This window comes from Colletotrichum aenigma (assembly GCF_013390185.1).
Source record: "Colletotrichum aenigma strain Cg56 chromosome Unknown KSG_Cg56_contig10, whole genome shotgun sequence".
NCBI lineage: Eukaryota > Fungi > Ascomycota > Sordariomycetes > Glomerellales > Glomerellaceae > Colletotrichum > Colletotrichum aenigma.
This window is the reverse complement of record NW_023500916.1, coordinates 701,436-813,557: the sequence shown is the minus strand read 5'-3', so window position 1 is coordinate 813,557 and position 112,122 is coordinate 701,436. Positions and strand designations below refer to the sequence as shown.

The 112,122-nt window shown below is 51.0% G+C and overlaps 31 protein-coding genes across 31 annotated transcripts; 17 read left to right on the top strand and 14 right to left on the bottom strand.

The window, feature by feature from the left end:
• Positions 1–732: 732 nt before the first annotated feature.
• Positions 733–2,501, top strand: ZEB1-4 (FAD-linked oxidoreductase ZEB1; the record flags this gene model as incomplete). The annotated part of the gene is made up of 2 exons (XM_037329318.1): positions 733–1,013; positions 1,067–2,501. 2 exons carry the CDS (start codon positions 733–735, stop codon positions 2,499–2,501), a joined length of 1,716 nt encoding a protein of 571 aa, XP_037171523.1.
• A 2,467-nt stretch (positions 2,502–4,968) lies between these two features.
• Positions 4,969–8,914, top strand: CGCA056_v014075 (Uncharacterized protein; the record flags this gene model as incomplete). Its single annotated transcript, XM_037329317.1, has 5 exons — positions 4,969–6,016; positions 7,120–7,899; positions 7,987–8,203; positions 8,249–8,548; positions 8,602–8,914. The coding sequence occupies 5 exons, from the start codon at positions 4,969–4,971 to the stop codon at positions 8,912–8,914; spliced, it is 2,658 nt and encodes an 885-aa protein (XP_037171524.1).
• Positions 8,915–10,979: 2,065 nt separating this feature from the next.
• Positions 10,980–11,765, top strand: asqD-0 (O-methyltransferase asqD; the record flags this gene model as incomplete). The annotated part of the gene is made up of 1 exon (XM_037329316.1): positions 10,980–11,765. One exon carries the CDS (start codon positions 10,980–10,982, stop codon positions 11,763–11,765), a length of 786 nt encoding a protein of 261 aa, XP_037171525.1.
• Positions 11,766–12,105: 340 nt separating this feature from the next.
• CGCA056_v014073 (Flavin carrier protein 2) lies at positions 12,106–14,365 on the bottom strand (the record flags this gene model as incomplete). Its single annotated transcript, XM_037329315.1, has 2 exons — positions 12,106–12,139; positions 12,198–14,365. 2 exons carry the CDS (start codon positions 14,363–14,365, stop codon positions 12,106–12,108), a joined length of 2,202 nt encoding a protein of 733 aa, XP_037171519.1.
• A 5,811-nt stretch (positions 14,366–20,176) lies between these two features.
• Positions 20,177–20,689, bottom strand: CGCA056_v014072 (uncharacterized protein; the record flags this gene model as incomplete). The annotated part of the gene is made up of 1 exon (XM_037329314.1): positions 20,177–20,689. One exon carries the CDS (start codon positions 20,687–20,689, stop codon positions 20,177–20,179), a length of 513 nt encoding a protein of 170 aa, XP_037171520.1.
• A 588-nt stretch (positions 20,690–21,277) lies between these two features.
• CGCA056_v014071 (uncharacterized protein) lies at positions 21,278–21,759 on the top strand (the record flags this gene model as incomplete). Its single annotated transcript, XM_037329313.1, has 2 exons — positions 21,278–21,389; positions 21,458–21,759. 2 exons carry the CDS (start codon positions 21,278–21,280, stop codon positions 21,757–21,759), a joined length of 414 nt encoding a protein of 137 aa, XP_037171521.1.
• Positions 21,760–23,462: 1,703 nt separating this feature from the next.
• On the top strand, positions 23,463–24,290 carry XPT1 (Xanthine phosphoribosyltransferase 1; the record flags this gene model as incomplete). Its single annotated transcript, XM_037329312.1, has 3 exons — positions 23,463–23,495; positions 23,622–24,068; positions 24,132–24,290. 3 exons carry the CDS (start codon positions 23,463–23,465, stop codon positions 24,288–24,290), a joined length of 639 nt encoding a protein of 212 aa, XP_037171981.1.
• A 2,047-nt stretch (positions 24,291–26,337) lies between these two features.
• Positions 26,338–28,037, bottom strand: BEA4-0 (Beauvericin cluster-specific repressor BEA4; the record flags this gene model as incomplete). The annotated part of the gene is made up of 4 exons (XM_037329311.1): positions 26,338–27,093; positions 27,150–27,287; positions 27,340–27,927; positions 27,984–28,037. 4 exons carry the CDS (start codon positions 28,035–28,037, stop codon positions 26,338–26,340), a joined length of 1,536 nt encoding a protein of 511 aa, XP_037172075.1.
• A 1,357-nt stretch (positions 28,038–29,394) lies between these two features.
• Positions 29,395–30,517, bottom strand: pAbp (Polyadenylate-binding protein; the record flags this gene model as incomplete). Its single annotated transcript, XM_037329310.1, has 2 exons — positions 29,395–29,917; positions 29,988–30,517. 2 exons carry the CDS (start codon positions 30,515–30,517, stop codon positions 29,395–29,397), a joined length of 1,053 nt encoding a protein of 350 aa, XP_037172074.1.
• A 519-nt stretch (positions 30,518–31,036) lies between these two features.
• Positions 31,037–31,507, bottom strand: CGCA056_v014067 (uncharacterized protein; the record flags this gene model as incomplete). The annotated part of the gene is made up of 1 exon (XM_037329309.1): positions 31,037–31,507. One exon carries the CDS (start codon positions 31,505–31,507, stop codon positions 31,037–31,039), a length of 471 nt encoding a protein of 156 aa, XP_037172082.1.
• A 544-nt stretch (positions 31,508–32,051) lies between these two features.
• CGCA056_v014066 (uncharacterized protein) lies at positions 32,052–33,110 on the bottom strand (the record flags this gene model as incomplete). The annotated part of the gene is made up of 1 exon (XM_037329308.1): positions 32,052–33,110. One exon carries the CDS (start codon positions 33,108–33,110, stop codon positions 32,052–32,054), a length of 1,059 nt encoding a protein of 352 aa, XP_037172122.1.
• Positions 33,111–34,490: 1,380 nt separating this feature from the next.
• CGCA056_v014065 (uncharacterized protein) lies at positions 34,491–35,792 on the bottom strand (the record flags this gene model as incomplete). The annotated part of the gene is made up of 3 exons (XM_037329307.1): positions 34,491–35,104; positions 35,170–35,354; positions 35,491–35,792. 3 exons carry the CDS (start codon positions 35,790–35,792, stop codon positions 34,491–34,493), a joined length of 1,101 nt encoding a protein of 366 aa, XP_037172081.1.
• Positions 35,793–37,806: 2,014 nt separating this feature from the next.
• CGCA056_v014064 (putative secreted lipase) lies at positions 37,807–39,055 on the top strand (the record flags this gene model as incomplete). Its single annotated transcript, XM_037329306.1, has 2 exons — positions 37,807–38,088; positions 38,177–39,055. 2 exons carry the CDS (start codon positions 37,807–37,809, stop codon positions 39,053–39,055), a joined length of 1,161 nt encoding a protein of 386 aa, XP_037172080.1.
• Positions 39,056–40,660: 1,605 nt separating this feature from the next.
• CGCA056_v014063 (Heterokaryon incompatibility protein 6, OR allele) lies at positions 40,661–42,602 on the bottom strand (the record flags this gene model as incomplete). Its single annotated transcript, XM_037329305.1, has 3 exons — positions 40,661–40,783; positions 40,831–42,476; positions 42,557–42,602. 3 exons carry the CDS (start codon positions 42,600–42,602, stop codon positions 40,661–40,663), a joined length of 1,815 nt encoding a protein of 604 aa, XP_037172079.1.
• A 16,030-nt stretch (positions 42,603–58,632) lies between these two features.
• RAP1GDS1 (Rap1 GTPase-GDP dissociation stimulator 1) lies at positions 58,633–60,843 on the top strand (the record flags this gene model as incomplete). Its single annotated transcript, XM_037329304.1, has 3 exons — positions 58,633–58,846; positions 58,900–59,031; positions 59,087–60,843. The coding sequence occupies 3 exons, from the start codon at positions 58,633–58,635 to the stop codon at positions 60,841–60,843; spliced, it is 2,103 nt and encodes a 700-aa protein (XP_037172078.1).
• A 521-nt stretch (positions 60,844–61,364) lies between these two features.
• On the bottom strand, positions 61,365–63,220 carry RPL13 (60S ribosomal protein L13; the record flags this gene model as incomplete). The annotated part of the gene is made up of 6 exons (XM_037329303.1): positions 61,365–61,760; positions 61,820–61,978; positions 62,072–62,118; positions 62,198–62,231; positions 62,320–62,327; positions 63,148–63,220. The coding sequence occupies 6 exons, from the start codon at positions 63,218–63,220 to the stop codon at positions 61,365–61,367; spliced, it is 717 nt and encodes a 238-aa protein (XP_037172077.1).
• Positions 63,221–63,632: 412 nt separating this feature from the next.
• Positions 63,633–64,640, top strand: CGCA056_v014060 (uncharacterized protein; the record flags this gene model as incomplete). The annotated part of the gene is made up of 2 exons (XM_037329302.1): positions 63,633–63,987; positions 64,117–64,640. 2 exons carry the CDS (start codon positions 63,633–63,635, stop codon positions 64,638–64,640), a joined length of 879 nt encoding a protein of 292 aa, XP_037172076.1.
• A 1,075-nt stretch (positions 64,641–65,715) lies between these two features.
• Positions 65,716–66,781, bottom strand: CGCA056_v014059 (uncharacterized protein; the record flags this gene model as incomplete). Its single annotated transcript, XM_037329301.1, has 2 exons — positions 65,716–66,615; positions 66,677–66,781. The coding sequence occupies 2 exons, from the start codon at positions 66,779–66,781 to the stop codon at positions 65,716–65,718; spliced, it is 1,005 nt and encodes a 334-aa protein (XP_037171563.1).
• A 6,776-nt stretch (positions 66,782–73,557) lies between these two features.
• Positions 73,558–74,538, top strand: CGCA056_v014058 (uncharacterized protein; the record flags this gene model as incomplete). Its single annotated transcript, XM_037329300.1, has 1 exon — positions 73,558–74,538. One exon carries the CDS (start codon positions 73,558–73,560, stop codon positions 74,536–74,538), a length of 981 nt encoding a protein of 326 aa, XP_037171564.1.
• A 1,762-nt stretch (positions 74,539–76,300) lies between these two features.
• On the top strand, positions 76,301–77,732 carry ARO4 (Phospho-2-dehydro-3-deoxyheptonate aldolase, tyrosine-inhibited; the record flags this gene model as incomplete). Its single annotated transcript, XM_037329299.1, has 3 exons — positions 76,301–76,352; positions 76,581–77,360; positions 77,416–77,732. The coding sequence occupies 3 exons, from the start codon at positions 76,301–76,303 to the stop codon at positions 77,730–77,732; spliced, it is 1,149 nt and encodes a 382-aa protein (XP_037171558.1).
• Positions 77,733–78,099: 367 nt separating this feature from the next.
• On the bottom strand, positions 78,100–78,643 carry CGCA056_v014056 (uncharacterized protein; the record flags this gene model as incomplete). The annotated part of the gene is made up of 2 exons (XM_037329298.1): positions 78,100–78,524; positions 78,580–78,643. 2 exons carry the CDS (start codon positions 78,641–78,643, stop codon positions 78,100–78,102), a joined length of 489 nt encoding a protein of 162 aa, XP_037172234.1.
• A 293-nt stretch (positions 78,644–78,936) lies between these two features.
• On the top strand, positions 78,937–80,233 carry CGCA056_v014055 (uncharacterized protein; the record flags this gene model as incomplete). Its single annotated transcript, XM_037329297.1, has 2 exons — positions 78,937–79,845; positions 79,901–80,233. 2 exons carry the CDS (start codon positions 78,937–78,939, stop codon positions 80,231–80,233), a joined length of 1,242 nt encoding a protein of 413 aa, XP_037171556.1.
• A 588-nt stretch (positions 80,234–80,821) lies between these two features.
• On the top strand, positions 80,822–82,954 carry CGCA056_v014054 (uncharacterized protein; the record flags this gene model as incomplete). The annotated part of the gene is made up of 2 exons (XM_037329296.1): positions 80,822–81,277; positions 81,947–82,954. The coding sequence occupies 2 exons, from the start codon at positions 80,822–80,824 to the stop codon at positions 82,952–82,954; spliced, it is 1,464 nt and encodes a 487-aa protein (XP_037171557.1).
• A 922-nt stretch (positions 82,955–83,876) lies between these two features.
• CGCA056_v014053 (uncharacterized protein) lies at positions 83,877–84,159 on the top strand (the record flags this gene model as incomplete). The annotated part of the gene is made up of 2 exons (XM_037329295.1): positions 83,877–84,032; positions 84,094–84,159. The coding sequence occupies 2 exons, from the start codon at positions 83,877–83,879 to the stop codon at positions 84,157–84,159; spliced, it is 222 nt and encodes a 73-aa protein (XP_037171561.1).
• A 256-nt stretch (positions 84,160–84,415) lies between these two features.
• On the bottom strand, positions 84,416–84,859 carry CGCA056_v014052 (uncharacterized protein; the record flags this gene model as incomplete). The annotated part of the gene is made up of 1 exon (XM_037329294.1): positions 84,416–84,859. The coding sequence occupies one exon, from the start codon at positions 84,857–84,859 to the stop codon at positions 84,416–84,418; it is 444 nt and encodes a 147-aa protein (XP_037172236.1).
• Positions 84,860–86,632: 1,773 nt separating this feature from the next.
• CGCA056_v014051 (uncharacterized protein) lies at positions 86,633–87,803 on the top strand (the record flags this gene model as incomplete). The annotated part of the gene is made up of 2 exons (XM_037329293.1): positions 86,633–86,783; positions 86,926–87,803. 2 exons carry the CDS (start codon positions 86,633–86,635, stop codon positions 87,801–87,803), a joined length of 1,029 nt encoding a protein of 342 aa, XP_037171559.1.
• Positions 87,804–88,769: 966 nt separating this feature from the next.
• stcS-2 (putative sterigmatocystin biosynthesis P450 monooxygenase stcS) lies at positions 88,770–93,561 on the top strand (the record flags this gene model as incomplete). Its single annotated transcript, XM_037329292.1, has 3 exons — positions 88,770–90,188; positions 92,002–92,825; positions 92,880–93,561. The coding sequence occupies 3 exons, from the start codon at positions 88,770–88,772 to the stop codon at positions 93,559–93,561; spliced, it is 2,925 nt and encodes a 974-aa protein (XP_037171560.1).
• Positions 93,562–98,799: 5,238 nt separating this feature from the next.
• CGCA056_v014049 (Cyanovirin-N-like protein) lies at positions 98,800–99,318 on the top strand (the record flags this gene model as incomplete). The annotated part of the gene is made up of 3 exons (XM_037329291.1): positions 98,800–98,956; positions 99,081–99,239; positions 99,314–99,318. 3 exons carry the CDS (start codon positions 98,800–98,802, stop codon positions 99,316–99,318), a joined length of 321 nt encoding a protein of 106 aa, XP_037172351.1.
• A 637-nt stretch (positions 99,319–99,955) lies between these two features.
• CGCA056_v014048 (uncharacterized protein) lies at positions 99,956–100,570 on the bottom strand (the record flags this gene model as incomplete). The annotated part of the gene is made up of 1 exon (XM_037329290.1): positions 99,956–100,570. The coding sequence occupies one exon, from the start codon at positions 100,568–100,570 to the stop codon at positions 99,956–99,958; it is 615 nt and encodes a 204-aa protein (XP_037172133.1).
• Positions 100,571–101,655: 1,085 nt separating this feature from the next.
• On the top strand, positions 101,656–102,294 carry CGCA056_v014047 (uncharacterized protein; the record flags this gene model as incomplete). Its single annotated transcript, XM_037329289.1, has 1 exon — positions 101,656–102,294. One exon carries the CDS (start codon positions 101,656–101,658, stop codon positions 102,292–102,294), a length of 639 nt encoding a protein of 212 aa, XP_037172447.1.
• Positions 102,295–102,447: 153 nt separating this feature from the next.
• CGCA056_v014046 (uncharacterized protein) lies at positions 102,448–104,578 on the bottom strand (the record flags this gene model as incomplete). The annotated part of the gene is made up of 2 exons (XM_037329288.1): positions 102,448–102,581; positions 102,637–104,578. 2 exons carry the CDS (start codon positions 104,576–104,578, stop codon positions 102,448–102,450), a joined length of 2,076 nt encoding a protein of 691 aa, XP_037172446.1.
• Between the last annotated feature and the right edge of the window lie 7,544 nt (positions 104,579–112,122).

The window sequence follows — 112,122 nt, the reverse complement described above, 5'->3', positions numbered from 1 at the left end:
CATGAGGACGGGATTTTCATGGTCCGAGGCTCCAGTGCCTTGATATGGCGGAAGTCGGAGCTCAACAACGCCGCCCGACGCGACAAAGAACGAGCAGTGGGGACTGGACTTTACAGAAATGTCCACCGAGGCATCCAGCATTCACCGTCCCCCCTTGATTTCCGGTCGATATCTACATAGTAGGTCGGTATTGTCCTCGTTCGTGATCCACCGCCCCCAACGCTTAGCCTACCCAGGGACAAGTCCAGGCAAGGGGGCCAAGGAGACCAGCCTCAAACAGCACTGCATTAGCATCGATCCTGGGCCTTTGATCCCTCTCTATCATGGCGACCTTGCGAGCAGTATGGATTCATCAGCACCAAGTAAGGCCGTACGCGGCAAACTTCCACTAGTTCGAGGGGGCGAAGTCGTCTTATAGGTTCCCAATCTCGGGTCAGCCATCCCAGTCGGGAAACGACTTCACTAGGATATGAGCGATGGAACCTACATGCCGTAGTCCCGGAGGCCGGGTAAACGCAGTCTGCAGACTCGCATCGTACTAAAATGGCCGCCCTTGGCCGCGGGTGAGCAGAAAAAAAACTCTCTTTTGATGAAGGGATCCAGCGGCAATACACTCTCTTTTACTCTCCCTAGCCGTCGAACGTGCCGATCTTGTGCCTCTTTGTCACTCGTCGCGCGCTGTCCTCTCGTTTCCCTCCTCGCATCTTCACACCTCACGGCCGGAAAGTCAACATGAAGAGCTTTGTCCTCCAAGCGGCCCTCTTCGGCGCCGCTCTCGCGGCCCCCAACCGTCCCGGCTCCGGTTTTGCTCCCTTCGCCGAGCGTGCCACGGAGTGCAAGTGCTTCCCCGGTGACAGCTGCTGGCCGTCTACCGAGACTTGGAATGCCCTCAACACTACCGTTGGCGGCAGGCTGATCGCCACCGTCCCTCTGGGCTCGCCTTGCCATGACCCTACCTACGACGCTGCCACTTGCGCTACGCTGCAGAGCGAGTGGCAGGACTCTGAGATCCAGTATGTCACTATTCTTGACCGATGTGTGATGATAGCCACTAACAATCACGTAGTATGGAGTCCTCCTCTTCCATCATGGCTCCCTTCTTCGCCAACCAGAGCTGCGACCCCTTCCAGCCGGAGTCGCGTCCCTGCCTGCTTGGCAACTACGTCGTTTACGCCGTGAACGCCACCACCGCCGAGCACATCCAGGCCGCTATCTCCTTCTCTCAGGAGCACAACATCCGCTTCGTCGTCCGCAACACTGGCCATGACTACCTTGGTCGCTCCACCGGTGCCGGTGCCCTCTCCGTGTGGACTCACCACATGAACAGCGTCGACATCGTTGACTGGGCTACCGCTGCCTACAGCGGCAAGGCTGCCAAGATCGGCGCCGGCACCCAGGGCTTCGAGGTTATGGAGGTCGCTCACAACGCTGGTCTTGCCGTCGTCGGCGGCGAGTGCCCTACCGTCGGTATCGCCGGTGGCTACACCCAGGGCGGTGGTCACTCTGCCCTCTCGACCTCATTCGGTCTGAGCGCTGATAACGTCCTCGAGTGGGAGGTCGTCATCGCCAACGGCACCCTTCTGACTGCCTCCAAGACCGAGAACGCCGACCTCTTCTGGGCTCTGTCCGGCGGTGGTCCCGGTAATTGGGGTGTTGTCACCTCCATGACCGTCAAGGCTCACGCCGACGCCAAGGTCGGAGGTGCCACCCTCGTCATCATGGCCGCCGACAACGACAACGACGCCTTCTTCAACTCCATCGATGCCTTCCACGAGGAGCTCGCTGGCATGGTCGACAACGAGACCATGGTCGTCTACTACTTCGGCGCCACCTTCTTCCAGATCGCGCCCCTGAACGCCTTCAACAAGACCTCCGACGAGGTCAAGACCATCATGGCCCCCTTCGTCGCCCGCCTCGACGCCCTCGGCATCACCTACACGGTCAACTACTCCGAGTACGACAGCTACTACGGCCACTACGACAAGTACTTCGGCCCCCTGCCCATCGGCAACATCCAGGTCGGCATCGCCCAGTACGGCGGCCGCCTGATCCCCCGCGAAAACATCACCAACATCGGCTCCTTCTCCCGCAGCGTCGCCGCCAAGGGCGCCACCTTCATCGGCGTCGGCACCGACGTGAGCAAGTTCGGCAACAAGGACACCAACTCCGTCACCCCCGCCTGGCGCAACACCCTCGTCCACGCCACCCTGACCACCGTCTGGAACTTCACTGCCCCCTGGGACGAGATGCTCGCCAAGCAGACTCTGATGACCGACGTCATCATGCCTGAGATCGAGGCTCTCACCCCTGCTGGTGGCGCGTACATGAACGAGGCTGATTTCCAGCAGCCCAACTTCCAGAAGGAGTTCTTCGGCAGCAACTACAACTCCCTGGCGTGCCTGAAGAAGAAGTGGGATCCCGAAGGATTCTTCTATGCTCGCAACGCTGTTGGTAGCGAGTCGTGGAGCATTGCCAACGATGGCAGGATGTGCCGTGTTTAAGGTGTGAAGGAACAGAGATACTATGTAATGAACAAGAAATAAATTTGATCTGTCTGTAAGAACACCGCGCCCAACGTCTTCAATTGTGTCGGTTTGGTTTCTTGTAATCGCGAGTCTCTACCGTTAAGCATCCAGCGCTTCCGGTGGTAAGTACGATGACGCAAATGCAATGACCAATAGAACCAACAGAACGAAACGAGCAACAACAACCGCGTGTTGTGAACATCATACTTCACCTTCATACACTGAATTTATCACTCTCTTCTCTGTAAGAACGTCGGTATTGCCTATAGACCAGTCACTGATTACTCCGTGCTTCAAGGCCAAATCATGGACGCTTTGCTGCAGGACTGTTCACACTCCACGCAGACTGGACTCTGATCTCGCCGGTCTAAAGTGGCTTACGAACAAAGACATAATTTGAACCCAGAACAAGAACAACTTATCAACAGCCATGCTCAGCTTTACATGCTCAGTCTCTTTGAAACCCACCGTCAAGAGCTGGCATAGCTATCTGACCAATCTGAACCGATGTTAGGTTCACACAAAGAAAAGACGCTTGAAAGGTAGCTGCAGGATGCTTGCGAGTTGATCTGCTGTAGAGAAGGCATATGATGTATGCCTTGTACTTGATATCTATGGCAAATAGATGTTGTCCTTGATTCAGTTGGCTATGAACTCAAAGGGGCTGGCCCAGTTGATCTGCGGTTTTTTTTGTCTCCGGAAGAGTTGATAATCCAGTCAGGTATCTTCGGAACCATTCAGGCAAAAAGTAACAGCATGGATGACAGGGGTGAAAGATACCGCAGATGATATTTCAGGAGAATGAAACGCGATAAGGACGACGAGGGATGACGATGGAGGACGGCGATGGGGGACGGGGACGACAACGACAATGACGTCAACGACGACGACAGCTTCTGACACGGGAGGCACTGAGGGTCTGAAATTAACTGGCGTGAGATTGACGATTCAGATGAACAGCGTTTGCATATTCTTTTCAGCGATTGCTACAGCGCTGTCTTCAGTCACTCATTTCATTCAGTGTTGACTTTCTTCCGTTCAGTTCTAATTATTCCTTCAGCAATAATTGTTTTCCCACATCGTGGGCTTTTTTCCCTTAATACCTCACCGTCGCACATTGCAATACCCAACTCAGACTTTTGACTCCATCGTAACCGCGACATGTGTGACCCTATCATGACCATGACATGCCTAATCCTAGTGAGTTGTGTACATTCACATTCCGCCATAAAATGACTTACATGTAAATGTGATGATTAGCTGAAACTTTCAACCACACAGGCCTCGTACTAAGCCACTGGTAATCGTTGATGCTTTGATGAAATTCCCACACTCTGTCTATGTGGTCGGAAACATGCGAAGCCATCGCGTATAGTCCCCATGCACCAAAACTGTAGTTGGCGGTGGGCAGGAACGGAGACCTCTTGGTAAACCCGATGACGGCGGGATGTGTGGTTTCGGGTCCTTCACAGCTTGGCAAATAATCATATTCCCTGGCTCGGTCTTTGCGTATGTTGTTGCTCTCATCCTTCTGGACTTCGTCGATGATAAAGCGTGGTAAGGTGTTCCTGATTTCTCGAAGGCTGCTTGCATTCCTCCTTTCTCACAATCTCGACGTCACAGATCCATGAATGCAAGCTTAGCTGTCTGTAAGCCTCCCTGTCCAATGGCCATACTCACTCGTTTCCTTCATCATTATAATTGGAGACCCAAGAAGGCAGCTAATTCCAGCCAGAATGATGGTGGAAACAATGGACACCTGCTTCGACGTTTTCTCCCGCTTCAACTATCGAGACCATGTTGCTCAGGTTCGCTGAAGCTCATTCGGTCGAGGTCTTCTAATTCGGACACTGCTTCTCAAAGATTGCTGCTCGTCATCATAGGAGTTCGATACTTACCAACTTTTTGACGTCTCTCTCAGTTTTTGACTTTGTATTTCCATGGTTTGGCTACCTTAGTCAAAGTCGACAGCGGCTTCAACGGACGGAACCTCCGATACCCACAATGGAGTTGGATGTCCGTCGCCTCAATAGCAGCCGAAAATGGAAAGGGTGGATCTTAATTACGCATTCTGAGTGGACGGAATTGCAACTCCATCATGGGTCCCGCCCTGGTCCTCACCGGGCATCGCCAACAACTTGCTTCCCTCAATTTTGATCATATGCTTCATTTTCCGATGCGTCAGAGGACTCGCCTCTAGTTTGTCTCCGATATCGCTCCGTAGCATGGCTATGAACGCGTCCTAGCGATCGCTTTCAGACGACCGTCAACGGCCAATATGGGATGATGACGAGCAACGGAGATTGAACTCCACGGCTAGTCGCTCGACCATCTTCCACATACGAGCCAGCAAGATAATGCGATATAAATACTGCAGTTGTTATCTAGACCTAGGTTTCTCATCTTTCACCCCTTTTTGTGACTGCAGCCAAAATTTCAAACCATGGCTCCTTCTAGCGTTCAAGACCTGTTCGATGCCGAGCCAATGACTGCCACCAAGGTCAGGAATGGCTCAGTTGCCGCTGTCAGTTATCACAAGGGGGACTTCGAAATCTTCCGCCGACTGGTTCCTCTAGCATCCGATGGCAAGATAACACACCTTAACGCCGGCTTCATGCCCCCGTCAAACCTCATCGTGGACGAAGCCATCCGCCGCTTCTGCTCGGAATCTCTTCACCATCCATCGCCCAAAGCTTGCTGGCGTCAAGACGTCGAGGCCGTCCATCAGCTCTTGGCTCGGTACATCAACACAGATCCATCGTCAATAGCGTTTGTCCGCGACACGACAGAGGGCGTTGGAAGCTTCATCCACGGGTTGAAGTTCGAGCCTGGAGATAACGTAGTCATTCTAGACTGCGAGCACCCGAACCAGGCATTCGGCTGGATGGCACTTCGTCCACTCGGCTTGGAGGTCCGCCTTGTCCCGACGGACTCTGAGAGACCTGTCGCCGCCAACGCGAAGACCTTCGCCCCCTATGTCGACGACAGGACCAAAGCCATTGGCCTAAGCTCAATCATGTTCCATAGTGGACAATGGAACGATATCGCAGATGTTTGCTCTGTCTACAGACCAATGCGCATCCATGTCCTTGCAGATTTAACGCAGCAAGTCGGGTTCGCCGACGTTGATGTCCGGGCCCTAGGCGTCTCAGCAGCTGCTTTCAGCTTACACAAGGGGCTCAACACACCAACAGGCTTCGCAGCCCTCTATGTCGATTCTGCCGTCATCGAAGAACTTGACCCAACCCCGCCACTTGTCGGCTACGGAGGCGTGGCCAGCGTTAGCGACTCAGAAGACTTCATGATTCCGGAGGGACCGATCGTGTTCCATCAGACGGCTCGCCGATATGAGCACGCTAACATGAGCTTCATCTTGGCCGTTGCAGCTCGGGCATTTCTTGAGTTTTATCTCGAGGTTATGGGTCCCAAGAATGTTCAGAACCATCTTTACGGCCTTGGAGATGCTTTACGAGAGTCTTGCGCCGAGTTGGGTATCAGCGTCTTGGGGCCGAAGGAAAGGTGTCGACATGCGCCGCATCTTCATATTCTTCAGCTTCATGATCCTCGTTGGCTTGAACATTTGTCCGCTTCCGGGGTGGTTGTGACGAGGTTTAGGTCAGGAATCAGGGTGTCGTTTGGGTTCTATAATAACCTGAGTGACGTGGACAGACTGGTAGCGGTTCTCAAGTCGGGAATTGCATTGGGCATCTCTCCAAGTTCCGCCTTCACAGACGGTCTATCATGAGCTCATCCCGACAGAAGAGGGACAAAAGTCGAACCTTTGGGTTGGGTTTCGCAAGAAATCTGACACAGCATCATCGCCATCACCTTCCATTTTCCCGTTTTCCGTCGCAGTTCCCCGTCGTCGTCTCCCGCCATCTTCCCTATCACCGTTCTTGTTATCGTTCCCCATCATTGCCCGATGTCTCCCAGTTTCACATCACATACAACAATCAATGCAATTTGCACTCGAAGTAGAAGATTAATGAATAGTAAGACTATCAACAGCTCAATCTTTTCTCTCTCATAATCTAATCGCCTCTCTTTCTGGACAATGGCTCCAGAGTTGTATCTGAGTAGGCGCGGTATGTGGTTGCTCAATAGCTGCGTAGATGGCAGAAACTCTCAAGCTGCATACATATTTTGACGCTCAAAGGAAAGGGGAATCGTTTTGCTTCGGTCTAAATTGAAAAGCTTCTGCTCGACTATGACTTGTTGGTGCTAGATAGTGCCCATTCTTGAGACCGTGATCGGATGATGACCTGGGTGGCTCCCTGTTCAGGCATTAGCGCTGTTCACGCCCGCCCGTACTTCAGGCGGGACGCGACCGCTAACCCCGCGACTTGGCCTCTCCAACTCTCAACGACATCCGAACATGTCTGTCACTCATTTACGCCCTTCACATCATGCCCTCCCCGAGCAAGCCAGTAAAAAGGATCTCGTGAGCCAAGTGACTCTCCGAAGCTTTTGCCCGAACGCTTGCTGATATATCACAGGTGTAAGCGATGCCAATACCGAAAGGTAGTCTGCCTCCCCAGGACAGCCATGAATGGATCTGATGAGTCCTCGTCCTAGTTGAAATGCTCCCGCACAGAACCATGCCAGAACTGCGTCACGTCCAAGACCGCATGCGAGTACCGCGAGGTCGACCGCAAGAGAGTGCCAGTCTCGCACGAATACGTCGCTAGCCTAGAAAGCCGCCTATCCTGGTTCGAATCATTCGTCAAGAACCTGCGCGCTGCGTCTCCAAAACAGCGGGAGGAGATGCTCAAGTCAACCGCCTTGGACGACAAGTCGCCCAAAAGTGAGACGCAGGCCCCTGGAGAGTACATTACCCAGCTCGGAATCCACGCAGGTAACCAAGCCAATCTCGAACTCGGGCTAGAGGGATCGCTAGTCTATCACGGCGCTACAAGTATCTTCCGCGCCGAGGCAGAGCATGGGCAGAAGGACGTTACCGACCGCGTTGGTCAGGGTTATTACGACGGCGTCGAGTCCAACTTTGAGAGCGTCATGGAGCATTTCGGGATTGGCATGCATGATGAAGTCGTCATGAAGTCGCTGACGCAGTTTTTCCGGTGGCAGTACCCTCACTTCATGTTCATTTATCGTGAGGCCTTCCTAAGGGACCACTTTGGGGATAGGAAGAACGGAAAGTACTGGTCTTCGGCGCTGTTACTGTCCGTATGCGCGCTGGGAGCTCTTGTGTCGCTCGATACGAAGGATTCAAGCGATCAGTTCTTTCTGGCGGCGGAGAGCATTATCATGGTAACTGGTCTGACGAGGCCATCCATCGCGACCGTTCAGGCGTTTCTTTGTCTGGCCTTCTATGAGATTGGAAGGGGTAATCTGTCAAAAGGATGGGGTTACTCAGGTGAGATCGAACAGAAAGCACCCCATCGCCTGCTCTGGGCTTGCCCAAGCCGAAGATGAAAGATGTACCTAACACCAGACTCAACAGGCATTGCCTTTAGGATGGCTCAAGACTTGGGCTTCCAGAGAGACCCGAAGGATTGGGTCCAGCACGACTCTTCCCTAGCTACTCCCGAAGATGTCGAGATCCGGAGACGCATCTACTGGGGCTGCTACATCTCCGACAAGCTGATCAGTCTCATCCTCGGTCGGCCGGTGTACCTCGTCTACGACGAGGCGGAAGTGCAGCCCATGGAGACTCTGCCGTATGTCGCTTGATCCCCTGATCGTCTTCATGCTGACTTGACCAGTGAACCGCCTGAGATGGCATCGTGGCGACCAGTTGGTTTTGGCGATGAAGACACGCAGTCGACGAAAGCAACATCCATGATTCCATATCTCCATGAGCAGATCTGCCTGTCGCGAATTATCGAGCGCATGATGACGACCCTGTTTAGCCCTCGTTCGCATCTAGACGACATCAGCCGCCGGCTATGTTTCGACAACCTCAACCTCGAGCTGAACCGCTGGCGGGAATCTCTCCCCGACTTTGCGAAGTGGCTTAAATGGGGCCCTTCATCAAAGCCGATACCCGGAGTCTTTGCCCTGCAGTGAGTATCTCCATCCGCAATTGCATTCAAGATGGGCGACTGAAAGACCGCAGCCTCCTTTTCCACAGCGCTCGCATCGCTTTAAACTACGACCAGGCCATCGCGACACGCGGCAGCGAGTCGGAGGAGAGGTCGCGGGTGTACTGCAGCACTTCAGCAACCGACGTGACGTCCCTCCTGCGCACCTACCGGACCCAGTACGGCTTGCAACATGCGCCGCTTGTGTTCGTGTACGGCGCGGTGCAGGCGTGCCGCTCGGCAAAGGCTTTTGGGATCGCGGAGGAGTTGCAGTATCTGAATCAGACACTTGGAGAGTTGTCATCGATCTGGGGTCTTTCTCGAGAGGTTCTCCGGCGCTTGGGTTGATGGTTTCTTGTAGTCGGCGCAGGAGAAATACTTCAAATTTCATCGCAATCCAGGACTCTTGATCTACAATCTTATTTCCTCCCGTGATTCGGTTGGTCGCCAAACTGTCCTGCTTTTGGGGCCTTGACATTTTGCAGACCTTCCTGCCAGCACTACGAACCGAGGATGACTGGTTTCGACACGAGACGACATGAGTTGTATTTCGAATTATCACACTCACGATTGCCCCGGAGCACAAGACTGTTCTAGTCCTGATCTTGTTGTCTCGCAATGCTCTCTTTTAGTCGCGAACGGAATGTGACATGATTGAAGAAAGTGAGAACTCCCTCAGTCAGAATGGGAGGCCGGGCAGGGGTGTCGCATCCTGGTCTATGGGGACCAACTGCCTGGCTGTGTTACCTCGGCGCTTATCGTTGAGTTCTGACAGATGCGATGCGACCCGCGGGATTTGTACCCGTATCTCTCTCTCTCTCTCTCTCTCTCTCTCTCTCTCTCTCTCTCTTTCCGTTGTTCAGCATTCAATTATCACAGAAAATCAGATGATGGAGCAAGATAGGATTCAATATGGAAAACGCGAAGTATGGCCTTCCCGCGCTTAACTCGGTCTCGAGTACCCTAGTTCTCGCACCCTTGAGGTCCACAAACCCCGAGTTCCGGGTACAACATCTCCCCCGCCAACTGCGCATATGTATCAAACACAGTCAGTGTCTCTCATGTGAACCCCACGAATAGTGGGTTGTGAGTTTGTCCACCTGCACTTGGCCGTCGGCACGATCGCGCACGTAGGACCTGTGGACTTCTCCCCCAGAGGACCAAGCATCGCATTGCCGTCGGATGTGGACCGTTGGAGCACAACAGCTGCGAACGAGTCCTCCTCTGCACACGTGGCCGTATTTCGAACGACGAAAACAGGCTGGTAATCTATTAATCAGTCTTTCCAACGGGCTTGCTGTGTCCACGATCTGCTTGCCATGATGAGGAAGGCTGCCCAAAGTCCCAACAGCATCGTCCAGGTAGCAAACAGACGAAGGAAGCATCCACTTTGATGTGCTAATTGGTCGAAACCCCCCTGATATCACCGCTCTCCAGTCGACTCTGTTGGCGCTAAATCCGGGGAGGTTAGATACGACGAGGATCCCCAGCCGTTCAACAGAAGCAAACACATCGGAGCCTGCCTCCGCCTCCGAAATGTGCCTCCTTACACCAGGCCTAAAAAGCAAACATCGTTTGACAAGCGGGGTGGGAGGTCCACCACACACGAGAGCGGTCCTGTGGCAAGCAAGCAGCGTTCCCCGAAACGGCAGGACTCCAAGAGCCTCCAACGGCTTGCAAGCAGAGATGCAGGCAGATACCCAGGCGTGGGGACTCGGGCCAGGGGTTCATGCGGTTTGCTGTTCCCGCGGTGCGAATCGAGGCTCTTGCTCTCGACCCACGCGGCCCCCGATCGGGCATCTGAGTGCGCTTTCAATGGAGCAGGACGTGAACTTGCTACGCCGTCGAGACGCAGCCATTGTTGGTGCAAGGTTCAATCCATCATCTCGCAAGAGCTGGTGAACGACGAGCGCAAACCCGCCGGCCCCTTGCGCCCGTGTAGCTCGCACTTCGCGGGGCCCCCGACAAGAGGTCTTAAGCCTGGCCCCGTCCTCTTCATACCTATCCGGTGAAGTTACACGTCCCTCATTTCCCGGATCCCTCCATCTCTAGCAAGTAGCAACCATGGCCGAAGTAGACAACCTCATCGCCAGCCTCAACGACATCCACGTCCAGGACCTCCCGGACAACGCGGACCGCGTGCGCGTGCGGGATGCGCTCCCCCACGCCCTGAGACGGATGCAGACGCCGTGGGACATCGCCTGGGACCACGTCGTGACGCGCAGCGGAGTCAACGCCGCGATCAAGACGCTCATCGACGCCGGCGCATTCAAGAAATGGGATGAAGCCGGTGGCGGTCCGATTACCTGTGTCGAGCTCGCCAAACTCACAGGCGCCGACGAGACCCTCATCCGTACGTTTCCACCCCTGCCTCCTCCCCGCTCAAAGCTGACATCTCCCACCAGGACGCCTCATGCGCTGCGTCGCAGGCCAATACCACGGCCTCGTCGCGCCCATCCTCATCTCGCTGCCCTCCTTCCTCAAGGCGTCCAACTTCCGCAACTCGACGGACAACACACAGTCCAACCTGCAGCACTGGCAGGGCCGCCCGGACGCCATGTTCTTCGACTACATCGGCTCGCACCCGGACCTCGCGCAGGACTTCAACGATGCGATGGAGGGCAACTCGCGCGGCAACCTGACCAACTGGCCCGAGATGTTCCCCACGCAGACGCTGCTCGACGGCGCGCGGCCGGGGCGGGCAGTGGTTGTGGACGTCGGCGGCGGCAAGGGGCATGATTTGGTCAAGTTCCATGTGCGGCATCCGGAGATCAGCGCGGAGGCGCTGGTGCTGCAGGATCTGCCGAGCATGTTGAAGGATGTGAAGCCGGACCCGGCGTTTACGGTGCAGACGTATGACTTCTTTACGCCGCAGCCGGTGAAGGGGGCGAGGGCGTATACCATGCATGGTGTGCTGCATGATTGGCCTGTGGCGAAGGCGCAGGAGATTTTGGGGAATGTGGCGGCGGCGATGGAGAGAGGGTACTCCAAGTTGTTGATTCATGAGAACATGGTGAACGAGAGGAATCCGGTCGCGAGGGTGACGTCGTTGGATATGCTCATGATGGCGGGGATGGCGGCGGCAGAGAAGACGGAGGGGGAGTGGCGGGAGATTGTCGAGGGGGTTGGGTTGAAGGTGGTTAAGATCTGGACGGGGATGGATCGGGGCGAGGCCATCATCGAGGCGGAGTTGGCGTGAGGGAACATCGGCTTGCTTGATTGCTAGATTTTTGCGTATCGTAAGCGGTGTTTGAGTTTTGGTTTACGCATGTTTTTGGTCAATAAACACCATGATGAGATGCCAGCACACCCCCCGTACAAGAAAAGACATCGATCTAGATATTTGGTCAGTTGAGTGTATTCAGGGCCTCACGCTGGCGGTGAGTTGGTTCACCACCGGGCTGTGAAATCCTGTGACGGCCCGCATGGGCACGATTAAGAACTATGTGTAATGTGTAAGAGATATTACTCTTTATGTCTTATGGTATAAACTCTAGGAACCGCGTGATAAATAGTACAAATGATGGTGTTTATGGAATCTAGTGTTCGTATCCTGCGCCGCGCTGCCATGGACTGCATGATGTGTCAGCTAATCATCTTAAAATCAGTCCCAAGACGGAAGGAGGCTAACCTATTGTTATGTTTCTGCCTAAACTCGTCCATTGTCGCAAACGGACTTGCTGGGGGGTCTTGCGCGCCCGGTGTGCGGGGTGTTGTGGGCGTCCGTGGCCGCAGGGACGGGTCTGCCGGGAACAGCGGCATCGCCGGGCTGACGGCGGGCCGCGTCGTCGGCGACGGCAGGTACGACATCTCGTGGCTGTCGGCCGGGCCCCGCGTCCTGCCGTCCTCCATGGCCTTCTCGCCGCCGTATAATGACCGCACCGAGCGGACGGATTCGCGGCGGTACAGGCCCTGCTTGTCGTCCTCGTCGAGGTCGAGGAGCGACTTGTTCTCGGTGCCGTCGCGCTTCGCGAGCACGTTCGGGTCGTGCAGCTGGCTCGGCACGATCGGCTGGCCCTTGACACGCCAGAAGACGAGGATGCTCGAGATGAGGACCATGAGCAGCAGCACCAGCGAGAAGACGACGTTGACGACAAAAAGGATGACGCCGACGACGCCGATCACCAGGCCCGGGGTGCCGAACACGTTGGTGAAGATGAGCATGAAGATGGAGTTGACGAAGTTGATGGCGGCGATGGAGATGTTGAACGAGTTGGTGCTCTTGTCCATGAAGGGCTTCAACACGCTGACGGCGATGAGGGCGCCGGCCTCGATGATGATGAGCGCGACGGCCTGGGCGACGCCCGAGGCCTGGCCGAAGGCGATCACCGCGGCCTTGATGAAGATGTACGCAATAAACGGAATGATGAAGTAGTACGCCGACGCGCGGTACTGCACGTACAGGAACCCCCACTTGTTGATGATCTTTGGGTTCGAGAAGAGCACGTGCGCGGGGTTCTGGTGCGTGAGGATGGACTGGCGCGCGATGCGGATGACCTTGAAGGAGGCCCAGATGAGCGTGAAGAGGGTGCCGAAGAAGAAGAAGACGGCGAGCACGACGACGGCGGGCGAGTCGCGCTGGACGAACTCCCACAGGCACAGCACGGCGATCTGCGGGAAGCCGATGAGGTTGAGGCGGAACATGATGCCCTTGAGCGTGATGGACCAGTCGCGGCGGAACTCGAGGAAGCGGTCGGCGCGCATCCAGCCCCTCTTGGCGGCGAGCTCGGCGCCGCCCTTGAAGGCGGCGACGCAGGCGATGGTGAAGCCGACGAAGATCATGTAGATGATGAGGCCCGTGAGGAAGAGGTTCGTCGTCTCGATCTTGGCGCGGAAGGCCACGCGCTGGATGCCGTAGACGACGTAGGAGCCGTTGTCGAGCTTGATGTTGGCGCGCTTGGCGATGTTGGAGAGCCCGCGCTTGAGGAGGGGCCCCGGGCCGCCGTAGTTGTCGAGGGCGTCGAGGGAGCGCTTGGAGACCTGGACGGAGTAGGTCTTGAGGGAGCTGAGGAGGTCGGCGGCCTCGCCGCCGGTGGAGCGCTGGTACCACGTCGCGAGGGTCTGGATGAAGCCGATGCGGACGATGCCCATGGACCACTGGAAGTTCTGCGTCCAGCCCTGGACGATGGGGGGCATGTCGACACCCGTGAGGCCGAGGAAGGCCTGAGCCTGGAAGTAGCCGAACAATGACAGAGCGTTGGCGGCGAGGTGGGCGGCGGCGTCGGTGTGGCCCTTTGCGGAGATGAAGCCGGCGGAGATGAGGCCGATGCCGGCGATGATGGCGGTGGCCCACTTGACGCCGTTGAGGTTGACGGTCTTTCCGTTGGAGAAGTCGGCCTCGATGCAGGCGACGGTGGTGTCGGTCTCTGTGAGGTTGATGAGGGCGTGGACGGTGGCGTCGAGGTCGGGGATGGTGTAGGCGATGCTGGGGACCTGGTCGAGGGCGTCGCCGAGCTCGAAGGAGAACTCCATGTTGATCTTGCCGGGCTTCATGGGACACAGGCCCTGGAGGTCCATGCTGCACGGGTCGATGGTCTTGCGGATGTACTCGTAGCCGTAGACGCGCAGGGCGACGTCGAAGACGGCCTTGCCCTCGACGGAGACGACGGCGGCGACGTTGCAGGTGACGGAGCCATTGTTGGCGAAGACGATGATGTTGAAGAGCGAGGCGGAGAAGTCGGACTGCTTCTGGCAGCTGTTGAGCGACAGGGACTGGAGGATCTTGTCGGCGCAGACGGAGGGGAGGAGGGCGGCGAAGGAGAGGTAGGTGAGCAACGGGGCCAACCGTGAGAATCGCATGATGGGCGGCGGCTCGGGGGCGGGCGAGGGAGGGGGGGTTTTTCTGTCGTCGGTGTTGTCGTCGGTAGTAGTCGAGTATCTCGAGATTCAATCGGAGCAGCTCTTGGTGGGATGTTAGCTGAGGGACGTAGATGGCGCCAATGGATCTTTTGTTGTTCGATTCGCAACTCACGATATTAGGCCGTGACGCAGGATGGTCTTCTGCTGGCTGGGGGTTCAAAGGAGTGTGATGGCATAAAGACGCAGGCCGAAAACCGAAAAAAGAAACAGACAAACAGGCAGCTGGCATAAAGCAAAAGAGTGAAGAACAACGACAACGAGTACGCAGGGCTTTCTCAAAGAGTGGACGGATGTAGAAAATCCAAAGGATCAATAGCTTCCCAAAGGCGAGCGCGACGTCACGTCGCTAATTGGGATCGAAGTCGAATTCCAGGAAACATCAAGATTCAAGACGCAGAAAACGGAGAACGAACGGCAGCGGATGGAGAGAGGAGCGGAGCCGCGTTGCTCTCTGTCTCGCTGGGCTGGGCTGACTGGGTTGGGTCGGTTGGTTCGCTCACTCAACTCACAGACTCTCTCTCTCTCTCTCTCTCACTCATCCACTCACTATTCGTCAATGCTGGCTGGCCTGGGCATGCTGCTCGAGAAAGGGGGCTCGCCATGCTTCTATGGACCCTCATTGGGGACTGATGTGCAGGCGTACCTGCCAAGAGATCTGCCTCATGCCCCTTTTTTTACCGCTAAACGCGTACATGTTTTCCCAGTTCGTGATGATAAGATTAGTCGACGAGGCGAAGCAAGCTTGGGGTGGGGATCCGGCCAATTGGGCCAAGCGAACCAATGTTGCACAACTCGTGCACTCGGGCGCCTAACCCTCTGCACTGATTCAGCACCATTGGTTTTTGGATGTGCCAAATGTGCCAAATGTGCCAATCAGTTCACTAGCCAAAGAGTCAAACGTCGATCGCCAATCCTGCCAACGTCTCAGGTGTTGGAGCGAACGCTGCGCTAGTTGGCCAACGGCCCGTTCCAGGCGTTCCTGAGCTCTTGGGGGTTTCTTGGAGAAGAATGGAGAAGGGGGGGGGGGGGGGGGGGGGGGATAATAGGGGATAGAGGGGAAGGGGGGAGGGAGGAGACGGAAACATGCAGAGAGAGCCACTGCAGCAATCAAGCAAGCACTGCACTGCACCATGTCCAGCTGAAGAACCCCTTCGCTCTTGTCTTGTCGAGCCTTGCACTGCCTCCCGAACGACATTTGCTTTAATGGTTTTGCGGATGCCTAGGACGCCGCGCTGGGTAACGAATCCTCCTGCCATTCCGCTAAGACGGTCCCGAGTGTGCCGAGAGAGCGCCTTCATTCCCCCTTGGGGTGGGAAGAGGAAGGAGTCGAAGGATGGATGCAGTGCCGTTATGTTCTGTCAATGAATAAAAAAGATAGACCCGGCGGGGGCAGACTAAGGCAAAAAAACTCCACTGTATTTTCCCGAATCGTGCGGACGGGTCGCCGGAATACGAGTAATTCCTCTCCCACTTTAGCGAACCGGTGGTAATGTCGTCCAAATGCAGGGTTGCATTGCATTGGGGGTCCAACAGCATCTTGACTAGCGGGAAAGCGGCAAACGTCTCTGTTTCACTCTCTCATGATGAAGTCTCTGGCCAACGATCTCAATTGAAATCGAAACAGCGGGCACGATCTCGGGCCAAGACACAGCAATGCCTCAACGCCATGGCTGGTTTTGATTGATTGCCAGCAAAAGCGTCTGGCAGTTTCAGGTCGTCCGCCAATTTTTTTGTCTTCACAAAGGGATAGCACAGGGTGGAGTATGGAATGGGCGCAGCAGAGCGGTTTACGCGTAACGGACGCGCCGCCCTTTCTTGGCCCAGCGGTTGTGTTAGAAGGGAAGGTCGGCCGATGTTGAAGTCATGCCTTCCGGAACTCTGTCCCATCTCAACCTTTTCAGACGGAGCGGCGGCAGACGAGACGGGCCCCGGACGGCCAGTCCAGTCCGTCCTCTCGATACCTGCTTTCCCGAGGATCCACTTTTCGTCCCGGGATGCCGGTCGGTGCCGACTGGCCGCATTGCTCCGTCTGCTAAACAACAGTGAAGGGATGCGACTCTTAGGCATTTGATGAGGGTCATATTTGATAGAAGAGGCTGTGGTATTGAAGTCTTTCTTCGGCAGTTCTGAACGAAATCTGACTGCCAAGCCCCGAGGATGTGGCGCCAATTACATTGACAACGAGGCCGCACATCACGTTGCAGCAAGCCCGAGCACCGACTACCCCAGCAAGTGACATTGAAATCGAAGACCAACAGCATCTCATTTCACTTAGGCAATCCAATGCCTCCTTTCCCGTTGCTAATGGGGTAGGATATTCGGAACCCCCCTCGGGCTAATTGGGACCCCCCTCTAGCCACTGAATGTGGCGCGCGCGTACGTAGGCCTCTGAGAGTTGGCGCTAGAGGGTAAAATGTACTGCTCTGCTAAAATTTATAGCGATTAATATAATAACTATAGTTAAATCCCTAGCCTCTAATTAGCCTAGATTAGCTGGAGGATTAGCTAGAGTTTTAATAAGTTATTAAATAGTTTAAAAACTCCTTAGATTTAAACGATTTGAGGCTTAGTAGCTAGTTTTTTTTTAATTTTAATTAAAAAGCTATGATGTTATGTGATTTTTAGTAGCTATAAATAAGTGTAGTATTTAAATTAATAGCTTAGCTAGCTTTAGTATTTGATTTCTTATAGTTTAGCGTTTTCCTCAGCTTAGGTAGCCTATTTAGCCTCTGTAGTATTAAATAAGTAATCTATAGCCTCCTCTATTTTAGCGTTAATCTTTAAATTAATCTCTAATTTAATACTAAACGTTTTATTGTTTTATAGATTAAACAGCGTATTAGATTATATGAGTAGCTTTTTAACTTATGAGATTATTTTTATAAGTGTAGAACCTCTCCTTAGTGGTGCTATTAAAGTGGGAGGAGCTATAGCGTTAGATTTAGAGTTAGTGATAAGGTTAATAAGGTTTTTAGTAGATAGGGACTTTATAGTAAGGTTTTTAGTAGGCTAAATAAAGTTAATAACGTTAAATCCTTTAGCAGCAGTAGTATAAGCGTAGTAGTTGTAAGGGGCTGGCCCCTAGGCTTGTTCAACGTAGAGGTGCCGTTGATTGACTATTCTAAGCTGAAGAGGAGAAGGACTTTACAAGAGTGGGCGCCTAGCTACGGAGATACGTGGTCGGGCTAGGCGGTGTGCCACGGTAGAATAGTGGATCCGGCGGAGCCGGATCTCGGTAACTGCCCCGGCAAAGCCGGAGATCTCGGCCGGGCTCTAGCCCGTGACAGTAGTGTTAGTGTTTAGTGTTAAAGTTATATATATTAAGCTAACTAACTGCTTTAAAGCCTTTTTAAGTAGTTATAGCTTTGCTGAGGGCTAGTGGTGCTATTAATAGTACTAATAATATTTCTGAGGCTTTAGTAGCTAATTATGCTTAAAAAGAGAGAGCTTTTGATATATTAATAGATTTAATACCTTCTCTCTTTTTTTAGGTTTATTTTTACTATACATGATCTCTTTTAAGTTAAGTATAACTAGTAAGTTATTAAGTAGCATAATATATATTTGGAACTAGTAGCTATAGATTTTAGTAGGAGCTAGCGACTTACTAAAAGTTAGGTGGTCTTAGAATATATACTAGTAAGGTAATCTATAGGGTTTTTTTTTATAAAGTAGGGGCTATAAATATCTTTAAGCTTCTTAAATAAACTAGTTTTATTTTTGATTACTAGTTTATATAACTTATTAGAGAGAATAACTAATGATTTATAGTAAATATAGTAGTTAATCTTTTTAAAGAGGAAGTAATAAGAAGCTGTTAATATTTTAGCTTAATATTAGTATTATTTATTATTAATAGTATAGTACTAATTAGCTTAAAAAATCACTAGTTTTTTAAATATAGTTTTAAGGTTATTAATATCGTAATAAATATACATTTTGAGGCTAATATGAGATAACTTAACAAAAGAGGTAGTAATATATATAAAGTAGTAGTAATAATTAATATAGTAGTTAACTAACTTTTTATGCTATAAGTTAAATTATATGTTATAAGCGTAGTTAACTATAGTAGTAAGAAACCCTGATTTTTAAAGTTTATTAAGCTATGCTATATATATTTTAGCGGTTTAGCTATAGAGGATATTATTCTATATATTAAGAAATTCCTAGATTTTAGGTGTTTAGTAATGCTCCTATTTAGATTTTTAGTAGTTATAAGGAAGTGCTTATATATTTTAGTAAGTATATTAAGGTTAATATACTGGCAGTAGAAGAGATAAGGTATTAAGTAGAATTTTCTATTAATATTAAGGGCTTAAAGTAGGGTAAGTTTATAATTAGTATAAGTGATTTACAGAGGTAGTATTTTATGTTTTTTAAGTAATTTAGTGAGGTAGTTAATAGTTTATTTACAGTTAGCCTCTTTTTTATTAGATAAAAAATAAGAGGCTATTTAGAAAGTAAAGTAGTTATTTATAGCTATATATATATTAAAAAGCAGTATATTAAAGTAGTTAGTTTTATATATAGATGTCACGGGCTAGAGCCCGGATTGATATCTCCGGCTTCGCCGGAGCAGTTACCGAGATCCGGCTCCGTTGGACCCACTATTATGCCGCAGTACGCCGCCTTACCCGGCCTGCTTCACCGCTGTTAGGTGCCTACTCTTGTAAAGTCCTTTCTTCCTTCTTCAGCTTAGAATAGTCAATCGACGGCACCTCTACGTTGAACAAGCCTAGGGGCCAGCCCCTTACAATAGAGTTTATTAGTAGTATATTATAGTGTTATTTAAGAAGATTAATTTTACTATATAGAGCTAAAAAGAGAGTAATAACATAGCTTTTAGTGTTAGTTTAGTGCTAATATTAGTATTATAAGAGGTTTTATAGTTAATTAAAAAGCTATTTAATTAGTGTATACCTTCTAAGCTTTTTATAGTAGTAAGCAGTAAGTAGGTTAAATATATTTTATAATATGATTTTAGTATAGTTAGACCTTCTTATACAGAGGCTAGTTAGGATTTATGCTAACTATATACCTTTATTCAATATCTTAATAACTTTCTATTTAGTAATAAGACGAGTTTAGTAGTAGTTTTTAGTATAAGCAGCTTTATTATTAAACTTATAGTTATAGTAGTTATAATACTAGCTATTAATAGTGCGAAAAACCTAGCTAGTAGTTATTTTATTAAGGGTTACTTATCAGCAGTCGTTAGTTAATAATAAGGAGGACTTAACTTATGCTTTTTTAATATATATATTGAGGTGGTGAAGTGGTGCGCCTTTACTCTATCTTTTTGTAAGCTATAGATATAGTTATATATGATTTTAGTAGGTTTAATATATAGTTATTAAATAGTGAAGCTATTATAATATACTGCGTTATTAAGGGTAGTTTATATAGAGTTTCTAATACTAAAAATACAACCTAGAAGTAGGTAGGTGTAGCGTTAGTGTTTATAATTAGTATAGTTAATAGAGTGGTGAAAATTCAGCTTATTATTAGAGGCTTCTGCTTTAAATATAATCTTTTCTTACGACGCTATAGTATTATTAATAATAACCTTAAAAATCGGTTAGTAGTAGTAAGATTAATAGGTAATAGATAATAATACTGAAAAACTAGTGGTAGGTAGGGCAAAAGGCTAGTATTAGAGTCTGGGCGAAACTAGCCACAGAGGGGGGGTCCCGATTAGCCAGAGGGGGGTTCCAAATATCCTACCCCTTGCTAATCCACCCCAGGCTCTCAAGACTCCCACTCACTCCTAAGCCGCCTCCCCCCGACCTCGACAGCCTCAGCCGCCGCCTGCACAAACACAACCCACCGCGCCACCCCGCCGTCCGGCGTGACGTTCACCCACTTGTGCTTCGTCGCCCGCTGCACCACCGAGTCCCCGGCGCGGAGCACCCGCGTCTCCCCCGAGTCGAGGCGCAGCTCGACGGCGCCCTCCAGGATGACGACGACGTCCAGCGTCATGGTCCGGTGCATCGGGCTCTCGGCGCCGGGGTTCAGCGTGGTGATGAGGGTGGCCGTGCCGTTGTCGGGGCATATGATGCGCGTCCCGGGGAATGAGGGCTGGGCTTGGTCGGTTTGGTATTGCGTGATGTCTGATTCGGTGGAGAGGTCGACTGGGAAGGTGTGTGTTGACGAGAGGACTTGGATGGAGCCCAGTGGGAGGGTTGGGGAGGGGCGGGCTGGTGGGAGGGGTGAGAAGACGGCTTTGCTGGAGGCATCGTGGGTTGTGATGTAGTGAGACATCGTGATATGTGGTGGGCTTTAGTGAAGATGTGGCGATGAGTTGACTAAAGCTGTTGCTGGTTACTAAAATCGTTTCGTCCGCCTTTCCGGGACAAATGGGGAAATTTTTAGAGTTGTAAACCTTGCGAGATTTATGACGTCGATTGGAAGCGTTAGCGGAAAACATATTCCTGTCCGCATAGGTTTCTGGATTTCTAAGTGTCGTAATAATGCCACACTCACCGCCCAGCCTGGATGCGGCAGAATCCAGCCAATGAGAAGGCAGAGATCTCTCCGGCCCTCAACGCCATATCACTGCCCTCACTGCTGCATCTACAACTTCAATATACCATGCATTTTCACCCATACTTTATGACCCCTCATACTGACTAGTCAGAAGGCATCACCAGTATCTGTACCAACACTAAGCTTTGATGAAGTTCTGCGGAGTTGACTTGGTCCATCTCATGTGTAAAAGTCTGCTCTTACTAACGACAGAGCGGCTGGTACAGTCTTTAACCCTAATTCACACTTTCGGAAACTCTCAATCTCCCCAAGTCCTTGTGGTTCTATACATTTCGGTTTCCGCAAATATAATCCGCACGAACAATGTCGCATCTCACCTTCTTCACCTACGAGGGCTTCGGCTCCAAGGCCCTCGAGTCCCACGCTTATAATCAAACTGTGCGGGTGGACAACCAAAATTGGATATCAGGCCAAGGTCAGATATATCATATACCTTCCCAGCACACGAACATGCATGTAGCTACAGGCTCACTCTATTCTTAGGTGGCTGGGACAGACGGACAACAGAACTGAGCCCGGATATCACAACTCAGATAGACCAGGCCTTCGACAACGTCGATTTCGTGCTCAAAGACGCGGGCGGGAAGGGGTGGGAGCAGGTGGCCGTGGCTAGGTCTTATCATGTCGACCTTTCAGATAAGGCCCAGGAGGCCATGGTGAGGAACTTTCGCAGGTGGATGCCGGATCACAAGGCGCTGTGGACGGCTGTCGGGGTGAAGAAGCTGGGGGATGAGAGAATGCTGGTTGAGATTGAGGTTGTGGCGCATGATTCTGTTAAGGAGTAGCGTGGGTTTGAGATATGTTTACCAGCTTGGAACTGTGTTCTTTTCGTGTTCTGTTACCTGAGCCTACGACTACCGAGCCATTATATGCGTATCTTTGAGAATATATTCGGTTGCGAGCGCAATATGAAATTGTCATTTTTGACCTCTTGCTGACTTTATCTGTTATTCAATGTAGCCATCAGATGTGTAGTTAAATACAGAGAGAGACATCAGTAAAAGATTTCATACGAAAGCATTCATGTTGTCAGTTGTATGACATATATGATTAGTAAGAACGACACGAACAGTCTACAAAATCATGTTCTGGCTTTTGTTGAAATTTACTTCAGCATTATAACTGGATCCAACTTGGCGTAATATTGACAACCCCTTGTTAGACATGTCTATTTCCTCAGAATTTTCGACGTAAGAGATTCTCATATACAGCACTAGATCATATCAAGCTATCGGGGCTTTCCTCCTGAGAGATTCAAACCAGACACAATGATAAGCCTGACAGGCTCTTATTAATGTCAGTTGGAGCTTCTTCATGTTTTGGTGTTGACTGCTCCAAAGCTCTTTCGAGTGGAGAAAAGAATTCACGTCTTTTTTTGTCAGCTTAGGTTGAAATTACGGAGACGACGAGTCTAAAGTCATGTTCTGAACAGGGTCTTTCTCATCGCTGCCGTCAAACGCCAGGTTCGGGCAGCTGCATGACGGATGCTTGCATGCTCAGGTTATCATGCATGAACGGTTGCCCAGGAAATGCAGGTCAGTGAAGAAAACCACATAGTATTTTCCGAGACCAGAGACATGATTCAGAAACTCCCAGGAACAGCAATGACGAGCTCAGAAACCGCATGGCCTGAAAATTATCGTGAAATCCTCAGTGACAGGGAACATGGAAAATTCAGTGACGCACTAACGCCGCGGGCAGGGATGGGAAGGGGAAGGTGGGATTGGCCAGAGCACCGGGTTTGGGCACTTTTGAGCTCTCTCATTGGCCAAAATTGTTTTTGAGCAGTGTGATTGGCCTAAAATGGCCCGGGTAGGCGGCGAGCTCCGACAGCAGCAGCGGGTGGCAGCCACTGTGAGATGACGGGCATGCGGGGCGCAGCGCTGAGATCCATGCCCAAGTGGGGCCCGCCCAGCGCTTTCATCGCGGGGCTCGCCAGCAAAATTTCTCCCATCCGCTGGGCTGCTACAGGGCCACAGCGCATTTTTGAGGCGGTCATGCAGGCTGCTGCGGGTGCCTGAGCCAGTGATGGCAGCCGCCAATGATTTTGGCAGGAAGGGGGGAAAAAAAAAAAAAAAGAAAAAAAAAAAAAAAACTGGATGGCGGGGTCCGATGGAGGGGTCACGTCGGTCACTCGGCCAGTGACTCTCTCTGTCTTCGCCCGCCCCAGGCTGCTGGTCTTTTTTTTTTTTTTCTTACCCCTTCTCGATCGTGAATAGCGGCACCTTTGGGACCCCTCCCCCCCCTCCATCGAGTCTACTTAAGCTTCTCCTTTCTTTTGTTCTTTATTTTCCCCCGCGTCTTCCTTCCCTCGGTATATCCCACACCCGTCATCTCTCGCGTCTCGTCCTACCTTTCCCAATAGCGAACACGAAGAAGAAACGAAAGACAAGCCCGTCTCCAAATCTGCAGCATTCCAGCTCTACCCCGCAGCCACCCGGACAGACAAAAAAGCAAACCGAAGCCCCTCCAAACAAACACCGCCAACATGGTCGAGAAGCTCTACGTCACGTATAACGATGTACGTTCCACCCCTGCCTGTCTCTCTCCGTGTCTCTGTCCGCAAGAGAACATGCCGTGCCCCCCCTCCCCTCCCCATCCGACGACACCCTCAGTCACACACATCTCCTAACACCTCCCAAACCAGGTCCACAAGCTCTGCCAGGAGTCCGCGACCGAGATCCTCGAAAAGTTCCAGCCGCAGCTGATGATCGCCATTGGCGGCGGCGGCTTCATCCCCGCCCGCATCCTGCGCTCCTTCCTCAAACAGCCCGGCAGCCCCAACATCCCCATCCAGGCCATCGGCCTCTCCCTCTACGAGACCCTCCCCGAGACCCTCGGCGGCGTCGCCACCCCCGACGGCGCCCCCGAGGTCCCCGGCACAAAGGTCACCCGCACCCAGTGGCTCGACCTCAGCGCCCTCGGCGAGATGGAGAACCTCATCGGCAAGCGCATCCTCATCGTCGACGAGGTCGACGACACCCGCACCACCCTCGAGTACGCCGTCAAGGAGCTCGAGAAGGACGTCGAGGCCGCGAGGCAGCGCATGGGCGGCAAGGGCGAGAAGACCCAGTTTGGCATCTTTGTCCTGCACGTACGTTTTCCTTTTTGGTCTCTTTGTTTTCCCTGTCTTTGCCGTGATACTGACTTGCCGTAGAACAAGGACAAGAAGAAGAAGGGCGTCCTGCCCGAGGACATGATGGCCTCCGGCCAGTACTTCGTCGCCCGCACCGTCAAGGACATCTGGATCAACTACCCCTGGGAGGCCATCGACATTGACGAGCACGACCGCCTCGGCGCCGGCCAGGCTAAATAGACGAGAGCGCGACGAGGAGGTGCATATATAAACAAATAAACGAGCGACACGAGAACGTGATTACGAGAGCGGCGTTGGGAGGCGGGGGTGAAGCGGAAGACTAGACCGAGGGCGGGCGAGGGGCCACGGCCCGTTAAAAGGATACCATGGGGCATACCGTCGAGTTGCCTGAGCATACATACCAAATGACATTTCAAAGTTTTACATGCCTGATCATTTGTGAGTCTGGTCTAAGGCCTGTTGTCGGGCGGGTGTGTATCTTTGGCCGAGTCGAGTACGGGAGCCAGGATGAACATGGCGAAGGCGACAATGATGATTTCTCGACTTGGCGGCAGCCCATTCGGTTTCTTCCAGATCTCAACGACAGGACTGCATGGTAAGGCAGGAGACGACCGCCGGCCGACATGCCAGTCGAGATTCGGATATGGAAAGATCGGAGCTGGCGTTTGGTTCCTAGCACCTCGCATCCTGCATGCTCCACTGCTGCCGCCAGTTCTGTTAGCTCTGACAGACTGAAAGCTGTCTACTCATTTCTCACGCCCCAGGTACCCGACGCTGGCCGAGGCGTGGCGACAACACTCGTCGAATTTAGCCAGCTCTTCTTCAGCAGGACTGACTTCGTGGGGCGCCGTTCTTGTCTACGCGCTGCGTTCGTAGTATGAGAGGAGCTAGCCAACCATCACCCCGAGAGGGCATCCTTGAGATTGTCATTGATCGCTCATCGTGATGACCGGACTGAAGAGCTCAGCGGGCGGGTGTGCACCCAACGCCGTGGAGCCTGCCGTTATCCAACGACAGTCGCAGCAATGTATATAAGCGCCGACGACCATCTCCCTTGCAAGCACAACCTGTCTTCTGCTTCGACGCCCTCCAACCGCGTCAATGCGCGTCTGTCGAGGATCGCGCATGTCAGCCCATATCCAGGGGCTTGAAACAATCCGCGAAGCCAGCCTTGCTGTTTCAAAAGGAACCATCCATCCGACGACGACGTCCAAAACCAGGCTGCCAAAGTACGGGTATAAATCGCAGATAACGCAACCACTCAAACCCAAAGCCTTTTCGTTATGAAGAGAAATCCACCATAATTGCCCGTCTCCTCTCTGACATGCCCGACATGCCTCCCCCGCGCCGAAAGAATCCTCCCCGGGAAGGCCCCACTTCTTCCCGAACATCCCGGGCGACATCCGGCCAACACCCCCGGCCATCCCGCTCATTCCCAAAATCACGTCTACAACCGCTCCCACCGCCGCCAATACCACAAAAAGACGGCATCCACATATCAGACAGCGTCAATCTCAAGATAAACCAGACCCTGTCCATCGCCATGCTGACTACCCCGGTCATCCCGCTCCCGCTGTCCACACTGCTGGGCGTGACTCTGGCAGCGGCCACCGACGCTGTTCCCAAGGCAGATTCCAAGTCTGGAAAGTAAGCTGCCGAAGAAACTCCCGAACGATTGGTGGACCGCGTGGCGGCTCTTGTGGGATGGCACGAGATAGCTTGTGCTTGGTGCGTGCCGCGGCCCATGCCTGAACTCTCCGGAGTTCGGACCGAGCCGCGGGTGTTGGGTTGCGACGACGGCGGGTCGTGTGCCGAGGACGTGAGTCCCTTTGGTGAGAATGGTGTAAGAACGTAGTTTCTCAGGTTGCGTTGAGAGGGCGGGCTGGATCGAGATCTGATGTAGGAACGCAGAATCGTCCGGTGCAGAGTAGGTGGAGATATCATGCCTTCACATTATTTGGCAGTGTGGCTATCTGGGTAGATGCGAACCAGACGAGCAATCACGCCGTCGGCAATGTTTCTGTTCACCCGTCAATCGAACCGATCACCTTGAGGTCGCAAATGGCTTCAACATTTGACTGCCCAAACGAGACCAAGGATCTCAATATCATTATATCAACGTATCAAGCGCATAAAAGCGCCACAAGTCCTGTTTTCCCTCAAAATCTGAACGCCAAAGAGGCTGACACAGGGTATTGTCTATGCACCAGTCAACTCCCGAACCCAAACACAACCCCCCCCCCAATCCCCAACACAGAGAGGGCTCTTACTCAATAATGGCCATCTCCGACGGACCGCCCTGGAACCACCCCATCTGGTACATCGCCATCCCGAACCCGCTCGCCTGGCTCACCGTCAAACACTTGTCCAGCACCCACAACTTCGTGTCCTTATCCGCCAGCGCCGACTTCAGCACCGCAATCATCGGCCAGAACATGCACCACGCCTGGAACCCCATGCCCTGCTCCTTGCACACGCTCTCGCGCCCGTCGAACCCGAAAATCACGCGGATCTGCTCGCACACCTGCTCCATCGCCGTCAGCCCGTGCGGCAGGTCCACCAGCGCGCGCAGCTGCTCGCGCGTCGGCTCGCCGAGCGCGATCAGCAGCGAGAGGATCTGCTCGACCATGTGCAGGCGCACCGTGAGGTACAGCCCCTTGGCGATCGCGTTGCTGGCTGGCGAGTCGCGCCGCAGGAGCCCGTTGAAGGTGTTCACGCCGGGGTCGGGGAGGCCTGCCGCCGGGGGCGATTGGCGCGGGGACGGGGTGGCGACGCGGTAGTTTGCGGCGGCTTCGAGGTCGCGGACGATTTCGATGCCTTCTTTGAAGACGGCCGTGACGGTGTCGACGGAGGCGTCGTGGATGGAGGGGGAGGATGTGGTTTTTAGGACGGTGAACTTGTAGTCGATGGCGCGGGCGATGAGAGCCTCCACGACGCCGCCTTGTCCCTGCGCCCACGTAGCTTGCGTTAAGCCTGTCAGTATTGGCGACCGGCCATCTTGGCCGATGAATATTTCGAGAATCTAGTATGCACTTTCAGCGACAGCCAGAAATAAACCTGGTTTGCAAAAATGCTTACCCCCAACTGAGCGATGAACGCCAACGAGGCTTTGTCCAGCCATGTAGCAATCCCCTGCTCGGCTCTATACCTGAGCAGCGCCAACGACCCGCGGCAGTGTGAAGCTATCTTTGACGGAGTCTTATCCGGTATAATCGCCTGAATCTCATCAGCAACCTCTCTCACTCTCACTCTCACTCTCGCATCTCACCTCAAAAAGGCCTAAAGTGAGAAACGCAACCACGACGGAATCCTCCTTCGCCATCTCCGGGTCCCTCAACGCCGCACTAAGCTTCATCATCGCCCTCCCGTAATGCTGCTTCGCCTGCGCCATCATCCCCGCCTGGCACACCTGCAGCGACGAGCTCGCCAGCGCCGTCGCCTTCACCGCCTCCTCGAACACGCCCGGCGAGTTCACCGGCGGCTTCAGATCGAACAGCAAATCGAAGAACCCGACCTCGTTGCCGGACGTGTAGTTCGACCGGAAGTGCCGCATCGAGTAGATCTCCGAGTCGTACTGCACAGCGCGCGGCATCACCGTGATCCGGCGGATGAGCTCCTCCTCCTCAGACGAGTCGCTGCGCTGGCTCTCGGGCGAGCTGCCCTCCCCGGGGCCGCCGGGGCTGAGGAACGTCGGGACGTCGCCGCGCTCTTTGAGCCGTTTGGCGACGCGGACTTGGACCTGGTGCGCCGCGGAGGCATTCTGCTGGCGGTGGACGACCGTCCACGGGTCCGCGTAGCCTGGACACTGCCGGCCTAGGGATATGCAGCGGTTGCAGAAGGGCTTTTGCAGGTCGCACTGGGATCGAGTTAGTTCAATCCAAATTGGGACAGAAGGAGGATGATGCATCAAACCTTGACCTTCCTCGCCTTGCAGGCGAAGCAGCTCGCCGACGGCCGGCACCCCATGATGCGGCGCAACGCTCCGGAGGCACGCCCCGATACGTACGTCCAGTCCCTTCAGTGCCCTACCGCCAGCCCCACGTCAGCTAAGCTAGGTCGGCGCGCGATAGCTTCGGGGACCTGGAGTGAGCGCGGAGGACATAAGGAAACCAAGCGGGGTGAGGATCTTCGGGGTGATGCGGTCTCGATGAGGAAAGTAGTCGCCGTCCTGGAACGAGGTCGGGCTTCACTTTCTAAACTGTCGTCGGGCAAGACGGTTAATGAACGACGTTTTCGATTCGTAAGAAGGGAGCTTGTGCAGCCGGTGGGCTGGGCTCACTACGTCGTCCTAGGCGTAGCGCGGTGATTAAACCTTCCCGCTAGAGATGCTACTACGATGAGGTAATGGGCGCGTCGAAAACGGCGAATGGCCAGGGGAGCAGGGCGATGCTTAAGGTGCTTGTAGCGAGTCATGGTCGCATTCACAGGCCTTCCAGAGCTTCTCCTGCGACAACGACGAGTCGTGTCTCATCACCGCCATAGCGCCGAAACTCTAAACATAACGAAGCTACCCTGGTATGGGCAGTCTTGCTGCTCTAATGGTGGGACATGGGAAGCTCTTTACGTGTGCTTGTGAAGTCCAATTAAGCTTTTGCTGAGCATGTTCGCAGAGGAAAGCTCCTTTCTCTACATGCAAGGGTGAGCGTAGGAGTGCATCATGGGCATGGCCTGCCCCCCATCTGATGAGACGAGCGGTGAGACATTGGGAGAGAAGGCAACTCTAGCCTCTGCTTGCTCGAAGCTTATGTTCTAAGCTAGGTTTTACAGTACGGAAATCCCGAAATTATATGGTTAATTGGGCTGTAGTAGACTTTTACGGACCGAGAATCTGGAGAGCGGCTGAATTTGAAGTGTAGACATTGCATACCTAGGACGGAAACCTCTTGCTTGACAATCTGGAAGCGTCTGTGTAATAAGACAACGTCTATGGTCTTCCGAGGCAAGCGATGATGGGCGTCTTAAGCTTGATTAATGATACTCAGGATTTCTGGTCGCGGAAGTCTGGAGTTGGCCGAGAATATGGGATACCGGCCACGTACTTAGTTCCTACATTGACTCCATGTGAAGCCTTGGGTTTCGCTTCTTGGTACACTTCACCTGAACTTTGGCCAATGAGCAGCATTGCCTCACGGTTGCTTATAATATGTATGAAAAGGTTGGGCTGGATGATTGAGTTCTTTGTATTTCAAAAGTAGTCCCATCCCGTTGACCAACGGCTCGCTTCCCTGCCGGACCGCAAACAGCACGAATTACACTCCTATTTCAAAAAGCAACCGAAACTGAGATTATTACAACCTTCGTTGTAAGTATGTACTCAAATACATTACTGCCTAGGTCTTCTGGCGCCAGTTACTGGAAGCCAGAGACCTAAGTGGCTGGTCTGTTTTGCTACTCGATGAGTTCGGGTGCCGGAACCCATCTTCTTCCACGACGACCTGTCAGGTTCCGACCTCCTCTCACTCCTGAACACAGGCCACGAAGGCTGGCTGCTATTTGCCGAAGACTGTGAGCACATGGTAGGCCAGTCGTCCTTCGATTCTCTCGGGGCTGGGTTGCGGGTCCATCCCATGCTCGACTGCTCGTCTCTTGGCCTGTCACTCTGAGGAGGAGGTCTACCTCTCCAAGACGAGTCTTCTCTCTGCAGCCTCGACGGCTCCCGGATCCTCACCGGAATTCGTTGGGCGACGCTTACTAGCAAAGCCCCTCCTGCATACTCCTTGCCATTCAGCGCCTTAATTACCGCCGCTGCTTCCTCGACTGTTTCGAAATCAACAAAGCAATAGTGGTGGTTTCCGGGCTTGGATCGAGTTTCCATGTGGGGTGTGACTCGTTTCCCTATTTCTTTTCTGTCATAATTGATGCATTAGTACAAGGTCGTGGCATTCATGACCCCTCGGGCCTCGAGTTAGGACTTACGGATTGAATCCAGCTAGGATATGCCGCATCTCCTCCTGGGCCTGCTGCTGGTCAATCATCCTCGTCAAGCCACCGATGTACAGCCGCCTGCCATCGCCATCCGTGCCAACGACTTTATCAAAGTGGCCCATCGCCTCGTACGGGCTGTCCCCAGTCCCTTCAGCACCAGGTTCCTGCTGGCCTGTCCAACTACCCAATCGCTTATCATTCGGTTCCGCTTCCCTCCCCCAGACTCTCTGCCGCTGCTTCTTCGGCTCGCAGGGCCCGACCTTTACAGGACGACCGCGGATGTCGACACACAAGGAAGACAGTGCCCGTTCAGCATCGGCACGCTCGACAAAATCGACGAAGCAGTAGCCCGGGTTCCTCCCATTCACGGGATCAACCGAGATGACGATCTTCTCAAAGTTGCCAAAGTCGTTGCCCTTCAGCGTGTCCTCGATCTCGACCGGCCGGACGACGTAGAGCAGGTTACCTAGGTAGATGCGGCGGCCCTCTAGGAGCGCTGCGGGCTGCTCGCGGGATCCCATGATGGGGAGAGCGCGAGATCGCTGCGTCAAGTGGCGGCTTTCGCAGGCCTTGTTGTTGGAGGGGGTAGTAGATACTCCGACGAAGTTGGGCTGGACCTTGAAATTCAGATCAATGCGGGGGAGCTGCAACGATGCGGCAGTGGGGTAGATTGCCCTAACTAGCTCATCCCGGCAAAGTTGGGGCCGAGCAGCTTGCTTTTTCGAGATACTTAGAGCTTGTCTGCGTTCCAAGCTTGGGATGAATTGCGTGCCAACTGTGTATTTGAGTTGTTGTGATTGTAGCACTGGAATTTCACGACTGTGGGCAGCTTGTACGCATCAGAGAACTGCAACTTCTTTCGACATAACCCTAGATATCTATTCTTTCCAATAGTGAACACCGGCATTAGAGACTGGTCCTGACCTCCCCTAAACATGCTTCCAAGCGCCTGTACATGACCTGGTACGAACCGACCGAAACATTCTGCATAATCTGTCATGACCTCGTGGGCCAACCGCGGCTTTTAATCAACATCTTGTTCACATGATGAAGACAGGCTGCCGATTACCGATGAGCTCACTCTTGGGTACCTGGACATCCTTCTTGTCAAAGTCATGAAGCGTCAGCCAGCAGATCATTCTGAAAACCAACGTGTACCAGATCGTGAGCCTCTGCATCTCGATTTGCCTTGTTACCGTCTTTGTCCAATCTCTTGGTGGCAAACGAGATGACCACGTCTTTCTGTGCACCAGACCCGGAGACGGGAGCCCAGATGGAGGGTGAGCTGTGGGGAACGTGGGTTGGTGAACTTGAATGCGAGGCGATGGCATAGGCGAGACATCGGCGTCATGTGCCTCGTCGTTCTCTGCAAGAAACTGTGGTCTTTTGCGTGCTTTCGTATTCTCATGGATCTCCCTAGTGACTTCCTCCTGATCTCCGTCCGCGGTAAAGTCAATAACACGCCACAGGATTTGATCGAAGTAAGTCTCCATGAACCGCTGCTCTCTCATTTCGAGAGGTATGTTGAGCAGCCCACCGAAGGAGATATCCTCGGACGGTGAGCAGCATCTCCGTTGGTGTTGTTGCCATCTTTGCCGTTCTTGTCCTGACCGCGGCCGTTGATAGCCTTGAGAACAACTTGCAGGTGACGGCGGAGAACATCAAGAACAATGGTTTGATCTCTTTTCAGAATGAGGCCATCCAAGTACGTGATTGTGTCATGCAGCTTTGCCATTCGGGTGTGACTGAGTGTATCATCGGCGCCTGTCCTGAGTGACTCGGCCTTTTCTAGCATCGAGCGTATCTGGTTGACTTCCTCTGCAATTGGAGCATTCAAGGGCTCGTCATCTTCCGTCATCAGCGAGAGTATGTCTTGGATGCCCCCTAGGTCCCGCTCGACGAGCTCGGTAAATGCGCCCAGAAAACGAACTAGCGACACTGACTCCCTATCCCAAGGGAAAATCGTTGGGTTGGGCAAGAAACGAAAGCATCTCCCTTTGATGTGCATCGCTCGAGCGACCATTCCAACGAGCTCGAAAGTCACTGATCCTGCTGTTAGCTAAACATCTCCCATGACGAGAAGTGAACCTTGCCGGGAAAGATGTGCCTGTGCTTCTTCTTGTCTTTATAGTAGAGAATCGTTTCGACATTGCACCCAATCTGCGTGAGTGTTTCGGCGATTTCGCTCTCGCTACCCAGCTCTAGGATCTCGACTTTCCAATCCTTCTTCCCAGACGATGTCTTCAAGGGATCTTGCCACTCCACATCCTCTTCCTCATCCTTCTTTGCCCGGAATAGGGTGGGAACTCTGCCAAAGCACAGCTCCTTGACCTCTGATGTCGGTATCAACCGCCGTTCGCCGAAGGTAGTTCTGCCGGTCTTCTCAAAGACAAAGACGATTCCAAAGTCGGCAATGCGGGTACCGGTCAAGATGTATCCGTTTCCTTCGGCGCGGTACTTGTTGTCGTCACGGTCGAAAACCTTCCAGTAAATCCCGAGAACGGAGGCAAGCTCGACTAAATGAGAGATGGTCGTGATTGCATACGGCTTCTTGATTGCCGGGTTTGTGTCAAAGCTCCTCTCCTTCGCCATAATCTTGACTGTAAGAGTCGCGGGGGGCAGTGGCGTTTTCACCGGCATGAAGTTTTCGCCCGATTCCTTCTCCCTCTCATCGGTCTCCCACTCCCGTGAGTCCTTTTCCATTCGTTCAATTGCATTCAACAGGTAGACCCATGTCGCAAGCTCGTTGTCAACCGTATGAACGCTTTCGAGTTCGTTCTTGGGAGAAAGTGTGTCATAGTCGACACGAGTCTTCTTGCAACTCTCCGGTGTGCCCTCCGCATGCCACGCATCGCCTTTGCCTGGGTTCTTCTCATTTCTCGGAGGGGCCAGAAAGATGATGGGCGCTTCGAACTCGACCTCGAGCCTTAGTTGTCTCCACCTGATTCTGCTCTTGCTGTTCTTTGACCACCCGCCCATCACTCGTTCGTCGCAGTTGGGAAGACCTCGGGCCGTCGCGAAAACCGCCTGTGCGAATTGAAGAGTCGCCGCGAACAGGGCGACGATAGCAATTACCAGGGCCGCAATGGCCACCGAGACATCCTCTCCGGCCATTCTGATCCAACGGAAGCGGGAAAGAGCTGTTTCAGGGAAACGGGCCGGCGCGTGGGCTTGGGAACGTGTATCTCCGCTCGCTCCAGCGATCAGATCGGCGCGGTGAAGTGGAGCTCTCCCACCCTGTCGGTGATCCTATCGTCGGTCGGTATGCCGGTGGGAGACTATTGCTCTCACGGCCGTGGAAACCCCAATGCAGCGATAAAATGAGCGTTGCCTTTAAGAAACCGTGGCCGATTTGAGAAGAGAGGGGAGATCCGTCAGTCATAACGGCGAGGCTCTGGGAATTGCTGCCCTTATAGCAGTCCAACGGCCCGCGCCGCCTGAAAGAGAGTCGTGACTGCAGCTGAGCTTCGCTAATGCAGGACCCCTGGCGATGCGCCCCGGATGGCTTGCATCAGGCGCTTTTTTGCAGTTGCGAACCATTGCTGCGGCTCAAAGACGCCAGAGCCTGCTTCAGACGTCAAAAGAAAGGAGAGCCCAATTGGCTGCCTGCTTTCAAGGGTCGTCTTTGTGCAACCAATAAGTGCTGGATGGCTCCCCTTCCACGTCATGATGTCTTACTTGGTGGGAGACACAGAAGATATCTTGGGTGCCCAAAGAAGAGCTGCGCCGGCGCATGCAACTCCCCGCGTATTCCCCAAAACAGGCTGTGGCAGAGCCTCATGGAACGCTTTTCTCGGCCTCCGTCAGTTGGGCATGTCTGTGATCGTTGCAATGAGGCCGGCTAAATCGGCATCATATCAGCCAGTAGCGCGTTGAGCCGGGCCAACTTGGCAGTGTCTGTGCAGAAAATCTATCAGGAAAGCCTGATATAATCTTCACAGTGAAAGAAAGATTATCATCATCCGTTTGAGATCTGATCGTGATAACATAGCCACAGCTGGTAAAGCCGCATTACTTCAAGGGGCCACCCACCTGCAAGATTCTGGGATCAGAATTGCCGACTGCCATTGACCCCTATTCAATCTTTCAATATTGCGAATGTTTAGGAACCATCCTCTTTGCATTTCGAAGTAATAACAACTGCCATATTGCCAATGTCTAATGAGGATAAAGCCCCTGAATACCGGTGACTGAAGGTTGCATCTTGATTGCTCCCGTTTTAAGGCCAAGGGTTCACCTTGGAGTTGTGTTCGTCTGATGATGCCGATCCCGTGTCGTCTGTGCGCTGGATTGCGGGAGGATCGGGGCCTTAATATCGGGAGCTAACCAGCTACTCCATGGTAGGATTATGGACGTCTCCCGAGCCTAAAAATTTCAAGCGCGATTTTTTCTCTTTTTCTTCGCCAAATGTTAATCAATAATCAAGCACTGTAGAAGATGAAGAAAACTTGGGTCGTAATGCCGTTATATTATTCTACTCTCTGAAATTTCTCATTACTTCTTCAAAATGCCGTGTTGGCTCGAATGATTGGACGCATTCTCCACATCATCCGGGAGATTCTCATATCGTCCATTTATACGGTGGTCTCCATCTTGCCGAAATTCTGAAACGATGACCTCTTTCGTTTGCATGATACCCTCCATGGGTCCCATTTTGCGCCTTGTGGAGTTCATCGCGAACGACTCCTCCGGTCCCTGGGCTCGAACAGTCGATCGGTGAACCGTTGATGCGTGGGTGCCGCCGCCGTAGTAGTGAAGACCTGATGGGTTGGTCGATTTGCCTGATGACTTCTTTTGCCTCCTCTTGTTCCACATGCCGTAGATCGTCGGGGCGTTGACGACGATTGCCGCGGTGAGCAGCTCGGTGCTGGCCCATGTCGTGCGGTTGGTTTGCAGGTCCTTGTTGTTGATGTTGATCGGCAGGCGGATGACGGTGATGGCGATGATGAAAATTCCGAGGGTGAATAGGGCGTAGAGTTGGATTTTTCGCTGCCAAGGGGTCTTGAGGGAGACGACCAACGGGATTGGGAGGACGAGAAGCATGAAGTCGGTCACAATGTTAAGAACTCCAACGACAACAAGTTGAAGCTGGGCCTTGGAACATGATCCTGCAAGGGCGAGTGGTCAGTCATAATGTTCTCTTGACAATCCTCAAATATGACTAGTCACATACCAGGGTCAGGCAGAACCTGCCAGTAAAGGTGAAAGGGGTTGCATTCGCTGAAGGTCGTCACCTGGCAGGCGACGTAGGTGCCAAAGAAAACAAGGGAAAAGGACCAAATGGTAATCTTCTCATATCGCAAGTTGAGAATGAGACGACGGTAGACGTCCAACAAGACAAGCTTCTGCAACCAAAGACTTGAGTCGAGTTAGTATATCGATCGCAACTCTAAAAACCTTCCTGACTCGATTGCATGCAGAAGAGGGCATACAAGCGAGGACGCAACATGGGTTGTTGCAGTGCACCAGGGGGTTATCAAAGGGGAGAACTGACTAAGAGTTGTAAAAAACCCGGTTGACGAGAGACAGTTTGCTGCCGATCTCCCGTCTGTAGATCTCTTCGTCTGTAAAGTTGTGCGAGTCTCGAAATTTCGGCGTCACGTTGTTCGTCCCCCAGGTCAACACCACATGAATGAGGCCAAGTCGAGTCAGTGCGCAGATGCAGGCGGCGATAGTGAGATAATCGCCCAGGTTGTACTCCTGCCTGGCTATCTTCCTCCAGACTAGCCTGGCGAACATGACCGCCAAGGCCAGGCAGCTGAAGAGCCAATGGATGAGGAGCGTCGGGTCATCCATAGCCGGCGAAGTTCCGAAGCGGGCACTCGCACAGCGACGTGGGACGAAGGGAAGGTCAAGAAAGAGAAAGAGACGACGAAAAAAAGGGTCCTTCGAGAGTAGTGCAGACGGGGCAGTTCATGAACCATTATTATCCTCTTTGCCTCACCTACACTAAGAGATAGGGGCACTGCTTAGTCCCAACCGTACGTCTCCTCATCCCGGCGCCTTGCGAAAGGGCATCATACCATTCCGAGAAACTCTTGCGGCGTGACCAGTTTCCAGACCTTGCGAAGAGGCCGGCCCAGATGAAAGGATCAGGGCTTGAGACCTCCGTTCTTCAACCCCAACTTTCCCTGCGCCTTCGGATGCACGTCGGCTGCAGACTCCCCCATCCCAGGCCAGATGTGTGATTGCGATCCACCGTGGGGCTCTGTCCGAGGGGGAGGCCTTTAGACTTCTAGAAGCCGAGGTGACCGGACTGGTTGTTACGGACTTACAAGAAGTAACGTAAGATCCAGGGATCTTCTTTCTTTTTTTCTTGTGCCGCAGCACCGCATGCAACATCGCTTGCCGAGAGGATTTAAGCGTACCGAAGACGATTCGAGTGTGGAGCGGATTTCTTGATTCTTCAACAACAACAACCGGCATGAAGAGGCAGCCTTCGCTTAGATCTTGTTCTCCAGCGACCGGAACCAGGCAGACCCTTTTCATCTTTTTGCCGACGGAGTTGAAAGACACAAAATACGATATCAAAATCTGCTCCCCGTGGCTGGCGGGCGGGCGTGCGTGCGCGTACCTTGCAGGGATGCATCGGAGGAGCAAACGTCTACTAGGAAAAGACGGGGATGGCCTGACGGTTGATCTGGGCACTAGCAAAAGCTAGCGGTAGATACAGCCACAGCCGTCTTGCCGTTCTGAAAAGCCGGTAAGACAGTCGGTCTTGGCCACCACTTGGAGTCAAGCAGGTTGATTCCTTGATGCCCCAGTGAATTTTGGGTCCGATCAACAGATTGTCCACGACCGATGTGGGAAGATGTGGGAAATGGACCAAGATCATCATAATCACCACTCTTCGACCCGCCATAAGATCACCAAACTCCCCCACCAAAATTGCAAGTCATTGCTTTTCTCTCTTCAAGCACACAAGTTCCCTCTTCGGCAATTGTCCTTTTGACAGAACTTAGCCCCCAAACCCGAGCTTCCCATTGCGTTTGACAGCAACCCAAGAAAGCGATCACGAAGCAGTTTTTCTCTCCTCTTTCCTCTGCGCACGGAGATTAATGCTCGGACATGATCCGCATCCAGCCCTCTAGTGAAGGTTAATATCCATGGTTATTCGACGATGCTACCGCGGCCCCGTTCTATATGAGACCCTCGCGTGTGTTGAGGCCCTGGTCCCTGTCGGCGAACTGACTCGCGCCCGGACAACACCACTTTAATATGGGCAGGCCAACTTCTTCGATGGATGGAAATTAGGCAGTGCTGAATAACCCCCAACTATCCCCTATTGTCAATTGAACCCCCCCGAGTTCCGCCGCATATCGTACGCCGTGAAGTTGCCCACTCTCCATCCCACGATCGGGAAGTGGCCGCATGGCGTCTCGGTCCATCGGGCGAGTGCCGCTATCCAGACTTACAGACCGAATCGAAGCCTTGGAGGCGGTGGCGTCCCGCTAGGCTCACCGGCAAGCCATGTCTCGACGTCGTATTACCTCATTCCTTGGCCGCTCCATCAGCCCTATCATTGAAATCGCTCGAAGGATGGGACCCTTATGCTAGACTAGCGGAGCTCGCGGCAAGGTGATTTTCGTTCAATTAAAAAGAATGAGTTGCCACCCTTCCGTCGCGTGGACGGAAACTTTGTTGATCCCCTGCCCAACCACTGTCGCTCTTTTTCTCAGTCACTCTCCGTTGGTTCGGTTCCCCCTTCCCCCTTCCACTCCTTTTGTTCCAAAGGGTCTCCCATCTAGTCAATTGCTAGCCCCCCGTGTCTCATTTGGTATCAAGGTGACATACGCCGACGCAGCACAATATGCAGTTCCTCAAGCTAGCTTCTGTGGCCGCCGCTCTGCTGGGCCAGGCCTCCGCGTTCCCCCAACGTGGCGGACTGCCGCCTACGCCGGATGAGGGATGCGTTGATTCGGAGGTCCCCTACATTCGTTCTTACTTCTACGTCGGAGGCGGTTACGTCGACGATGGCTCCGGTGGTCACATCTTCCGTGACCAGATGTACGTTGAGAAGTTGCTCCCTACCTTTGGCGTCACCCAAGAGACGCCGATCGTCCTGATCCACGGACAGGCCCAAACGGGTACCGTAAGTGCATTGCAGATCCCAAAGGCCCTCTTCGGAAGGTCACAATCTTTCTCGGCCGAGCCTTGAACCTTACTGATATTGTCCCCAGAACTTCCTCAACAAGCCCGATGGCGGCCGTGGCTGGGCTTCTCACTTTGTGAGACAGGGCTTCGAGGTCTACATCGTCGACCAGACGTTCCGTGGCCGCTCCGCCTGGATGCCCGCCTACGGCGCAATCAAGCCCTCGACCTACTCCGCTGAGATCATCCAGCAGCGCTTCACCGCCGTCAAGGACTACATGCTCTGGGCCCAAGCTGCCAACCACACCCAGTGGCCCGGTACCGGCACCATGGGCGACCCGATCTTCGATGCCTTCTACAGCTCCAACGTCGAGTTTGTCAACAACGCCACGTACCAGCAGAAGACCGTCCAGGACGCGGGTGCCGCCCTGCTCGACAAGATCGGCCGCCCCGCCGTCGTTCTCGGTCACAGCCAGGGTGGTCTCATGCCCATCATCATCGCCGACGCCCGCCCCGAGCTCACCAAGGCTCTCATCCTCCTTGAGCCCACGGGCCCTCCCTTCCAGGAAGCCATCTTCAGCACCAAGGCCGGCCGTCCCTATGGCTTGACCGACATCCCCATCACCTACTCCCCCGAGGTCACCGACCCTACCACCGACCTCGTCCAGGCGACCTACGCCGCCAAGGGCGAGAACTACGTCCAGTGCGTCCTGCAAGCTGAGGAGCCCGCGCCCCGCCAGCTCGTCAACCTCGCCAGCAAGCCCATCCTCCTCGTCACCTCCGAGGCCTCCTACCACGCGCCCTACGATCACTGCACCGTGGAGTTCCTGCAGCAGGCCGGATGCAGCAAGGCCAAGCACCTCGAGCTTGGTGAGGCTGGCATCCATGGCAACGGACACATGTTCTTCATGGAGAAGAACAGCTACGAGATCCAAAAGGTCCTGCGGGACTGGATCCTGGCCTTGTAAGGGCGGTCATAGCGGTGTGTGGGGAAAGAAATGCGTGCCCACGTGTGCAAATATGTCAATGCTAGTCGAGCGGATACCCATAGATGATGACAATCGTAATCTGGTAATGATGTGCGCCTTCCCAATACCTGTCCTAACCTGAAGTGGTGATATTGGCCCATGCGTTTTGGGTTATTGGGGGCGATCAAAGTATGTGATACGATCTTCCAACAACTTCCCGAACTTGAAGAATGCTCGTGGCACTGATGATCGAATCGCAGACGGCGTTTAAGAGAAAACAGAACCCCGGCTACCGAGCACGACTCATTGAGGATCGGAGGATCGGCGCCTAATTCTACCATGGCTATATCACCACTGCAAGTCATTTATTGGCCGTGATATCGCCTTGCGTTGTATCTTTGACGTCTTTTATGGACCTTCACATGTGCCTCACTCATCGCCCTGGCCGGCAGAAGGTAAGGCGGACGGCTGGACGGCTCTCGTCTACTCATCACAACGTCCGTGTCCTGGTCCCGAGAACGAAAAGGTCCGCCTTGGATGGGGACTGAGAGAAGAGCCTCGGCTCATGCCCGCCCGTATCGTCATGACAGCGGAGAAACCAACGAAGGAAGAAAGCTTGTCCTTGCAAAGACCCAAAAGTCGCGATGAATTGAAGGCTAGTGTGGGCTTAGTCTTCCGGAAACCTGGCTGATGGCGCACTATATCAAATTGACCATCGTGATAAGATCTTCCGTTTCGCAAACGGTGAACTCGGACTTCCTTGATCAGTGAATCGAATTGCCTTTTCAATCTGTTCTTGTGCCGAACTCCCGGACCTCATCGGACACCGCCTAGTCAAATTGCCGTGGAGCGGCAACGGGGTAGTCCCGGAAAAGTGGGGGAGCACCCGGGTCACACGGGGTTCAGGCTCGGGGGTTCCGAATGTGAAGCGAAATTCACATTATATCCTCACCACTTCTCTGACAAAGTTCCACAGCAATTTGGACATGATACAAGTGAAGGTGCGGTAGGTTGTTCGAGGAAGCCGCCGCCATAATCCACTACCTCGAGCGAGACTTCATCCCGAGAGCCAAAAGTCTGGTTCTGTTCTATCTAAGAACACCACAATTGGTTGGTGAGTACATTGGTAGTTTTTCTACCCTTTACACCAGGGTAAAACTTTCTAACCCCGAGCTGCCTAAATCACTCACAAGACTCCTCCATACCTCCCCATTCATGTACCCATCCGCAAAGCACTCGCCAACAAATTGGTAATGCTCAGGGAATAAAGTATGCCCATCGGGCGATTCTTCCTGCTCCCCTTCGTCTCTTTTGTCTCCCTTGTCGTCGTCTTCTTTTCTCTTTCCATGAGATCCACAATCGGGTAATCTGCGTAACAAATACGGTACGTTACCTCCCTCAAGCAAAACCACAACATCGGAGACTCTGGCATTGTGTGGGCACAAGCCACATACTGAATCTTCTCCGTCTTCTTTCCTAACTCGTTCACATTTGATTCCACGAAAATTGCAGAGACTGCAACATGGAACGGCACCACCTGTTTGTCTCACAAACTGCCAGTGTGCTGAATAGTGCTCTCCCAATCTATTCAGAGAGTCTTGGTCTTCAAAGACATTGCTCGGTGGCGGAATGGTCTGCTCCTCCCTGTTCCAAATCCATGTCTTCTGCAGGCCTGTTGGGTCGAAGATCCGGAAGAAAGCCTTCTCCATCTCGTTTGTTGATGTTCTTCTGAACATTGGATATAATTGAATGCTTTCGACCGTGCATACGCGTACTCCTCGTAGGCGTAAATGCATCGGTTCATCAACATCTTCTGCCAACAGTGCCATATCTGGGACCGAATCGCCCGATGATCGGTACGGCGTTGTTTCTGAGAGCGCCAGAGTTGCCTTTGCCCAGCTAGAGGCGCCGCCATGCCAGAAGCACCACGTCGGCCGGTTTAAAGAATCAAGGTCTACTGGCAGGCCAGAGCTCATCTGTTGCCACGCTCGATCCTTATTCGTATGTACCGCAGATAGGACTCTCAAAGAATTATGCGACATGATCCACCATCTCGTGAAGTCGGCAAATACACGCGCTACGGACTTTGTGTAGTCTGGTCGGATGAGAGATGGCAATCGCTCTAGCTCAGAGGTTTCCCTGCCGAACTGTAACAGAGCAAAGATCTTGTCCTTCGGATCGCTGGCCTCAAGGTCATGGCCGGCAACAAGGATTTCGAGGATTCCGCGGTCAGATATCCGAGGTGCGTCTACTACAACGTTGTTTTCCAACCGAAAGAGCGATGTGAAGATAGGAGGCATAATGGAGTACCTGAAGAGGCTTGTGATCCGCTTGGCCTTGATGAAGCAATCTGCCAGTCTCAAGATGACGGACCAGGGCACCACATCGCGTCCGCAGTGAACCACTGCCGACTTCGAATTGGCAACTTCTTGAAGAACCCAGGTACGCCTGAACCAGGCAAAGTCACAGCTCCGCCAGTCGGACACAAAGGTCAGCATCCTATCTTCAAGATGTCCTGGGAATACCGGCCCATGTCTTTGCTTGATTTTCTCTGTTTGACCTTCGTCAGCTTCAATGCTACCGTCGTCGTATCGAGAGGCGACGTCCATGACGTCTTTCATGACTCGTTGAGTTACTACGTCGCTTGATCCGAGCCAGACATGGACCTTCTCCGCTCGGGAGTAGATCTTGGGCATGATGCCCACCTGAGCAGCTCTCTCTGCAAGGTCGCTTTGGTTTATACAGATAAAGTCGACCCATAGTAGCTTAGGGTACCCTGTATGGGGTCGAAGATGTCGCAATGCTTCGAACAAGGTTGTGGATAGAGCCAGTTGATGTGCTTCCCCGCCTTCCCCTGAGAGTGATTCGACATCAAGTTCGATAAAATTGTCTGCTGGCAAGTTGCCCCAACAATAAGAAAGCGCATCGTAGCTTTGGATTTTGTCATCGTCCAGTGACACTATCTTGAGAGAACAGTGTATAGGTTCGTTAAAGGAAGCGGGACTGATTGCGAGAACTCGGATGTCTCGGGAAGACTGATTCAACGCCGTATAAATGTTCGGCCTCTTGCTGGTAACCGAGGCCTCGAATGAAGGACGGATAGTATCGCTGTCAACGGCGGTACCGACTAATTTTATCTCTGCCTCGTAGCAGTAGTTGACCCAGGCCGGGAATTCCGCACGCATGACCAGCTGAATGGTGTCACCTCCATGGATAGTAGAGAGCCAGCGTCGGGTGTCGTCGTCGTCGCGGACGTCGTACACATTTTCATGGCGCTTCCTTTCTCGCGATGCGTGAACATTTCTTTGCACATCCTTGGCAGGCGATCGCTCGTGGTTAGATTCCGAGATCACTACCACTTCGAACCAGGTAAACGACGAATTATACGTTCCGCGGTCGGCTTCCTCTGTGTTGCTAAAGCCTGCGCACGTGATCAATGAATATCCGCGCCATCGCAGTGGCATAGTCTTGCGGCTGCAAGGATCAATCGTGACAACGCACCTTGGTCGTGTGAGATGGTGACGATGGTCAACTTCTCAACGGACATCATTTCATGGGGGATATCAATCTCGAGATACGGCCTAGCTGGACAACACTGACAAGACTCGACTAGTTCCGATCTGTTGACGATAGCTGTGACTGTACGTCCATCATCACTATTGACAACCGACTCCATCACTACGCTCACGATCAGGAAGAGTGGGTTTTGAGAAGGTTCTAATGTGAGGTCTGTGGATGGCGCTGGAGTCGCATGCTGGTTGCCAAGGGAGTATGTAGTCTACAACAACCTCATGCTGCATCGCAAAGGAAACGTCAGCAGCACCTCACGCGGAATGACAAGAAGCCGGCCGGCTGCAAGTGAGCAACCCCGCGCCAACCCCAGTCTATGTGTGCCATTTGATTGGTCCTTGTGGAGATCCCTGTTGCAATCCATGAATAAAAGTGCTGCCACTCATCTGGGAATCGGAAGCTCAATTACGGGAGAGAAGACATTGGCAAGAACCAACAATAGTTAGCTTGATCCCCTATATAGCAAGCTCAGCGTCGTTCGAGCCTAAGCCGGGAGCCAGCATCGTGAAGCGCAGGTAAGACGTATGCCCCTGATGCAAACGACCTGACGGCGAGGCAATACTTGATTCACTCCCTTGGCTTTGGCAACACAGACTTCCACAACTTGTTAAAACATTTAGTGCATTTCATAATTTGAAAGCTACAGTGATTCGTGACTCAAGCAAGCCTCTACTCAATTGCCCAGATAGCCAGGTATTTGAAAACAGCCTGTACCTACCAAACTCATCCTTCCATGGGGACTGCGTGTTCTTGTTGACCATCTATCGTTAGCGGATAGAAGAATAACGCAGTGTGCGCGGCAATAGGACCATCTTCAACAGCTCATTAAATCTCACTAACTTCCCGTGTTGTCAGGGGGACCTGATCAGATCCTTATGGCTGAAGCCCCGTGTTATGTTCCTCTTACTTCAATGTGCTGCACTCGGACGGGCTTGATCCTGTCGCAATTTGTTATCATCCTTGTCATTATATGACCTGCCATCGGGCCTCATCCCATTTAATGGCTTCCTGGAATGGTGGAGGTCTCAGTTTACGTTCTTGATCGATCGATATATCAACCGATAAACCGTGATTTTCATGCGAGATTTGCTATTCGGACGGATAATCATCTTATAACGATGGCGACAACAACAACAATAACAGCAGCAACAACAACAATAACGACGACGGCGGCGGGAGCACGGGTAGGGATATATCATGGATTTCGGTTTTGGGTCTCGCTTTTTAGAAAATGAATAATGGAAATGATATGCAGCTAGCACAAAAAGATTTGTACTCGGTCAGCTGGAAGTATCCGCTAGCAAGACTCCATGAAGAAAGATTCTGGATCTGTTTTTCCCCAGTGCAGCTTCGCAGTAAAAATGAACCATCTATTTTGTACGGCCCCAGACGCTAGAATAAGTCCACCTGCCGTATCTACCAAGACAACCAAGTTTTTCATTGGAATCCCTTTTGGTACATGCCAACTTTTGATACAAAGTTGGGGACAGATCGCATTCGTTGAATTGCAAATAACCACGTCCCTCTTCAGGATCACTCTTAGGTGACAGATACCGAGCAATGAAGCGTTTTAGGGGATGAAGGTACCAAGGTTTCCATAAGGCAGAGACCAGAGTAAAAGGTCGCATGCGCGATTCCCCACTCTTAATGTCCATGAGATATTCGTCGCTGATGTGCGTAAAAAAATCAAGTCCAGGGGCCCCGTATTCAGCTATTTCATTCGGACTCAATCCGGTAGACCTTGAGACTAGGTCGTTGTGGATGTTCCGTACTTGATGGAAGGAGAGACCATCGAGAACATCTTCGTCTTCAATGATGATCAACTTGAAGTTCCACCCCAGGCGTGCGTGGCGTGACAGCGATTCTTTGTATGATTCCCAGAGCTCATGATGTCCGTAGGTGGTGCGGTAACCGATTATAAAGGCTTTCCCGGTCTGAATCCACCTTTTCAAGTCTTCTCCATGCTTTCTGCAGAATTGGGATACAGTGCATGTCGTTACAGAAGTGTCTCGCGTCGCCTTTGATTCCCTCTTAGTTGGCCCGCTGGAGGCGAACCTCTTGATGGTTGAGGGGCCAAGAACTCGCTTGAGGGCAAAGACTGGGTAACTGTTGGCAGGCCTTGCAAGAAAGGATGGAATAAGTGGTTTCGATGCCAGCCATCCGCGTGGGAGCATGCTCCGCCCAATGGCCAGCTGGGAGGCGGGACGAAGCATGATGGTCTGGTGAATTGGGTCGCTGGTGTAAAGATGAAAAGTTTCAAAGGGGGTGTCATTGGGTCATGATGTGGTTTTATATGCGCTCTTGAAGCCAGGGGTTCTGTAGCTGTTTGTTGAGGCTTCACCGAAGCTGTTGGCGCAAGAACTGCAAAATTAGAGAGCTTCTGCAAACACATCCCCTGCGCCAACTTGAAAGCAGAGTGGCTGCCATGCTGCGGCATCCACTTCTTCCTCAACTTGCATTTCCCAAAAAGAGGAAATATTGCTACCTTCGTCTCACCGCACAAACCTTGGACGTGTCCATCAATTTGTACACTTTTTCTGGTCATTGACACGCAATCAAAAGCTTTTCTATTCGGCCGCATGCTCCGAGTATCCAAATATAGCGGAACTCAAGTCTTAGCCAATGGGTGCGACAACTAAAGGGAAGACACGAAAAGAAGACGGAAGGAAATGAAATGAGAGCTGTATAGAAATATGAGGGAAACATTTCTTCAATTCACGGATGATAAGTGTTTTTGGGTCCTTCCCGAGAAGGTCCTTGCTTATGTTGTCACACTGAACCTGGGTCTCTTGAAGTTCAAATAGCAAACACAAACATCCCAACTCGTATGATATTTTTGCTTTGGAAATAGTCACTTTACGGCGCAAAGCTCAAAAAAGACCAAAGTCGTGGATCAAAACAAGACCCCAAACGAATTCCAACACTCAAAACAAACCCAGGAGATGTGTCAATACGCAAACACCACGAGCATTGCCATCCTGTGCGAGGTTGGGTTGGAATCAAACGTTCAGCAGCATCTTCCGTTTCAGGATCGACGCCAAGTCAGTTGAGCCATCAGGGCTCAGGTTTTCGGGGTCGTAATAAGAAGCATTTATCTCCGCCTCAATCTTTACCCCAATCCCAGTTGTATCAAGAATTTTCGCGATCTCATAATGAGCCCTGAAAAACTCCGGCTCAGGGAGCGGGTATCTGTTGTCGAATGAGACCAGCGTCATGACTTCACGATGGCCTTGCGGGGGTTTGACAGCGAAAGGGGCCCCTTGAAGGTTCTTGATCTCGTATTTGTTGATCTATCCATCGGACGTTAGATAAAAATTGAAATATTTAGCGGACAAGAAACTGCAAAGATGACCTACCTTGCCTTCGATGGGATTGAAAGCCAACCTGTGGTCGTCGTAGTCTTCACGAACACCGGTGTGAAAGGTGATGAGATTCTGGTGTTGATTCAGGCTGTCCGGGCCGATTTACCCCTCCAATCCAGGGAAGTATCGGTACAAAGCATACCAAAAATTGGCCACCGTTTCTCTTTCGACTTGATTGGCGTTGTTAAACTTCCCAAGGCCTAACAGCAACACATGTGAGAGATGAGTGCCACCGGCGGGCATGCCTGCAGGCGGCACAAATAGCCCTTTCGTAATACTTTCATAATCGCTGTAATGACTGTATGCACAGCGGAATCCATTACGTAGGAGGCATTCATCCTTGAGGATTTCCCGTCGGCCTCTGGCTGCAGGCTGCGTATTGCCCGCGAGCTGGGTAATCCAGTTGGCAGCATTGGGGTTGGGCGACGCGGGTGTGGATGCCAGTGCGACAGAATTGACCATACTCGCAAGCTTCACTATTGAAATCAAACTTTGGTCAGTACAAGATTGACTTAGATAAGAGGTTCCTAGCCGGGCAGTGCCAGGTGGCTATCCGGGCAGTGTCCCCTGTGACTTCGATCGTAGCGTACCCAATACTTCGACAAGAACGACAGTAGTAGAGAAAACGATAGGGAGAGGGACGACAACGACGACGAGCGACGACAACGATAACGAGATGAGTATATGGGAAAAGTTGTCGCTAAAAAGTAGTGTAAGAAAAACAGTGTGACTTAGCCGGATTTACGGATGACACGCGTGTGTGGCGGACACTGCCCGGATAGCAAACCTCTCAAATAGAATCACGACTAACTTGGCTTGAGGATTGTGTCAATCAGGTAGCGTGAGAATGCCTTGAGCTTCACTTGATCTCTGCTGATCGTTTTGATGTCGGTCATTAGAGCGATCGCTCCCTGTTTCGAAAGAATTTGCCGAAAAGTCGAGATTATCATGTAGGTATTGTCTGATGATGGGGTATAAAACTTCATGACCTTGTCAGTGAGCTCCCAAAGGTCCGTCGGCGCTTCACTCTGGGGGGCATCCAGTTGCTGCCGACTGAGAGGATGAGCGACAACGCTGCTCAATACAGTGGAAAGTTTCGGGCCAGTCTCTGCCATTTTGAGGGCAGACTGGTTCCTGCCAGCTATTGAGCCAAATAATCAGGGTCAAGGCCTCTGGCCAGCTACTGTGATTTTTACCTGGAACCTGTACTGCAACGACCTCCGACTTCCCCCTTCAGCTAACGGCCTACTGGTCACGTGATCACGATCCTGCAGATCGCCATCTCTTCGGCCCCATTTCCCCCACGCGCGCTTAGGTGCGCTATCGTTAACAATCTCATCACTTTCAACATCACTTCAATAATAACTTCACAACTTTAACTAGGTTTAATATTACAGGCTACGCCCACTTATTACATCTAGGCGATACTACAGACTACTGAGAATTCTGCCCCTAGTAACTATGTTTACTTAATAGGTGCTTTATATTTATTTTTCTTCTATATAAAGAGTATTCTAGAAACTTCCTTTCTTTAACTTAAATTACTATAATTAAAATACCTCTAAATTAAATGAATTAAAAGCTAGCTTTTTATATATCCAAGCTATTTTAAATATTTATTCTATTAGTTATATAATATAATAGATAATAAATAGAAAATAAAGCTAAGTAAACTAAAAGTAGCTAGTTTAAGTTTAATATTGATAAATAAAAAGATATTTAAAATAATCTATAGCTCTTACTAAGTTTAATAACTAATTTAATAATTTAATAATTTTATAATAAATTAGTAATAAGTTAGTTATAGATTTAATATAAATAATAGTAGTTAATACTATTTTAGTATTAATAATATTAAACATTATAGTAATTTTACTAATATTATTATTAGTATTATGATTTTTTAACTAAATATTATTTGAGAAATAAATAATGTTTAATATTTAAAACCTCTCTCTAACTTTTTTAAGTTTAAAAAAAGCTATAATAAATATATTACATGAATATAATAGATACATAATAAAATTAAAATAAATTAAGCTTTCTATTTAAATAATTGGAAAGTATAATATCTAATTAACTTCTATTTAAAACCTAAAATACAAGTAGTAATTATAGCTTTTTATAGCTTAAAAAATAATAATAGCTTTATTAAATTAAATATTTTTTAACATATTTAAATCATATTTATAATAATCTAAAAAGAAAGAATAAGGCTTTTAAAAAGCTATTAGAATTTAAAATAAGATATAATAAAGCTTTATTGTATTTTTCTCTTATTTAAAATATATTATTATAAAAGTAAATAATATAATTTAACTAAATAATATTTAAATTAATTATTTATATAAGACATTATTATATAAGCTTTTTAATTATTTAGTTAATGATTAACGTTTTATAAATATATTAAATATTTAAGCTTTATATACAATATTATATAAAAACTAAAGATATTATATTATTTTTATAATAATTTATATTGATTTATAACTTTTAAAATAAAATTATTATTTCTGAAAATAAATATAAATAGAAATAATAAATAATAAAATTAATATATATTTTATATAAACAAATAAATAAAAGTTTTAATAAAAGAATATATTATTTTTTAAATATAATTCAATTAGTTATTTATAAAAAGCTTTTTAAAAAGCTAAAAAATTAAATAATAATTTTAAAATAATAAAAACTACTAAAGAAATAATATATTTAAACTTAAGAAAAACTAAAATATAAAACTATTTTTAATTTAAAAAATAAATAACTTTAATATAAGATTAAATGTTAAAGAAAATAAAAGAATAAACTAATTAGAAATAGTTTTAATTAAAACATAATATAAATAAACTTCTTATAATATTAGTAATTAGAATTAATAATAATATTTTTATTAATATTTTAATAAATTATAATTATAATATTTAAATAATAATAGATTATGAATATATTTATTATTTCTATTTATTATGTATTAATTACTAAATATAATAATTATAAAATTCTATTAATAATTGAATTTAAATTACTATAAAGAAAATAGCTATAGTATGTTTTAAAATTAAAAGCTATACATAATAATTTGTTATTTATATAATAGAAATTAAATATTAATTGTTTGAAAGAAAACTTTAAATAAAATAAAATAATATTACATATACTATAATAGAAAATTAAATGTTTTATTAGAAAATAAAAATCATTATTATTTTATAACAATAAACAAAGGTTTATAAAATGAAATAAATTTAAAAAACTTGTTAACTAAATATTGTTTTATTTATAACAATTTATTAAAAGGTTAATAAACATTAGCTATTTAAAATAGTCATAAAATATATAAATCATAAGCTTAAACAATATTAACAGTATATTTCAAATAAAATAACTAAAAACACATTTTAAAAAGCTGTTATAATTTGTTTATAATAAATTTATAAAGTTTTTTAAATGTATTAAATTATATTTTTTATGTTCAAGTTATTTTGATATAGATTATAAAATCTATTTTAAATGTAATATCTTTAATTAAAAAGCATTTTTATTCTAAAACCTCCTCTGTAATATATTAAAAGAAATTTATTAATATTTAAAAAGATATTCATTAATTTATTTAAGAAGAGGTTTATTTAAATTAAGAAACTATTTATTAATACATTAGTTATTTTAATTAAGAAACTAAGTAAAGACTATAGGTTTATTATAATTACTAAATATTAAATATAATTATAAAGTAAAACTATTATTTTTAATTTTTAATTTTAAAATATTTCTAGAAAGTTAATTGAATAAAATAATATATTAAACTAAATATTATAATAACTCTTTATAACATTTATTTGATAAAATAATATTAAGAAACCTATACTTTATATATAATATAAGTTTTTTAAATAATTAATTTATCTATGTAAACTAAATACAATTTTAATAATATTTTAATAATATATTAATATTGTATTTTAAAAGGATTTTGAAAATTTTATAATAATATATATTAATAATATATTAATGGAAAATAACAGCTTTTAAATAGATTCTTAATAAAACGTTTATAAAGGTTTCTAAAACTTAAAACAGCTAATCTTAATTTTAACTTAATAAAATATAGGTTTTTAATAAAAATAATAAAACAAATAAAATTTATTTTTAAAAACAATAAAAGTATTATTTATAATATAAAGAAAATATGAATAATTATCCAATACAAAGTATTTATTTTTATAAAAACGTTATAAAATATTTTGAAGTTTATTAATTATTATTAAATATTTGTATTAAAATATTTAGAAATTATAAAACTTTTTATTTTGTTTATAAAAACAAATCTATTTATTTAACATAAAAATAAAAGCTTTTTCTAAATATTTAAATATTATTTTTTAAATTATATTAATATTACATTATTTAAATTTATAAATTTTAATACTGATTAAAATAAAATATTTAAAATTTATAATAAGAGAAATATCAACTCAAAAAGATTTATCAAAATAATAATATTTTCTTATTTTCTATTTATAGAAACTAAGTTTAGTTTAACATAATTATTTAATTTATAATAAAAAGCTATTAATAATAATTATATATTTAAAACTATAAAATGTAAAATTAAAAAGTTATTTTAAATTTAAAATCTTAACTAATTATAAAAGCTTTAATACTTTAAATAAAGATAATACTTAATACAATCTTAAGATTATTAAATAAAATAGTTTTTAAAATATAACTTTTCTTTTAGAATGTTAATTAAGCTATTTTATAGTTATATTTAATATATCTGTATATTATAAATAAAACGTTTTAAAAGGTTAAAAAAATAAAAAATAAAATAGAAAAAGTATATAGATAATCCTTAACTCTATTTTAAAGAAAGTATGTAGATTAATATGTATAGAAATGTATATTATAATAGTATTTAAAACCTTAGCTTTTTAGAATATTTAATTAATATTAAAAAGTTTATATTATAATAAAAAAAGAAAATTAAAACTTCTCTTTTTAATTAAACTTAAAGTTATAAATTACTAAATATGATATTAATATCTTTAACTAATTAATATTTAAAAGCTAAATCTAAATATTAAGATTAATAAATCAAACCTATTTATAGAATATCTTCTAAATATAATTAATCTAAAGATATTATAACTTAATAATAACAAGCTATTTGAATTCAAATAATATACTAATTATTTTAGCTTAGTACTATTTCTAGCTAAAATAAATTTTAGCTATTTATTAATTTATAAAGAACTATAATAGCTATAATTATAGAAAAATATAATAATAAATAAAACATAAGCTTTTTTAGTTATTATGAATAATAAAATAGCTATATTGTAACTTTATTAAAAATCTTATAATAAATCTTCTATGTATAGTGAAAATACGATCTAAATACCTCTAAATAATAATTAATAAGCTTTTAAAAATAATAACTTTAAAAATAATAATATTAATAAATATAAAAGTATATATAAAATATTTCATAAATTATTATTATTAGTTTTATAATATACTAAAGTTAATTATTAATACTAAAAGTAATAGCTAAATAAGTTAGTTTTAGTAATAATTTTATATATTTATTCAGATTAAATAATATTTAAGGATTACTTTTTATTTATAAATAGATAAAATAACTCAACACTTTAATTAGAAAATCTAAATAGTTTTATAAATAATAATTATTTTTATTTAAAATAACTAAGAGGTTTATTTATTATTATTTAACTAGTAATTAATAGTCATAATATAGCTATAATAAAAATTAACCTATTCTTTTTAATTTATAAATATTATATTAATTTAATATTGATAATTTAGCTTATATTAAAGCCAATGAATTTATATAAATTACCTACCAATTAGTTGATTAATAAAGTGAAGTTAACTATAATGATAGCTCAAGCTACTATTATAATAGCTTAATAGATAGTAAAGCGATTAATAAATACTAAATAAATACTAGTAAAGCGCTATAAAATAAGTAATAGAATCTAGTCATTTTTAATAAACTTCTATATAAGATAACTTTATAATAACTTAAATTAATTATATTTAAAATATAAAATAATTAAAGTAATCTTATTAACTATAATTAAATTAAATATTTTAAGTAAAATCTATAACTATTTTTATATTAACCTTTTATACTATACTATAAATAATTTATTTTTAAGCTAAAAAGTTAATAACTTTTAACTACTATCTATTTTTAAAAATAGAGAGGATAAATAGGAAATTAAATCTATTTTAATAATATAATAAAATACATAGATATAAATAAGCGCTATAAATTACTAATTAAATAGATTAAATATAGCTAACCAACCTATTTAGAAACATTTATGATTTTTATAAAATAATTAAGCAGTTAATAAGTTTAAAAAGAATAGCTTTATAAATAAGAATAATAATAACCTTTAATATATAATATTATAAATAAATAATAATATATAAATAAAAGCAGAATAAAACAAATAATAATAAAATTGTTAACACAGGTATAAGCGTATTCAGGGGCGTGGTATATGCGCCTGTATAGTATAAGGTTATATATGTGGTAATGTTATGATAAAAGGTAATAATTCTGAGCATTTATGAGCATTTAATTGTATAGATAAGAATAAGGGAACAGATGTATTGTGATGAGTCTGGTTGTTGTTGTTCGCAGGTTGCATCCTCTAGTAGGGAAAAGTGAGGGGGAAGATAACCTGAAACGTAACCTGCTAAACTGCTAATTACATAAGGTGCTTACGTAGCTATACGTATTACATAATCAATATTAAGGTTATAGGCTATAAGAAATAGAGTATTTTTATATAAGGTTTTATACCTTAAACTTTATTAGTTTATTTTATATAGAATATTAAAGTAAGTTTAGCGTTATTATTATTATTATATTATTATTATTATTATAAAAGAATGTTATATGTTAACAAAAATAAATTACAATTAGAAAAGTAAAAAGAAATAAAAAGATTTTATTATAATATAAAGCCATAGAAAAGTATAATAAAGCTAAAATAAGCTTAAAATAAATAAATAATAATAATAATAAAAACTTTAAAACTTAAACTTTTATTCCTCTTATTTAATATAAATAATAATAATATTATTAATAAGCTAAATAATAGTTAGAATCTATAAATAAAAATAAAATAAAAGTATAATAAACTTTATAAAAGACTTTAGCTATATCTAAATAAACTTAAATAAAATAGTATAATTAAACTTTATTAAGCTTAAATAAAAGTAATATTAGAATAGAAGTAATAATAAAAGCATTATAAATAAAAATAGCTAGAGAACTAATAAAAAGTATAAAAAAAGAATTAATATTAATAATAGCTTTAATAGTGAATTTAGCCATATATTTCTTTTTAACATTAATATATATTTTATAGCTCTAAATAGAGGTAATATAAAGAAGCTTAATATAAGTTTCAAACTATATAGAGAACTACTAAAACATTAGTAATTATATTAAAGCAATAAAATAATAAAGATTTATTAAGACTTATTTATTAATATTATAACAAGTAAGATAGTTATAACTAAAAGAAATAAACTCTTTATAACAGTAAACTATATTTTTATTCTTTTAGTAGATTATTAGTTTTATAGAGATAAAATAATAGAAAAATAATAACATGGTTCATCAGTCAGCCGGCCGGACCAGTCAGCCGGACGTTTTTTTCTAAACACTCTTACGTCCAAATCACTTAAACCTTTGACGTATAAAATCTCAACAACCATAATGCCAATCTACACCCAAGAAGACAAAGTCATTCTCGCGATTGAAGCGATCCGATCGACATGCGCTGCAGGTAATAACTTAAGCATTTCGCGTGCTGCAAAGACCTACAGTATCCTAAAGAGCACCTTAGCCGATAGGAATAACAACCGACCGCGACGCGAACAAGCTCAACCCCAACGACATAAACTCAATCTGATCGAAGAGAAAACACTTCTCTAATACGTTATTAAATAGGATTCCAGAGGATTTCCTTTCCGCCTCAGTAGTGTAGAAGATATAGCTAATCTCCTGCTATAAGCCTGTAATAGCAAGCCTGTTAGCAAGCGATAGGCTAGGCGGTTTGTGGACTTACAGCCTGCTCTGAAAACTAAGTTTAATTATTTATATATTTATTAAAGGGCTCTTTAAGAAGATCCTGAGGTTATGTTAAAGTGGTTTACACTATTATGCAATACAATAGCCAAGTATAACATCTAAGAGGGGGACCTATATAATTTTAATAAAACTAGCTTTATAATAGGTATAATCACTATGTTAATAGTGGTCATATATGCTGATTAATATAGCAAAGCAAAGTCTGTCTAGCTTAGCAACTGTGAATAGGCTATAGTTATTAAATATATTAATTCAGGTAGGTGGTGCATCCCTCTGTTTATAATCGTTAAGGGTGTATATCACCTTGCTAGTTAGACTATGGAATTAGGTTTTCTGGGCAACTAGGTGATTAAACCTACTGCTAATAGATAGATAGATAATTAGATAGGTCTTAACTAAATTAAATATTTTAATAAACATATTAAGAACTAAATAAAGGGCGTCTATTAGATACTTATTATTAACAGTTATAAAAGCTATTTATCAGCTGAATTCAATAATTACTACAAGCAGAACAATATTATAACCATCAGTATGCCTACACATTCATTATATATACTACAGCTATTAGATATTACCCTTTATTTACCTTTAAAACGCGCATATAATAATAAAATCAACTAATTTATCAGAGCCTCTATAAATCATATCACTAAGTCTAAGTTCCTTATTACCTTCTATTAGGCCTATAATAAGGTTTATAATAAGGAAAATATCAGGTCTGATTTCTAAGGTGTTAAAATTTCACTATAAGACCCAGACTATATCATCAAAAAGCTTAATATATATTTACAGACGCCTACACCTCCTATAGCCAACCCTTCAACACCTCCACCTTAGTAGTCGCAAACGCCCTCTAACCTATAATAAACTGTTTTACAGTCTAACTTTATTAAAAGTTATATTTCTGCTTATCAAGGAAGCTTATTAACACTAATTATTACTGCAGTTAAGTAATTATTAAAAGGTGTATAAGTAATAGCATACTTAATCACTATTTTAACTGATCAGCTTTATACCCTTAAGGATATAAATATAGCACTTATTAAGCGCTAGAGGGCTAAAAGAACATAGGTCCAGCTTAGAGGGGCACTTAATATAGAGGAATCTTAGGTTTTGCTTAAAGGGAAATAAGAAGGGAAACATCTAGCACCTTAAGAGGACGATAAGGGGGGTCCATCAAAGAGAGCCTAGCTAGCTTAGAGATGCTGTGGTATGTGTGGTGAGACTGGGCATAACGCGCGAACCTATTCTAAAGATGTTGAACCCTCAGGAGATTCTGATAGCAACAACTAATAGTTGATTTAATGCGTTATAGTTGAGAAATACTAGATTTTGTTGTGTATGTGGGAAAAAAACGTCCGGCTGACTGGTCTGGCTGGCTGACTGATGAACCATGTTATTTATATTAATATAAATAGATTTAATAGATTTATTAAAGTAATAAATATATTAAGTAATATTACTTAAGAAAAGGTTAGTTTTATAATTATAGAAAAATAATATAATAATATATTTATTTAAAGATATTACTATAAGTTATAATATTAATAAAGCGGTTAGTTTTAACTATAGTAATTATATATTTTAAATAAAAAACTCTATAAAAAGGTTTTTAAGTTTTATTTAAGAGGATACTACTAAAAATAAACTAACGTTTATAAAAGCTTTAATATAATATTTAAAAAGTAATAAATAAATAATTTGGAAATATATTAAAATAAGCTTTTATATAGCAAAATAAATAGAAAGAGATTAGATAAAATTATAGAGAAAGTTATCCTTAAAGTTAAAATCTTTCAAAATAAGCTTCTTATTATTAGAGAAGCTAGTAAAATTAGAGTAATTAAAAAATAAGTTTTTAGTATTTATAAAAAAAAGAGAATCTATCTCTTTAATAGAGTTAGAAATAAGAGGTTATATAAAGTTAATTGTAGTGAAATAATAAAGAAACAATAAATAATAATATATAAGAGGTGTTATTTATAAAACCTTAGTAGGTAGTAGCTAAGTTTATGTAAATTAATAATTAATAAAGATTTAGCTCTAACTAATTTATAAAATGAAGAAACTAAAAGTATACTAAAAATATAGCTATAATAATAATAAGTTAGTTAAATAATGGTATAAAAAATTAAATAACTTATTATTATATAAATTAATAACAAAAAAAATCTAAAAGTAGACTAAATATAAAAAGTTATATTATTATATTATTTACTTATAAAGTATAGCGTAATTAGTAGTTTAGATTAATAAAGTTTTAAGCTTATTTTTAGTTTATATTAACTACTTTTAGTTTATACTAAATTTATATTTATATAAAAGCTAGAGAGAGAAGTATATATTATAAACTACACTTATTTATTATATTTAAATAATATTATAAACTACTAATAATTTTATTTCTAGTAATTATATTCACTTAATAGGCACTTTATACCTATTTTTCCTCTATATAAGAAATATCCTAAAAACCTCCCTTTTTTAGCTTAGATTACTATAACTAAGGTACCTCTAAGTTGAATAAACTAAAGGCTAGCCCCTCACATTTAATTACTACAGAAGCAGACCTTCTCTAACCTTCTAACCTTTCTATTAACTTTCACGCACACCCTCTATCTCTATATTTATTAATAACGCCTGTAATTAGTAGTTAGCTTAGTTAACTTATTAGCTATATTACTTTACTAAAGATATTATTAAAATAGGCGTAAATATTAGGATTAGTAGTAAATATATCTATATTATTAAGTAAGAGGCTTTATTAAAATAAATAGGTAGCCTCTATATTATTACTATTAAGGTTAGCTTCTAAGACCTTAAAATAAAACCTAGCTATAGCTATCTAATCCTTAAAGCTCTATATATTAAAAAACGTTATCTTACTAATTACTATAAACTTAGCTTTATAGTTAATATTAATTTTAGTGTTTTAAAGCGTATTTTAAATAAAACTTTATAATATAAAATCCTATAGATTAAGTAAAATAGAATATATTATAAAGGTACAAGAATCTAAGTAGTTTATTTAGCGAGGAATAAGCTTAAAGCTTAGCATAAATAGCGTCTAAAATATATAGCTAAAATAAGCTTTTTTATAGCTAAAGACTTCATAAAACTATTTCTATATAAGTTATATAAGTAAAGCTATTAACCTTATTAGTAATAAAGCTATTATTAATAAAGCTAATAGCTATAATAGTATATACGTCTAGCTTAGATGCTTTCGCTTAGCAAGTTAGGGTTAGCGTGGGCAGTTATTCTAGACCCTTAGGTATGTATATTGCGAAGCTACTGGACTGGGCACTGACTGAGGTGCTTTTACTGCTTTTTCCCCTACTGTGAAAACCCCTACTAGGTGGGCTCGAAACTTCCTCAACATAATCAGGGTCAAACACAAGTCGGCAAATCAATGTAGACAGAAAGACTTACCGCAAGTGAAATGAAAAACATTGAGAAGAGACCTCCTATGTTTCCTGTGCTAGAGTGACTCCTTTTCCTGCGCGACCACTATCGTCGCCGCCGTCGCTGTTGCCGTCGCCTCTAGTCGCCTATGTCTTTGTCGTCTATCGTTGTCGTCAATCGTCATCGTTGTCTTTCGTCGTTATTATGGTTGTCTTTATCGTCTGCTCTCCTGCCGTATTCGTGGCTACCCAAAAATAGGTGGCCTTGTTCAAAAAAAGGAGATGAACTGTTGGAAGAAGGTCGACAGATTTCTGCAGCTGGCGCAACCGGAAATTTCAAGATTTGAAGATAGAGGCAGTAAAAGTTGTCAAGGTGCATACTTGAGCAAACGGGTGGTCGAGGGCACCGAAAGACTTATCAAACCAAGAATCCACTATTTCTCAAACAGTAAGATCTAATTGGTATGATCATTGCTGACATAGCTAAGTCTCCATTTTCAACCCATCAAAATCTTGCTGGAAGTCTTGGGCGGATTCTTTTTCTCACGATTGAGTAGATACCTGCTGTACCTAGGAAGCAAGGTCTCTTGGGCCAGTGCAAATCAAGAGGCAAACAGCATACCCTTTTGTGCCAACCGACTTTTCAACAGACTAAATAACAGACAATGGCTGATCCATTGACTTCCTTTTGCTAAGGAATACCGACTTCCTCAATTTATTCAAGAATTGTTTGCGCAGGATGTCGAAGTTCGACCAGCTGCCAAACGCCCGCCCCATAACAGCTGCCACTCTCAGCCAATCATATTCCCCGCTGCCAACTCCACAGGCGTCACCCACCACACCAAAGCAGGAACTCGGGCAGGTCATCCCAAGTCCAGTCCGCAGCACCACCACGCAAGCCAGGAAGCAGGCAGTATCCAATCACGAACACGAACCGCTTCAAGTTTCCCGTGAGGGGTGCCTTTTCTTTTTATCTTCTAGATTGAAGAACCATACGTTGAATCCCAAGAACTCAACCGGAGAAAAAAGTCATTGGACTTGTTTGAAACAGTAGCACAAGACAGAGAGAGACACTGGTTCAACACGCCTCCGATGATGCAGTCCTCAGCCAGCGTCATTGGGGTCGACGCCATTGAACACATCCTGGCCGACGCCTCGTCATGGGCCAACCCCGGCGCCGAGGACCAGGGCCGCGCTCACAGGACCGCCTTGCTCGGCGATGTGTTCTCGACCGCGCAGCACATGTGGCATGCGGGCAGTCAAGAGATTGATGTGGTGGCAGAGAAGCTGGGGGACGGAAGCCGAGATGGTGAGTTGAGCCTTACAAACCCAAAGATGGATGAGAAGCTGACATGTCGACAGCCTCATGGAGACTACCATATGGTGACTCTGGTATCGTGGACTTGTTCCTCAAGATCATCACCACACCGAACCTCCGCCCGGTGTTGAAAAAGCACACTCTCCGCATCATCGGCAACTCATGCGCCGACACAGGTAGCTCACTCACCTCTATCTACTCTCGTCACGGCCACAAGCTAACACCACCCAGATGAGAACCGCGCCCGCGTCATCTCGTCAGGCGCGCTTCCAGCCATCATCGCCCTCCTCGACGATGACGACGTCCTCCCCTTCACCATCTCAGTCCTCTACAACATCCTCGTAGACTACGAGCCAGCCCAACAAGCAGCCTCAGCCGCCAACCTGACCCTCTCCATCGTCAACCTCCTCACATCGCCCCGCCTCTCCCAAGCGCAGAGCCTCCTCTCGCTCATCGCCAAACTCGTCGCTCTCCTCGCAACCCACGAGTCCGAAGCGAACCTCGCACCCCCTCAAACGCCCTCTCTCCTGCTCACCCTCGCCCTCACGCCGACAACAGAGCCAGAAGACTTCGTCACCCTCACGGCCGTAGCCCTCGCCTACCTTACCCACGCCCCCGTCCAAAAGGCCTTCATCGAAACCGGCTCCGTCCCCATCCTCCTCGCCACATTCTACCACCTCCAAACCCAGCTCGAAGCCATCCGCGTCGAAGACGAAGACGCCGCGATCCAGCTCAAAGCCCTCCCGCAATCCTTCGTCCAGCTCCTCTCCGACATCTCCTACGACGACGCCTTCACCGCCCACAACCCCATCGGCTCCCCCGTCATCCAGACTCTGCAATCCTGGCTCGCCCTCCCCAACGTCCACCTCCAGTCCGCCGCCTGCCTCTGCCTCGGCAACGTCACCAAGTCCGACGAGGCCTCCTACGCCCTCGTCAAATCCCACGCCGTCCACCTCCCCCTCGTGCCCCTCCTCCGCATCTCCACCGACTCAACCCTCCTCCACGCCGCCCTCTCCTTCCTCAAAAACCTCGCCATCCCGCCCCAAAACAAGCCCGCCCTCGGCGACGCCGGCCTCCTCGACGCCGACATCCTCCCCCGCATCTGGTCCCTCGACGTCAACCCGCAAGTCCAGTTCTCCGCCGTCTCCCTCACCCGCGTCCTCCTCGTCAACACGCCCCCCAACGTCCGCCGCCTCTGCGCCCCGCTCAACCCGGACCCCCTCTCTCCCTCCCACGACACCACCCATCTCCACCGCCTCCTCGACCTCTTCGCCCGCACCGACGCAGAGCACACAAAGACCGAGGCCGCCCGCGCCGCCGCCGCCGTCTGCCGCGTCCTGCACACCACCCCCATCCCGCCGCTCCTGCCCGACTGGGACCCGACGCAGGACGGCTACGTCTTCCGCCCGGAGAAGCCGCTCGCGCCCACCGCGGCCGCCGAGGCCGAGGCCGACGGCGGCGCCCGCAAGAGGGAGCGCTTCTACCGCCAGCACGCGCCGCTCAACAAGGTCCTCGCGTTCCTCGTCACGCAGGCCAAGTTCCCCGTGCTGCGCAGCGAGGCGTGGTTCGTGTTCGCGCTCATGTGTCGTGCGAAGGACGGCGCCGGCGTCGTCATTCGTGCGCTGCAGGTTCCTGGCGCTTTTGAGGCGCTGACGGAGGCGATTACGGGGCGGACGTTCTCCGGGGAGGATGTGGAGGGGAAGACGCCGGCGGCGGTGCAAGCAGGTTCGAGCTCAGAGGCTGCGGTTGTGGGAGGGGAGGGGAATAGTATGGCGTTGGTTGATGGGCTGGGGCTGGAGCCGCAGGCGGCGGACCCGAGCCAGGCGGCGGGGATGAAGAAGGTTGATCGGGAGAATGGGCTGGTTATGGTGAGTGAGCTTGTGAGGAGACATGCGGAGGAGCTGCCTGCGGTGAGGAGGGCTGCGTTTGAGGAGATGTTGAGGGAGGGCGGAGAGATGTTGGCTGGGGAGAAGGGAATGGAGACATGAGGTAGCATATAGCAAGTAAACGGAAACACAAGACAGATTTACATGACAATAGACGATATCGCAAGCACCAGGAATAAGTTACTACAGGGGACGAAGAGGCAGAAGAATGAATCCATAGTCTACTCCTGGAACACATAGACCCATGATACACGTCACACATTTCATCATATGCGCGTCCTGTCCCCTTCCATCGTCCAAAGACGACACGACAGCAACACACAAGTCTGGGCGTGATCAATGCAATAGTTTCTTTATGACCTTGTCCTGAGTTATCTCTCTTCTCTCATTTCCACCGAACCCGCCAGGCCCAGCGCTTCTAGACTTTTTTTAATTCCCTCAAGCCCAGAAAGTTGTGATTGTTTAACGTGTCGAAAGCAGCAGCCGAGTGAAAACCTGATTCCATTGTGCCGCAGCAGCAAACATAACCCCCCGACACCACAAGAGACGGACGACACCAAGAAAGCCAGAGGAACATGCATAAGAAAGTAAACAAATTTTTCCCGTTGACGGAATCAAGTTGCTTATTTCTTGGCAGCCTCGGCCTCGGCGGCGTCGCGGGCACGCTTCTCCTTCTTGCCCAGGTTGCGGGCCTCGGCTCTGGCGAGGCGGAGCTTGCGGTAGGCACCACCCTCGACGGCAGCGGGGACGTCGGACTTGGAGATCTCGGAGAAGCCGCTGACGGTGTTCTCGACGGGGAGGGCGGCGGAGAGGTTGCGGACGGTCTCGGTGCTGGCGAGGTCGACCTTGGAGTCGCCCTGCTTGGGCTTGTTGGAGCGGCGGGGGAAGACGACGAGGCGCTCCTTGTAGGCCTTGAGGCGGGCGACGTTGGCGGCGAGGGACTCCTCGCTCAGGTTCTGGCGGCGGCCGTCGACGGCGATACCGATGGTGGGAGCGTAGAGGCGGGGGATACCGGCGGCCTTGGTGGACAGTCAGTTTGCTTGCTCGTGCCTTCCAAATCTTCCCAGAACGAATTTACCTTGAGCTCAGCCAGGGAGAAACCGCGGCCCTCACGGACCTTGCGGTTGTACTTGACGGTAGGGCATCGGACAACCGGGCGGAGGAGGTCGACGGGGCGGGGAGCGACCTTGGCGGCCTTGGCCTGACGCGCGACACGGCGGCTGTGCTTCTTGCCGGCCTATTGTGGTGTTGTTAGAAAATTTCGGGTTCCCATCATGTGCCATTTCCCATCTCGAATTGTCGCCAGTTTTGCGACGGGACCAAATCATACCTGGTCGAAGTGCGTCCTAACCCGGCGCTGCCAATCCTTGCGGAAGTCTGTGGTGTCTCTGTCAGTTGTCGTGCTCTTCTCGATGTGCGTTCTTCTCGTCGTCGCTGGATCGTGGGGGAGTCTCACGGTTGTGGGGGATCTGCTGGTTGTGTGCGATCGCCTGGAGAGAGCCAAAGTCAGTAAATCGGCGGCGGCGACGGGGACGCGAATGCCTTCGATGGCGATTCCGTAGATGAGGGCAAACGTACCATTGTGCCTGTGTCGCGATCAAAGGGTTAGTAGTCCTAGGCCGGGTCGTCGAGATGCTGCTGCGAGGCGTGGACAAATTTCCTGGAGGTACGACGAGTCAAAATCTCTGGAGGGCATGAAAACCCTACGAAAAGCCCGGGCGTGCGGTACGTACTTGGGGGGGTTTGGCGGTGCGGGACGGCAGGCGCGAGGCGATTGGCTGGGGGCAGCTTGCTGTGGCAGGGCAGGCGGGACAGGCGACGGCGGAACCTTGATCCGTGCAAAAAGTGGCCGCGGTGAATTTTTGCGTCGCGGTACGTATCTTTACTGATTGTGGGCTCGGCTGCGGACGTCTATTTAATAGCGGCCACCTCGCACGTCTTCCTCCTCTTCCACCTTTGAAAGGCATACTTACCTTGTCTGGCCGTCGGGGGATCAAGAAATCCTGACGGCAGAGAGGGAGGCCTGCATTGCACATCGCGGCGTCGACCTCTCTCGATTGCCCTCCGGGGCCATCGTGGGCGCAATTTTTGATGTATGCCTTTTGTTTTCATTGTGTGCTCTGCCTTGCGCAGGGTCATGAAGAAGACTGCTGAGTGTTGTTGTGTGAGGTCGGACTTGGCGTCAACTTAGGTCCATGATTCATAGACTTGATTCCTGAACTTGATGCCGTTGTAGAAGAGGCCGCGTCGATGGATTTGTAGTAACGTCGCCCGTAGCTTAGCTAAATTGATACTGTAATTGCCTGTCAATGTTCGCGACAAACACCTACCTCATACTGCAGCCCCATTGACCATTGACGATAGCTTCACCCCAGTGACTGCCATGTTCGTCGATTGATGACTTACTGCCGTAAACGTCGAAATTCTGCATCGGCTCCGGATTGAGCTGAGCTTGAGTGCTCCCATCCATCGATTGCATCGTCCTATCCTCTGAAGGGATCCAAGCCTGCGTCCATTTCTCTCCCCATGCGTGTCCAGTATGCCGTGATAAACCACCAAAGATATCATCACCAATCCTCCCTCCAACAATCGTCCATCTCATCACCACGTTCCTCACACCCAGCAGCCAGCCGCACCAAAGCTCCCTCGTACGACACTGACCCCGGAACATCCCGCACCAATCACAACCCCGCAAAAAAAGCCCAACACCAAAAAGTGCCGCCCCATACCCAAAGCTCCAAAAAAATCTCATGACGCTCGCCGACCCGTTCTCCCGGCTCCGAGTCGCCTCTCAACCTCGACCATAGAGTGAAACCGCCAAAACCACTCACTCCCGTACCTCGCCCCCACGGTATCCCCCCGAGTCGTTCGAGTACAAACCATCAAACGCAATGGCTTCGAGAGTATCCCCCCGAAGCGCCTCCGACGCAACGCGCTTCACCTCAACCACCCCGCACGCCGCCTCCAAAGCCGCCGCTCCCTCCACGCCGAAACCCAAGCAGCAGCAGACCTCACCACAAGCAAAGACACCGGCAGCGACGAAGCTCTCCTCAACACCGAAAAATCCCTCCGGCGGCAACAGGCTACCCGGCGAGACCCCCGAAGAGCGCGTCCGCCGCCTCCGCGCGGCCCACGAGGCGGCGCGCAAGGCGCAGACCAGCAGCGTCGACCGCGTCCTCGGCGGGAGCAGACGGTTCTTCGATGTCGCGCACAAGGCGACCGTCATCGGGCTGGTCGGGTTCACAGGTACGTTTGGGGCAACATACACACATCTTCCGGGGGATCCTACAAGGCCAATTGAGCCCCAAGATCGCCACCCAATATCACGAGCACTCGAACAAGCAAGAACACAATGCTAACTCTACTCCCCCACAGCAATCGCCGGCCTCGTCTCAATCTACTCCGTCTACGACATGGTAACCTACAACAAACAGCGCCGCGCCGACTTCATCGAGGCCCAGCGCAAAATGGAAGAAGACTCCCTCGCCGCCGCCCGCCTCGCCTTCATCAACGGCACCGCCACCGACGCCCAGGTCTCCCTCGTCGAGGAGGCCAACGCCGCCGCCCGCGAGTCCGGCACCCGCCTGCCGCCCCTACTCTCCGCCCCCACCGTCACCACCCAGGCCGAGAAGATCTTCGGCACCGGGCAGCAGCGTGCCGAGACCGCATCACCAGAGGCCGCCGCCGCCGCCGCCGGCTCTTCAGCGCCCGCAGCGGAAACGCAAAACAAGAGCAGCGGCTGGTGGCCCTTTTCGTCGTCTGCCAAGCCCACCACAGAAGCGATCCAGGACAAGGCCAAGGCCGCCTTCGACCAAGAGAGGGAGAACCAGCGCCGCGGGGGCGCGTTGGACCAGATCGGGCTGCAGCCGGCGGAGGAGAAGAAGAAGGGGTGGTGGTAAGAGCAATGCAGAGAACGCATTCTCTACACACATCCTCTTCTCTCAACATATCTCGGCGCGCGGGGTGGCAACATTGTTATAATTTGATATACGCAACAACCCAAAAACGGAGCATGTGGTATTGTGACGATATGCATAGACGCTACAAACAGACACACGACACAAAAGCTGGAAAACAGGCGGAAGGAAGGAACGGAGAGAGAGAGAGGGTATGATAATGGTGGGACCAAGGACCGAGTGGATGAAGATCCGTGTGTGGAAGCTGGTGATGGTGTTCTCTCTGCCTCCCCTCACGCCGGGGGAGGCATTGAAAGAGGAGGACGAGGAGGAGGGGAAGAAGAGTGCCACTGTATCATAGTGTAGACTTGACTGGATGTGCATTAGACGGCGTCCGGTTGAACCTTTGCATGCGGGAAGGAAATATCACCCTCATCTTGGCATTGCTCAATTTCGTGCTACGCTACAGGAGGGGAGGAAGCCACGTGCAATGTCCGTGCCAAATATCGACCATCGTTGGCCAATCTCCTTCAAGCCAACAACCATGGAGATGCAATCACGCCAACATCACCACACAGACTCGCTCGGGAAGACAGTGCGTCATGAGCAATGCTCAGCTTTCGCTGTCAATTACGTCCGCTGGACTGGTATTATGTACACCACCTCAATCGCTCCGAATGCTTGACCATCCGAGTCCGCCACGCCGGGCAGTCGACTCTCCTCCCAGGATGCATGCCCAAAAACCTATAAACCGAAAAAGAAAAGAGTCCGCCTGTCCCCGGACCCGAGCGAGTGGATATGTATATGCGCTGAATGTGGTGGTATTACTCTCAAGACAGCCCTTGCCGTCGTCAAACCCGTGCACCCCGAAATCATAAACTCCGTGAAACCAGAAGCAGTTGTTGCACCGCAGTATGCTTTGCCGACCACGCTTTTACACCAGTAGATATCGCGGCAGAGGCGAGCATTGCTCGTCCACTTCCAAATAATTTTTCCGCTTCTGTAAGAGATGGCTCTCTGCGTTGGCAAATTTGTTCTTGCCCTTGGGCAGATTCTCGAGCAAGAACTCCTCCCCATTCTATGAGACGACAATGTGGTTGAAGTGGCCTGGTACTTTGAGGCGACACTTTTCGCAGTCGGCTCGATAGCCGATGCTAAAACTCTTCTTCATGCCAGGCTGCCAGGTCCAGTTGTTGACCGTGTGCCTGGATCGGATGTGGCCCTTGCGCCCGGGAGATGGCGTCGCAGGGGCCGAGGTCGTCTCTGTCGGCTGGCCATCGATGGTCGTGGTGATGGAGTCTTCACCCATGTGACCCGAGTGATCGTCCATCATGTCCATATCGTGACTTCCATCCAGCGACGACTGCTCCATGCGCATGGCGAGAGTGGATTGAAAGCCGTTGTCGAGAACCATTCCTGGGGGACTGAGGCTTCCGCTACCGGCAAGGCTGGTTGAGTCCTCGCCCTCACTTATGGGGGAAGGCAGGCGGCGGTTCTGCACGGCATGCCAGTCATCCCCGCCGTCCATAGAGCGGGGGATGCAGCGGGACTCGTCGCTGCTGAAGCCAGCATGCATGTGGCCCATGTTAACGACGCCGTTCAGGTGGCTCACTGCGGGTCCCGGTCCGCCCCAGCCGCCGCCGCGCACCTGGGCTCCGAAGCTGGGCTGGATGGGGGTCGGCATGCGGCCGTTGACGGAGGACGTCGGATCCGGGTGGATATGTTGCTGCGGAACCGGGGGTGGCGACATGGTGTCCATCATGTCCATATCACGGTCGGACTGCTGTGCGAAAGGCGACGGCTGGCAGGACATGGTTGCGGGTGATGAGGACCAGGGCGAAAAGTGCGACTTGGGCTGCTCCTCCGAGTCGGAGTCACCGGGGGTGAGTGTGTAGGGCGCGGCATTGAGAGGTATGACGGGCGCCGACCAGCGCTTCGAGTTTGGCGAGGTTCGGAGGGGCAAGCATTGCAGGCGTTTCTGGGAAGGTGAAGGTCAGCAATTGTCCGGCTTGGTGGTGTAGAGTGGGGGTTCAACATACATTTCTATGCTCGCCGAAGCTCAAAGTGCCGTTCATCATGTCGTCCTCCTCATCCCGGCCCCTCTTCCGAGTAGGGTCCGGGAAATGCTGCTGAACGCCGAACATCATGAGACTGTCTTGAAAGTGTATTGTTGGTGGTTGTAGAAGAAATGCAGCCGACTAATTGGCGGGTAGCGGGCGAAGATGCAGCAAGCAGTGTTAGCGATGTCGGCTCTATGTCTGCGTCTGGTGGGGATTCGTCAAGTCTGGCAAATGTCGTCAATGTCGTCGTCGGATGGATGTAGAGGGAAGAAAGCGACGTCGTTCTGCCGAGTCGAGTCGAATGGATGTCCGAGTCTGATGCGCAGGGCAGTGGCTGCTGCCAAGTTCCCCCGGACTGAAGGTGCCGGGATTGGCGGGGGTTGGGACTGTCCCTCGGAGCGGGCTGGCTGGGCTGGATGGGCTGGGCTGGGTCGTGGTGGCAGGCGCAGACAGGCTGCAGGCAACGTCGGGTCCAGTGGAGGTGGAGGAGGTTGCAGTTGCAGTTGCAGTTGCAGTGCGGGCACGCGCACACAATCAATCTCTCCAAGGCTCCAGCTGCAGGGAACCTGGGATATGCGGGAAAGCAGGTTCCACGGGGGTCGCGAGAGCGTCGATCTTTGCCGGCTATATTGGGGCGTTGGCAGTTGCGCGCGGGGCAGGCGAGGGAGGCTGAGTCGAGGGATCTTGTAATGATGTCGGTATCGGTAAGAAAGGCGAGTTGAGGCGGGAGTGTCGACTGTCAATACCTTCTCAGGCAAGTGAGGTAAGATCGAGTGTCGAGGGATTCGAGTTTGCGCGGTGTAAGTCGTATAAGTAAGTCGCACCCAAAGAGGCAAGGTTGGGTCCGATTTGCGCAGCTGCTGCGGGTTGGGGTTTTCTTGGCCAGGCAGGCAGGCAGACAGATGATGCTCTTGGGGTAAGCACCTTTATGGGCAGCTTCCTTCTTGTTTCTGTTCTTTGTTTGCGAGATTCGAATCGGCGAATTGGAATCTCTTGGAAGGAAAGGAGGCTAAGAAAAAAGGCAAACCAGATTCTCGGAAGGAAGGGTGTTGCAGATAAAGTGGAAGCAGGTGGGAAGCCGCCAAAAGAAGAAGCAGCAGCTGCCGATGCTTAAGCAGGCAGGCAGGAAGCACCACAGCAGTTCCTAACAAGCAGCAGCGACCTCGACAGGCAGAGGCAAGAAAAAAAAAAAAAAAAAAAAAAAAGGATTGGAGCAGCAAGAATGCTAAGGTGAGGTGCGCCACAAAAGGGGGAGAGGGGAGAGGGGATCCAGGCCACTAAAAGAAGCCCCCCGTCAGTGGTAAGGCAGGGAACCGATGCGCTACGTGCCCCGTGCGGACGAGGTGCACAACCCGGCGGCGGAAAGCCAATAGATCCCAACGCTCAAGCAGCCAACACGCACGCCGTCCAGGTCGTTCCCGGGCTAACGGCTTTGGGGCCACCACTGAGAGATTCGGAATGTCAATGATGGCAGTCTGGGCAGTCTCTCACACAGTCTGGGAGTCGAGAGCCGGGCAGACGGGAGGGAGGCTAACGACGCGCTAGTTCCACGCTGCTGGAATCCAAACCGAGAGGGAGGGGTCCCGGATGACGGAATGCGATGCCGCCTTCTGCTGAAATAAGGCAACGGTGAAGCAAAGGAATGTTCAGGGCCGGCTTCCAAGGAATGTGAACGTGGTGTTTCTGTTGTTGATGGTCCTTCTCGAATCCGACGGGTGAGTCGTGTGCTTGCTCCCGTCGCGTGTTTCGCGGCGAGTCGTGGCGAGGAGGTCGGTGTCTTTCTTTCTTGTGTCCCAAATTGGGAGGTTGGAATGGAATAATACGTCGGCCAGCGGGTGTGTTTTTTGATCGGTTGCAAAGTATTCAACCGCCGTATGACAAGGACTGTAATTGTCGAGCAAGACGATGCTTGACGCGACTTCCGGAAAATAAAAAGGAGCGTTGGTTCGAGACGTCAAAAAGGACTGATGAACGGACGTCCGCTGAAGAATAACGTCACAAAAGAAAAGGAAGAGAGATCTTGACAGATGGATGACAGGTTCTGCAACAAGCACCGCGACACCAGCACCAGGCAAGGGAAGGGGGGCGGCAACGGCAAGGACGCGGGGAATTGGACGTTGATCGGAGAAATAGAAAGGAACACACCCAGCAAAACGAAGACGAGGACCGTTGTGAGATATAGGGCAAGGTGGCGTTAGAAACGAAGGAGGGCGACCAAAGGGCTCTTATTCCGACCCAGCTAAGATCCGAGGGGGACGGGGGGCATGTCTGTCGCCTTGACACACTGCAACAGCGTCGTCGTTGTAGCTATCGTTGTCTTCGTCTTCCTCAGATCTTCACTCACCAACACCAAACTCTGCCTCTTTCTTTTGACTCTGCTCTGCCTCAACTGCCGCTGGAGCTATTCCTCCTGCTGTCCAGTGCTTGTCACATCACTCCAAAGCTGTAACTTGCTCGCGCTCTTCGCGCTGACCCAGCAGCGAGGACCAGAATGGGATCTGAACCGGGACAGAGAGAGACGTTGAACTACTAGGTCTACCCTATCCACCCAACAGGGCTCGTCGTCGTGTGTCGCGAAGCGGATGCCACCACCGGGCCTGCCAAATAAAGGATTTCTCGACTGCCAGAGATCTGTGCGCCGCCGCGGGGGCAAGGGTAATGTTCGTCCACGGCAACGACAGCGACAGCGAGCGACAGTGACTGGTGATGGATGACTAGCCTGCCCGACTGATGGGTGTGTGTGTGTACGTGAGCGTGTGGGTGTGGGTGGGTGGACGGGTCCGTGGACGGACGACCTTGCCGCTGTCCGGCCATTTGCTGGTTCGTCCCGCCTACCCAGCGCCCGTCACATGCGGAGGGGCCCTGTCGATGGATGGCATTCAGCAACTGAGAAGGGGGGGGGGGGGGGGGGGGAAGAAAAAGGGAAAAAAAAAAAAAAAAAAAAAAAAAAAGTGAGGTGGTGGTGAGGGCGGTTTCAGGATTGCTTCATGAGGTGCCGGGGTGTGGTGGTGGGATGAAGAGTGGATAGGGCCCAAAGGGAGTTTGAGCGTTCGCCTACCCCAATCTAGCCTTTCTGGCTGCGATACGTCCCGCCGTGATCTGCCTACCCGCGGCCATGCTTGAAGAGGGGTGCGTAGGCAGGTTATGGAGGCATAACAAGAGGCGAACTGTGAGTTGTGATAGGAACGGGGGGACACGCAAACGCTGAGGTCATTCGTGATGGGCGCCGGCAAATGCCACCGAGATTGGGTTCGCGGCCGCAGTCAGGTAATATGCAATATCGCCTCGACTAACACACCTCTTGCGGATGGGGGAATACCGCAGTATGTCGCCAACACCATGACTTGCAGCTCGACGATCATCTCTATTCTCATCGCACCCTGCGGCAATCCAAACAAGAACCAAGGCCTTATCCGCACACCGACCTGTCTTCTCCTCTCCTCCCGCTGCGCCCCTCGTTACAGCATCCCGTCTCCTTCAACTTCACATCATCATCAACCTGCGGCCGCCCCGATTCTCGTCTCCTCCCCCCGTTCCTGTCAGTCTCAGGCCAAGTTCCCCCAACGGCAGAAAAGCTTACAGGATACGAGCGAGTCACGCCGCCGTGCGTATCTTGAGTCGACGCGTTCTCGGTCCAAGCCTGCCGTCGACTCTGATGCCAAGAACTCTCTTTTTGCCGTTCATTCGCATCTTTCCGCACAGAGCAACCACTCTACCGGAATAAGCATACCCAGCGAAAGCCAGCCAACTCCCACCCCGCTAAGTGGGAGGGCCTGGGAAAAAGAGCCGCAGCGCGTGTGCCCTGTCCCCAAACCACGCCCCCCCGCAAGTAGCACCTACCGGCTCCAAGGAGCTGTCTCACAAACGGCCAAAACGGGGGCCCAGCCCAGCATGCCTGCCGCTGCTTCCCAGCTACCTGGGACTCCCGCAGACGAAGTCCAGCGCCTTTGTGAGCCCTCGGATTGGAGGTTTTACGATGTGATGCCGCCCTCGTTACTACGCTGTGATCCAGCGACAAACTGGACAGCATCTAACGCTGCCAGCGCGCGCCTCCCGTCCCGTCCTCCGTCTCCTCGGGGTGCATCCTTCGGGACCGACTCGCCCACGGTTCGAACCCTCGAAAATGGCAAACGTTGAGACTGGGCACCGATCCAATCTCGCCAGCCAATAGATTGAGCTTTGACTTTGGGCGGGGGGGCCGTGGAGTGCGCGAACAGACGCTCGAGAGAAAAAAAAAAAAATGAAAAAGAACAGAGGAAAAGGTCGTTATCGTTTGCCGAACCCCGAAAAGATGGTGGCATCTTCGCCCTGGAAAGTCAAAAAAAAATGTTGTTGGAGAGACAGAACAGCGGGTGGGTGCGCCGGAACTCTTCCCCCCCTGCTTGACTTGCTGGTGAGTTGGCTAGGTGGTTGACGGACTTGACAACGATCCAAGGGTCTTTTCCACGCCCGGAAGTTCTAGACTCTCGGACCCTTTGCGCCAAACCAGCGGCCCTTGGGGGAAATATTCTGCCTGCTCGCCTGCTACCTACCCCCCCCCCCCCCCCCCCCCCCCCCCCGAACGCTGGCATCTGCGAGACGAACAAGATTGTTGATGATGTAAAGAAACTGCTGCTAATTCCGGCCACACAAAGCCAAGACTGCTGATCCGCGAAACCGAATGAAGTCTGTCGATCTGCGTGGCCTGTGGCCGCGGGTTCGTTCAAAGTCGGGGGCCAAGATCGTTTCATGTACTTTTTTATCGCCCTTCGTCCCTGGATGTGACCTGCAGTCAGAGGGCGCTTCAGGGTCGCTGTGGTGGTTCTACGGCGGGGGGATACTCGGAGTGTTCTGGGGGGCACGGCGATCAGGGAGACGGACAGGCGGTGACTGGCGTGCTTGGCTTGTCGTGACGTGATCTGACTTGCTGACGCTCGGTGGGCCGCCTGTGCCCGCACTGATCTTCTTGGAGGCCTTGAATTTTGGGGGAGAGTGCTGGTCGGTGTTCAACTTGGTCTGGGCGGGATTCATGTCTTGGTGTCGTCGGTGAAGCTGCGATGGGGACGGGTTGTGGGGCTCTGTCCCGGTGAGGCTCCGGTGAGAGCTTCCATGTCCTCAGCCACGCCATGCCATAATAATTCGAAATCATCGTTGTATTGTCCTTACTGACAGTTAACAAGCCATATCTTAGGTTGAATTGACCAGACAAAGTGACACTGGACGCAACGATAAGTCATCTGTCTGTGGGAAGATACAAAAAACGTCATTACAGCCAAGTCTCTCCTGACCAACGAACTACATCAAGTGGTCATCCTCTGATTGGTGTCTGTGTGTTAATGGCAATTTAAATTGTTTTACTCCTTATAGGTAGTCTCTAATGGCCACATGGTGTTCTGAAGAGTGTGATCAGGGCAGCAATTCTTCGTTGTGAAGAGCCTTAGGACTCTGAATCTGCAGGTGGGCTATGCACCTTGAACACATTGGAAATACCTTTAATATTTAGTGACCGATTCATAATTATTCAGCTTCGTTAAATTCTAACTTAGTTTCAGCATAAATGCCTTTGCTAAGTTTATGAATTTGATATGATGACCTGCTTTGAACATTTGTTTCTAAAACAAGCATTTAAAGATATATAGGAAAGGCTCCTCCAGTAGACAACACCAGCACCTCTAAGACTTTTCTTCATTCACTTAACTAATACTATTGCAAAGTAGAAATGTCAAGATCGTCGTCCCGCCTTCGACGTTAAAAATTCTTTCTGGTTACTTTTGAATTTGTGCTCTGACTACATGTACCTACCTGAACTGATGGCCACAAAGGCAAAACACCACCACTGAGTTATCATTCCGATAATCCACTACATATAGTCTGTAGTGAAACATGCTTCGCTTTTAATATGTGTATATGTGCGACTTGTGAGTTTTCCCAACCCGTTCAACTACGTTGGCTGCGTGTCCGTCGGGCCTCGAAGCAACGAAGAAAATAATAACATTCAAGGCAACTAGACACAATCCCAAGTTTTTGCTCCATTAAGATAGGTCCATTGCTAAGACTGCCTAGAAAATACGCTCAGCTTCGGGGTTCACGTTGGCCACCTCTGTTTGGTTTCATGCTTGAACCTCACAATGACAACAAAACATTATGCCGATGCCAACAATCATTCTTTCCTTTCAGAGAACGCCAAAACACGAATTGATCCTTAGATATGCTGAGAAAAGAAGAAATTGAACCCTTTCGAAAGCTCTCTGTCCGAGGCAGCATCCCGGAAGCTTAATGATATCATAGAGTTCCGTATCCAAGCAGAGTCTGAACCCCGCACCACTCCAAGAGCGCCGACAACCTCTCGACTCATCTGAACAGCCTCTTACATCCACCTCAAGCATCCTGCAGCTGCTGCTCTGCAGCGAAAACCGTCACTATGGGCTGGGGCGGCAACCTCTATGTCGTCAACGCAACCCCGTACACATGGACGCGCGTTTATCAACCAGCCCCGGGCGCCGGCGACATGAGCGCCTGGCATCTGCCATCAATGATTGACCCAGGCAAGTCACGGCCTCCATACCACAGAAACATCACCTAACATGAATTAAGGGGAACTGGTCAAGGTCTACGCCGAATTCAGAACAGCAACGACAAACGACTGGGGCTTCACCCAATTCGCCGTCGGGACCGCCTCCTATCCCGCAATCGAGATAGGCATCAACGGCCGCGACTTCGGCAAGGGCAGCTACTACCTCCACCTCATCTCCATCTCAACCCTCGGCAACCCAAAAGGCACCAAAATCACCACGCCGTTCGTCCACGACGGCAGCGCGTTCCTCTTCCTCGGCGGCACCGAGGGGGCCTACGTCTCCTCAAACCCGCCGGGGCGGACCTGGATGCGGGACACCCTCCCCGTCATCGGCCACCAGTCCCTGCGAACGATGTGCCTCCTCGCGTCCCACGATGCGGGTATGAGTCTGAACCGGCTGGCGACCAAGACCTCGCCGTTCGTCACGCCGGCGAATGTGCAGACGCAGACGCTGGATGTGGGCGCGCAGCTTGCCAGCGGCGTGCGGCTCTTCGACGTGCGGCCGGTGGTGTCTGGCGGGGCGTACTTCACAGGACACTACAGCAATACGAAGTCGCCGCTGCGGTGGCAGGGCGCGAACGGGGTGTCGGTGGCGGAGATTGTGGGCCAGGTCAACGCCTTCACGGCCGCGTGTGCGGAGCTCGTGATCTTGGACTTCTCCCACGCGATAGATACGGACGATAGGTACGAGAACTTCACGCAGCGGCAGTGGGACGTGTTATTCGACATGCTCGCGGACCCTGTGACGGGTCTGAAGAACCTGTTCACCGCGCCCGCTGGGACGAGGGATCTGACGAGGTTGTCGATCAACCAGTTCATAGGCTCCGGCAAGGCAGCAGTAGTGTGCCTCATCCAAGCGGACCGGCACATCCGCATTCCCAAGAAATACGACGGCAGGGGGTTCTACATGAAGCACGCCTACTTCCCGGTCCGCCCGTCCGTGGCGTATTCGAACACGGACGACGTGCGGTTCATGATGTACGACCAGCGGCGGAAGCTGGAGCGGTACAAGACGCGGAGGGAGGACCCCGTTGTGGAGACGAGCTGGACTCTGACGCAGGTGACGGGCGCGGAAGCCGCCGGGTTCGGGCCGTCGATTCTGGAGCTTGCGTTCCGGGCGAGGAATCAGTTGTTCCCCAACTTGTGGGGATTTTGTATGGACGACGCGTTTCCGAACTTGATTGCGCTGGATAATGTCGATTCTACGGAGTATCTGGCTTTGGCGATGGCTGTTATGTGGTGGTTCAGTCTAGATGGGAAAGGGAGGAGGGCGGATCATCATCTTTGACGACGACTGAATGCGGATCATACGAGCGGAACAGCAGTTGCGATTCGGAAGGAGTCCTTATCAGGTGCCTTGGACGATATTTCTCGAGCATGTAAACTCACCATTTCTCTCACATATTGTCACTACTGCCCTGTGATAGGTTCTTGTAAGGAGCACTCGTTGATTTAAGGTATTCAACGGTCCTAGTCAACATCGAACCAAGGACTGCGTAAAGTGCCGTTTAGATTTCACGAATGAGATCCCTCAGAGCGAGTCCACATCTTTCCGAGGGCGGAATATCGCCGCACATCTTGAGGGCGGCACAGAGCGGAGACACCAAAACTGCTCACCTTGAAAACACTGGGATTGGCCCCATTTATTGTGGTCTGCTTCGCTGAGTCTCGGTGAAGAAACCTTAATTGGCCAATCAGGTGCGTCTCATTCACAAGCGGTCTCGCTTCCGTCCAAACGGCCCCGTCTTGGACCCTGGATGCAAAGTATGGACTCCCACTGCCTGCAGACATCGAAAGTCTGTCTTGTCAAGCAGTACAGCCTTGATTCGAGTAAGCAAGACATTGCCCAACGCTGAAATCGACCAGTCTGTGTGAGTGATTCTCAACGGCCAGAACCATTGGCAACGTTTTCGAGCACAAAACCCAGAGTCAGAGATAGGCTTTTCTCATGCCCTCCTAGCGGCCGAGATACGCCCATTGCCCCTCCATCTGCCCCGCCATCGGCCAGGCGTCCTGACTCTCCCCCTCGACCGTTGTGCGTCACCGCAGGAGGCGGAATGTCCCAAAATCTTCGCCAACGGCACATCTCTGACGTCGGGAGGACCCAGGGCGCGCACAATTGCCCCAACTGAGCCAAATCATGCCACCATACAGACAAGAGGCATTTGACATTGTGCCCACCGCAAGGGCTGAATCTCGACAGCAATAGTGACATGACCGGGACGCACGTGGAACCGCTGAGAGACCGGAGGCGCCCTTTCAGATACAGTGTGCATTACACCGCATATTGGAGCAAACATTGGAGGAGGAGCGGTGCCTCTCCGCGGAAGTCTTGCCCAAAAGATACTTGGCCACGCAGCCAACTGCCGGCGGGCGTGCCTCCGAACGTGCCCCGGGAGGACTGAGAGAGTGAAAATAAATAAATAAAAAAAATTGAGCAGTTCCCCCTCAAAACTCCATACATCATACACAGAGCGGAAGGAAGGGAAAAAAGCAGAGGCATCTTTTAAATTACATCCTCACACACAACAGCTCAAAACCTCCCAATTATTGCAATCCACTTTTCTCTGCCTACCTTACCCTCTGAGTCACACTCCCAGCTGCTTCTCCCCCTCCAAAAAGGCAGCTTCCTTCCCCTGTGGACGAACATTCATCCTCCCTCCTCGGTCACCGACGGCTCAAGCAGCAGATCCCACCACACACGCATTTCCGCACCCACGGCGAACCGGTTCCGCACGAACGAACGGCCTGGTTAATTGTTTTCGCAAGTCCAATGTAAGCCGTTGCCTGAGTTATGACCTTTCCGATTGGCTTTTGGCCGGAAGCTGTTGGCTCTGCTTGCTTTACCCCGGATTCTCGTCTGTTGCCGCTGTCTGGCGTGCCTGGGGATGCGCGGGACGATGTGCCACTCTCACGATACCCCGCGATGGGACGAAAAACGACGTGCGAGCGGGCAGCGATATCTGCATGTTGCCATTGAACGAATTGACAGCTAATCAACTTGCTGCAGTTTTTAGATACCCCTTTTTCATCTCCAAAATCACATCAAAATGCCTGGTCTCGACCTTCAGCATGAGCCCCTCGCGGCCGACGACGTGAGAAGTGAGTCACCTTTTTTTTTTCTATCGTCGCTCTCGAAATCAGATGGAACCCACTTTACAACGTCACTCCCTTCATCCTTGCCTGTCTCTCTGCCCCACACCAATCACTCTCATCTTCGACATCCCAATCGTTCTCGCGACGATACAAACACCACACCGGACTCAACTCCGCCAACCTGATCTCCAAACCTCACCATCCGCAATGGCTAACACACCACCACCACGACAGTCCTGGGCCAGGACCCCCTCATCCCGCCCGCCCTCCTCTCCTCCGAGATCCCCATGACCGACACGGCCCTGCAGACCGTCGTCCGCGGCCGCAACGAGGCCGCCGACATCATCATGGGCAAGGACGACCGCCTCCTCGTCGTCATCGGCCCTTGCTCCATCCACGACCCCGCCACCGCCCTCGAATACTGCGCCCGCCTCAAGGACGTCTCCGCCCGCCTCGCCGGCGACCTCTGCGTCGTCATGCGCGCCTACCTCGAGAAGCCCCGCACCACCGTCGGCTGGAAGGGCCTCATCAACGACCCGGACATCGATTCCACCTTCAAGATCAACAAGGGCCTGCGCGTCAGCCGCACCCTCTTCCGCGACCTCACCTCCGCCGGCATGCCCATCGCCAGCGAGATGCTCGACACCATCTCCCCGCAGTTCCTCGCCGACTTCATCAGCGTCGGCGCCATTGGCGCCCGCACTACAGAGAGCCAGCTGCACCGCGAGCTCGCCAGCGGTCTGTCCTTCCCCGTCGGCTTCAAGAACGGCACCGACGGCAATCTTGGTGTTGCCATTGATGCTATTGGCGCCGCGGCGGCGAAGCACCATTTCATGGGTGTCACGAAGCAGGGCCTGGCTGCCATCACGCGCACCAAGGGCAACGAGCACGGCTTCGTCATCCTGAGAGGCGGCTCCCACGGCCCCAACTTTGACAAGGAGAACGTGCAGAAGGCCAAGGAGACGTTGACGAAGAAGGGCCAGAAGCAGGCCATCATGATTGACTGCTCCCACGGTATGTCCTCCCTTATCGTTGCACGGATTAAAGACTGGGATACTGACTGCGACAGGCAACTCCAACAAGGACCACCGCAACCAGCCCAAGGTCGCCGCCGTCATCGGCGAGCAGCTCAGGGAAGGCGAAAAGTCCATCATCGGCGTCATGGTCGAGTCCAACATCAACGAGGGCAACCAGAAGGTCCCCGCCGAGGGCCCCGCCGCGCTCAAGAAGGGCGTCTCCATCACCGACGCCTGCATCGACTGGGACTCCACCATTGCCGTGCTCGAGGACCTCGCCTCCGCCGTCCGCGCCCGTCGCGAGGTCAACGCCGGCACGGCCAATGGCAACGAGGAGAGCCACAAGGTCACCCACCTCGAGGAGGAGTAAAGTATGTGAAAAGGGAATTTGTGAGGTAGATGGGGCGAAAATGTGGTCAAGGCAGAAAAAGAACATACCAATGTGCGCATGGCATTTGCATTTCGAGGCTTCAGGAGGGAATAGTTTCAAAAGTCATCTTTTCGAGTTTATGGGTTTTGGTGCATGGGTAAAATGATGCTTGCATCCCCCGGTGGTGTCCGGGACGTAGGAGAATATAGATAGCTTTGCTCAACATGGCTTGCATTTTCTCCATTTACTCGACTTTGCGTCATGTACGATACCGTGACCGAAAATGCCTGATGCCCGTAACCGTACCCCGACCGCATGACCGCGGTCCCGTTCCCATCCATAACGCCAGATCCAAATCCGTGCAAAATCAATTCGTCGCCGGCTGCAGAGGACTGTAGTCGCCCCGGCCCCTCCCCGTCTGCGCCGCCTCAGCCTGCCTCTTGCCCTCCCGCAGCTCCTGCGCCCGCTTGAACGCCGCCCAGCCCAGCAGCCCCGTGGTGCCGAGGAGGAACCCCCAGACAATCACCTTGTCCTTGTTGCTGTCGCGCTGGAAGCACATCGTCTGCACGTTCTCCTCCGTCGCGTCGCGGCAGAAGTCGATGCCCCGCGAGAGGCAAAAGGCCTTGGTGCACTGCGAGCAGGACGAGGAGGCGGCGCGCTTGGAGTCGCGGTGGAGGTCTGATGGGGGAAGGTCTCGCGGAGGGTTGGCGGCCGTGTTGTCATCGCTGTGCTGGGGGCCTAGGGCGACGATTGTGCTGTTCTTGAAGCAGGTGCATTTGCAGAATGTTGGTGCTGCTTGAGGGGTGTTAGTAGGCATTGCGCAGAGGCGGAACGCGGGAGAATGTACAGTTTGCGCTGACTAGAGCGACAAGCCCGCAGAGGAGCAGAAGTATGAGTGATAATCGGTTCATTTTGGCGGGGTTCTGGTCGCGATGCCGCCTGCGTCGCAAAGCAGTCGGAGATTGAGGTTGTCGTCGTCAAGGGTTGAGGCTGATGCTGGTCGCTGACTAGTGCACAAGCCACACACTGCCCGCCAACAACCCCCCGTGGCACACCCAACTGTGGCTGGAGCTCTAGCACTCTGATTCGCCAGTCCGATCCAGCAAAAAAGTTCAATTGCGAGCTCCCTCTATCTCGATCGTCGTGCTGCCACTCGGGAGACCTCCAATTGCTCAACGCCGCACCCATAGCACAAATCGCCACGATGCGCAGGGCAACGCGCTTCGGTCAGCCTCTGCTGACCGCTGCATCAGCACCGCAATGTACATGCGCCCCCGCTACACTCCCCATCGCTGCCCGCCGAGCGCTCTCGACGACGTCCACGCTCCAGGCGAACGCCGTCCGCGACCGCGTTCGCAAGGCCCTGTGGAAGGGCGGCGACGCCCCTGGCCCCGAGGATCCCTACGCCGTTGAGGATTCCCAGCTGTCGAAACAGGAGCAGATCGAGGCCGACATCGCCGAGGCCAATGCTCAGTTGGCCGAGTTCGAGGCCCAGTCCAAGGCCCAGTCCAAGGCCCAGCCCAAGAACAGAGTCATCCGGACTCCTCGGCCGCGCAAGTTCCTGAAGCGTCGCCCAAACAGCAAGCTCCGAACGAGTTTTAAATTGACGACGGCACCGACAGAGAGGGAGCTTGAGGACATGAAGGAATACGAACCCGCTATGGAGGGCGGCGGCCTGGAGACGGTTGGAGGCATGGAAGGGTGGTGGGAGAGGAACGGCCGCTGGGGCAAGGAGAGCCAGCTGCCTTCCTTGGCGCGGAAAAAGGTCATCAAGAACAAGGACATCTGCGAGGTGTTTGCCAGGGTGGCCATCACCGAGGCGCTCATCGTGGCGCGCGTGGACCCGGCGTCGGCGGCGGGCAAGTGGAACCAGTTGACGGCCAAGGACATGAGGCGGGCGTTTGCGTTTGGCATCAAAGTATCCGAGGACGGCACTGGAGTTATCCTCGGAGGAGAGAGAAACCAACAGTCTGTGCCGATGAAGCTGCATAAACCGCAAGAAGTAGTCGAGCCGAAGGTGAACGTTTCTCCCGAGGAGGCCAAGAAGCTGGTAAAGTCCTGGGACAGTGAATGGAAGAAGGTCTCTCTGCGGGACGCCGTCGTCAATTTTGCAGTAAGTTCTGCCCCGTTCTCAACAGCTCGTCGCAGAAATGCCTGACCGTCTTTAGTTCAACAAGCGCTTCAACCAACTGACGGGCCACTCCACCCACGACGGCAAGCTGGTGCAGCTAAAGACCGTCGGCAACTTCCTCGAGGATATCGCCAAGCCTCCCAAGCCCGTTAACGTCAAGGTCGCCGAAGCGGTCCAGCAAGAGGGCAGCCTGCCGGCTCTGGCCAACGTCGCGCTGCACGAGCGCCGCGTCACGCCGATCGACAAGGAGACGGCGGTTGGTCGGTGGAAGGTCATCACGAAGGAGCTCGAGAAGAGATCGCTGCCGGTCACCGGCCACGAGCATCTCCCCAAGCCGGTCCAGAGGAAATGGATCCTGGGCCAGACGTAGGGGGCGGTTGGATGTGGTATCCTGGGATGACGATACGAAAAATAAGGGAAACACAACGGAGAGGAATGTGTCTGGCATAGACCCTTGTACAGATAATGTACTCTTTGTAACATATGGAACATCATCGATTCTTGCTCTAGGTCTGCTATGATGGTCTTTGCTGTGGCATGTTGACTGGCGATTGTTGTGGCAGCTTGTGGGCATCAAAATGCATTGAGTAAGGCCCCTCGACCTTGATTAGATGCCTGATCTTCCCGGCAGGTGCTCTCTTGCCTCACAGCACCATCGATGACCACTGTTGCCCTGGACATAGGTAACTGGGACGCACAACAAAGGCACCTGCCAAATCGACGCCGCTCCTTCTATTTCTTCCACCTTCCAACTCCCGAGGCGAGCACCTTGTGTTTCGTCTCTCGATCGAGTCCTTGTGAGGTACCTCACTCATTCCTCCTTCATCCTTCCTCTCGCCGTCCCTACTTTCTACCCCGGCGGGTGGCCGCGCAGTTTTGTTTCTTTCATCTCCTCCGCATCCTCCTCCTTCCCCGCGTCGTGGTTATCGTCATTGTCGTCATCGCCCTCTCCCTTAAGATGCCAACCTCGCCGCCGTACCTGCGCGGCTACCCGGCCGAGCAAAGACGTGACGCCTGGCTACAGTGGGCATTTGAAAACATTAGCCCAGTCTTTGAGCGCTTCCCCGGAGAACGCGCTTACGTCGTTTTCCAGTTGGAAAATCTCGAGTGGATAGGAAACTGCGGCCTTCCTCCCGCCAACAGCGACTCGGACGCCTGGTGTCGCCTCAAGCAAACCTGGGGTCCCTCAGAGCCGCCTCCCAAGGGAACCATTCCCTCAGTGGCTGACTGCGAGGTCGTGCGTCTTTTGAACAAGGGCTACGTTCACGAGTACATCGAGCTGAACCTGAGGAAGCACGGCTGGGATCCCTACAAGTGCTGCGATCCCTCTGTCAAAGTCGAGCAGAAGAGACTCAACGCTCCTTCCCCGGCGAAACCTTCTTCCTCGGCGGCGGCGACTCCTGCTTCGACTGGTGTTCGTTCGTCTGCGGCGGCTTCTTCCTCCACGACAGCTTCTTCCTCCACGACAGCTCCTGCCTCGAAGACAGCTCCTTCCTCGAAGACAACAGGAACTGGGGTTCCTACCAGTGGAGCGACACCCGGCGAATTACGTGATCGCTTGATATCTGCCATGTCTTCGCCCTCCCGAGGTGCTTGGGCACCTGGACGTGGGGCTTCCTCATCTGTTCGAGGCACCTCATCGCCAGTTCAAAGCATTGATTCACCCGGACGCGCATCCCCTTCACCCATTCGTGGCGGTTCCCCATCAGGCCGCGGTGGAAGAGGTCCTGGTACCAGCGGACGGGCTTTCTTCATGTCTGGACGTGGCGGCCTGTCACCAAGACCGTCTCGGCCTACGGAGACTACTCCGTCTACGCCAGTGTTGCCGAAGCCATCAACTTCTTCCCCTTTCACCCCCCCGACAAGACCGATCGTTAAAGAGGAAGGCATTGCTCGGCGCACGCCTCCTCCCGCTGTGCCAGTGAACCGGAACGCTGGTATTGGATCCACTAGATCTAAGAAGCCTGCCCAGACAGCCCCAAAGGTTCACACGTGGACACCCACGTTTGGATCGGTGCCAGCTTCTTCCCAAGCAGCACAAACCAACTCGACCAAGTCGACGACAACTCCTGCAACCGGCTAGAAGCCGTCTGGAAGCACGTTCGGCGGAGAGAAGGACTTTGGTGGACAGGGTTGTCTCTTCGGGCAGCCCGAAACCCCAAGCCTGAATAAATCAACAGCCTTCAACACGTCTGTCTCTGAATGGGGGGTTTCTGGAATTCAGAATGCTAGAGGAGGCTCCGCCGAGAATCAAACGAAGCATGATGCCTCTCCTGGACGTCAAACCGGCAACCCAATGGTCGGGAAACACAACACTCCGCCTCGAGGGGTACCTTCGTCTTCCAAGCCTGTTGTCAGCAGCGGGATTCCCGTCGATGGCAGCAAAGGTAGTGTTGGCGCCCGTGTCATCACGAACCCACCGCGTGCAGATAATCCGTCCAATGCTGTCCAGGATCCTGCCCCATCATGCGATGAGCTGGGAGGAGACTCATTTGGAAGACATCCCCGCGGTGTTCCTCTGGCAAACGACTCGACTCCGCAGAATGTGAAACGGAACCTCCAGCCTCATAACAGCCAGTCGCGGCCGGTGGCCGAGAAGGATAGTAAGACACAGTCTCCAGCCAGCGCGAATCTTCAAGCAACAGTCACACCGAAGGAAGAGCACCTTCATGCGAATGATGATCTACACAAGAACAATATCGAGAGAATGTCGGCCAAACTTTTCAAGAGTTCTCGCCCAACTCTGCATGCTTACCTCCGTGACGAGATTGAGGCCATGTCGAAAACCGTTGTGGGCAACATGAGAAAGCGCACTGTTGAGGTGCTCGGCCGTCAATCAAACTCTCATCTCGGATTCGCTACTCTTCGAGACGTCGAAGACCTTACGCTCGTAATGATGGAAGCTGAGATAAACTCGGTGAGGAAAGCTGCCTTGGAACAGATTGACAAGCTCAACAAGCAGGGCTCAGATGTCCCGATCAAGCGCGAAGCTAGCGAGTTCGAGGAAGAAGGAGTCGCTGAACATGCTCGAGAAGCCAAGCGCCAGCGCACCTCCAACAGTGCCAACTCGCAGGATTGTGTTCAGTCATGAAAGAGCCTGGGGTTCAGCGGTGGGCAGAGATACAGGGACTTGCACCATGACAGTCAGTTATGTATGATACTTGAGAGCTTCGAGACGAAAATTAGGGTATGGAATTGCAACGTCAGCCATGTTAGCAACCGCAACAGCACGCTGGTTGCTTACATAGTCTACAGAAAATGGAGGGATGTTATCAGATTTTTAGTTCTTACATTTATGTGATGTTTGTCAACAACCGTCACTAACGTTCAGCGCAAGGCCTTCCACCTACTTGCAAACCTTTTCGGCCTCCAATGCGGGTATCCGTAACAAAGGTGCGGAACGAGACCATATATGGCCCAGCACTGTTGATATCAAGGCTTGAGACAATGGTCCCCAACTCGCTTCTACAGCTCAGGGGACGACCAGCTGAGTAGGCCGTCACCGACCCTGCGCGACGCTATCTCTCGCACCTAGATGGCCGTCTATTCTTGTCGCCGACGGGATAATCTACGCGCGACGGTCCTCCTTGTGGGTCCATATGACCGAAACGTGCCGGCACCGCCGGCTGGGCTTTGCAACGCCTGTTTCGGCCGGCTGTGGCTGGTCAGCAATTGATTAGCCAAGACCTGGGAACAACTAAATATAATGAACGGTAAAGCGAGAATGGGCAGAATTAAGGTCCGCGTTTAAGTGATCTGGAGTACTCCGTCAACGCGAGTACAGATGAACACCGTCGCGGAGCGAGTACAATTGGTCGGCGATCTCAATGTCCACAATTTAAAAGAGCTTGTCCTGAGTCAGTGGCACATAGCATGATAGCATGCGATTATATCGCCGCCGAGTTGTACAACTCCCTTGGAATATCTATAAAGCAAGTCTTCTCTTTTTGTGTTCCTGGTGTTGGTTTCCGCAGTCGATTACCACAAGTCAACCGTTCCAACAAACAGTCAAGATGCGCTACTTCTTCGCCCTTGCTACCCTCATCACCGCCGCTCTGGCGGTTGCCATCTCTGAGCCCCAGGGCAAGTGCAACCCCGACTTCAACTGCTGCACTTTCTCCGAGTCGGCGTGCAGCGAGCGCCTCCAGGCGTGCACCAGGACTTGCAACGTAAGTTCAATTCTCTACTCGACGACGTGAACTCCCCAGAGACTGACTGTGACCAACGCAGGGCGTGACCACCAAGGGCATTTGCAACGACCTGGGCGCCGGCTCTCTTACCTGTGATGCCGCTTAGATTCAAGTCATTGGTCCGGTGTTGGTGGAGTTGTGAGATCTTCAGCATTAAGCGTACATATGGGAGGGTTTTTGCATCAGCGGCATCATAGCATGAAATGAAATACCGTAAAATCAAACTTTCATTTCTTGATAAATTCAGCGAGTGAAAGCAGAACTACTTCTTGATGGTTCAAGTTAAACCCAACCCAGAGAATCGAAAGCCCCAGAACCCACCACAACGCCCGTTCAACACATGATGTTGTTGATCGCAGCCATCAGCAGCTGCACCCGCACTTCTCACAATTCCCCTGCCCGCAAGCCGCGTTCTTCACAGGCTCACACTCCCCTTTACCCTTGCACTTCCTCCAGTCGCCGAACCCGTCGCCCCACGCGGTCCAGCACCAGTGGCCCTTCTCGGGGTTGCACTTCTCCCAGCAGTAGCCGTCGGTGCAGCCATAGTTGTCGCCCCACCAGCAGTCGCGCGCGAAGACCGTGGCGTCCGTGGCATCCGCGGCGGTGTCGCGCGGGCTGACGAGGGATAGCGGGTGTTCCTTGCACTTGCGGATATCGGCGGGGCTGATGCCGGCTTGGGTGGCGGCGTCGGTGGAGGACATGACGCCGAGGGGGCCGCATTCTTCGGCGGCGGTTGGGGCGGGGCCGGCGGAGGTGAGGGAGAGGCGGGCGGCGAGGGTTAGGAGGGTGGTGGTGGTGAGCTTCATTTTGCGGTTATGGATACTCGGCGTTGCTCTTCGGTTAGAGACGGCTTTCCTTTGAGAAGGAGTCGAGATATTGTCGAGATTGATTGAGATTGGCTTCTGTTGAAGGTGTATTCTGCTTGTGGCTCCATTCACCCTTTTGCAGGAAGATCAACTGGGCCTTTATAGATAGATCTTTGGTCTTATCCAGCATGCAGCTTTTCTTTTCCTTTCTGCTGCAAGGTAATTCACAAGTTCTTCATCGAACGAACGCCGAGTCTATGGATCGTCTCTAGCAGTCTGCATCCCGAGTTGAATAGCCTACTGAAGTGAAGGCGTGGCACGTCGTAGTCGGACAGATGTTGTGGCTGGTTAAACCAGGCTCTGGGTCTTGGGGGAAGAGTTCTCCATCCGGGCGATATCTCTGGCTAACGGGGCAGAACATGTGTTATTCCTACCTCTTCTATGTCTACTTGTGGCTAGGTATGTAAAAGCCAGTAAGGGTTCTCTTTGGTCTGTGCATGTCTGCTGTTTGCCGGGAGCAACCGATGACAACATGCCCCTTGCGGATGACAACATTGCTCGTGGGACTTGAATCAACAACTCCCTAACCTTTTCGCATCAGCACGTGGAACAATCGCCAACGGCTCGCATGCCAGGCTTACTTGACAAATCTTTCGGTGTGCCTTCATCCATACATCTCTAGCCAACCCTGTCCAACGTTGTCAAAGTTGCGGTGAACCTACCATGTATTCCTTGCGGAATGCTCCTCAGAGCTTTCATCTAGGACGGGACGCAGCTGCATAGCAGACCGCGACATCTACTCTCAAGTGCTCGGACGCACGATTCACACCCTGTTTCAATGTTGCGAGGCTTCGATTTGGGTACATCGGAATATCCTAACCGAATACCGACTTAAGCGTCCAGACCAGCTGCCAGAGCCACCCAAAACTGACTCCCATAAACCATATATCACCGGAGATCACTCCGGAATACGCAAAGAAAGGCCTCTTTTATGCAATAAGCCCAGCCCAGTGCTTCCACACTGTATGTCAAATCAGACCCCTGGCTTCAGCTGTCCGCTAGCGCAGATCCCATCTCGCGTCGCACGACGCACCGCTAGGCGCACTTGGTAACGCTCGTGATTGGGCCTTGGGGAGGTGTTTACACCCCAACAGGCAATGGGGCAGAAAAAGCAAGTAAAATGGGGAAAGGCGTCGACGGTCGCGTCAGGCCCCTTTCAGCTCTAGGCCCTGTGGTTGAAAAGGACAAAATGCACCGGACACGAGATAGCGAGGAGTGATGACCTGTCTAGCGCTGTCTGGCTTTGACAAAGATCACTAATCTGGTCGAAGAGGTAAAATATCGAGGAAATGCGTGGGCAGACTGACAATGGCTCATCTCCAAGGCCGGCAGGTCGCTTAAGCGTCTGTCGACATGCTGTAGCCACGATGATGCCGCAGTCGACTGTAGCACGCACAAAATGCAAAGTCTGAGCAACAATGCCGAATACTGTGTAAGGCTCACCACAAGGGGGACAATATCTATCTGACGGCAGTAGCGCGGTCTAGCCCCAAGTCAAATAGATCCAGGCTAACTGGAAACATGCCAGATTTTCGACTGTCTAACCCCAAAGTGCAAATCCCTTGTTCGGGAGCCAAGTCCAAATCCCCGCGGATTCGTCCTCAGCCCCAGGAAGGTCGGGACTTTTCTCCCTGTGCTTTCCCATCAGAATTTCCGCATCGTCTCATCGAAAAGTGCTAGAATATACATCTTGAACAGCATCAATCGATCGCGATGTCTGCAATCACGAGCTCGTACCCGTCTCTGTCGAGCATGGTGCAACCGGCCGTGAGCGCCGTGGTCTCGAGCGAGGACAACTGGAAGGGCAAGACAAGCCCGGCCGAGAGGAGGAAGATCCAGAACAGGCTCAATCAGCGGACGTGGAGTAAGTGGCACCCACCACATGCAACCTGCTTACGGTGCCTCCCTTCGTGGTGCCCCGCCACCGCATGCCCTCTGCTTATCACGGCCTCGAGATGGAATGGGAGTTGAAACGGTTCACTAACGCGCACGTCGAAACGTATTAGGACAGCGACGGAAGGTGGAAAGACTGCGCCAAGGCCAGGGAGCGGCCCGGGGCGCTGGTGCAAGCATCTCGCCGACCGAGTCCACGGCCCTTGTCCCGCGCAAGACCTCGTCGTCTTCCACCGCCTCTGAAGATACCTCTCCTTCCAGCGGCGATGCGGAGACGTACATGTACACCACGGCCATGGAGCTCTCACGCCCCAGCGCGAGGCGCTCGAGGGCCAATGGGGAACGATTATATGCCAAGCACGCGACGTTGATGGCGCTGACGTACATCGGACGCAGGCGGCAGCTGCTGGACTTGAAGGACGAGGACATGGACGAGCTGTACGACCTGTTCCTGATGAAGGCGATGCACTCGGGGACGGACCCAATGTCGGACTCGCTGATCCCGCTGGTGCAATTCAACCTCTTCCGGGGGTTGATGGAGAACATGAAGACGCTTGGGATCACGATGCCGATGGTCTGCGACGAGGACTGCGTGTCGCCGTTCGGGACGGACCCGCGGTATAACGTGCGGACGGTGTGGAGCGTGCCGGTGTATCTGCGGCCGACGGAGACGCAGCTGACGGTGGTGCACCATCCCTGGCTGGACTTTTTGCCGCTGCCGCGCATGCGGGATAACCTTATCAAGGCGGACGGGAGCTATGACGACGAGGAGCTGTGCCTCGACATGATTGGCGACGGAGATGCGCCGTCTGGGAAGGGGGAGATGATTCTGTGGGGAGACCCTTGGGACCCGATGAACTGGGAGGTGACGGAGCTGTTTGTCAACAAGTGGCGCTGGGTGTTGGAGGGGTGCGAGGAGATGATTCGGTCGTCGAACTTTTGGCGGGCGCAGAGGGGGGAGAAGAAGATGCGGGTGAAGCTCCGCGGATGATGTGGCTTGCGTCGAATGGCCACTCTTGTACCAAAATCCAACCCATTGTGTCGCGATACTCTGGGGCTTTCTTGTTCGTTTTTCTTCGAGGCACGTCTAGAGATGGTCAATGTATTGGCTACCTATGGAATGGAAACTACCTTGTCTCTGCGGCTCAAAAACCACGTGGGTGTGCGCCTGCTTTGTTGACTTCGATCGAGACCGCAGGGTACCTTGTGGAGGGCAGAGAGATCTGGTTTCTGTCAGGAAGGGCTGATTCATATACCGGATAACACTTGACTTCTCTGCCCTTTTCGTAGGCCTCGAGGTTTCATTGACTTGCGTGTCTTTTGCGGTCGTGGTATTGGTAAAGGTCATCTCTCATGGTGCGCAGCTGGATTACCCCTTATCGTGTATTTTTGACCATCCCCAAATACCAAGATGGTTCCTGCATTTGCTCACACATATTTGATTTTGCGAAGGAATCTTTGATGGGCAAAAAGCTTGTAAGATGGAAAAGAGAAGTTACCAGCGAGACCTCCCCAGGCAGGTGGTTTCCTAAAATGACAAGAACCCAGCAAGGCAAGACCTCAAGTCGCGACCGCGACCTTCCTCCTTCCCCTTCTGAATTTACGTTGGTGCCTTCCTCTATCTCTGTCATCTTTTTCTGTCTCCGTCTTTCCCCATCGCCTCTACCAATCCTCACCACTTTCCACCGCCGCCTCTGTCTTTGCCCGTCGTCTTCCCTCTCTCTCGCCTTGCGCGTATTCATCGCGATCTCTACACAGTCTCCCTCCTCGTCGACGCGGTATCCCGACTCTGCTCCTCTTCTTCTACCAACGCGCTTTTTTCCGTCTGCACAATAGTCGACGTCTCGAGTCTGCTTCTTCCACCTCAAGGTACGATGCCCTGCCGCGCTGTTTTCTTCTACCCACCTGCTGACCACGAATCTCCTACATCAGACGACCCTATGCGCCCGCCGCCACCATGAAGAACAGCTCCCTCTCCCGACTGCCCAACGAGCTCATCTGCTGCATCGTCAAATGCGCAAGCCAGAATGCCTTCCACAGCAAGAGGGATCTTCTCAACCTGTGCCTTCTCAATTGGCAGATGTACCCTTTCGCTCAGCTCGAGTTGTACCGCAAGGTCGAGATCCACAGCATGAAGGCCTACGATCTCCTTACCCGAAGCTTCATCGAGAATCCGAACCTGCGCAGCTGCGTGAGGGAGGCGCACATCTCTGTCGCTGGCGGCCGTTTCGATCGTTGGGCTCTGAACGTTTCATCCTGGACCAATGAAGAGCTCAACATGACCAACCTGTGCGACACCGACCGCAGCCTCGTCATTCTTTGCAAAACCCTGTGCGGCATCGGGTCCCCCAAGGAAAACTCGCGCAGCGTTCTTGCCCTGCTTCTCATCTTTCTTGATCGGGCTGAAGAGGTTAGGCTTGAGGTCAACTCCTATTGTCGCCCGTCAACTCGCGTCGTTATCGCATACCTGGATATGCTATCCCCGTCCTTGCCGTCGTCGTCGTCCTTGCCCTTGTTGTCGCCGTCTTCGCCGTCGTCCTTGGCCGTCGTCCCTCGCAGAGCTCTGTTTCCATCTCTGAAAAGCTTCTCGCTCACTGGCTTTAGCCTCCCAAACCATGCGGAAAACGTCTTTGGCCAGCCGATCAGCGTCCTCACCCCTCTCCTGTCCGCTACCAATCTTACCGACCTGCGTCTTATAGGCGATACCCCTATATGGGATGCGCTCGCAGACCCCGACATTGCCAACGTCCAGCTTCCCCTGAAGACATTGACACTGGATTCAAGCAGTGCTGACGGAACTGCCCTCTGCCACCTGCTTAAGCGCTGCCCGAATCTCAGAAGACTGAAAGCCTCCATCAAGAGCCCTCGCCGGAATGGAAGATCAAACATCAACACAGTCCTTCCACAGTCATGCCCTCAGCTGAAGGAACTGTCCCTGAACACTCAAGGATACAACCGCTTCTTTGGAAACACATGGGTCCTAAACTCAGGCTCAACTAAGCACATCACTTGCCTGCCTCAGATGCACAATCTCAAAGAGCTTCGTATCACTCTCGACTGTTTCTTTGACACTCCAGCCAACATTGAACTTTTGGGATCGAGCTTCCCCGACTTGCTGGCTCCTCGCCTGGAGAAGATTTTCATCGACGCCACATGGTCCTTGCTCGGGGTCCACGGCCGGATCACAGCTAGCCACCCGCAAGTCATGGCCTACAAGAAAGGCATTGAGAAGATGATTACCGCTCTTTGCATTGCGTCCAAAAGCCAGCTACCTTGTCTCAAGGTCATCGCTCTGGGTGCTAAATACGGAAAACCCAGGCAGTGGACAAAGGATGCGCGCAAGCTACTGGCTGGAACGAATGTCAAGCTCAAGCTGGTGACTGGGAATCATACAGGGCAACTTTGGCATCAAACTTGGAAACAGATGCTGGAAGTATGAGGACGAGGATGACGAGGGGAGGGGGGGAAATGATACGTATGTTGCTTAGTCTAGATATAGACGAATTCGTTGCTACCACCTATCCTTATGCCCCGTGAAGTCCGTATCTAACGCTGAAGGACGACGACGACAACAGGGACGATGACGGGGGACGATGACGAAAGGGGATGAAGACGAAAGGAGACGGACGACGATGATAGGGGGTAGACGGCAGAAGTTGTTCTGATATAGAAGTGTACGTGTACACTGCATTCGGTTTGAATATTGCTATAGAGTAAACTACATAGAATAGGGAACAAAAGAACGAAAAAAACGATAGAAACAATAGGAACGACTGGAACGACAGGACCGGCAAGGACAAGCGAGACGGCAAAGGCAGAGATTTAACAGCTTTAGCATGACACTTGGAAACATATGCTTGAAGTATGAGGATGAGGATGACGAGGGGAAACTAGAGGGGAGGAAAGTATATATATGTTGCTCATTCACCACGACAACTTCGGGTCGTTACTCTAGATCCATAGACGAGCTCATTGCTACCACTCAGTTCTCATGTACTACCCTAGTGCCTCGTCACGTCCGGACTTAATAGTGAAGGACTGATAATAACAGAGGAGGACGGCAACTATGGGAGATAACGACGAGACGAGACGACGACGATGATGACGACGATGATGACGATAGAAACAATAGGATCGACAGCGACAGGTGAGAGAGCAAGAGCAGAGAGATAACAAGAGTAACAGAGATAATGGTGACCAGAGAGGCCACGAAGACAATAGATAAAACTAAAGTGTCATAGGAAACATATGCTGAAATTTGAGGACGAGAAGATAAGTGCTGGAGGGGGAGAATATATTTATCGTTCATTCAGGTTGTTACTCTAGATAGATGAATGTACTGCTACCACTTGGCCCTTTCAGCACCATGCTTATGCCCCGTGAAGTCTAGACCTAGTGATAAGGACAACGATAATAGAGGGACGACGATGACGACGACAGGGATGACGACGATAGGGATGACGACGATAGGGGATAGACGACGACGATGGCGGACGAAAGAAGTGACAGAAACGATAGAAGCAAAAGGGCCGACAAGGGCAAGCGAGACAATCACAGAGGGATGAGAAGAATGATATAGATCAGAGAGGCCACAGGGACGACAGGCAAAACTATCACAGGCATCAGAGACAGTAAAGTACCTGACCCAAAAGCCACAATCATGACCAGACTTCGTCCGTCAACGGGGTGACTAATCGCCATGCATTCAAGCCACCAACGCCCGATTTTTGACTCAAAGTTAAGCGATCCATCCCTTCCAAGCCAAGCCCGCTTCGACACCCTTTTTAAGAAGGTGCAAATGATAGGATGCGGGGTTCTGCACGGAAGCGTAACCGAGACTGTGCCGCAAGGTACGACGCAGTACAACGCACGAAATACGAAGGATTGGGGAGGCGCTGGTTGGTGGGCTGATGTGTATCCCTGAGATCGCAGCCCTTTTTAATGTTGGGGTTCTCGACTTATTGTGAAAAAGGTAAAGTCGCTTTTTCCGATTCGATACGTCGATTTGGTCAGTCACATTCCCAGCATCATGTTTGGGGTGTCGAACTGCCACATTGCCTTTTCGCTCGGGATCGCGTCGGTGGGATACTTCATCATCCGTCTCGTTCAGGAGCGCGGGTTCTACAAGGACAAGGCACGTTGCAAAATCATGATGAGGACAAGAACGCGGAAAAGCTAACTGAAGACAGCCGTGCCCGCCGGGCCACTCGTTCCTATGGGGCGACCTGCGCCTGCTGGGCGAGGTCGCCGCGACGATGCCGCCCAACTGCCACCCGCAGGTGTACATGGCGGCGATCGCGCAGCGGTACGACATGCCCGGGGCGTGGTACCTCGACTTCTGGCCGCTGGCGGACCCGGTGCTGGTGGTGACGGACGCGGACGCGGCGCAGCGGCTGCTCACGGGGACGCCGACGCTGAAGCACCCGCAGGTGGGCAAGTTCATGGGCCCCGTGCTGGGGGAGGACAACATCGTGAGCGTGAACGGGGAGATGTGGAAGGCGGGGAAGCGGATGATGGGGAGCGGGTTCAGTCAGGGGTATGTGAAGCCGATGCTGAGCATGTTTTCGGAGCATGTGCTTGTTTTTCATGAGAAGTTGAGGAAGAGGGCGGAGGAAAGGGGCGAGGAGGAGTTTGAGCTGGAGGGGGAGGCGGCCAAGGCTATTTTTGACGTGATTGGGAGCATTGTGTTTGGGATGTCGTTGGATGCGCAAGGGAAGGGGTCGGTGTTGCTGGAGGACCTGAGGGCGTTGATTCAGTATTTGAACTTTGTGGTTACGAGCTGGAACCCGTTGAGGAAGGTTGTTGAGTGGTGGCGGATCCGCGAGGTGAAGAGGCGGAGCGATGAGGTTATTCGGAAGGCGGTGCTGGAGCGGTGGAAGGTGATGAAGGACGAGGGGGAGGTGCCGAGTCGGCGGCTGGCGAAGAGCATCATGGACCGGGTCATTGCGGACTGGATCCAGAGCGGGGAGGAGGGACCGCCGAAGGGGGAGTTTTTGCACTTGTTGGTTGTGAAGTGAGTTGGTTGGTGATGTGTGGGAGAAGACGACGTCTGCTAATGGTGTGCCAGTTTGAAGACGCTGCTCCTCGGGGGCCACGGCACGACGACGGATGCGTTCACGTACACGGTGATGTTGCTGGGCCTGCACCCCGAGGCCATGCGGAGGATGCGAGAGGAGCACGACGCCGTGTTCCCAGCCGGGCTGCAGGAGAGCGCGGAGATGCTGCGGACGAACCCTGCCAAGACGAACGAGCTGGAGTACACGACGGCCGTGATCAAGGAGACGATGCGCTTCTACCCCGTCGGATTCAGCACGCGGATCGCGCCGCCGGAGCTCAAGTTCCTCGACTGCGACGGGAGACGGCTACCCATCGAGGGCTTCATGCTCGCGCTGTGCCAGTTTGCGTCACACTTCGACCCGGCCTACTTCGCGGAGCCCAAGGCGTTCCGGCCGGAGCGGTTCCTGGGGGCGGAGGGGGCGGCGCTGCACCGGTTTGCGTGGAGGCCGTTTGAGAGGGGCCCGCGGGCGTGTATGGGGCAAGACCTGGCGATGGACGAGCTGCGGGTGTTGTTGTTGCTCACGGCGCGGTGGTTTGATTTCGAGACCGTGCCGGTGGGGAAGAGGGAAGCGCGGACGACATTTTTTGAGCTTGACGCGTTGGTGGGAGATATGGCGTTCCAGGAGATGAAGATGGGGGCGGCGGTTCGGAGTGGGATGAAGATGAAGGTGAGGCTGAGTGGGAGGGAGTGAGGTGCGTGGCTATTGGTCTCCGTGCTGCATCATGCCGTGGCTTTGTGGAAGACTGAGCTGTAATCGAGATGAGAATTTTGCGTGTTCGTTCGATTGTTGATAGGCTGGCACAAGGCAAGATCTGGATGTGTTGATTGTCCATCACTGCGACGTCTCTCCGAAAGCGATGCAGTTGGCGGATTTGATCGTTTGCTTTCGTAGAGCGATCGTTACAAGCTGGAGGCTGCCTTGCATCACTGCTGATCGATGGACTCAGAGATTATTCTGGAAGCCTTATCTCCTGATGGCGTCTGGCGCAGCGTCGCCTCCTAAAACAATCGTCACGATCTTGTCGATGATCATCGGAGAGAGCTGACGATCGCCCGCACGTGACCCGCAGACATTGCTGACGTAAGGCAGTGAACCTGCACGTGGGGCGATGTCATCAGCCGATCATTACCCGAAAAGTCTGCCGACTGCCGCCTGCCCTGGAAATAGTTACACAGTGACACTCTGTTCAGCAAGATTCCTCCCGACTTGGTACCAATATTCTCGATACATTCGCAGTTTGCAGTGACTGGATCAGCCAATGGAGACGGCCTTGTTTGAGCAAGTTTCTCTGCCTGGCTCATTCGCACACGAAGCGAAGCGAAGCGAGATGCAATCCAGGCCTGCCTACGGGGTCCAAAACGACTCCCGCAGCCAGTTGAATGCGATTGCATGTCGAACATAATGCAAAGCCACCAACGCGGTACGGAAATACGTCGCGGCAAAGGGGTCCAGCACACGTGTCTGTCGCTAGTCGGCTGCTGAAAGGCAATCGTTCCCGACAATTGCCTGCCCGCCGACATCACCCTCTCCTGGGCTTACGCCGGCAACATGTCGGTCAAGACAGCGCCGGCCACAGGCTAGCAACGCCGCCGCCTGGGAGGTACATACCGCAGTGCACTCCGACGCGGACGGCAAACTCAACCACTCTAGGATCGTGGTTGGGACGGCCAACGGGCGACGGGCGAAGAGCAAACCGCAACGCACCAGAGGTCAATGCGACCCCCATTGGAACGCAACGTTAACGTTGGCCGTGGGGACCGGCAGTGGGGTTGTCGCTGAGGTGGCTGCTGAAGAAGCGGTGATGAAGGATTTCCCCTTCCAGGCGGGACATCCCACGCCTTTTCGCGAGCATCTCGCTTGGAAGTCGCTTGAAGACTCACCGGACACGCCGTCACGCCGCCAGGGCATTGGAGTCTTTTTTGCGTCAAGCATGTGCCATTTGCGCCGTACCGCCGTATGCCGCAGAAATGCCTCGAAGAGATTGACGAGTCACCCAGTCTCAGCTAGATCAAGAGGCCTGAAGCCAGAGGGCGACGACTGGTGAAGATTCACGCACAAAACCCGCAACTGAGACGGCCACAGCTGCCGATAGACGTCACAGCCACGGGCCACACCACCCCTCCCCAGCAAGCTCGGAGGCTTGGGGTAGAGTTGGTGCCTGCTTGGGATACCCCTCCTCGCCCCCAGGTGCCCCGACGTAGCCGCCCTGGATAGATTCAGGGTCCTGCCTGAACGAGTGTGCCGCTATCTGTTGTCTGGTGCGCCGTCGAGGAGAGCCTCGCAGGTGCTAGAAGATACCATCGCTGCTGCCGGCGAGTGTCACGGACGCCCTCATCTCATCTTCTGCTAGCCAGCCAGCCCAAGCTTACCAGGCCAGGCAAGGCAAGGGTCATCTGCAAACGCTGCATGAAGAACCAATTCGTGGAATCCTGGCGCGTGGAAGCACAAAAGACGCAAACCCACCTGCTGAACCTTATCAGCCAGGCCAGCGATAAGAGACAACCTACCGCCGTACGCAGAAACAACACGACGATGTGAGGGGTCAGCGTAGCACCAGCAGCAGAAAGGAGATGAGGCGATACGCCCCTCCACCCGCCATGGGACATGCATTGCCCGGCGGCGGACCAGGCCAGGTCAGCCAGACCATCACCCGCCCGTCCTCTCGCTAGAGGGCGACTGGCTGCCGTCAACGCACAAAGGCCGCAAACCCCACCCATCCACCGTCACAGCACAAACGGCGCCGCACCACCAATGACGGCCGCCCGATCCGGCTCCATCTGGCCACCCTCATCTGACATCTGACCCCTCCTCCAGCGTCCGCTCCCCTCTCTGCCTCCTGGGACGGCCGAGTGCCTCTTCGGATATATAAGTGCGCGGTTTCTTACCCTCCTCTTCTGAGTCTCGTCTGCTCCACAACGCGATCAATCAACTCCATCACATCATCTTCAATAAACAACCTTTTCAAACCTCTTCCAACCAACCAAAACCATCAAAATGAAGGGTGACTGTGGCTGCTCCGGCGCTTCTACCTGTACGTCTTCACCCCCTTGTGGCTGCGCTCCTGCTGCATCGTCGATTACGACATCGGCGCCAGCGCGCTTGTCTTTCCCCCTATACCTTACCATGCGCTAACCCCCATGTCTCAGGCAACTGCGGCTCCAGCTGCTCTTGCTCCGGCTGCAAATAAGCTGCTCGCCTCTGTGCGTTCAGCAGACAACCCACGAGCCATGACACACGTTTCCGTTTGACGGCGGTCTGCGGCGAAACGCCCAGCCGTCTTTCTCGACTTCGACTACGATGATATGAGTTTTGTTTTGCGGGAGATTGGGTATGGTTCTGTGTATGAGCCATCGGCGGATTGTGTTCTGTTTCTGACGGAAGGACCTGTTGGCTAGTTTTAGTCACTCATTTGGCAATGAACTTTTGAGACGCCGATTTGGTCTTCTTCGTGCCGTGATATTCGTGTGTACAGCAAGGAAGGACATGGCTTGGTTGCCGTCACAACGGTGACCCCGCCATATCGGTGTCAGAACAAACGTCTTCGCAACAATCGACTGCCACAACCAAAAGGTGATGGTTTTAGAGCTGCTCGTGATGTTCCGGCCCTCATCATCCATTTATATACACCATCAAAAACCCTCAAGGTGCTCAAAGCGATCACCCTCTCCAACCACGACCCCAAACACCAGCTCCCTCTGACCGCTCCTATGATGAAGCACAACCCCGCCCCGCCCCGCCTTGGCTCCCTCCAACCCCTCCATCCCGACCCTGTAGGGCGTGTGCAACGACCGATCACCACCTCAACTCAAAACACACCTTACCACTCCCACGCTGGCCGCCCTTTACAAACCAATGCCGACACGCGCCGTTCCCCCTTTGCCAGACGCAAACGACATCGCCTCAGCCCATTCACACACTCGTGGCTCAGCTATTGCCTATTAGCAGGCTCCCTCCGACGCCCCGCGCCGCCGAACAGAGCAAAACACGCTCCTAAACGGCAACCCGGCCCAAGCCGCAACCCGTGGCCCCCGTCCCCGCCCCTTTAGGCCATTTCTACCATCCCAATAGGCCGGAGCTCCCGTCCCTCCTTACCAGGGGAGGGGCAGAAAAATAAAATAAAGCAGAAAAAGGACTGGGCCAGCCTCCAGCCACTGCGAACGAAGTAAGGTAAGGTACGGATACACCGCATCTAAATCGACGACATGCCACATCCACGCACCTCGAACTCCCCGCCTTCCTCTGACTCTCGCTCTTCCACGTTGCCAGGTCTCCAATCCAAACAAGGAAAAAGAAAAAACAAGCCTATCCGTAATTATTCCCACTCTAATGGGGTCCATTGAATGGAACCGCAGGTGGTCCAAGTCATGGGGCAATCCGAGACGATCCGTGGACAAAACACCACCTCAGCTTCGGCTCTGAGGACCCCTCATTCTGCAGCTCAAAGGAGACAGAGAGGAGAGGGGAGGGAACCACTCGGTGGGCTTTTCGCGTTTGGCCCCCATGGAATGCGTGATCATGCCGTCTCGCCCATCGCCTCACACCTTATGTTTATTTTCGGGACATTTTCGTCTCGCCTTGCCTGGCTCAGGTCTCACATCTGCGGCCGCGAGGGGAGGGCGACGGGGGCTGCTTCTCACTAAACCATGCAAAGAGAATGTCCAGACGCCGTCGTCCGTCTATCAGTTCGGATTGCGGTCTCGACCGCCGTACTAACTAAACAAGCGCGCGGCAGCCCGGTCGTCATGAATCATCTCATCATTCCTCAGTAAGGCCCAAACTTCGGACCTACCTAAACGAACAAGCCACGCCGTGAATAACCTTCCAGATTGTTGCACCTCTCAATTGCAGTTGAGCCCCTTCGTAATTCGTACTGAACACGATGAGATGCAGAGGCACAAGAAAAAAGGACGCGTAATAACCTTCCAAACGCCTCTTCCCATTCGCGAGAGCCCTGCATGAGCAGCACGCACGCCAAGCACCGCGCATCGTGAGCTCTCGGCATCATCTTGCCGGCGGGGGTCTCACCCACGCCATGGCAACCTCACGACAGGTCTCGACGACGGACGAGAACGACAACAACACCAGAACGAAACAACAAGCTTGCCTGCTCTCGCCCCGCCCCGTACCTTTTGCCCCTCCATCCCACTTAAAAGCTAACACCCCCCGGCCCGAGCCTACCCAACCAAAAGGAAGCTCTCACCCCTGTCCATGGCGGGGAGCTGCCCTTTTTTTTCCAAGCTGCGGCTCTTGGCTCCAAGCTCCCACGTAGCCAGCTTTCCTGGAGCTCAGGTGGGAACGGACGTCCCGTCGCATGAGAGAGTGACATGCGGCAGAAACAAACCGAATCACCGCGAGGGAATGCCTCACAACTGTCCCGGCACAGCTTGCCTGCCTCTCCTTATAGGGCAGGGTCAAGGTTGTGCCAGCAAAGACGTAGAAAGTCAATGGGCAAGACCAAGGCGAGGCAACCCGCCCCAAGATGCAAGCTCAAGCTACGTGACCTCCTCCGTGACGCGATCGCCAAGCGGGAACCCTCTTCCCCTTCCCCCTTCTCATCCCATGTCATCCCGCGAAAGACAGCTTCCAAGACCGCTCTTTCCTACCATCGAGGTAGCTCTCACCTTCCACCTGCCTCCACGTGTTTGATCCTCTCTGCCTTGAATGGAGGCCTCTCGCCCCTCTTACCCTGAACGCCCCTTTCTCTTCTCGGCCAAGCCTGTGCCCCTCATCCGTGATCCATAGACCCGGTGGCAGCTAGGTAGCTCACCTGTCCTCTCACTTACGGGTCCCTGACGTATATATAAACCCAATTCCTCCTCCCAACATCCACTCCTGTTTTCCTCTCCCACTCCAACCTCATTACAAGCTACAAACCACAAACAAACCTTTGATACCCTCTTCCACCACCACAACCAAACCACATACAAAATGTCTTTCCACGTTTCCGCCGAGAACATCCGCGTCGACGACGGCCACATCCTCCGCGCCGCCCTCCGCAACGAGAACGGCGACCTCAACGAGACCGAGATCGACCTCAACAACTGCCTCGGCAACAACGACGGCCACTTTGAGTGGAACGGCAACGGTACGCTCCTTCCCTCCCCGTCCTTGTCCCCCTTCACCGGATGGGCCCTTCTCTCCATGACTTCCTCTTTATCCAGCATATTTGCCCTCAGAACAAGTATCACTAACAAGACGTCCCACCACAGGCTACTCCAACTCCGCCGAGGACATCCACTTCTCCATCGAGGGCGGCGACAACGTCCCCATCCTCCGCGCCCGCCTCTTCAACCTCGGCGGCGAGGCCATCGACGCCGACTGCAACCTGTCTGAGCGCATCGGCAACGATAACGGCAACTTCGTCTTCAGTGAGTACTTCCTCCCCCGCCCGGCAGGGACAAATATGATGAATGGGACAATTGCTGACGCTGGAATGATTCAGACTAAACGGATGACAATGATGACGATGTCACGGGGCAGGTGGGGGAAAGCATGTTGTGCCGCTGCATGAGCGTGGTTATTTATGATTTGATGAAAGGGATGACGCGGGGTCATAGATACACCTACGAATCCTAGGTAGCGAATCGAGCTACGGAGCCGTTTTGAGGCTGAATGAACTTTTGATGTCCCGTTGTGAATCTACGTGGTTCATAAGACGGAAGCATTTAGGGAACCCCTATTTTCATTGTGATACCAAAGTATTTGATCCGTCGAGGCAGGAACCAACACGTTGCCGTTCTTGCCTATTCAAGCTATCCTCATTGGACGTCTGCTTCCTTCTTTCCTCCACTCAGTTGTCATCGTCATCGTCATCAGAAGCATCCTCAGATCTGAACGCGTCGATTTCGCGCACCATATCGTCCGAGAGGGCGAAGTAGTAGCCGTACGTCACGCGAGGGAAGCTGCTCATCTCGCGCACTTCATCCATGATCTCAGCCGCGCTGCGGTGGTAGTCAACCGAGAACGCCTCAAGCAGCTCATCCTCCGAAGAAGCGCCCCCGAGGAGGTGGACGGGGTGAGGCAGCGGGAAGACGGGGAACTGGTGCTTGCGCCAGAGATCCTCTGCGGGGTTGGTGTGTCTCTCCTAGAGGTCTCCCGGTCCCTTGAGGAAGAAGTGGTCGTTGCTGTCGATATAGATCCGGCGCGAGTAGTAGTCGATCATCTTCAGGTACGGGGCGCCGCCGCCGCGTCGGGTGGTGGTGTTGTAGGTGCCCGGGAGCGCGAGCCGGAAGACCACGCGGTGGGAGTCGCGGACGGAGTGGTAGTGAAGGCGCGCGACATGGAAAGCCATCTCTTTGGCGAGGGCGCGGGCGGTGGCGAGGCCGAAGGCCTTGACGATGTCGTCGGCGTAGGCGATGGGGCCGTACTTCTGGCGGATGGAGGCGGCTTCGCTGGGCATGGGGCGGGCCATGCCGAGGAAGACGAGGGGCTCGAGGGTCAACTCGCGGGGGACGGGGGCAGTGATTGTGTTGGGGACGGGAGAGGAGGCGGCGGCCGAGTTGGTGCCCGAGACGTTGGCGATGTCGAGGATGTGCGCAGAAGAGTTGGCGGCGGCGATGGGACCGATGTTGCTCTCGTCGAGTGAGAGGCGATCGAGGGGCGAAGAGATGCTTTCAGTGTCAGAGTCCTCGTTGTCATCGACGAAGGAGGTGTTAGGGTAGCCCTCCTGGCCGGTCTGGGGGTGGTTGAGGTCAGCCATGGCGGGCATCTAGCTGGCTTGCGATGGTGTTGCGAAGAGGAAAGAAGTTTCTAAACAACACCGGTTGAATATTTTTGGTAAAACTCCTTTTGGTGCCTTGCTTAGTCGTCGAGGAGGGCTCTATCGTGAAGTCTTCCATCGAGTCAGTGAGGGGGTTGTCTCTCAGGGGCGCGGGCTTAGTGCGTCGACGATGTCCTTGGTCTGTGGCTCTTACAGGAGCCATGCTCTCCTGTTCTTGGACTTGTACTTGTAACAAAGACACTCTCATGATGGTGCTTGTCTGTCTGCTGAATGTTAAGACGACGGTCTATCATCTCTTTGTAGGAGGAACAAGTCATCACTAGCTTTCATGGCTGGATTCATCATCATGAACGGGTTGCTGCTACTTTATCAACCTTTGGGCCTACTTCAATATCCTTGAGAAATATATCTGGATAAGTTAAGTGTGAGCCATAAAGTAAATAGCTGTAAAACGGAGCTGTTATGGTCGATGAGGGGACAACGATTCCCCTTAAAGCTCGGGTAACAGCCCTCGATGATGCCTTGGGACGATCTAGGCAGGTGTTTCGAGTAGTGGCTGGATCCGACTATTATGCTGCTGTCTTTCTCGTGTGAAACATACCTGTCCGTTGCTATATTTCTACTGAAAATGCAAGAGCACATTCCGTTTTCCCGCAGACATGAAGCTGGGGAATAACACTTGCCCAAAAGTCCCGGATGGAGAAGCCAAGCTCAACACTACCACTCAATAGTTTCTGCAACAAACTTGCTGACACGACAGCTTCGACAGCTTTGGAAAACCGGTAACTCGCAGCCGGCGAGCTTGCCCATCAGCCGTACATGTACGTTGCCGCGAGGCCGGTACTGAAGCTTGTCTAACACAACCTAACTCAAGTTCCACAGCGATTCCCAAACGCATCCTCGTCCAACCTTCGCCTGAATCACCAAACACCGTCCCCTTCAAAACCCGCGATTCACCGCAAACACCCTCCGCCATGTCATATAAAGTCCCTCCTTCGCGACCTCCTCTAGCACCTCACATCCCACGTCAAAGACTCCAAGCAACTACATCCTCAACAGCCGCCATGTCGGACGACAACAACCCCTTCGGCTACCCAACCGGCCCAGCCGAGAACAGAAACACGCCCAATGGCCCTAGGCCAAATAACAACGCCGGCCGCATCCCCGTCCGCTTCATGCCCGACAACGACCCGAGCCGCATGTGGCGTGGCCCCACGATCCCCAACGAGCCCGATGTTGGCACACAGTGGAGCGCCCCGCGCGCACTGGACTATATGAGCATGCGCGCCCGGGCGATGAATGGCGCGGATATGAGCAACGGAATGTACACACCCGGCGGCAATGCGCGGTACGGCGGAGCGGGCCCGACGTACAACGACCTCGCCCGCGAGAACGGTGCTGGTATGGGAGGTGGAGGCGGCGGCGGCGGCTGGCCTCATACCGGCGAGCGCCTTGGACGGGGCATATACGACAATGTGGCGTACCGGAGCCATTGGCCTGGAACCACGGGGAGCATGCCCGGGCCGATGGGAAGGGCGGATAGCTTGCGGGCGATGTACGGCATGAGACCGTTGCATGAGAGCGGTGGGGGCTTCCACATGCGTCCTCCAAGAGAATACCAGATTGGGCAGAACGGGCAAAGTCCCCAAGGTGGGATGAATGGAGATATGAACGGGGGCGACTATGGAGGACCCTGGGTTTAGGAAATGGTTGTGGGACAGGGAGATACCCGTCATAAACATGCACCAGGAGGTGCCTCTGTATTTGTGCTGCCGGCTTATCCACTAGAGGCCGGCGATATAGTGATATACAGTTCATACTCATAAAACAAAAGTCGACTCCAACATGGTATCTTTTCAAGAAGAGGCGTCCCCGGCCAGTAGCGCAACCACCGTACGCACAGCCGTCATAGGGCCTTCGTTTCCTTGCACGAGCCTCTCGAAGACTTTGGATGCTGCTGCTAATGAGCCGCGCTCATCTCCTAGACGCCCTGCGGTGTGTTAGCTTTATGTGAGAGGGAGGGAGAAGGGGGTACAGACATCTACCCGGCATGCCGATCATCAATCCAACTTTACTCTGCGCCTCTCCAGTCCAGTCAAAGTCTATCCTCCATTGTATCCTCAAGCACGACGTCTCCTCGTCCACCGCATCCGGGATGGGGATCTCGTAGGCTGTTCGTCCGAGGTGGGGAAGCAACGCTCCGCGAGTGAGGTTTTGCGCCCGATCTTTGTCGCCAAGGTTGCTGTCTGCATCCTGGCTCGGGTCGTCGTCGTCCTTCCTCCTGCGCATCTTACGCCGAGTCCTTATCTTGGCGACGCTCTGGACTAACTTCTCCTTATCCCCCAGCTCGCTCTCCAGGACATGCCACACGTTGGCTCGCTCGACGGCGAGGCGGTACCACTCGGCCATGGCCCAGGTGACGATGCTGACGTTTCGTTTCATATGCGTGTTGGACCCACCGCTGGCGACCTTTTCGATGAAGGGGCCGAGTTCAGGGACCGCGGCGGGGTCGAGTCGGGGCACGCTCAGGTGCTTGATTTGTAACTTTTCGGTGTCGACTGTCATTTCGACCTTTGCCATGAACAGTCCCGTGGGGTGTGCAGATCTGACAACGATATTGTGCTTCCGCAGCAGAGGCTCGTCTTCGTTCTCGCGGGGCAGAATATTCGTAGTGCCCGAGAACTCGAAGGGTGTGAAGGCTTGCAAATAGGGCAGCTCTTCTACGGCAGTCATCTGAATTGGGTGATGCGATACTGGTGCCGGAAGTTCCTCTTCTTGTGGCTTTGACGTGAAGGGCTGCGTCTGCCCAAGAGACGCCATGGATAACCAAGACGTCGGATTCATCGCCAAGTCAAACCACTCATCCGCCGCGTCGGGCTTCTTGTCCTTCTGAGGGGGTACGAGGTGCCTTTGCAACAGATCGAAGAGCTGCTCTCGCTTTGAAGCGGGCACGGAAGACCCAGTCGCAGACCTAAGCGACTGTACTCTCCGAATCCGCTCGTTTTCCTCGGTAGCAAAGTCCAGGTCTGCCTCCAATTTGGCGATCTCCGCTTCGAGCGCGTCTCGTTCTGCCTCGAGCTCAGCATTCGGGTCGGGTGCTGGTATCTGTCGCGCCTCGTGTGTTCCTGCAGGTCCTTTTCTCGTCCGTGTCTTCTTCGCCGGCTTACTTGGGCTTTTCTCTCGCGTTACGGTAGGCGGGGCCTTCTTCGAGGGATCCTTTGTCTTCTGAGAGAACTCGGGCGGGCGGAGGGGCGGTTGCTTCAAGGGCGAACTCTTGGACGGCGACGCGGGCCGTCGCTTTCGTTTTGAGGGTGTATCGTGGATGCCGGCGGGCGGCGTCGTGACCACCGGGTCAGCCTGGCCTCTCTGCGTCGGTGTGGGCGGCAGCTCAGGCTCAGGCTCAGGCTCGGGTTCAGGCTGTGATCTCTGGGGAATGACACCAGTCGGCGGTGAGCGACGTAGCCCACGCCGAGCAAATGGATTAATCTCTTCTTCCTCCACCTCTGGCTCGGGCAGCGGTCTGGGTACAGGCTTGCCCGAGGAGCGGCGCGGTCTAGACGCCAACGCTCCGCTAAGTCCTGCTCGCGAAGAGCTCGGCAATCGTCGTGCGGGAGACCCAAGAGGGGACTCTGTCGGCGTAGGCTCAGGTTCGAACAAGCTTGTTCTGGGACGCGCCGGCTTGCTCGTCAAAGACGGCCCAGACTCCTGGCTCTGTGCAGCGGACCCCTCGCGGGCGTCTTGCGTGGATTGGGTCGCATTTTCGGCGGCGGGCTTTGACGGGCTGAGGCTTCGTCGTCGGAGGATGTCAGGATTGGTACGCGAAAGACTTGACCTGGTGGGCGACGCGAAAGATGGGCGTCTCGGCCTCGGGATCAAGCTTCGTGGCGGGGGAGGATCGGGTGGTGTCGTCGACTCGGTGTTGGCTTCGTCGCGCTCTCTGCTCAGACGCGGCGATGTTCTCCGCCGTTTCGGGGCGGACTCTTCCATAGTTTCTACGCGTCGCAGGACTCAGTGTATCATGTCGACGTCCAAATTCTGCCCTGAGGGCGTTTCGTTGTGGGAGCAGTGGGTGTTGGAAGCTGCACGATGCTTTCGACCGAGTGTTATGGACGGAGCGCGTCTGTGTACATCCGATGTACCTCCAATGCGACCTCACCGCCTTCCAATTCGGGTGGGGCCATCCCAAAAGGTAAACAAGGATGCAGCTCCCTGGTCAGCAGGGCCCCCTGCCTGTGACTTTCGGACGATTTTCAACGCCTTTTTTTTTCTTTCCTTTTTTTTTTTTTTTTTTTTTTTTTTTTTGTTTTTCTGTTTTTTTCTTTCTTCTTCTTGGGTTGTTTCTTGGGGTCTTCGCAACGCCAATTGAAAGCAGTCTATTGTCCGAGTTTCCAAGGCTTCTCGAAATTAACCCTCGTGAGTGGCCGGCTGATTGTGTGGCTACGCCTGTCTGCCCTCCTTTCCACAACTCAGGACCAGTTAGATCAGGCGCTCAAACTTTCGACTGCATTTAGATATCACTTTTTGGCTTCAGCCTAGAATTCCAACCTGAGCCAAATGTGAAGAAGAGAGCCTTGGTACGCATTTCGCTATAGACTGAACTACATGGAATAGAGAAGAAAACATAATCAGTCCGGTATGTATGAGAGGCAGGCATGCAGGAAGGACAACTGAGGCAGTTTCAGAAGCGTAAAACCTTGGATGTTCGTCCACCTTTTGTGTCTAGATGTAATATACTTTACCTTCAAATCTGTATCAGTAATGAGTCACATCGTTTGCCAATAGCCAGCAAAGCCGCATGTTTTCTTTCTCCACGTCTGAGCTATCAAGGTCTCAAAGGGAAATTCATAAATTTCTCTGGCCACTTTGAACCGCCTTGCGATTCATTCCTGCAACCACCATTCGACAAACGCAGGGTTAAGCTCGACTACTGCCAAATATGACACCAACGTGGTCACCATCAAACAGGGCATCTTGGCACCGCTTTCCCGCAGAGATCAGGCTTGCAATTCTGAAATGCTTGCTACAGGACGGCTGCAGCGTGGCTAATTTCGCTACGGTGTCTCGAGAGTAGCAGGAAGTTATCGAGCGCGAAAACTTCGCCCGCATCACGGTCACACATTCACGACTTGCAGATTTCAACTCGATGACCTTTCGCAACCGGGCTCTCGTAAGCTACATTTGGTTGTGTATAGAGCTTGAGGAATATGATTGCACCAGTTGTGGAGCAGAGAAAAACTTGTGCATTATGAGCACAGCAGATCATGTCCGGATCGGCAGAGCATTCACTAGCCTATTCTCGGCTCTCAGCGCATGGCAACCGAGCGACAACCTAGTGTTGGACATCAGCATTCATTCTCCCAGCGATTCCGATCATTGGTTCAAGTACCTGACCTTTGTGCCTGATATGACACCTGAAAATTGCGATTGGAAAAAGCGGTTGCCTAAACCTATTCAGGTCAACTTCAACGACGAGAAGCACGGCTGGATCGCAGGCCATCGAGTTTCTCCCCCACGCCCAGTGCTTATTGAAGATATGTTCGGAGCCATAGCATGGAACGGCATTCCCCGCGCCTATCAACTGAAAAGCCAGGAAGCCGAATCAATGACGGGGAATGACTCCCGCCCAATGAACATCGAATACCCGCAGCAATGGTAGTGGCTTGGGGAAATTATGGAACTCGAAGTGTCACGGGCTAGAGCCCGGATTGATATCTCCGGCTTCGCCGGAGCAGTTACCAAGATCCAGCTCCGTTGGACCCACTATTCTGCCGCAGTACGCCGCCTAACCCGGCCTGCTTCACCACTGTTAGGTGCCTACCCTTGTAAGGTCCTTTCTTCCTTCTTCAGCTTAGAATAGTCAATCGACGGCACCTCTACGTTGAACAAGCCTAGGGGCCAGCCCCTTACACGAAGAGGCTGAATATAAGGGAAATCTATGGCTCAAAGCAAGTAGGAACAAGGATTCGCCCGAAACCTACAAACGGAATGAAGATTGGTTTAAAAGACATATGGAGAAAAGGGCAGTTGAGACCAACAAACAAAAGAAAGTGTGGTGGGAGAGCCTTCCTCCAGTTACTGCCCTAACAGGTGTGATACTGCGTCAACAGAATCGCCGGCAGTTGACGGAAATTCTAGGGAAAATCTTATTCCGCCTTCCTGGACTTCAGGAAATTCACTGCGAGCCTTGGAGAAGAAAATGGAAATTTGATCAGGAAGAGGCAGATAGAAGTAAGTGCAAATGCGTCGCCTTTCCTCACTTTCCCCATGCTTATTGTTGAACTGAACGGGGAATAAGCAACTGACTCAGATTTCATGTAGTACATCGAATTGGGTTTGAATACATCGTTCCCGAAGAGTTCAAAAACTTACGGAGACTTGTCATTTTTGAAAACTTCACTCAAAAATACCCAGACCTTCTCGGTCCTCAGCTGGGGGTTCAGCCCATTCAAATGCCGACCCCTAAGATGGGCAAGGCGATCGCCCATGTCAGTCTCCAGCTTGAGCACCTCTCGGCATCGTTCATGGTGGATGCTAGTCACTTTTTCAGCAGCTGTGAGCCTTCATGGAAGTGGTCCAACCTGACTTCACTTGCGCTGACCTCACGACTACTCGCGCCCGATGCGATGGCCACTCAAATCGGTGCTATGCTCCGAACAGCGGCAAAGGTGGCTCTGAGAATGCCAAAGCTCCGCGTGATGGAGATTTGGAACGGGCGAGAGGGATTGGCCGCGCTCTTCCAATACAAATCAATGGGTCATGGGCAGCGTCCCGTGATTACATGGAGAGCGACGTGGGATTATGCCTTGCAGCCGTCCGTCATCCAAGCTTGGAAGGCAGTCGGTATTGAGAACCAGGGAGAACATCACTGGAATGACTGCGTTGTTGTCAAGGAGCTTCTGAATGTTGGTGATGTCAGGTGTCACGGTGACGCGATCCATCATTTGAAGCTGTCAAGCTCCGTTATTCGACCTGTTTCACTGCACCAGATTCGGACGGAGAATAAGATCTTGGAAGGTATTTATGAGTGGTAGTACTTAATCGAATCACTCCAGAGCCTGGTCAGGCTGGGAGTGTTATGATTAGGGGGCTTGAATGAGGACCTCCGAGTGCCAGAGAAACCGGGATGTGACATATCACAATATAGGTACTTTCAAAGTACACAGTCCCGTAATGCTTCGTGTATCTTATTTGTTTTTCCTGCGGAGAGTCTGCACGCTTTCAAATGATATTGAAACAGAACTGATCGCATTCTTCTTTTGAGAAGATCGTCCTTTAAATAATTGTAACCTGAAAGCCAAGGCCGGCTTTACAAATAGGTATGTAAATTAGTGGCCTCAATATACATGCAATTCCTGAGTTTATCGATGCTCTCATGAAAATTGCAAAATAACCCTAACTTAAACATGCGAAAACGCAGAACCCAACGCAGCCAAATAACAGCCGGACGCGCCTGTCTGAAGACGATTTGGGGCTCCTTCTGGCTAAGGAACAGGGGAACGGAGGATGAAAGTCGAGGCCCTCAAAGTGCCATTGCATGTATCGCCGTAATATGCACAAAGCTTCACGAACCATCAATCCTCGTTTGACTGTTCGCGGACTCGTTTATTCCCATCTGAGCGAACATGCGAGAAACAGCGTCCTTGATCGCGGGGTCAATTTCTCTTCTACTCCGTTTCAATGTGTAAGAAACCGGATCAGTGAGAATCATCTGGGATCGTCTGACTTTGCGCGCCTTTGCTCGGTCCTCGTCACATATTAAACAGCCGGGACCACACGACCGGAGAATTCGTTTCGGCACCGGGGCCCACGTCTTATCGAACTGCAAGTTCCTTCTCATTTCCCTCTTGCTGTAGTTCTGCGCTCGCTTGTTGCGAGTCTCGATTCTCTGCCAGAATTTTCCGCGCGGCATAGTTGAGCTTGGTACACCTGAGCTTGGCTCTTTTTCTTGGCTGTCAATGTCTATCCCAGCGTTCTCCAGTAACGAGATCATTTCAGGTCTCAATCGTCGTGGAAGGAGACCAATGACGGCGCCCTGTTCCAGGAGTCGTTGTGCAATTTCGAGGTTGCCACTGCGACATGCTTCGTCTAAAGCAGTCCCTCCCACTCCATGAGCATTTGCGTTGGCATGGCTATTGAGAAGCACGTTGACGATGTTCAGACGTCCTGACATGGAAGCACAGACTGAACGCAGGGCTTGATCCCGCGCAGCGTCGTCATTGGCGCCTCTGTCTAGGAGCAACTGAACTATTGCTTCGTGTCCACCCTTAGATGCACGAATAAGTGCAGGGCCGGTGGATACGCGTGCTAGTGTACCGTGTCTGTCGTTCGGGTTCTGTCCTGATAAGGCCATGAGTAACATCTTGACAATGTCGATATGACCGAACTGGGAAGCCACGTCTAATGGGGAACCGAATCGTCCTTCTTTGCTGATACTGGCCCCTGCGTTCAGCAGCAACTCGGCGCTCCGAATATGACCGTGCGAACATGCCGCATGTAGCGCGTTCCCAAAACAGGACGTATAATCGTCAACGTCAACGCCGATGGAAATCAGGTTGACAAGAGCCTTCTCATTGCCCTCCCTAGCTGCGCGGTAAACGGCTGAGCTGGGAACGGCCGTTTTCGCTTCGCGTTCGCTGGGGAACATGAATGACCTCGAAGAAGTAATACTTATATCAGAATCATCTGATTGACTCCTTTCGTCATCTCCAATACTACTATCCCCATCTGGCCCAATATATTCTGAGGCGTCATTTGAGTATTGGGCGGTCTTGACCCAAGATCTGATTCTGGTACTGGTGTCTGAATTGGATGGACCAGTGCTGGTCGAATTCAAGGCATCCAGCGTGCCATCTTCCGGTATGGGCATCCCAAATACGTTTGGCAGAAAGTCTTGCGAGTTGAGCTCTTGCATCATGGACTTAACGTCCTCGGACCCAGTGTCTTCGTTGTCTCGTGTTCGTGCTCCTTCAAGCCATTCATTGTAAGGCTTATGCAACAATTCGCTCCGGTCCAGGTTCGATGCCTGATCAATCCACGTGCGCGCAGCGATTTCGGCAGCTGGGTCATCGGCCACCACGAGATGTGACTGCGGATAGAGTCCTCCCGGCATGGCCCGAAGCTGGGCTGCAAGTCCCTCCTCCCCAACTTTCCAAGGTTCAAGCCTCGATGACTTAAAACCCGCTTTGAATTTCCCCTTGGAGGTAATAACGTCGGGCAATCGCGTACAAGACGAGAACAAAAGCTCGGGATATTTCTTGCGAAGCTCCAAGCTGACGTCGATCATTGCCCGGTCAACAAGGCTGTCGAAGATAACGTCCTCTTTCTCTAGTGGCATCCAATCCAGTGGACTTTTTGCTGTGTTTGTCTTGACATCGTAGCCCAACCCGAGACCACTGTGAACAATCTCAAGGATAAAGTTGTAGGAATTCGGTCCCACATGAACAAAGGACAAAACCTGCTTCATGAAGGTATCATGAATATGTTTGTAGGTCCTTCTTCTATCCTGGTGCTGTGGACCGGGAGACCCTTCTTCATCTGGCTCTATCTCGGCCGCAAGAGCGACAACATAGTGGGGGAAAAACACCATGACCAACGGCGGAAGGACATGAAGATGCCTTAGTTCGAAAACATCTCGCCCATACGCCTCTATTGACCTTTGCTTGATCGCAGTATGCAGATGATCGAATGACTTGTATACCTTACTATAGCCCTTCAAGAACGTGGATCGGAATAAAGTCCAAACCGTCATGTGGTGTGCACCGCGTTGTGAATGGTTCTGGGGAGGTCTTATGGAAATATGATAACAGTAATGAGGAATTGCCTTAGCGAAGTCTCCGTCCCTGAGGTCAATCTGAATGGTGCGACCGACAGGTCCTCTAATTTCTTTCCAAAGGGTATCGAGGAGGCTTGGGACTTTCTCGAGAGTCTCGAGGTATGTGCTGGCGAAATCTGGGTTATCGGATTCCGCAACGTTTCTAGTCGTAAGTGCTGTTGTGAGAATTTCGTGGTACGGGTAGGACTCCCACGGTCCCGTCTTCGCAGTGACGCGCCTCGGGATTTTGTCATGGGCCACAAACGCCTGGTCCAGCTTTCCCAGAACGAACGCATCAATCTCATGAAGGAAAAATCCCTCACGCACTCCGTTAGAAATTGCGGCAGCCGAATTGTCAACAATCCCCGAGGCACGTTCATAGAGTCCGCGATGACAAAATACATAGCCAAACTTATTCTTCAGCGTGAACTGGCGAGGGCTTGGTTCAATAGCCAAATTGCGTGGGCAGTAAAGTTGCTTTTGAATCTCCCAAGCATAGCCATCGGGAAGCGCGGGATATTCTCTTCGATGTTTGAAAACTCTGTAGATGGATGCAGGATGATTGATTTGCGAAATGTCATCGCCTCCGTCCATTCCGACGCACACTCTCCGCAGAAAACCATACAATGAAGAGCAATAACAGGATTAAGAAGAAAGGGAGGAATGCAGCCCTCTAGCAGAATTTTGTCCTGAGCGTGACTTGTCAATAGTCCGTTGAGTGTGGTATTGGGATGTGTGTTTTCTGAGGGTGCGCTGGACCAGCTCTTGAACCACAAGCGACAAGTAGTTTTACTTATGGGCACCTTTGAATGTAGCTGGTGCGCGATTCCGGCGGGGTTTTGAAGTTCACAGCCGAGCCATACACGCCTCCCTTGTCTCGTGCATGAGAATCAGGTGTCTATGTTGGAATGTTACCAGGGCTCACCAATCATCAAGACCCAAAACTGATGCATGGTGCACGTGGATGGAGGGGTGGGTCGCCAGCCTGATTCTACGAAAAGATTAGTGTGAGTAAGACAAGCCAGGAAGATCTTTTTTTGGGCTACATTGCTGCCTAATCGCTGCTCATGTTTCACACCCAAACACGCATCCGTAGATTGTGCAGTTGCCAGCCTGATTTGGTCGAGAAGTAACCATTCCCGCTTCTGCCTTCTGGGCGAAAAGTCACCATGGGGAGGGCTTACCTCGCAGCCTGGTTTGTGCTGCAAGCAATAAAATAGATGTCGCAGTATTTGACCTCAGTCTGATGAGCGCTCGCCAGCCGACCCGTGACATTTGACAATGATGCTCCAAGGATGTGGACTTTGCAGTTTGCAGTGGCGTATTTACATGAGTTTCTCTGGTCTTTCACAACGACTATTGTTATCACGTCTATGTCACCCTCTCCACGGTAGTCAAGGCCATGTAAGTCCGTCCGGTGAACATATAAATGAACATGGAGTTGAGAGCAGAAAAAGGACCTTTTCGGAGCGTCTTAACTACAATGCAAGACATCATTACTGATCCGCTGGGGAATGGGCATCTCGAAAACGAACACTGCGAAGACAAGTGATGATGATTTGACTGTATCTGAACGTAGCCTCAAGATTCCAGGCAGATCTGAGAGAAATCACAAGCTTAATGCAGTATCCCAAGACTTCGGCATTCGATTTATTAGGGGCCCAAAAGCCGAAGAAATCTAAATTACATAGAAAAGCCCTCAAAACGGATGGTAATACTA